The sequence below is a fragment of the Mustela nigripes genome, chromosome 1, assembly GCF_022355385.1.
Source record: "Mustela nigripes isolate SB6536 chromosome 1, MUSNIG.SB6536, whole genome shotgun sequence".
Classification (NCBI taxonomy): domain Eukaryota; kingdom Metazoa; phylum Chordata; class Mammalia; order Carnivora; family Mustelidae; genus Mustela; species Mustela nigripes.
Genome location: NC_081557.1, coordinates 198,618,830 through 198,763,008, shown reverse-complemented (window position 1 = coordinate 198,763,008; position 144,179 = coordinate 198,618,830). Strand labels below are relative to the sequence as shown.

At 37.9% G+C, this 144,179-nt stretch overlaps 3 protein-coding genes across 4 annotated transcripts in view; 1 reads left to right on the top strand and 2 right to left on the bottom strand.

Annotated features, from left to right (window-relative positions):
• RAB33B (RAB33B, member RAS oncogene family) overlaps nt 1–9,482 on the bottom strand; it is a 16,974-nt gene extending 7,492 nt beyond the window's left edge. Inside the window, exon 1 of the mRNA XM_059378521.1 lies at nt 9,234–9,482. Coding sequence (XP_059234504.1) covers nt 9,234–9,482 — 249 coding nt within the window. The remainder of the gene's footprint in view (nt 1–9,233) is intronic.
• Nucleotides 9,483–43,516: 34,034 nt separating this feature from the next.
• NAA15 (N-alpha-acetyltransferase 15, NatA auxiliary subunit) lies at nt 43,517–127,847 on the bottom strand. Of its 2 annotated transcripts, none has more exons than XM_059378501.1 (20): nt 127,520–127,847; nt 92,371–92,455; nt 90,176–90,280; nt 86,731–86,888; nt 85,787–85,921; nt 84,417–84,570; nt 80,176–80,295; nt 78,723–78,818; nt 78,468–78,574; nt 76,203–76,275; nt 73,389–73,558; nt 72,051–72,203; nt 71,408–71,536; nt 70,074–70,287; nt 61,793–61,986; nt 57,185–57,293; nt 54,950–55,048; nt 49,140–49,286; nt 48,114–48,211; nt 43,517–45,953 (listed from the first exon to the last, which is right to left on the bottom strand). In XM_059378501.1, the coding sequence occupies exons 1-20, from the start codon at nt 127,571–127,573 to the stop codon at nt 45,753–45,755; spliced, it is 2,601 nt and encodes an 866-aa protein (XP_059234484.1). In that variant the 5' UTR covers nt 127,574–127,847; the 3' UTR covers nt 43,517–45,752. The 2 variants fall into 2 exon arrangements, with proteins under 2 accessions (XP_059234484.1, XP_059234492.1); XM_059378509.1 differs by having other exon boundaries at nt 49,140–49,283.
• Nucleotides 127,848–133,297: 5,450 nt separating this feature from the next.
• NDUFC1 (NADH:ubiquinone oxidoreductase subunit C1) lies at nt 133,298–139,079 on the top strand. The gene is made up of 4 exons (XM_059395546.1): nt 133,298–133,415; nt 133,942–134,045; nt 137,208–137,287; nt 138,920–139,079. The coding sequence occupies exons 1-3, from the start codon at nt 133,349–133,351 to the stop codon at nt 137,265–137,267; spliced, it is 231 nt and encodes a 76-aa protein (XP_059251529.1). The 5' UTR covers nt 133,298–133,348; the 3' UTR covers nt 137,268–137,287; nt 138,920–139,079.
• The last annotated feature ends 5,100 nt before the right edge of the window (nt 139,080–144,179 follow it).

The following is a 144,179-nucleotide window of genomic DNA, read 5'->3' as shown; positions in this document are numbered from 1 at the left end:
GGCAGTTCCTCAAAAAGTTAATCAGTCTATGATATACCCACAAAAAGGAACAAAGTACTGATACGTGCTATAACACAGATGAACCTCTAAAATACATTAAGTGAAAGAGGCCAGACATATATTCTATGGTTCCATTTACATAAAGTATCCAAAATAGAGAAATCATAGAGATAGAACACAGAGTGGGTGGTTGCCAGGGCTGGGGGATGGGGAGAAACTGCTGACTGGGGGAGGGACTTTATTTTGTGGTGATGGAAATATTTTAAAACTGGACAGAGATGTGGTTATACAACATTATGAATCTATTGAATGCTGCTGAATTGTTTACTTTAAAATAGTTCATCTTGGGGTGCATGGGTGGCTCAGCCGTTAAGCGTATGCCTTCGGCTTAGGTCATGATCCCAGGGTCCTGGGATGGAGTCCCATATTGGGCTCCCTGCTCAGTGGGAAGCCTGCTTCTCCCTCTCCCACTCCCCCTGCTTGTGTTCCTTCTTTTGCTGTGCCTCTGTCAAATAAATAAATAAAATCTTTTTAAAAATAAAATAAAATAGTTAATCTTATGTTATCTGAAATCCACTTCCATAAATTATTTAAAAGAAACAAACAGAGTTGCTATACGACCCAGTAATTCCACTCCCAGATATGTACCTAAGAGAATCGAAAAGATATGTTCACACAAAAACTTGTACCCAAATGTTCATAGCAACAGTATTTGTAATAGCTAAAAGGTAAAAACAACCCAAATGTCCATCAACTAATAAACATATAATGGAGTATTATTCACCACAAAAAGGAATGAAGTACTGATACATGCTACAACATGGATGAATCTAGAAAGTGAAGGAAGCCAGACACCACAGTCCACATACTGTAAGATTCTGTGTATATCAAATGTCCAGGATAGGCAAATCCAAGACAGAAAGTAGACCTACTGGTGGCTGCCAGGGTTGAGAAAAGGGAAGGAACAGGGAGTGACTGTTAAAATGGGCCTGGGGTTTCTTTTCGGATTTCTGGAATCAGATAGTGAGGATAGTAAATAATACACTAAACCGTGTGATTATACTAAAAACCACTAAATTGTATATTTTAAAAGGGAAAATCTTATGACATGTAAATTAAGTTTTTTAGAGTGACCAAAAAACCCAGAACAAAACCCACTCCATGCTATATCTTTAACATTTAGAAAGATATTTGGGGAATAATTTGAATGACATATAAAAGCTGTCCAAAGAAAGTGGACCTGATCTTTTCTCTTTTAAAAAGATTTCCTGTAGCTCAGGTACTCAAAAACCATTTCATCAATGAAGAATGATTTTAAAGGGTTTAAGCAAAGAATCTTTGTAAGTTAAAAATAAATAAATGAAAAGCACACCAGGAAATAATACCAAATAACCATGCTATCTTTAAAGCAATTTCTCCCTTTATTTCTACTTTTGTTTTCCATAACAACCAACCACTTTTTTTTTAAGATTTTATTTATTTGACAGAGAGAGATCACAAGTAGGCAGAAAGGCAGGCAGAGACAGAGAGAGGGGGAAGCAGGCTCCCTCCTGAGCAGAGCGCCCGATGTGGGGCTCGATCCCAGGACCCTGGGATTATGACCTGAGGCGAAGGCAGAGGCCTTAACCCACTGAGCCACCCACGTGCCCCACCAACCACTTTTTCTATAAAAACAAACTAAACTTTAAAACAAATAATAATTACCCAGAATTTAGACCTGCCTCAAAGAACTATGAAAGTCCTCAATAAAAGTGGTGATGATGAGGCTGCTTATCCCTAAGAAAACCATTTGTTTGTTTTAGGATGGGAGAGACTCAATAATACTTGGATTTCCATCAATCCTGTTCAGAATAATGCATTCTACCCTATCAAGACTTTCAGGAAACAAGAGGTTTGAAATAGTAACTCTCACACTTTACCGGAAAGCCATAAAAGTAATTACTAAGTTAAAGAGGCATTTACACAGGAGTGTTTATTTACTTATTTAAAGATTATATTTATTTGTCAGGGGGCGAGGGGACGGGGTAGAGCACAAGCAGGGGGAGAAGCAGGCAGAGAGAGGAGCAGGCTCCCCACTGAGCAAGGAGCCTGATAGAGACTGGATCCCAGGGATCATGACTTGAGGTGAAGGCTGACGCTTAACGGACTGAGCCACCTAGGCATCCCCCAAAGGGGTATTTTAAAAGAACCTTCAAAATTTCACTGACAGAATTGTTGAAACAGTGAAGGCTCAGGCAAAGGCACACCACCTTATTGTCTGCAACCTTCAGGCCTGCATGGGACACTTGCAAGGGCAAGGGGACTGGGATGAGCAAAGAGAGACTCTGCAAAGAAAGGATAGGACAAATGATAAACACTGTCAGCCATAAAAGGCAAGAGGAAACTTTGACTAAAAGAGAGACAGGCATAGGGAGATACTCAGTGGAGAACCCCATGACAGTTTAGAAAAGTCTTGAGGTTTAGCTATGAGTAGAGTGATACACAGTGCTTTAAAAAGGAGAATAACACTTTGGAACCTAAGGAAGTGACATGCCTTTGTTTGGTTAAATTAGGAAATATTTTCAGAGTAATTTTCCCAATTTAATAATGTTTTACAAAAAATGGCTAATGCATGCTCCCACAGATATTACTCCCACTTTACACATTATAAGGACAATGTAAAATATACTTTAATAATATTTCACAAATCTCTATTTAAATTCTAGTACAAAGTTCAAACAAAAATGGCAACCTATCTCTTTGCTCAATCCCAACAGTAGAGTCTTACTGTTGATGAAATTTCTTTTAGTAGTTTTATGACCAAAATGAAAAATTATCTGGCTAAAATGACTTAATACTGTTTTTGCTTGACTGAAAACGATAAAGGTATTAACCCAAATAATCTTCCTTCTTTGATCAGCTATCAAACTTCCATTAGTTTCCATTATCACCTCAATTCTGGATTTTACCAGAGTAGCCTACCAACTGATGTCCTTGTTTTCCACACATTCAACGTGTATCCCCTAAGTACTACCTAGTTTAGAAACCTAAACTAGAAACTAAAGCTAGATACTCAGTGAAGTCTATGGCATTACTAGACATGGATCCTGCTCAGAGTAAGATCGAAGAAGACTTAATAAAAGAGACAGAGACATCTAAATAGTACAGTGAGTTAAGAGATCATTTAAAGGCTCAGGTAGGTGCTGAAGGGAGTTGACAGAAAGAAGAAATAGAATGGAGAAGGAGGGATGGGGTGTTTTTGATAGACACACTAAGTTTAATAGGGAAGAATTACCTGTGCTGAAATACGAGCAGAGGAAATATTCCAGGCAGAGCGGGGCATGCAAAGGGAAACACAGGGATCGGCAAATAAGCAGCTAGACTATAGGGTACCTGAAGGAAAGTAATGGGGGAAAAAAGTCTGAAAAGCAGTCTGGAGCAAGATAAAGGAAGTCCTACATTAATTTTTTAAAACTGGAATTTTATAATATAATGGAGAACTATCCAAGACATCTGAGGCAGGATACATTAATCTCCCTTAAATGCAACACTAATCTGGCATTTTGGCAACAATGTACAAAACAGGCTCACTGAGAACTAGGGATGAGAGATGAGTTGAGTTGCTGCAACAGTTCACAGGGAGGTAAGAAAGACCTGACCTAGGATTTTCAACAAAGGGTGGATGAGAGAATCATGCATGTCATGCATGTAGAGAACCGGCTGAAGTTAGGTACAAAAAAGAGAGGAATGAGGCCTTGAGGAAAAGGATGCCATCATGACAACCTAGGTGATGTGGGGAGAAACAGGAACAGCAGATTTGCCAAGGAAGATGAACTCACCTCAGACATTCAAGGCAAAGGAGGGATAATCCAAATAGCCATGTCTAGACGACAGTAGGAAATTCAGAGTGAGATGAGGAGAGAGGAAGGCTAAACAAAGATTTAAAAGTTATCTTCGTGGATTGACAGCTGACAACAGTCAAATGACTACCAAGGGAGAGAAAGTTGATAGAAAACCAAGTCACGGGGTAGACTGAATCTCACTCCAGATGCATCCTCTATTGCTGCCACATTTATCTTCCGAAAACACTGGGGACTTTTCACCATGCATACAAAATGAAGCCTAGACTCTTTAGCTTTGTGTTTTAGACTCCTCCCAAATGTTGCTACCAACACCTTCACATTCTTCCCACTTGCCACCTTACTATAGAACCTCTGATCCTGATGGAGCATCCTGCCGATGGTCCTCTTCAGAAAAGCCCCCTCAGCTCTGCCCTCCCTCTGTGAAACCTCATCTAGCACTCCAAACACAAATGATTCCTCCACCCACATCCAAACAGTAACTTGGCACTCATTCATCGCCTGGTTCTGCTGGTCATCTTTTTAGGTACATACCTCTTCTTCCAATCTGGGAGATCTATGCACTGTATCAGGGTCAAATCTATGCACTATATCTATGCACAAAATCTATGCACTATATCAGGGTCAGCAAACTTTTTCTGTAAAGAGTGAATATCTTGGGCTCTGTGGGCCTAACAGTGTCACAACTACTCAGCTCTTGCCACTGTAATGCAAAAGCAAACACAATATGTGAATACAGGAACACAGTTGTGTTTCAATACTTCATTTATAAACACTCAAATGTGAATTTCACATAACTTTCACCTGTCATGAAACCATACTCTTACAATTTTCCTCCCACCATTTAAAAAAGTAAAAATAACTTTTAGCTTGCTGGCCACACAAAAGCAGACAGCAGGCCATATTCGGCCCTCAAGCATGGTTTGCCAACCCCTATGATATATCATAGTTCTTTGTGACTAACAAAAATGTCATCTTTCTTGCAATTACTCATTAAATACTTGTTTTAACAACAGGGGAAGAGGTGTCCTGATTATGTTCCTTTAGTTAATATTAACATCTTGTATTTAACATGGCAAAACGTCATACTTCTATAATTGATAAACCATCCCAATGTTCAAATAGAAACTGCTGACCCCTAATGAGAAGATAGATTAAATGCAACATGAGGCTTTAATTATTCTGTTGGTGTCTGCCATTGTAAATGCTTGTATGAAAAGAACAGAGCTAGTTATGATGGGGATACACATACAAGGAAGGAGCATAAGGATTAGGTTGAGATTCTTAATTTAAAAATCAAATGTGTTTTTATTTAAAGAACTCATTTTATAATTTTATTCAACTTCCAAAATTCTGCAAACAAGATTTTCCTTTTTCAACCATACATACATAGTACTTAGGAAAAAGCGAACAAATATAGACTTTGCTACATTTCATAAAACATTTTAACTGATTCTGAAAGGGCACTGCCCTAAGGCATGCTTTTAAAAAACCTCCAGTCCACAATTAAAAAAATTTAACACGAGGTACCAGTTAAGTGTTTGACTCTTGATTTTGGCTCAGGTCATGATCTTGGGGTGGTGGGACAGAGCCCCACGTCAGGGTCCCCACTCAGTGGGGAGTCTGCTTGAGTCTCTCTCCCTCTGCCCCTTCCCCTCACTCACGTGGGTGTGCACACATGTACTCTCTCTCTCTCAAATAAATAAATCTTTAAAAAAATATATTTAACACATCTCACTTTTACCAAACAAATAAAAATGTCTAGAATGTCATATTATTAGTAAAGAAACATAATGTTTTAGCTTTCACTTTAAGATGAAAGATGAAAAGACATGTCATTTCAGATTAGGCTAAAAATTTTCCGAAGAAAAAATATGTATGACCATTTGAGCAGCACTTAAGATGTATTACAGGTTAACAACAAAAAAGCAGAATCAGGACATGGAATAAAGCTCTTCTACATTCACTTCAATTTTTTTTAAGACACTAAAAAAGTTTTGTTTTGGTTTTGGTTTTGGTTTTTAAGATTTCACTTGCTTATTAGAGAGAGAAGAAGCAAGCATGCATACTCAGGGAAGAGGCAGAGGAAGCAGCAGCAGCAAACTCCCTGCTCAGCAGGGAGCCTGACTGGGCTGGGGGGGTGGAGCTTGATCCCAAGACCCTGAGATCATGACCTGAGCCAAAGGCAGAGACTTAACCAACTGAACCACTCAGGTACCCCTAAAAATAGTAAAAAAAAAAAAAAATGTTCTGGGGTGCTTGGGTGGCTCAGTCAGTTAAGCATCCCACTCTTCTTTTTTTTTTTTAAAGATTTTATTTATTTATTTATTTGACAGACAGAGATCACAAGTAGGCAGAGGCAGGCAGAGAGAGAGGAGGAAGCAGGCTCCCCGCTGAGCAGAGAACCTGATGTGGGGCTCGATCCCAGGACCCTGAGATCATGACCTGAGCGGAAGGCAGCGGCTTAACCCACTGAGCCACCCAGGCACCACCCACTCTTGATTTCTGCTCAGGTCATGATCTCAGGGTCCTAAGACCAAGCCCCATGAGGACTCCTTGCTCAGTGGGGAGTCTACTTGAGGTTCTCTCCCTCCCCTTCTGTCCCTCTCCCCACTCACTCTCAAATAAATAAACCTTTTTTTTTTTAAGTCCAATGTATAATGTATGGGGATACACATATTTTGAAATGTCTTTTGTTTCTTAAAACTTTGTGAAAGCAAATGTCCAAAATAGTTGTATCTTTTTCTACTACAGAAATCTCAGAATATTTCTGTTACAGTCTTTTCAACCATAACAAAAATCTTTCAAGTCTTAAAAGTTGGAGGTAGAAGTCAATGGCTAAGGCCTTCAAAGAAAAAGAAACTCAGTACCCAGGTCTCCCCCAACCAAACAGGTTAGGCTAAAGCTCAGGAGGAATAATCCCCCCCAAAAATGTTTTCTCCTTACTGCTCTCAATCAGAAGAATGAGCTCTGTGCTCCCAGATTCATCACATTTATGGCTTTTGGTTTACTTATCACTGCCAGCACTTATTCCAGTAGTTAAGTATTCAGCTTAGACAATGGACACGTTTTATATTTTTTAAGTGTCTCTTAAATTTGCAACTGATTTATCTGAGATGTTCAAGTACAAATGGCAAGCCATAAGTAGGTAAAGGAGGAAAATCCTAACTCCTCTCCTGCCTCTATTCCCTCTACTTATTTCTTTAAAATCATGCTTTTGGGGGTAATTTCTCTCACCTTAACCAGTCTGCTTATGCCCTACTTTATCTGTGCTTCATGCTTTAAGTGCACAGCCACAGAAGTGGTGCCGCCATAGAGGAGTAATGATGTTAAGCTACTAAGGAAGAAGAATTTTCTTAAGATTACCAATTATGAACCAGTTGTTACACATATGTTCTCATATAATCCTCCACCTAATCTCATGTGGTATTATCACCCAATTATCCCAACTGAATCCCAATATGAATCCCAATTCATTACCATCTGAAAATACGGTATTTTCAGAAAAGAAAATGGACCCTGAAAGATTGAAGAACCTGCCTTAGGACTAGAGTAACTGACTACCCCAGTCTGCCTGAGATTGAAGGGGTTCCTGGGATGCAGGACTTCCAGTTTTAAAACTGGGCAAGTCTTGAGGTGCCTGAGTGGCTCAGTCAGTTAAGTGTCTGCCTTTGGCTCCAGTCAGGACCCCAAAGTCCAGGGATCGTGCCCCACATCTGGCTCCCTGCTCCTTTTCCATCTCCCTCTGCCTGCCACTCCCCCTGCTTGTACTCTCTCTCTGTCAAGTAAATAAATAAAATCTTTTAAAAAAAATAAAATAAGGGCGCCTGGGTGGCTCAGTGGGTTAAGCCGCTGCCTTCGGCTCAGGTCATGATCTCAGGGTCCTGGGATCGAGTCCCGCATCGGGCTCTCTGCTCAGCAGGGAGCCTGCTTCCCTCTCTCTCTCTCTCTGCCTGCTTCTCCATCTACTTGTGATTTCTCTCTGTCAAATAAATAAATAAAATCTTTTAAAAAAAAAAAAAAAACAACTAAAACGCAAAAGGGCCTATAGAGGGCTGATTCTTTTCAACCCTATTTTTCCTTTACATCATTAGCATTTAAAGCCCTCTGGGGAGCGGGGTGGTGGTGAAGGGCAGCTGTTGAAGAACTAAAAAAATAAATTGTTCTTGCCTCAAGGATGTGAAGGGAGGAATGAAAAAATGAGTCTGCTCCCCCCACCACGGGACTGAGGTAAAGATACATACTAATTTGAGCAAAAAAATAAACAGTATAAGGAAGGCATAGCTTTTTCCTGGGTTCTGCATGTTTTAAGGGGTGGTATTAGCCCGTGGCTGCAGACTCGGTGGTGGTCTGGAATGAAGAAGTGTATACCAGCAGAAGGTTTCAGCCCTGTCACTGATCCTCATTTTCCAATGCACCCATTCCAATCCCTCAGAACCCTAATCTTGGCCTTGGGCCTACTCCCTTCTCCAATATAAGTGCCTCCCTAATCTCCAGAGCCACCAATAAGAATTAAGAATTGGGGGGGGCGCCTGGGTGGCTCAGTGGATTAAGACGCTGCCTTTGGCTCAGGTCATGATCTCAGGTTCCTGGGATCGAGTCCCGCACAGGGCTCTCTGCTCAGCAGGGAGCCTGCTTCCTCCTTCTCTCTCTCTCTCTGGCTGCCTCTCTGTCTACTTGTGATTTCTCTCTGTCAAATAAATAAATAGATAAATAAAATCTTAAAAAAAAAAAAAAGAATTGGGAGAGGGTGGTACTAAGAATGTGTTTTCTGGCAAACCAAGTAGGAACTATTGTGTATAGAATGGTTCTGCAGGAAAATAGACTTTTCTCAACAACTCAATGTCAGATTGAAACTTCTGAAGCAAACTGCACGCCAGAGAACACCTAATCACTTCCTCAAAGGCAGTAAGGCTTTACTGCCACCATATCTGAGACAGTGCTCAGACAACTGTTTTAATATACAATATTTATTAAATGTTTTCCATGCCTGAGAAATTTCACTGTTTTTCCTTCAGCCTTACTTCCCTGCCTCCCAGCACATGAGACCCTGCCAACGAGTCAACGGATACCTTCTACACTCTTTGCTAGTCAAAGTGTGATTCACGGACTAGTTGCATCTGCATCACCGGCGGCTTTACTAAATCAGAATCTGCATTTAAAAAAAACAAAAACCAAGTTGGCCGGGTAAATCGCGGGACATTCAAGTTTGTGGAGCACTGCCTTCTAAGTTTTATATATATAAATCCTTCCGAGCCCCAGCTCCAATCTCTACATCAGCTTGAGAAAAGACGGCATGCAGACGTTGCACATGGCCAGCGATCAACCCCCGGTGGGGTCGGAACCTGTCACCCCAAGGCATCCTTCCTCCCTGACACTGCCCCCTCCGCTCACCTTGATGCGCTCCCCATCTATCTCCACCGCACGCTCTCGGAAATCCACCCCGATGGTAGCCTCGGTGCGGTCGGGGAAACGGCCAGCGCAGAAGCGGTAGGTCAGGCACGTCTTGCCCACGTTGGAGTCGCCGATCACGATTATCTTGAAGATACGGGAGCGAGCCGGAGGCAGGAACACTGAACCCCCAGACACGGCACCGCTGGATGACAAGCTCGCCTCCAGAGACGACTCCATCTCCGAAGCCATTCTCCGGACCCGCCCCGAACTGAGGCGGAGGAAAGCAGACGCAGAAAGACAGAATACGCCACCTCGAGCGTGGGCGCCCCGTGTGCGGGCTCGGAAGCGTAACGTCGCAGGAGCCACCGCCCTCCGGCCCCGCAGCGCGCGTGCGCACCTTCCCGCCCCCACGTCGCGCAGGTGTGGCGTCCAGCGGCCCCGTCTCGCTGCTCCTCCCACCTAGCCCGCGGCTCCGCCCCGCCGTCTTTCCCCTCAGCCCGGTCTACCTGGAAAGGCTTGACGGCCCAGAGCCCTACCGGAGGCTTGACGGCGGGTGCGGAGAGCCGACCTGAAGACGGCCCGGCGCCCTAGGCCCGGCACCCAGACTGGACCGGCCTCGCCTCGTCCAAGACTCCCGCCCTCCGGAGGAAGCCGCGCAATCACTCTGGGGGCGGGGAGAGAAAGACAGCTGAAAGGAAGGAGGCACCACCAGGCCTCTCTCGCGAGAGGGCCGAAGAGCCGCCTTGAACGGGGGCGTGTGCCTGGTGAGGAGCCGAAAGGTCTTCGGAAGGCTGGGATGTAGGGTTCGGCGCCCTTGTTGACGTTGTTGGGGGATCCTCGGACTTGCAGGTGGAAGCGGGTTCTCTCGGCTTGCGGTCGGGGGGCGCGGAATCGGCTGTGCCGCCTGCCCCCTCGGGGCTCCCTGGACCCCGGGACTTGGGAACGTAGCAACGAGGACTGTAGGGGATGAGGCGTGAGGTGCCGCCGGAAGGCCCGGGACGCGAGTGGAGGCGAGCCCCCGGCCTCGCGGAGTTGTCCGTGAGCCTGTGGGGAGGTCGAGGCCGCCGCCGCCGTGGCACGATGAATTTCCTCGCCCGCTAGGCCATGTGAGGGTATCCGCGGGACTCTGGTGCCCAGGGCTCGTTTTGCGGATGCCCCAGGCCCAAGTAGTAGAGCAGATCACTGGTGGGACACTTAGGGGCATTGAACCGGGTGTTGTGTCCAGACGGACTCTCTATGAGAATAAACCCATTATGCCCTAGTTATGTCTTAATACCTGGGTGATGATGATGTGGCCGCTCCGTGTTCCTGAGCGCACGCAGAAGCTGTCTTGGCCCACTAAGAAAAACATGAACAGACGAGACCACCCAACCGGAAAGAATCTTCTCTGGAATTCGTCAGATGAAACCTCCCGCACAGTAACTCAAAAGGTCCAAAATGTGCGAACCTTGTTTTTTTTTTTTTGTGAAAAGTTGTTTTGTTTTGCAGTGACAAGACCCCCCGCCCCCGCCCCTTTGAGCAAATGCTTATGCCGCTTGTAAAGTCAAGGCCTATGGAGAGGAGGACATGGTGGGCTTTAGAGTAAAGGGAACAGTACAGCACTAAAAATTCTAAGAAAGGAGATAAATTGCTTATTCCATTAGGTAAAATGAAAATGCAGTCATTGGAAATTAGTGGAAGAACCCGAGGCTACCCAGAATTACCAGGAATTTGCGATAGCCATAATATATAGTAACTTCTGTTGCTCTAGAAAAACTATACAGTCACTAATAGAGCAAGGTATGTTAGCCAGGAAAAAAAAGTTTACTCACCTGGTTGAATGTAGATGCCAATTACATTTATTCAGTATCCTGTTAGAGAAACTAAAACATGGGCTGGAAAATTCTAATTGTTTATCTGTGAGGTTATTTCTGTGAGGATTGATCATCCCAGACACTATTAAAAGGCCTTGAAATATATTCCTCTAATTTACTCTACCTGTAAAGTACCCATTCAAAGAAGGTGAAGATTTAGGACAAAAACCAGTTGAAGAATTCAAAGCTCTGGATAATTAGATAATTGCAAAGGATGAGTAAAAAAAAGCATTAACATTCTTGCATCCTAAGACTCTTTTTCTTTCATATACTATCTTTTTCAGATTAGCTCTTACTAAACTGTATTAGAAATATTTTTGTCTATCTAAATCCTATTCTTCAAAAGTTTCACCTCTGAAGCTTTTCCTGATGACTTCAGAATGTTCTTTGTTTTTTGGGGTATTGTTTATTTGGTCTTTGAATACTGTCTTCACTGTTTAAGTTTCATAATTATATGTTGTATCTTACCAGCCAGATTATCAGTTCTTGAGTACTGACGGAAAGCTCACTGCTTGGGGCGCCTGGGTGGCTCAGTTGGTTGGACGACTGCCTTCAGCTCAGGTCATGATCCTGGAGTCCTAGGATCGAGTCCCGCATCGGGCTCCCAGCATCATGGGGAGTCTGCTTCTCCCTCTGACCTTCTCATCACTCATGTTCTCTCTCACTGTCTCTCTCTCAAATAAATAAATAAAAATCTTTAAAAAAAAAGAAAGAAAGAAAGAAAGCTCACTGCTTTACAGCAAATGATGAATAAATTAATGAAGTGAGAATTTTTTGCATAAAGTTTGTCAGTTTGAGCCCTTTACCAATTATACACATTTCAGCCTACTTAAAGAGAAGAAATACTATAAACACTTGACACCGTTATGAAGCATTTTATATTTTCAGCTTGAAGTTTGAGAGACACTGTGTGACTGAAGTATGTCATTCTTCTTAACTGAATAATCCCAGAACCTCCAGGTTGATACTTGGAGATTCTGCTATTTGAAAAGTAGATGGATTATGCAGCCCTGTTTTCTGAAAATTCATTTTGTCCTTGGAATTATTCTCTATTTGCTGGCACTACTACTTGGCCTCAAAATATCAGCATGTAACTTTTTCTTAATACTTTGCAATATAGCTGAGAAGAGACTAAATTTGAACTTATAGCAATATAACTTAAAGCTGGAACATTATAGGGGCACCTGGGTGACTCAGTGGGCTAAGCCTCTGCCTTTGGTTCAGGTCATGATCTCAGGGTCCTGGGATGGAGCCCTGCATCAGGTTCTCTGCTCAGCAGGGAGCCTGCTCCCCACCCCCCCACCCCACCCCCGCCTCTCTGCCTACTTGTGATCTCTGTCAAATAAATAAAATATTTTTAAAAAACTAACATTATAAATGGTTTAGGGTACTTATTTAGGTTTATAAATTTATGATTTAGGGTATTTATTTAGATGTATGTTTAAAAATACTTTTCAGGACGCCTGGGTGGCTCAGTGGGTTAAAGCCTCTTGCCTTCCGCTCATGATCCTAGGGTCCTGGGATGGATTCCCAAGTAAATAAATAAATAAATCTTTTTAAAAAACAAAAATACTTTTCTAATGGAAAAAGGTGAATGAATATTAGAACCCACAAAATAAGGGTAATCTTATGTACAAAGTATAATTACTTACTTTCAGCTTTTTCTGCAGAGCTGCTGCTTCCCTGTGGCAGAGGCCATTTTTAAACCCATCTTACCATGGGATAGCTCCTAGGCAATTTCACTCTTTTTTTTTTTTTTTAATTTATTTATTTGACAGACAGAAACCACAAGTAGGCAGAGAGGCAGGCAGAGAGAGGGGGGGAGGCAGGCTCCCCGCTGAGCAGAGAGCCTGATGCAGGGCTCAATCCCAGGACCCTGAGACCATGACCCGAGCAGAAGGCAGAGGCTTTAACCCACTGAGCCACCCAGGCACCCCTAGGCAATTTCACTCTTCTGTTCAGGACTGAGCACAGAGGATAAAGGAGAGTTCTCTTGCTTGCCCAGGTAAAGGTTTCTCAGTTTCGCCCTGAGTACATTTTGAGCCAGTAATTCTTTGTTGTGGGAAGCTGATCTGAGTATTGTAGGATGTTCAGCAGTATCCCTGGCTACCACCAAATATATGCCAGTACTATTCCACTCCTAGTTGTAATAATCTAAACCCTCTGTAGACATTACCAAATGCCCCTGAGGGACAAATCTGTGGCCCCTCCCTGCTGTCACTGAAAACCACCAGCCTATATCAGGGCTCTTCTCACAATTCTGGTTAGCTGTCCATCCCAGCTGATGGTAGGAGTCATTAAAGAGAGAACTCAATTCCCCAGAGAAGTATAGAACTGGTCTTATGGGCCTTCACAAGATTAACATACCACTGTGTTTAATAGTAACCCCAAATATAAAATAGATACTGCAGGGATGCCTGGGTGGCTCAGTGGGTTAAGCCTCTGCCTTTGGCTCAGGTCATCATCTTGGGGTCCTGGATCAAGCCCAGCATTTGGCTCTCTACTCGGCGGGAAGCCTGCTTCCCCACCCTCTGCCTGCCTCTCTGCCCTTCTTATGAACTCTCTCTCTGTCAAATAAATAAAATACTTTTTAAAAAAAGATACTACAGTATAAATAGCAGAGTTTCATTTTAGTACTTAAACAGTAAATTACTACTACCATTTTATAGATTAGCTTACCGAGTTTTAGAATTAAATCCAGAAAAATAAAACAGGTCAAAAAGGAAAGAGCTGGTTCTTTGAAATGATCAATAAAATATGGCAAAATAAAAATAGCTAAGATTTTTAAATCAGAAGATGTGAAGAATGAAAAAGGAGTTAGATTCAGAGGTTTTTTTTTTTTTTTTTTAAATAAGCTCTACACCCAGTGTGGGGCTTGAACTCAAAACTGACAAATCAAGAGTCACATGCTCTACTGACTGAGCCAGCCAGACACCCCTAAAGGGAATTTTATTTTTACTTTTTTAAAAGATTTATTTATTAGAGCACATGCATGAGCACAAGCAAGGGGAGGTGGAGAGACAGAGGGAGAAGCAGACTCCCAGCTGAGCAGGGAGCTCAACATGATCCCAAGACCCTGGGGACAATGTCCGGAGCTGAGGGCAGATGCTTAACCACCTAAGCTACCCAGACACCCCAGGAATTTTAAATATAAGAGAATACTATGTATAAAATATTGAGCACCTACCACATAAAAAACAGGCGCTATATGAGTTGCTAAAGGTACTGTGGTTAACAGACCCAATTTGTGAAACCTGTTTAACAGAATACCAGAGAAAAAAGGGGTTGGCACCTCTAACCTCTGCACTGTTTAAGCTTCCACTGTATATTTTATATTATGTGTGTTGTAGTATGATATTTTTTGAAGGTAAACTGTGATAAGTTCAAGATTCATATGGTAAAACTTAGAACAGCTACAATAAAACACAAAAGCAGCCAACAGAGAAATTAAAATGAAATGCTACTAATTAATCCAAAAGAAGACAAGAAGAAAAAGATGTAGATTGAACAAGTAGAAAATGATATATCAAAAACTAAATTAATTGTAAATGGTCTAAACACTGCAATTAAAAGGAAGACATACCTCCCTAAATAGAAAAGCAAGGCCTAATTATGTACTAATGCTTACCAAAAAAAAAAGAAGTTATCATCAACATAAAGACACAGACAAGTTCAAAGTAAAATGATGGAACAAGATAAGCAAACAGAATAAAGCCAGAATATCTACTTAAGTCTGACAAAGTAGACTTCAGGAAAAGGAATTTGGCCTATCTTTAGGAAGAGATAAAGAGGGGCATTTCATAATATAAAAAGATCAATTCATCAAGAAGAGAGAGCAAGAAAGCTTAAAATACATGAAGTAAAAACTGATAGAAAAGGGAAATAGGGGCGCCTGGGTGGCTCAGTGGGTTAAGCCGCTGCCTTCGGCTCAGGTCATGATCTCGGGGTCCTGGGATCGAGTCCCGCATCGGGCTCTCTGCTCAGCGGGGAGCCTGCTTCCTCTCTCTCTCTGCCTGCCTCTCTGCCTACTTGTGATCTCTCTGTCAAATAAATAAATAAAATCTTAAAAAAAAAAAAAAAAAGAAAGAAAAGGGAAATAGACAAATCCAAAATTATAGCTAAGACTTCACATTTCCTTCTTGGTATTTGATAAACAAGTAGATTTTTAAAATCTGTAATGATAAAGAAGACTTTAACAATATTATCAACCCATCTGACCTAATATTCAGAGGAAATCACATCAAACAATAGCAGAATATGCATCTATTTCAAAATGCACATGGAAGATTCTCCAAGACAGACCACAAACTGGGAGATTTTTTTTTTTTTACTTCTCAATAAATGTAAAAATAACTGAAAATTCTATCAATCAAGGTCCAGTCAGGAAATAGAAACCACATAGGAATTTGACCATGTAATGTTTAATATAAACAATTATTAACTATGACGGGATTGAGGTAATAAGGGATTAGCTGGTAGAAAATAAAGAGAACTCTATTATCGGCATATCAAATATAAGAAGCAGTTGCTATCCCTAAGTGGAGATCCCCAAAGCACCCCTCCATACACACACCCTGCCCCCAGCTCCAGGTGGAGATCTAGACCTTGTTACAGAGGACAAGGCCCTGGCTTAATGACTGGTAAAGGATCTGCTGTGGTACTGTGCCAGTGAAACATCATGGTAATCCACTCTTTGGAACTTGCTGAAAGTCCATCCTCTAGGATACCAGAAAAGCTGTTCATAGGTAGGTATCTTGCAGACAAAACAGTCTAAAGGTGGATTTGCGGGAGCTGCCAGGTGCTGGAGAAATTACCCATACTGCTGGACACTTGTGCTGCGGGAGCCACCTGCACTATAGGAGCCAGGCACTAGGAAGGAGCCAGGCAAAGGAAAAGTAGGCAGTGCAGGATAGGGATTGCTAGAGAGACTATGTGTTTGCAAGTGCCAGCTAAGAAAGCGAGAACTAGGAAGGAAAGTTATTTCCAGCATTCTCTACTGACAGCTTCACACTGTGTCAGCTAGCAAAGGAAAAATGTTTAAAGAGCTCAGTTCCAGTTTTAGGACAAGCAGTGAATCTAGGAGATAGAATAATTTTTAATAAAAGCTTAGAGATGCTACATCTACAGATGCTAAAAAGGTATTTGTTACAAAATTTAACATTCATGTCTAATTTTAAAATCCTTGGTAAATTAGGAATAGGATACTAATAAAGGATATCGAACATTTTCTTCTAGAAGTATGGCTGTTAAGGTTCTTTGAGGAACTCTGATGCCAAACAGCTATAATCTGCATGAGACATGCACTAAAGGGCATCATTGGCCCCCAGGAGACTGAGAAAGTCCTAAGGAATCCCCACTACCATCACACACTCAAACCCTTGGCACAGGCTGATCAACAAGCAGACAGAAGGACACGTGTCTATAACAGCTACAATCCAGACACAGAAGTCTGGATTAGCTGCAAGTGACAAAGCCATACACAGAATATCCTCACCCTCCCATAAAGAACTGAATTAATACGAAGTCTGTGTTGCTCCCTGGCTACAAGCAGAAAAAGAAGCAAAATCTCTCTGGAAGAAAACATCCCCAATTTAGGTCAAGAGGACTTTCAAAATTAAGGTCAAGCAATGAGCTCACAATCAACTCCAAACACAAAGAAACCATATGGATATCTGTAGGAATAACATTCAGTAGATATATAACTCCAAAGCCCTAGAGAGTAGAATTGAAAGATACAGGGTATAGAATATCTATGTTCCAAAAGTTTCAAAAAGTACCAGATGTAATCACAAAGATGAGCAAAAGACTAGCAAGAAAGAACAGGCAGGGGGCGCCTGGGTGGCTCAGTGGGTTAAAGCCTCTGCCTGTCGTGATCCCAGGGTCCTGAGATCGAGCCCTGAGTCAGGCTCTCTGCTCCGCAGGGAGCCTGCTTCCTCCCCTCTCTCTCTCTGCCTGCCTCTCTGCCTACTTGTGATCTCTCTCTCTCTCTGTCAAATAATAAAATCTTAAAAAAAAAAAAATAAATAAATAAAAGAAAGAACAGGCAGATTGAGAGGCAGGTAGGAGAGGGAAGAATTTCTAGACAAGAAAAATAAATTACCAGAATGACAAAAGTCAGTGGAAAGATTAAAGAATAAATTAGATATAGATGAAGAGAGAATTAATAAATGAGAAGATACACCTGAAGAAATTATCCAGAATATACTATAGAAAGACAAGGAACTAAAAATATAGAAAAGATATTAAAAGATGGAGGCTAGGGGGTGCCTGAGTGGCATAGTCAGTTAAGCATCCAACTCAGTTTTGGCTCAGTTCATGATCTCAGTTTGCAAGAGAGACCCCCATGTCAGCCTCCATGGTCAGTGCAGAGTCTCCCTCTCCATCTTCCCTTGGCCCCACATTGGTCACTCAAATAAGTAAACTTTTTTTAAAAGATTTTTTTTTATTAGAGTGAGCAATCATGAGCAGCGAGGAGGGTCAGAGGGGAGAGGGATAAATAATCTTTAAAAACAAACAAAAAGGATGGAGGCTAGGATGAGAGAGTCTATCACATAACTAATTGGAATCAAAGGAGGACATAATAAAAGAGAAGCAGTATTTTTCCTCAACATTTTATAAAACTTCAAACATAGAGTAAAGTGGAAAAGATTTTACAGCAAATATTCAAATCTACCACCAAGATCCTAGAATTAACATTTTATTTCATACACTATATCATATATCTATTTTCCTACCCACCCATCAAAGCATTATATTTTTTGATGCATTTCACAGTACATTTGCAGTCCTCGCCCTTAAGATGTTTACCATTAACTAGTGTCCAATATTGTGTTATAGGGTTTTTTACACACACACACACACACACACACACACACGGTAAAATTTAAGTACAATAAAATGCACAAGTCTTAAATGCATCATTCCCTGAGCTTTTACAAGTGCATATACTGGTGTAACACAAATGCCTGTCAAAAAATAAAACATATGGGGCACCAAAGTAGCTCAGTCAAACCTTGTGTTGAGTTCCATACTGGGAGTGGAGCCTCCTAAGAAAAAAAAATAATAACATATCCATCACCCCAGAAAGTTCCCTCATGTTCCTTGTCAGTCAAACCCTGTCCCCTACCTCCCATTGGTAACCACTGCTATAATACGAGGCAATATTTAAAGAAACAGTACCATGACTTTTGCAGTAATGACGAAAAACATGAACCCAGAGGTTCAAGAATCACATAACCAAAACAGGATAAATAAAAAGAAATGTATACATAATAACACACTGTAAAGAAACTGAAGAATTCACCAAAAAAAAAAAAAAAAATCCTAAAAGCAGCCAGAGAGAAAGGACTGATCACTTGCCAAAAAACCAGCAATTAAAACCACAATGGGGGATGCCTGGGTGGCTCAGTCTGTTAAGCATCAGCCGTTGGTTCCTAGAATGGAGTCCCACACTAGGCTCCGTGCTCAGCGGGGAGCCTGCTTCTCCCTCTGCTTGCCCCTCTCGCTGCTTGCTCAGTCTCTCTCTCTTTCTCTCTGACGAATAAATAAAATCTTAAAACAAAACCACAGTGGATTTCTCATCAGCATCAGTGGAAATCAGAAGTTAATGGAATAATACATTTCAAATGCTAAAGGAAAATAATGAACTACTAAGTTGTGTACTTAACCAAACTATCTTTCAAGAATACTGGAATTGAAACTTTTTTTTTTTTTTAGATTTTTTTTTTTTAATTTATTTGACAGACAGAGATCACAAGTAGGCAGAGAGAGAGGAAGGGAAGCAGGCTCCCCGCTGAGCAGAGAGCCCGATGTGGGGCTTGATCCCAGGCGCCTGGGATCATGACCTGAGCCGAAGGCAGAGGCTTTAACCCACTGAGCCACCCAGGCGCCCCCCTGAAATTGAAACATTTTTTAAAGGTAAGTGAGAACTGAGAGTTTACCTCAGCGGCCTGCATTAGGGGAACTCCTAAATAATAGATTCGAGTGGCAGGATTTCTTAGAGGTTAAGAACATTTACTTTGGAGACCGCCTACATGCAAATCCCTATTCTGTCATTTGCTAGTTGCAGGGCATTAGAAAGGTGAGTTAACATCTTTGGGCTTCAGTTTTCTCATTTGTAAAATGTTGACAATAATAGTATATACTTCATAGAATTGTTAAATGAGGATTAGTTAATAGAAAATAAAACATTTAGTACAAAGCTGAACATAAATACTTTGTGAGAGCTTTTTAAAAAAAATTAAGAAGGAAATTATCCTAAAAGAATGTTTGAGATACAAGGGAGAATGGTGAGTGAATCAAACAGTAAAAAAGCCCGTCAATCCAAACACTGCCTTAAGAAAAAAAAAAGTCTGACTTATGAGATTTTTAAAAAACTAGTATCTTGAATAGCATGTAGGTGTTGAGAGGATGAGTGGTCAATGGACTTAAATTATTCTAAGATCATTGTTTTGTTTGGAAGGAGGATTAATACGCTGTTTACCTTTACATTTTTAAAGTTAGAGTTATAAGAAAACTTCTAAAAAAAGAATATAGTGGAGCGCCTGGGTGGCTCAGAGGGTTAAAGCCTCTGCCTTCGGCACAGGTCGTGATCCCGGGGTCCTGGGATCGAGCCCCACATCGGGCTCTCTCCCTGGCGGGGAGCCTACTTCCTCCTCTCTCTCTCTCTCTCTCTCTCTGACTGTCTCTCTGCCTACTTGTGATCTCTCTCTGTTGAATAAATAAATAAATAAATAAATCTAAAAAAATAAATAAATAAAAAATAAAAATAAAAAAAGAATATAGAATTATGAATTCCCAATAAATGGAGAAAAAATGGAATTAAAAAAAAATCTAACCAAAAACTGTTTTAAAAAGTGCAAATAAAAGGGTGAAAAAAAAATTGCTTAGAAAAAGCAAGAGGAAAAAAAAAAGTGCAAGGGCAAACATAAATTTAAAAAGTAAGATGTAAAAACAAGTCCAAATATATAAAAAATCACAATAGATATGTGTCTTAAATTTATTAATTAAAAGATAAAATTTGTCACTGAAATAAAGAGGAAAAAGTCTAGTTATTTGCCATGTACAAGACACTCAAAACATAAGGGCCTAAACAGAAGAAAAACATATCAGGCAAATCCTAACCCAAAGAAAACTCACCTACCTATATTAATATCAGAGAAAAAGATTTTAAGACAAAAAACATTATTAGAAATAGAAAGGATCATTATCTAAAGAAAAAAGGTTTCATTCTCCAGAAAGATAAAATAATTCTAAACCTGTTTGTAACTAATAAAATGGACTTGGAATGTATATAAGAGAAAAACTACAGATTTTTGTGGCAAATTTCCAGGCAACCCTCTCAATTCTTGACAGGTTAAGCAAAAATAAATAAATAAATAAATAAATAAAAATCAGTACACTGGCCTAGGCACCAGGTATACTGAAGTCAGTGAGGTAAAACATTACCTTCATAGAAAGCCTGTATGCTAGAGGAGGAAAACATTTTAACAAAAATATAATAAGGGGTGCCTGGGTGTCACAGTGGTTGGGGTGTCCGACTCTTGGTTTCAGCTCAGCTCATGATTTCAGGTTTGTGAAATCAAGCCCTGCACTGGGTTTCCATACTCAACCGGGAGCTTAGGACTCTCTCTCCCTCTGTCCCTCTCCACCACACTCTCTCTCTGTCTCAAATAAATAAATCTTTAAAAATACATATATCATAAATTTTGGCTATGATAAATGAAAGAAGTAAAACAGAGCAAGATAAGCAGTGAGAGCATGGTTGGAAGAGGTGGCATTTCATGTGAGTGGTTAAGGGAAGACTTCTTTGAGGAACTGGTCTTTATGCAGAGGCCCCAGTAGGTGAGGGAGCGGGTGATGAATATATATGATGTGATGGGTTTTCTGGCAAAGGGAGAAGCAACTACAAAGACTCTGACACAAAAATAAGGTTCAAAGAATGCAAATATATGTATTTATATTTTTAAAAACCTACTTAGAATCAACAAAATTTTTTCCATTTTAAGTGAAACGCAGAAAGCCTATCATCATAATAGGCCCATACAACCTATCCTCTTTATGTTATAGTTGTCATCAGTTGCATCTACGTATGTTGAAAACTCCATGAGGAAATGTAAATGTTGCTTCCTATGTCAAACATATTTTAAAGAACTCAAACGGAGAATGGTCTTCTATATTTATACAAACATTTACCATTTCTGGTGCTCTTCCTTGCATTCCTGATGTTTCAAGTTTCTTTCCAGGGTACTTCTCTTCTGTCTGAAGAATTTCCTTTAGCAATTTGTTTTGAACAGGTCTGCTGGCAATGAATTCTTTCAGTTTTCTTCCTCTGAGAATGCCATTATTCCGTCTTAATTTCTGGAGGATATTTTCACTGGATATACTATTACATGTTGACCATTCTTTTCTTTCGGCACTTAAAAAATCGTGTGCCACTTTCTATTGGACTACATGACTCCTGATAAGAAGAAATCTGCAAATTGTTACCCTGAAGATAATATACTGTACTCTTCTGGCTTCTTTTAAGACTTTGTCTTTATTTTTCAGTTTAATTATTATGTATTTGGGCAGAGATTTCTTCACGTTCATCATGTTTGGGCTTTGTTGAACCTGACTATTTTTGTCTTTTGCCAAATCTAAGACTTTTCATTAATTATTTATTCAAATTTATTTTCAGCAGGATACCTGGGTGGCTCATTCGGTTAAGTGTCTACCTGCTGCTCAGGTCATGATCCCAGAGTCCTGGGATCGAGCCCCACTTTGGGCTCTCCCTCCGCCTGCCTGCCTCTCCCCCTGCCTCTGTGTACTTGCGCTCATGCTCTCTTTCTCTCTCTGACAAATAAGTAAAAATTTTTTTAAAACTTATTTTCAACCCTTTTTGTTATTGACCCACAATCCCTCATATTCCATTCACTGTTAAGCCAGTATTTTCTTTTCTCTTGTTGTTCAGATTGGGTAATCTCTATGGATTTATTTGCAAGTTCGCTACCACTTTTTTCTGTCATCTCCACTCTGCTTCTGAGACTACCTCATTGAGTTTTTAAAATTTTGGCTACTCGAGTTTTCAATTCTCAAATAACCATCTGTTTTTCATTATATTTTTCCATATCTTTGTTGATACTTTATATTTTTTCATTGGTTTCAAAAGTGGTTTTGATTGCTTGTAAAAGAACATCTTTTTAAAGATTTTATTTATTTGAGAGAGAAAGAGCATGAGTTGGGGTGGGGCAGAGGAATAAGCAGACTCCCTGCTGCATGTGGAGTCCAGTGGGGTAGAGTGGGGCTTGATGCAGGGCTCAATCACAGGACCCTGAGATCATGGCCTGCGCCAAAGTCAGATGCTAGACCGACTGAGCCACCCAGGAGCCGGACTTGTAAGAGAATTTTTATAATAGTCAAGAACTTTGAAGGGCCTGAGGTTTTACCTTACCTGCAAATTAATAAGTTAGGCTGCCCACAGTTTCACAGATAGTGGCAGAAATATCCTGGGTCCAAAACAAAGAACAATCTGTTACCCACAGCAGTAGCAGGAAGCAAAGCATCAGCATTTATGCCAGTTTCCTGAGTCCCAGTTTCCACACAGTGATGCCTGGAGGACAAGATGATACCTGTACCTGAAGTGAGTTGCATTACAAGAGAGGAGCTCTATGGGAAACTCCCCTAATGAGGGGCTAGCAAACTATCCACCTGTGCCCTGGAGACAGATACGGTATTTTTTCATCCTGACAGCAAACAAATCTACTTTTATCCTCAGAGAAAGATGTTATCTCTATTTTTCAAGGATGTTGGCTATACAAGCATCCCTGAAAAGACAGCCCAGGAAAAAAGCTGTTAATGCCTTTGCCTGAGAAAGGACATGTGGAAATACAGGAGATCGATGGAGAATTATCTCCCAACAAATAACTGCTTTAAGGCTTTTCTAAGATAATTCCATCATCTCTGTTCTCTCGATTGTTAGCATCTTTTTTTTTTTTCCCCCATATAAATTGAAAATTTCCTCTTTCTTCGTATGCTTAACAATTGTGGATTGTATCCTCAACATTTTGAATATTGCTTTGAGACTCTAGGTCTTGTTTACATTCTACTGAGAATGCTGATGTTTTTGTTTTAGCAGGCAATCAACCTGGTATAGGTTTAAAGTATCCTTCTGTGGGCGGGAAAGGGCATAGTAATATAAATACCTAGCAAAAAAAACCCCAATGTTTACTACATTCCAAGATAATAAACCTACAGGTGACTTTCTCCTCTTCTCTGGAGGAAATTTGCTTGCATTTCAAGATAATGAGTAATTCTCCTGAGGGGGGAATGATCCAGTACCAACAGCCTTGATAAAAGCTTAGATCCTAAATTCAGATTATTCTCCTGTGACGCAGCCCACTGCACATACATCTGGCCCTCATCCTGTCACCTGTGGGAACTGAGACATGAGGAACTGACATAAAATATTGCTGTAAACGTTATTTGCTATGAGTAACCAATCCTCTATGTCCCTGGCCCAGGAGTTTAGTGTTGTCTCTCAGTATATGTGTATGAAACTGTGGCAGGCCACCCTGCCAGCTCACAAGGAGGATACACTCTCAGACACCTCTGTTTCTGTCTTAACAGGGGCGGGATGTAGAAGTTGAAGTAGGCAAAGGCCAGATCATGTGGAGCCATAGATCAGATACTGGATTGGTTACTGAGGTCAAGAATAATGACAGGACTAGCAGTGGAGAGAAAGGCATCATATCACATGCTGAACTCTTCTGTGATAAGAGCAAAGGGACCGCCAGACCAGTAGGTGACTGTCACAAGAAGGGAGAATGGATAACAGTATGCACCTAAGGGAAGAGGATTTTGAAAGGAAGAGGAAAGGTGTGGAATTGGCAATAGGGAGCAAGCAAGCCACCTTCTTCATCTTTAGGCCTTTTGCTTAGTGGAGTGAGGGATAAAAACAAAAACAAAAAACCACAACTCAAAAGTACTGCAGAGAGGCACTTGGGTGGCTCAATCATTAATCTTCTGCCTTCAGCTCAGGTCATGATCCCAGGGTCCGGGGATTGAGCCCCACATGGGGCTCTCTCCCTCTCCCTCTGCTTGTGTTCTCTCTCTCTCTGTGTAAAATAAATAAATAAAATCTTTAAAAAATAAATTAATAAAAGTATTGCAGAGGAAGCCATATTTTCTGGAAATGGCTAGGTTTTTGGTTAGAGTAAGAAGATAAAGGGAATGTTTAGAAAAACTGTTAAAGATACAGGGCATTTGGGGCGCCTGGGTCACTCAGTGGGTTAAGACTCTGCCTTTCGGCTCAGGTCATGATCTCAGGGTCCTGGGATAGAGCCCCGCATCAGGCTCTCTGCTTGGCAGGGAGCCTGCTTCCCTCTCTCTCTCTCTGCCTGCCTCTCTGCCTATTTGTGATCTCTGTCTGTCAAATAAATAAATAAAATCTTTAAAAAAAAAAAAGATACAGGGCATTTGATCTCAGCACAACAGAAAAATCAAGTAGATTAAAAGAAATGGGAAGTTAGGCTAGATTAAAGCAAGGCATTTTGGGGTTAAGAATCTGCATATGGGGCGCCTGGGTGGCTCAGTGGGTTAAAGCCTCTGCCTTCAGCTCAGGTCATGATCTCGGGGTCCTGGGATCGAGCTCCACATCGGGCTCTGCTCAGCAGGGAGCCTGCTTCCTCCTCTCTCTCTCTCTCTCTGCCTACCTCTTTGCGTACTTGTGATCTGTATCTGTCAAACAGATAAATAAAAATCTTAAAAAAAAAAAAAAATCTGGGGCGCCTGGGTGGCTCAGTGGATTAAGCCGCTGCCTTCGGCTCAGGTCATGGTCTCAGGGTCCTGGGATCGAGTCCCGCATCGGGCTCTCTGCTCAGCAGGGAGCCTGCTTCCCTCTCTCTCTCTCTCTGCTTGCCTCTCCGACTACTTGTGATTTCTCTCTGTCAAATAAATAAATAAAATCTTTAAAAAAAAAAAAAAAGAATCTGTATATGGACTTGACCTGTAAAAAGAGGCAAATAGGCATATGAGGTAGGGAAACTAAGTAACATTCAAATTTTACTGACAGAAGAATTGAATACATAAAGAAGCATACCATGTTGCTGAATGAAAAAGCATATTTTAAGGATGCAAATTCACTCCAAGTTAATCTATAAATTTAACACAGTATCAGTCAAAATCCCAACTAACAATTTTAGGAAAAAGGGAAAGGCAAAAGTTGACAAAAGATTTAAAATTTCATCAGAAAAGAGTAAGTGTTGTAGAATAGTAAATTAAATTCTGAGGAAAGGTATTAATCAGGGACCTTGCTCTCCCAGACGAGAAAACATGGGAAAAGACAAACTGCATTGAAAGCTTAAAAAAAAAGAAGTGTATCCTTTAACCCGGACATTCCACTTGTAGAAATCTCTCCCAAGAAATAGTTATTGAAAGGTCCCCCAATGATAGGTCCATGATCAAAGGAGTGAGACTGATACAAAGCGAAAGTCAAGCAAAGCTTTATTTTGCGCCAAGCATTGAGAATCAAACCGACCGTTCGGGGTCACCTCTCACAGAGAGGGTGACCCCTCCCAGCCTCACAGACTAACTTTTATAGAGCAAAGGCCATGTGGCTGAGCCTGGCCACACACAGGTGACCAATGAGATTGCAACACACAGAGAAAGCTGCACAGTCATGATAGGTCACACACGGGTGGCCAATTGAATTACAATTCACCCCATAGTAGCTATTTGAACTAGCCTATCACCTCGCTCAGAATTGGCACCCAAAAGGCAGGGCCCACACTCCTTGGTAGCTATGGAGACAGTATGCGTGCCCCACTGATTGGATGTCTCCACCTGGCCTGACTCATCCCTGCATTGGGACTCTGTTACCTCCACCTGACCTGCCCTGCCCTTGTATTTGGGCTCTGTTATCAGGGACTGGTCGACCATATTTTACTGGTTTCCCGCACTTGCTTTTAAGTAAGTTCCCCTGGGGGGGAGGGGGCAGGGTCAGTTTGTTTTACTGCATAAACAAAATCACTGTTTAACCGGATGGAATCTGGAATCGCTCTGGCTAAATAGGCCCTTACAGTTATATCATATGGCAAAGCTGTTTATCAGAGCAATGTCTGTAATGCCAAAACAACAGGAACAATTCGTGTTCCCCAAGTAGAGGATGGATCAGACAAATCATGGCTTAAATACCTGGAGAATATCACGGAGCCTTTCAGAATTATGTAGTGTAGAATTACATTAATTACTATGGAAGGTGTTTGCATATTCCCTTTGTTAAAGAAGAGGCTGATTATAAAACAGGATATACAATGGTATCCTCGTTTATATAAAATTTTAAAAGAATAATTTACATACATAGGTGAAGAAGGAACCTAGATGGAAGGTTATACATCAAAATGTTAATAGTGTTTCCCTTGGAATAAGAATTAGGGATGATTAAACAATTCTTTTTTTTTTTTGAATTTGTATCCTGAAAAATTAGTGAAGTTTTCTCCAAAATGCGAGAGCAGTTAAACTCTTCACTGTTGCCACCTGGTGGCTACTGCAGAGAGGTTTCTTACTTCTTTTTCTGTCACTTTAAGAAACAGTGCACACAACATCATAATTCTAAGTAGTAAAGAAACCTGCACTATCACCTAGTTCTATCCATCATTTTAGAACTAAGGATATAAAGCAAAAATTTGAAGCCACTTGTCTGAAGTCATGCTGCTGATGAAACTTATTATTAGTAACAAACATTTGTTGAACCAGTTTTCTAAGTACTTTACATGGATTATCTCATCGTTTTCTCATAGGAATTCATGAGGTAGGTCCTGTTTTTACTCTCATTTATCCCCATTTAACATGTGAGGATCCTGAGGCTCAGAGAAAGTGAGTGAGTTGCACAGGGGGGCAGAGCCAGCCACGCTGGGGTCCACCTGCAGCTGCTCTACCCCAGTGCCTCTTCCTTCCGAGCTTTTGGTGACAGCTCTCAGCATAGCCCCAATGTCACGTTCCTCATGGTTGAAAAGAAAGTATAAACATTTACTGAGAGGAATATGAGGAAACAAAGAATCTTCTGTCAGAGATTTAGGACTATGGATAGGCTTTTTGGGGGTTCCCCTGTGCCAGTTTTATCCATGTTATGCTCCCTACTTAAATTTTTGATGGCCAGAGCTTAGAGTTAACATCACTAGGTACACTTGTTCATGAACTATTCCCCTCTCTCTTTAGCTCTTGCCCAAATTCTCATGGAAAACAGTCTCCAGCTCTGCATCTATCTTTGTGCTCAAAACCAAATGGCATTAAGTGCTAATAAGTGCAAAAATTGTACTCAGTGATAAATCTTTAAGAAATGAAATTGAAAGTCTGAAATAACTAGGGCCATTACCCTCTGAAGCCCTAAGAAAACCCAAAAAATCTTTCAGAATTGCTCCCCAAATGAATACACTTTGAATTATCATCTAAAGCTGCTTTTCCTCAAGTACCATCTTACTTGAAAATAAATTAAAATTTAAAATTAGTACAAGGATTATGAAAGTGTTTTATTTTTTTTTCCTGCTTTTTATTTTAAGAGGACAGTGTGTGAAAAGACCTTAGGTGTTAGTCTCAAGTTAAAATTCACATATTAACTGTCACACATTAACTATGATTTAAGTAAATTATTAAATTTTTAAATTTAAAATTCTTATCTCTAAAATTAAGAATCCTAGCATCACCAAAGGTGGTAGAGGATTAAAAGAGATGACATAAAAAACTAGGACATACGGGGATCTAGCAGATAGACATTTTCTTCCCTTCTCCCTGCATTATGCACTCATCCAGATGTTCTTTGCACACTTGGGCTAGGATTTACTTGAAAGAATCATTTACATCTTAGCCAGTGTTCTATTTGAGGTGTTGGAGACTCTTTTTTATATGATATCCCTTTTTCAATCTATCAGTGAGTGCTGTGGGCTTCACTTTCAGAACAGATCCCAAAGTCAACTATTTCTTATCCCTCCATCACGACCCCCCTGGTCCAAGCCATCCTCATCTCTCATCTGACTGGTGCAACAACTTCCCGACTATACTTCCTGCTTCCATTCTTCTCCCTACCCACCATCTACTCTATGCATGCAGACCGTATTCTTTCAAAAATTATATCATGTCACTTCTTTGCTCAAAATCTTACAAGAGATCCTCATCACTCTTACACGAAGACTCTGAAGTCCGTACCAAAAGCTACGAGACTTCCATGGTCTGGTTCCTGCCTACCATTCTTGTACCTCTCTCCTCCCCTTTCGTACCGTTGCTGTTTTTTGCTCCTGCCAAGCACACTCCTTCCTCAGGGCCTTTTCATCTATTGTTCGCTCTGCCTGGAATGCTCCTCCTACCTAGATCCATCAAGCCTCGCTTCTCATTCCTTACCTCAGAGAGGCTGAAACCTAGGCACTCTGTTTAAACAGATACCCTTCCAAAACTCTCTTTATACTCATTTTTCCTCCTAGCATTTACCATACCTTGGCATTATAAAACACACACACACACATATATATTTTCTGTATCTTGTCACCTGAAATGTAAGTTCTAAGAAAATGAGGACTTTTTTTTTTTATATATATTGCTTACATCTAGAACAATGATTGGCATATACCAGGCATTCAAAAATATTTTTTGAATAAATCCATGAAAAAAACTTTTGACTTCCTGCCATCAAATTAGCACTTCTAGAGCCCTTCTTTCCCCTCTTCCTCCCTTTAAGTAGATGATTTTTTTTCCTCTCTGAATTTGTCTCCTGTATATTCAGCCTCCTTAATGATCTTGACTTAGCCTTTACATTCAAATCTCTAAGTGCATACATTTTTCCTAGCAGCCACAAGTCTCTCCCATTTTAAATAAAACTCAGAAGAAAAAAATCCTCTGTATTCATCTCTGGTCAGCTGCCAATCTCCCTTGCTTTTCAAAGTCAAACTTTCTGAAATATTTCTTTACTCTCTTTGCATTGCCTATCTTTTGTTCATAATAGTTTCTCCAAAAGTCCTTAGAAATAGCTCACTCCTGCTTTAATTTTCTTCCCTGAGCTTTTCTAAGACATACTTCTCTTACTGTTTTTCTCCCACTTCCCTGCTACTCTTCTTGTCCCACCCTTAAATTCTGTGTATCTCAGGTTCTGATTTGGGTTTTTCTTATTCTACACATTCTCCCTTGGCAATCTTTCCCATGTCCATAGCTCCAATTAGCACCCGAATCTGCCTACCCAGCCCACACCTCCCTCTGTTGGGCTCTCAATTTACATGGCCTAGTGCTTACTTGATCCTCACTTAGGTTTCCACAAGTGCCTTAAAATAAAGATGTCATCTTCCTTCTCCAAACTTATTTTTCTTCCATTGTTAACTTATTTTAGTGAATGGTACCATTGCTCTCAACCAGGCGTTCATGGATTCTATTCTTGATTTCTCCTTCTCCTTCAACTTCCCACACTCCCAGTCCAGCCAATCATTAGATTCCATTAGTTTTATATTGGATCAAACTGTGCCCCCCAACAAAGATGTCCAAGTTCTGACCCCCTGGTACCTGTGAATGTGACCTTCTTTGCAGATAGGATCTTTACGGATGTGATTAAGTTAAGGATCTGAAGAAGAGATCATATGACTGGTATCCTTACACAAGAAAGAAGAGGAGGAAGGAGAGGGAGAACTGAGACCCAAAAGCAGGAGAGAAGGCCTATTCAGGACCCTGAGAAGATGCAAGGATCTACGGAAGTCATGTTGCCAAAGGCCAAAGAGCACTAAGGACTAAGGACTGCTGGCCCAGTCCAATCAACACCTTGATTTCAGACTTTTGGCCTCCAAAATTGTGAAAGAACAAATTTCTATTCTTATCATCAAGTTTGTGGTCATTTGTTATACAGTCTTAGGAAAACTAATGTATCTATCTTTCTTTTTTTTTTAGATTTTATTTATTTATTTGACAGAGATCACAAGTAGGCAGAGAAGCAGGAAGCGGGGGTGGGGGCAGGCTCCCTGCTGAGCAGAGAGCCCGACGTGGGGCTCGATCCCAGGACCCTGGGATCATGCCCTAAGCCGAAGGCAGAGGCTTTAACCCACTGAGCCAACCAGGCGCCCCTAATGTATCTATCTTCTAAGACTCTTTTGAAATCCATCCATGTTTCTCCATCATCACTGCCCCTAACTCAGACCACAGTTAAAACAATCCTCTGTCTTGTCTCCCTGCTGCTAGTTTCGGCCCTTCTTCCTAAAATGCATGAAATTTACCATCCTATTCACCATTTGTGAGTGGTTTACCAATGACTCCTGGATTAAGACCACATGCCTGGTATCATGGTTTACAGGACTTCTACTTTGGTTTCTGCTTATTCACGTATCCTTATTTTTCACCTCCTTTCACACTTACCCTCAGTTTTATGCTCTAGGCACAGTAGTAATTTCTGATATATATGGGACATTTACTCTCTTCAGACACAGCTAAGCCTCACGGCAACCCTATAAGGAACAAGCTTCTTTCAATGTCTCAGCCTTTTTTCATCTTGCTCTGGGACTTTACATATGCTGTCCTCCGCCTAAAATAATCCTGCTTCCTCTTCACCTGTTCTTTGCCCCTCTCATCTGGCTACTTCACACTTGAACTTTAGGTCTCAGCTTACATGGCATTCCCTCCATGAAGCATTCCTAGATCTTCCTAAATTGGGTTATGTGACCCACCCCAATTACTCATATTCTCATTACACTCTGAGCTTCCCCTATCATAATATAAAAATATAATTATCTTACATTTATATTTTTTTAATCCATCTGGGCTACTATAACAAAACATCACACCTGGGTGGGTTGTAAACAACAGACATTTATTTCTAACAGTTCTGGTTGGAAGTCTAATGTCAGGGTGCCAGTGGTGAGTGAGGACCCTCTTTGGGGTTGCAGACTTCTCATTGTTAATCTCACGTGGTAGAAAAGGTAAGCAAGCTCTCTCGAGGGCCCATTTTGTAAGAGCATTAACCCCATTCATGAGGGCTCTACTCTCATGAGTAACAACATCCCAAAAGCCTCTCTTCCAAATTCTGTCCCCTTGGGGATTAGGATTGCAACATATGAATGTGGGTAGAACACATTCAGACCATTGCAACTGGCCTATATCTCACACTGTTTTATGCTTCCTGTGGACTGAGGCTGTACCTATTGCATAGCATTGTAACCTCACCCCAGAATCAAGCATCATGCCTGGGACATAAGAGATGCTCAATCAATGTATGTTGAATAAGCAAAAGAAACTTGAATCAAGGTTGCTAGTAGCATTATGTCTCTAACACCAGCTAGGATAGAAAGAGATGTATTCCCAGACTTGGTTGCCAACTGTTCCCAACTTCAGAATTGATGCCTCCTAGGTCTTTGGCTTGGGCCAGTCCTCAAATACCATTTCCAAGTATGGCCAGACACCTGTAAGGTCCATTAATCCTCACTTCCCTATCATACTCAGCAATTCCTCAGTACAAGGCTCTCCAAGTGGCCATCCTCTCCCATTTTGCCCTACAATCCTCCTAAGCCCTAGCTCTTCTTGCTCTTTATCCTGGTATCCTCTGGAAATCCTGCGGATTCAAAACAAACTCACCTATTTTCTCATCCGTGCAACAAAATACTCCTTCTCTTGGCTTTAATGGAAAATTGCTTTCCCTTGAGAAGACTACCTTTTCTACTTCCACCTTGGTGTCCTACTGGATTGATTATTCTTTCAGAACCCTGGGATAGAATTCATTTGGCCCTTGAGGTTTCAATTTAGTTCTGACCATTTCCAAGTATTGGCTATTATATAATAGAAGAATTAGAGTTGTCTATAAGGACTTGACAACAGCAGTAAAGATATTCATATTCTGGAGAGATCCTACAACCATGAATTGTTTCAAAATTTCACTGAACCTAACCTCTGAAATTCAGCCTCTGAATTTCTCTCACAACGCCCAAATTCAAAATGAAAAACAAAACAAGTGGCACCTGTACCTTGGAGCCATGGAAACACCAAGTGTGCTGCTGATACTGCTCCTTAGCAAACACGAGGTTTCCTCCAGGTGGTAGGATCCTGGGCCCATGACATACAGCTACTACAAGTAGGGATGGAGTCTTATCAGTTAAGTATCTGACCTAGAACAGTACTCATATACTGATTTAATTTCTAATGGCCCATGATATGCTTGACTTTGTGGCAAATTCTAAAAAGCATTAGCATTTTCTTTTATGACTTACCTAATTTCTAACCTTACATGAACAGTTAAGACTTTCCAGCTATTAAGCTCCAGGAGGGAAGTTCCTATAGTCCAAAATAGATTCAAATGACTGGTGATCTTTTTTTTTTTTTTTTTAAAGATTTTATTTATTTGTCAGAGAGAGAGAGAGAACACACAAGCAGGCAGAGGTGAAGAGAGAAGCAGGCTCCCTGCCGAGCAAGGAGCCCAATACGGGACTTGATCCCAGGACCCTGGGATCATGACCTGAGCCAAAGGCAGCAGCTTAACTGACTGAGCCACCCAGGCGTCCTGACTGGTGATCTTTTCTGAGCACTTTCTGGTTGCTTATGTTGGCTCACTGAGCCATCTTCTGAACTATGACTTGTTTAAAGTGGAGTAGTCACCCTGTATGATGACCTTTCTTATGGTAAGTTAATATAAGTTGGCAGTCTAATTTATTCAGATGTTTGTGTGAACTAGTCTCACCAAGCTTTATTACCAGTAGATAAACTTGTAAAACAGAGTTCCTGAACCTGTGCTTTAGCCACATATCAGGCCCAACCCTGTTGTCTAACATATTATTACTGGAAGCAATCCATTAGCTGGTCATATACAAAATCGTAACAATGTCAAGTAATATGGAAATACAATTCTTTTTGATATCTTACAGGCTGATTTTGATGATCGAAATTATCTACCTTCTGCTAATCAAATTAAGGGCACACATGAAGTTTATAATACATTTCCAGGTGAGATAAAAGTCATTCACTTAATAAATATTCAGTGAGCATTTCCTTTGTGCAAGGACTTACGGTCAGGATAGTAAAGTATATAAGAAAAATACAAGGTGCCAGGTACAAAACCCAGTTTGGTAGCAAAGATCTCAATAAATAAAAATGCCAAGTAAATCGAGAACTAAATACAAACTTGAGCTGTTGCAATCAGATGTTTTCATGTGAGCAGTAGTTGAATTTCCAGGAAGGGGGCATCACTGTGGCTTAAAATGTTGAGGGATGCTTCACAAAGAAAGTGAAAAATACGTTTCTGAGCTTTGGAAAGGAATGGGAACTGCCAGGCTTTCTTTTTTGCTAAAGTATTACAATTAGAAACCAAGAATATAGGATCTATCTGTACTTACCTTATACTCCAGTTAAAATATTATACTTCAGATTGAAGAGTAACTCCTCCCAGGTAAAGTTAAGGAAAACATTACCATTACTGAAAACTATTATAAACAAAAATTCTAATGTTAGATTTTGCTATTAGATGTCATCTCTTAGCAAAATTAGTTTCCACAAAATGGTGGGAATCAAAGCCAAGGAACAAGTTGAAGAAATGGGAGATGAGGACATAGACTTCAAGAGAATCACTCTTTAAAAATGTTTTGGAGGTAAGATGGAAAGGAGAGATAGAGGGCAGAAACCAGAAAGAAATAAGCATTAAAAAGAGAGGGGTCATGGGGCGCCTGGGTGGCTCAGTGGGTTAAGGCCTCTGCCTTTGGCTCAGGTCATGATCTCAGGGTCCTGGGATGGAGCCCCACGTCGGGCTCTCTGCTCAGCAGAGAGCCTGCTCCCCCCGCCCTGCCTGCTTCTCTGCCTACTTGTGATCTCTGACTGTCAAATAAATAAAATCTTTTTAAAAAAATTCCTTTAAAAAAAAAAAAGAGAGAGGAGTCATAATATTTGAGAGATCTGAGCATGATGACAATTTGAATGAAAAGGAGCTTGTAGAGAAGGGGAAAGAAAATTGGAGCCAGGTCCCAAAGGAGACCAAAAAGATGGCCCTTGAAAAAAATACCTTTTCTCAGAAATCGAGGGAATAGGGGAACGGTTACAAATAAATTTATAGCTGTGAAAGGAAAGGTTTTTTACTATATGGCCTTATTATTTTTTGTGAAGTAGGAAGTAATAGTTGATGTTATTGTGAAGTATGAAGGAGTGAAAAGGGGGTTTAAAGAGAATGGAGACACGGTGAAATAGAAGACAAAGGCATTAATGGTGGTGTTAACTACCAAAATGAGTTTGGAAATCATAAGAGTATAGTGGTTTTATGATTGTTTCTAGTATCTTAGCTGAATGGCTTATAGGGCCAGATATTACAGGACTGATCCAGAATTGTGAGTTGGATGTCAGGTCAAGGAAAAAGACAAGGAGGAAGGGTCTCGAGGGTATTGATGCCAGGCATAATATAGCACTGTTCTAGAAATGTGCTTTGGGAAAAAGATACCAGAAAAGGAAAAATATGGAAGGGGATGGAAAGCAGTGGTGATAGAGCAGGTCATGTGACCAATTAAAAGATCAAGGCCAGATATGGAAGAAGTGCGACCAAGAATAAATTGGAAGGCAGTATTACAGGAATAGAGCTCTTGATGAGATTCTGATCAGGCATACTGGGGATAATATGGATGGGAGAAGGGTACTGAAATCACTCAGAACTATTCTATAACAAAGTAGGGAATATGGCCAAGGGAATGGGTTGACGTGGCCTGGGAACTGTGATATTTGGGTATTGGACAGATCATCCACTTGAATGCTGAAATCTCCTAGAAAATGATTTTAAAAATTGAGATTTGAAGGGCTAACATGATCCAGGTACAAAGACAAGAAAGCCTGGCAATGTCTGATTAATACATCTATAACCTATAGCTCTTGACCACGTTACTGCCGGTATCCTACACACTAGTGTAGTTTCTTTTGCAGGACACTGTGTTTCAATTGAGGCATAAAGGGATGGTAGTTCTAATTTATGGAATTGGTAAATGAACTTAAACATTTATCTTCACCATCTTAAAGATGGTGATCACTGCAAAGGAAATCCAAATGCCAGCGTAACAGGGGCTTATGGGAGAAAAAAAGAGAAGTCTGAAACATAAAGCACTATCAGCATTAAGTATGTGGTATGTATCAAAAGGGATAAATAGCCTGGGTGGCTCAGTGGGTTAGGTCTCTGCCTTTGGCTCAGGTCATAATCTCAGGGTCCTGGGATCGACCCCTGCATCAGGCTCTCTGCTCAACAGGGAGTCTACTTCCCCCTCTCTCTGCCTGCCTCTCTGCCTACTGATTTCTCTCTCTCTGTCAAATAAATAAATAAAATCTTTAAAAAGCGGGGGGTAGGGGGTAGGATAAACAGATACTGTATAAAAATGCATACTTAAGAAAATATCCATATCTCATTTCAACAATTCTTTCTTCTAAGGGACTTCTCAATAGCACAAGACATTTAACTTCACTAATAGCTCTATGGGCAAAACAGCAGGATCCAGGAACACACCATACATAGTTAGTTTGCCTCGAAACAAAAAACCTGGGTTCAAGTTCCTGGTCTAACATCTACAGGTCTGCAACCTGAATACCTAATGCACCACTCGTACTACTATTAGCTGGGTTCCCGTAGCAAATCATTTAACATCTCTGAGATGTTCTGTAATGATTATACCTACATATGAGTAATTACAAAGGGTAATAAATTTAGATATTATGGGAGCCAATTTTCCTCCTGAAAAATTGTGTCACATATCCTGGTGATCTTCCCTTCATTTTCTCATTCTTGGCACATCAATAAAAATATCAAAGCAAAATTTGGGGCACCTGGGTGGCTTAGTCAGCTAACCATCTGTTGATTTCAGCTCAGGTCATGATCTCGGGGTTGTGAGATCAAGCCCCATGTCAGACTCTGTGCTGGGCATGGAGCCTGCTTAAAATTCTCTTCCCCTTTCCTTTCGCCCCTCCCCCCTAAAAAGGAAATTTTGTTTCAATTGTAGGGGCATTTTTATCTATCTATTTTTTTAGTGGGGTATAACAAATAAAATTATTTTTTAAAAAATCAATAAAATTTATTTAACTTCAAGAAAGTATCTTATATAGACCCAAAATTAACAAGGACATCAAATCTTAACGTTTTGCCACATTGAAGAATATTTTTTAAGAAACAGAAAGTATAGACTACCTATGTGTCTTTGCCTCCTATAAAGAGAACCTTGGTCCTGAATTTTGGGTTTATAATTCCCAAACCTGTTTTTAAAGCTTATGTTTTTTTGTTTTTTTTTTAAAGATTTTATCTTTAGGGGCGTCTGGGTAGCTCGGTGGGTTAAAGCCTCTGCCTTCGGCTCAGGTCATGATCTCAGGGTCCTGGGATAGAGCCCATCAACAGGCTCTCTGCTCAGCAGGGAGCCTGCTCCCCCCATCCCCCGCCGTCCTCTGCCTCCTTGTGATCTCTGTCAAATAAATAAATAAAATCTTAAAAAAAAAAAACTTTATCATTAAGTAATCTCTATAACCAATGTGAGGCTTGAACTCACAACCCCAAGATCAAGAGTGACATGTCCCACTGAATGAGGCTGCCAGGCACCCCTTTAAAACTTTACTTTAAATGAATATATCCAAAAATCACACAGTATTGTCTTACATTAATAAATATACATACAAGAAATATAATATGCCATGAACTTGCTCTCTTTTTTTTTTTCATCACCACTGTTTTGGAGGGTAACTGATTTACTTAATGCTGGCTTACTCATTTTAACTAGACAGCATTCCATTAAATGAAAATATAGCACAACTTATTCATTCTTATGTTACAGACACTTTATTTCCAAACTTCATTATTATAAACAATACTGTGATGAACATTCTTCCATGTCTCTCTGGCAAATATGTAGGAATATTTACAGGGCATATATATGCGTGTATGTATATCCTAGTGGAATTGCTGGTTCATATGCACACATTTAATTTTAGTAAATGAATATTGCCAAATTGCCCTCATAATGACTATCAATTTATACTACCGAAGACAGTACCTGAGAGTTCCATGTTGTTTTTCAACATCCCTGCCAACATCTAATATTTAGACCTCTAAAATATTACCATCTTGACTAACACAAATTTTAGTAACTTGATTCTGACCCTATTGATCCTAATTGTTGCAGAACTTTGATTTCCCAACATTATTATCTTCTACTCCTAACTTTCTATTATTTCTTGGTCTCTTTTGTTAGTTTCTTTTCCTCTACCCACTTCTCTTGGCATTGCAGGTCTTCATCTTTGTTTATTCTCTTTTTAGCAGTCTTGTCCAGCTTACACTACTCACAGCTAATTCCTCAAATCTACAAGTCACCTCTCTTCTAAACTTCAGACCCATATGCCTAGCTGCCTACTAATCTTATGGGACTTACATGTTGTATAAATAAGTAAAACTCATTCTGAAAAGACCTCTCTTTCCCCCTCAATTTCTTCTTCCCAACTCTTACTGCTTAATGATACTCTCAAAGACAAAGTGTTTCATGTCCAAACGCTGGACATCATTAACTTTTACTTCTCCATCCACTGCCCTCTCCCCTCCAACAAGTCAACTGATTTTTTTTTTTTTTTTAAAGATTTTATTTATTTGAAGAGAGAGGAGAGAGACTGGGAGAACGAATGGGAGGAGGGGCAGACTTACTGCAGAGCAGGAAGCCTGACTCTGGGATCAAGACCTGAGCCAATGGCAGATGTTTAACCAACTGAATCACCCAGGTGACCTGTAAGTCCCACCTTTTTAACATCTCTTGTATCTTGCTCTCCTCCCCATACTTAACTGTTGTTGTCCTTACCACTTTTTGCCAGAGGTTATACTGATCAGAAACAAGCACTTTGGAATTAGACACACCTGGGCTTGAATGCAGATTTTTATCACTTGCAAACTGTGTGACCATGAGCAAATTATAATCAAGCTTTCTGCTAAATAGGAACAATATCTATATCGTGTGTTCTCTTCAAGGATTAAATGAGCTAACAAATGCAAAGTGCCCCCTACATTGCTCAGCACACAGTAAGAACTCAGTGATAGCTATTCTTCATTAGCTCAACTTGAGTGTTGTGATTAGCTTTGGCATCTCCAATCTTTCTCCCCGCCCTCATGATCACAATGCGAGCAGAATTCTCTCATTTACCCTTCCCTCTTTCTTCAATAACTTTCCTCTGTTTACACAAAGCCAGATCAAGCCAAATCATCTAACACACTTTAATCTGAGCCCCAGCCTCATTTCCTAGATTCTATTCTCACTAGTTTACATAGTCCCTGAATACATGTTTCATGTATCTGTGCCTTTAGGTATATGCTACCTACTATATGTCTAGGAAACTGGTCTTTATCTTTCCAAGTTCTAGGGAATATTATGTCAAGCTTTTCCTAGCCCATTCAAAAAGAAATGAGTACTGATTCCAGTGGCTTATAAATTGCTGCTGCACTCATTTCTTGATTTGTCTGTCTCCTTTACTAGCCTGTAAAAAATGTGAGAGCAAGGCCTAGATCATCTATTTCCAATATGAAGCACAATACCTGGGGGTAGTAGGCATTCATTAACTACTGGATAGACACTGGAAGGACACTGGAACTGGCCTAATTCCACACCTTCTAAATAACTTTAAACTGCAGAAATCTGTCAAGTTCGCTAACACCAGTAAACGTTTCCAAGAATGTCAAAATGATCACTGAAGGATGTAGGTATTACAGGTGGGTTTTTCTACTGTGAGAAAAGACAAACAATGAAAAGTTCTCATGTGAAGTAAAATACTATGTGAAGTAAAATACTTCTTTTTACTATGAAGTAAAATTAAAAACTGAACCGTCAGTATCCAGATAAAGATTATAAACTATTTCCTGAATATGCTGGCCCAATGTACTACTGTCAACAAATAAGGATAACTAAGTCAAATACAGAAAAGAACATCCTTTTGCAAATAATAGTATTTATAATGAATGCTTACTATGTGTCAGGTCAGGCCTTGTGCTAATCATTTTCTATACAGGATATATGTTACTTAATCCTTCCAACAACTATGAACTAGAAATTCTTATTATCTTGCCTAAGGGAACTGAACCAGGAGTTAAACCTAGTTCTGTCTCACCTAAAAGCTTATGTTCTCAACTACATCACACTATTGTACCAAGCCACAAAGTGGGCATTTAGTCACAAGGATCAGAGAAAAGTAACTAACACATAAGGCCAGGCTTCTATGTAAAAAGACTAAAACAATTTAGATTTTCTAGTTTGCAAAGGTGAGGGAAGATCATCCACTTCTAGGAACTCAAGAATGGTGACAAACAGTATTAAAACCAGACTCGTTTATCAAATCCTTTAACCAGCCAAGAACAAGCTAGACAGAATTCAGGCTTGTCTATAAAACAATTCCTATTTTACTAAAACAAAAAAAACAAAAAAAAAACCAAAAAAACCCACACTAGATTGGATAGTTTTGGGTTACCTACCCAGAATGTTATTTCAACAGATCTCTTAGTTTGATATAGGACTGCATGTTACATAAATCTCCTTTCCAGGTTCTACACTAACAGGCCAACAGTTAGCTTTGAATTCTGTCTTTCTAAGAATCATGGTTCCTTTCACATCTGATCTGTAACAGTAATCCACTCGTTTATATAAAATGTCCTTTAGGGAGAAGAAACACATGTATTTGATTGGGGGTTAGGTATGCATGGATTTCCAGGGAGTACTATCTAGCACCCATTCTTTTTTTTTTTTTTTTTTTTTTTAAAGATTTTATTTATTTATTTGACAGAGAGAAATCACAAGTAGATGGAGAGGCAGGCAGAGAGAGAGAGGGAAGCAGGCTCCCTGCTGAGCAGAGAGCCCGATGCGGGCCTCGATCCCAGGACTCTGAGATCATGACCTGAGCCGAAGGCAGCGGCCTAACCCACTGAGCCACCCAGGCGCCCTAGCACCCATTCTTATTTAAAAGTCCATGCTCTGCTTTGGTACTCATCCACTCAAAAATTCAAGTATCTATCTATCCATGGCAATTATGTTTTAAAACTTGCTTCAATGAAGACAAGTTACCATGACATCCAATAAAACTATTAAGTGATTTTTTTTTCTTTGAATACCAGCATCTCTGGTAGTACAGTGGCAGCATGATTTAAGTAGGGAAAAGTCTGTCATAGACTTTGAAGAGTCTTGACAGAAGCTTGACAAAGGTCTTGACAGAAAATTCAAACCTAAGTTCTTCCCTTTAATGTTAAGATGGGGGAAAGTTCATCTTTTTGCACTTATATAGTTGCTTCCTTCTTCAAGCTAAGGAAAAAACTCAGTACTATAAAATATTTTAAATTTCAAAGACAGTGGTCCTCAACGTTGGCTACACCTTAAAATCACTGTGGGGTATGAGGGAAAGGAGACGACGACCCATGCCCAGGCCTGACTCCAGATCATTCAAATCAGAATCTCTGCAGGTAGGCTCAGGTATTGAGGGTTGTCTTTTTAAAATAGTGCCCCTAAGACTTTAATAAACAGGGTTAAATTTATGACATAAAAAGATTCAATTGCCTACCTTAATTAAGATCAGCTGTGGACCACAACTTCTTGTGATGAACACTGGCTGTAGGTCATGTGACTGACTACAGCTAACCATTGCAGACCCTACCCCAGTGTCTCCTTACTTGTAATGACTAAAAAGTAGAGACAGTAGGCTATAGACAACAGAGCTCTCTAGGTAGGTAGTTGGTGTGTGTGCTACCAATCCCTTTAAAATGTTGGAAAGATGAAAAGCAACCACTGAATGACAATCTCTGTAGTGACTTAATTCCACGGGATGAGATGTTACCTGGGTGGCTGGTTGCTAAAGACATGAAGGATGAGTAGATTCACTGTTAACTTATGCGACAATGAACAGGCAACTGAAAAAGTTAGAGGATGGTCCTCCAGTCATCTGCTTCCTACAAAGCCAGTCACAACCATTCCATTGACAAACTACAGGAAAGAAACAAAAATTAGATGTGAGAAATGTACTTAGAATAAGTAAAATATAATGATCTGTGGTATTTTGAGGAAATTCCCAAAGACCAAGAGAGAAGCACAAGATGAATGGGAATACCCTAAATCAGATCTAAGGAAATTATGCTTAACAGTAAAAAATGCCAGCTGAATACGTTTCTGAATACTTCTACTACTGTTATTAACACATAGTAAATTTTATTAGAAGTGAACGAAGGGAAGAATCAGCAGTTTGTATATCCATAGTTCAGAACTTCAAATATAAGATATGGGAGATGTTTATTTTTTACTTCTTTAAATGGCTCCTTTTTCATTTTTAAAGATATCAAACAGTAGTCTGACTACTAGCAGGCAAGTAAGTAGTTTGAAAGAAAGAAAAAAAGTGGTAGCTAATTTAATTACTCATTATTAATGAAGAAACACCAGAGTTCTGGAAAAACACTTTAGAAAACCCAGCACCTATCTCAGTTGTGATGAAGCATCAAGCATTAAGCCATGGACCTGGTAAACTTGGAGATTAAACAAGTGGCTAGTTCATAAAAGCCCTTTAGGAAACTATAGTAGACTGGAAAGATAACACAGAATGGTGTGGAGAAAGGCTTCTTGTTTGTTAAGACAATGCACAACTAGATATAGAAGGCAAATGTAATTATTAGCTGAAAGCAAGCAAGGGGACCCAAATCATATTCCCCAAATCTCTTTGCTCCTATGTTGTTTCTAAAGAAGAGGATAATTTGAACTTACTGAGACCAAGCTGATTTAGCAACAGCAGAATATACATCACAGGAAAATTTTCATCACATATTCAGGCTCAAGATCACTATTTTTTAGTTAAGAATTGTACCACCTGTGTGAAATAATACAGACTGTTAAAAAAGACACAAGGCCTAATATAAAAAATACAAGAACTACATTACAGTCTTTGTTAGACTGCCAAGTACCAACTTTCCTTTTGTTTTACAAGCCACCTTAAAACAGTCCATATTGTTTTTGGCATCTAGCACTCTAGGAAGAGCACTGAACATTAGTATTGCAAGCTTGACTATCACTGACAATTTAGAAAAAATTCTGATATAAAGAGTACCAATTTTTTCTTCTGGCTACAGTCCCAAGATGGTGTCATTTCAAAGGCAATTGGATAAACTGAGGCTACAAACCATGAAGACCCACTTTCTACCACATACTGCTCCCTTTCTTCCTGCCCACCTTTATGTCATCATAAAAGGAGTAGAACTTGATGGAGGTAGTAGCAGTGTTAACTCAGCTGTATAACCTACAGTATATAAGATACTCTTCTGCTTTACTGAAATGAGCATTTTCTCCCAAACCTTCTGCACACTACCAATATTTTTAACATCCACCCTGTAGGCTGCATACTAAAAAAGGTGAAAGTGCAATTCAATAAAGAACAATGGCCTTTTCAAAAAATGTTTTATTGCTATAAGTAGTGAGATTTCTTAATCATCAAAATTGGAACAAAACCTAAGGTTTTGTTATGGGGCAATACAGCCATTTCATGTGACTTTGTTTTTAATTTAGTTTCGGCAGTAGATTCAACAAAGTTTAGATGGTAGCTGGATGGCATCAAGAAAGCTTGCCTAGAACTTCAAGTGGAGCATGAGCTAGAACATGAAGACTACCTTCCATCTGACAGGTCAGTCTTTCTTAGAACTCATAGAGTTATTTCAAAATTTAAGGCTCATAGTTACTAAGTATACACATTATCTGGTAAGAAAATTTAACACTTCACTTTTTACCTTTTCCCAAAGACTCTACACATGGCAACTGGAATATTCCTAGAAATTGTGCAGGAGAGAGACTTCCCTGAATTTATCACCACCTACCTGAAACCAGACCACAATTTCTGGCCTCCTCTTACAATCAAAGCTTTAATTTCACAGCTCTAACAGCAACACACCATGGAGTACAAACATCACTGAAAAACAAGGGCCTGATAAAACCCACAGAAAAGCTATTCCCTAATATTGGGACTACTTTTAGCCATACTATTATAGATCGCACTTTGTGCGTAATAAATATAGAAAAATGTTGAAAATGTAGGACTCAACCATCTAATTAAAGCTGAGTAAACTAACCTAGTCGGAATTTAATTTTTAAATGAGAAATGACAAGCGTAGTAAATATAAAGAAAAACAAAAATAACTTTACTTTCCTATGTTAATACAGGTCAAGGGACCCTTTCTTCTGAAAAGGGTTGATAACACCAGTTCTCAGCAATAAACATAAGGCACTTGTTTAGAATACAACATCACTGCATTCCCCCCGCCCCACACTTGTTTTTCTAATCCTGTTTTCCCCCACAGTATCATTTGGAATTAATAGAGTGAATGAGGCAAATGTGAGATGATCCAGTTGATACTACTCAGAGCAAGACAGTACAGTACAATGCTTTAGGGTTGCTGTCTGGACATAAAATGAACCCTGTCAAGATCTTCTGACACCAGACAATGTATCCACTATCAAGTAAACCTGAAAGAAAATAAAATATTTATTCAATAGTTCCAGTAAAATTGGGTTGGAGTACAATATACATGTTAGGAATTTAGCTCCTCACGGGTGGCATCTGCATCAAGAAGAGTTCTGAGTATTTATGAATTTTCATTCTAAGACAATCTACATCATTTGAACATTATCAAGACAAATATATGAATTTCATTTCAATATACAGTAGAGTTTAAACATAATTCACACATATACCCCCTATTATATGGCTGGTGCCTCCTCCCAACACCTCAATAGTGGCAGAGGTAGCACTAGTGTTCTTTCCCAACAATAAGAACTTCAGTTGCCACTCATAGGAGAAGTTGAAAAAAAGTTTGTTTGTTTGTTTTTTGCCATCTGTTAAGATGTTCCTGAGACAGGGCCAGTTAAGAAAACATAACAAAGCACTGGAGTTCAGTTTGTACTTCTCTTTACATCACTAATTCGTTAGACTGGGACGCGGAATGCAGGTCACGTACTATGAAAGGTTGAGTTTAGCACAACTGTTCAGTCAGTAGGAGCAGAAGGTCTCCTGAAAATTCCCTTTAGAATATACGTCTTATAAACTTAAAGTACCACAAAAAGGTCAATTATATATACAATTGAGTCACTTAATTTGCTCGGATCTTGCAAACGCAATGAGAATATTGAGCCTGAGGCCAGTTCTCAGTATATAGGTTTAACATTTTAAGGCTCGTTTTCTCCATCAAAATTGCAGTATTCAGTTTTCCTTTCAAATGACGAGTTAGGAATTACATTCATAGTACCTGCCACCATCCTAGCCCTCGATGAAATCTTAATGCAGGAGAGGCACTACACCTGCATTGCGGAGTTCCCCTGCATGGGCACTTGCTTGGCCCATCCTAAACGCTCCCATCAGCACTAGTTGTACAGCATGTTACATTGCCTCTGGCTTGCACCTCTGTTTCCACCTGTGTATTTTCACAGAAGCCCAACACAGATTAGTTGAAATATTCACACAACTGTTTTTCAAAACAATTTATTGCATCATATTTGGTACCTTATGTTTGACAACAAAAAGGAAATTACATCTGTAACTGCAGGAAAAAGAAGCTGGTCTGTTATTGAAAAAAAAATCTTGGGCCCTTTAAAAATTACAAAGTCTTGGGCTTGCCTGAAACGACTGAGCAAGAAATATATTCTTAGAAATGTAGGGCTTCAAGTATTACAAACCTGTGACACTGTGGAAAAATTCCAGAGGTATCTAAACTGCAGCACTTTTTTTCTGCATATCGTGAACAAGGCCTGCTGAGGTTTTAAACTATTAGTCTCTTGATCAGTCATAGAATGGTAGTCAGGAGTTCTGCTCTTTAACTTCAAGCCACGGTAGATTTTCTTTTTTCACTCTTGGGTGAAAAAATTCATGCGTGCTAATTAGTTGGTGCCACATCACAGTGCATTTGGTTCTTGCATTACAGTTTTAACAAGTTTGGCCAAAACAATGCTGAAAGGTTTGCATTGCTATTTTAGTTCTTCAAGTTTTAGTTAAAATTGAGATTGTTCCAACTGGTTCCTTCAGTTAAAAACTGTGGTACAAGAACACCAAACTGATCATGTACAGTGAATTTTGGAAACACAACAAGCGTATTGAACACCCTCTAGGTTTCTTATAGTTCTGCTTGGTATCTATATGTCCCAGCTTCTACAACATCAAGCATCTGTTGTAGGTTTCTCTGTAAATAGTGATTCACATTGCATACTTCCTATGGTCAGAATCAACCCCGTAACAAAATCAGTCAGATGCTAAAGCCCCAACAACTCTTTGTGCTCAGTGAAAGAATCCAGTGCTAAAACAGCGTTTTTGCTGTCTGAGATATAGTAAAATCTCACAAGACAAATTTTAAAGTAATATTTCTGCCACACACCTGCTTTGTTAGCTGTAACAGCCTCCAGATTTTATATAAATTAGTTAAAAAACATGGGTGGGTAGGTAGGAATAGAATAAGGTATCTTCTTTTAATCCCTCAATTTTAGCAGCTTTTAATTTTTTAAGAAACTGAACCTATATCCTGTAATATGTTAGATATTTTATATATACTTTTTCAGCAGGATAAAAAAAAAACGTAAAACACTATTTGAAGGCAAGAACATTTACTCTTCTCATTCTGTGTAAGTTAGAGCAATGCAGCAGGTGCGTGACAAAAATATTATACACTAGATATGGTCCAAAGTCATTCCAATTGCTTGTTTAATGATGTTCAAATTTCATTGGCCAGTTCTTCAGTTTCTGCAGAACTATCTCCATTAACTGTGATCTTCATATCCTCTTCATATCCAGGAGGCATGAAAGCCAAAGCATAGGGGAAAAGCTTATGACAATTTGCTCTATAAACTTCAGCAGCTTCTTTACAGTCTCCTAGGCTACCATCACACAAGGCTTCTAATACCTCCATACAAGTCTAAAGAAAGAGAAAAGGTCATGTTATAACTTGTCAAAGAAGAAGTTTGTACTGTGAATTCATTAGACATTTCATTATCCACAGATTTTCTGTGGATACACACGTATTTAAGATACACAAAAGCATTTCACTTGCACATATATATCCCGTAAGAATTAGTTTCTTTGGAATTGCAGGGTTTACACAAAAGGATGAATTTTGTTGAGCAAGCAAAGTGTGTAGAGTGCTGCATTTAAAGACCCACTCATTCTGAGCAAGTACTCAAACCCAGGTGGAAACCCTGCCTCAGCCCAGGCTGGCCCTGTATATAAATGCAAAAATTTCTATGGTAACGTCAGTTACTTACACCTTTCACAGTTTTGTTTTGTTTTTTAAGAGGTTTAGAGATAGTTGACAATATCAAACATTGTTTTTCACCCTTGTATTCAAATTGTAGGTTTTCCCACTAACGAAGCAGGAAAGGAAGTCTCAAACCAAAGGGCACATACACAAGAAAAATTTGTTCATATAAACTGACAACCGTTTCAACCAAACCCCTTAGTGTATTTTCTTCTATTTTAAAATATCTTATATGATGACCTGCATTTCCTATGTTTTATCTTTTCACCTGAAAAAAAATTATGTAGTTTGCAGATATATAGTAGTATCCAACAACTTTGCCACTCTAGAAATGTTCTAATCTAAATGATGTATTAAAATATTAGCAATCAACAAGTCAAATGTTTCTTGAAGGTATTTACTTCATTTGCCATTAAAGCAATACTTCAAATGCTTATTTTGTCTGGCTAATTATCACAGGAAGTAACACTATGTCCTTTGTTTTTAGTGTGAACTAGAATCTCAATTTTGCAAGACATCCATGTATCTTTTACTCTATTTAATTTCATGTCACATTACAAGTTATGAAATGAGTGTTTTAATTTGACCCCTGGCATATGCATCTTCAGTATGCCAGAATCTTCATCCAGGGGGCGCCTGGGTGGTTCAGTCAGTTAAGCGAATGACTCTTGGTTTCAGCTCAGGTAGTGATCTTGGGTGGTACTAGCCACCCCTGCATGGGGATCATTCAGAGTCTGCTTAAGATTGTCTTCTTCCGGGACGCCTGGGGGGCTCAGTGGATTAAAGCCTCTACCTTCGGCTCAGGTCATGATCCCAGGGTTCTGGGATCGAGCCCCACATTGGGCTCTCTGCTCTGCAGGGAGCCTGCTTCCTCCTCTCTTTATGCCTGCCTCTCTGCCTACTTGTGATCTCTGTCTGTCAAACAAATAAATAAAATATCAAAAAAAAAAAAAAAAAAGATTGTCTTTTTCCTCTGTCCCTCCCAACTCCTGTGTGCATGCATGTGTACTCTCTCAGTAAATAAATCTTAAAAAAGAGCTCTTAAAAAAGAGCCTCACAGGGGCACCTGGGTGGCTCAGTGGGTTAAAGCCTCTGCCTTCGGCTCAGGTCATGATCCCAGGGTCCTGGGATCAAGCCCCACATGGTGCTCTCTGCTCGGCAGGGAGCCTGCTTCCCTTCCTCTCTGCCTACTTGTGATCTCTCTCTCTCTCTCTCTCTCTCTCTCTCTCTGTCAAATAAATAAATAAATAAATAGCCTCACAGAGACCACTGCTTGCTCAAAAATGCAGACAGGGCGGTGCCTAGGTGGCTCAGTTGGATGCGCATCCGCCTCTTGATTTGGGCTTGGTCCATGATCTTGGGGTGGTGAGACTGAGCTGCCCTGCTTGGGATTCTCCCTCCCTCTCTGCCCCTCTCCCCAACTTATATACACACTCTCTCTAAAATAAATAAATCTTTTAAAAAATGCACAGATATGAATGAAGTGAAATCTAAAATTAACTATGGAATATATATATATATATGATTTTACTAAAACACATATCTAGAAAAAAAAAGTAACAGATGTGGAACTAGCTCTTGAATGCCAGGTAGCCTGCTATGTGTGTGTACACACAGAGACAATCCTACATAAATTTAAGATAAGGTTAGTTTCTGATATGTATTCATAATGGTTTGGTAAACAGTAGGCATAAATAACAAAAAAAAAAAAACAGTTACCTGGGTAAAAATTATTCTCTTTGTGAAAAGAGAAATTCTCGTTAAAAGAGAAACAGAGAAGTAATCAGATACTCTTAATGGAGATTATGAGAAACTCTTTACCTGGAGGTTTCTGTTAGTGAGGGATTCATCAAGCGTTGTTGCCAACTCTACAGCTCGCTTCTGACTAGAAGGATCTAAATAATATACCATTTTGGCAGCTAAGGGACAAGTAAAAAGGAAATCTGTTTTATTTCAAAGTAAAATCAGCATCTTATCCTCTATCCATTCAAATATAAAATGTAACATATATGTGTACTCAGTGAGGCACTTTATTAGAAAAATAGGAACAGTCATTTGAAACACTGTTTAAAAAAACCCTGATAGACCAAAAATAGCTTAACTAGGATTAAAGTAAAAAAACTATGAAGAAATAAAATATTCTAATAATAGTTGTGTTTGTGCAGCGGAACCATGGATAGTTTTCTTCTTTAAAATGAACATAATTTGGGGCTGAGGGGAATACTCCACAAAATGTGATGGGGAGGGGGATGTGGGAGGGAGACATCCAACCTTGATGGTATGGGCCAAAAATTTGAATTCAGAATTCCACAGAGGCATACAAAGCTGCTGGCGTTCTTAGCCAGGTATTCTAAAAGCATCCTACTAATGCACTACCCACACGGTCCCATCAAGTCCAGACTGTGGACTGCCAGCATGGACCCCTGCCTGTGAAAAGGTTTCAAGTGCTCTGCATTGTTTAGTTTAATATCTTATATAAGCATGAGAAGTAAAAGATGATGGTTACATCCAAGTGAATTTTAAGAACACACTGAAGGGAGAAAAGAAAAAAAAAAGAACTCTCCTCCCACCTTCATTATATGTAATATGTAGCTAAATGCAGTATACTTGCTTTGTTGTAAAGACAATGCTGAACCAGGAAAAACTACTGACCTTGTTGCACAGTAATAATTTTGTCTCAAAGATTTAATTTATAGGAAGCATATTTAAGCTATTTTCATAAGACTAAAATGTGAGATAACTGCAATACCTCTTCCATGAGAACTATGTAACCTTGTCACTGATTCATTACGATAAAAACTAAAATTGTTTTAGAAGGTTAAGATAAAAAGAAAATAATGTGATTACCTGATAATCTGTGTGGCAATGAATCAGAATTCCTTTTCAGAAAAGTTTCATTAAAATTCTTTGGATTCGTTGCTCCAAAAAGACGATTCATTTCTTGTTTTAATACTGTTCTAACTGTATCAGGTAAATCTTTACTTTCACACACTGCTGAAAAAATTAAAAACAAACTCGATTAGTAGTTAGATACTCTGATACAGTTTGCAGAAGTTAAAAAATTATGTGGAAGAGTCTGATGAAATACAGCAATTATACGTAAAAACTAGATGAACCTACTTATAATTCAACATTTAAAGAGCTTATTAAATAGATGTAAAGAATGTGTGTCAGCAGAATAATCTAATGATTTTCTAATAGCATTCAAAGACATTTCACTGATAAATGATTCACTTTCAGAAAAAAACAGAAAGCAAAACAGGTAATGAAAGATGTAATTCTGTAGCCTTCCAAGCCCAAAGGCCTGCCCCCCTCAACTTCAAATCAAGTCTGTAAAGTAGGGGCTTTGATGACACCTACCTGATAAATACTGTCACAGTAATTATGGAGTGCTGAAGACAACAGAATTTTCCTCACCTCCATCTTCTATACCCAAGTAAGGCATTATAAAATTTAGCAATTTTAAAAGACAATATGACTGACTTCATTGACCTTTATTTGTAGGGGCTATTTAAACTGAGTTATCACTATATAATAAATTCTAAAGGATCAACAAAGTATTTTCCTGTAATGACTACGTGCTAGTAATAATCTTATTTTCAGGGCCTGGGATTTAGAGATGGAAAAGCTGACCCTCCCTGCCCCAAACGCTGACTGGATTTTGGTGTGCTTTTTTCCATCATTATTTTGGTGTATATATATAGAGAGAGACTGAAGCTTTGAGCCAGACAGAACTGGGTTTGGATCTAGGCTTGGACAAGTCACAACCTCTCTGAACTTATTTCTTGATCTATAAAATTGAGGAAATACCTAACCTAAAATGATCACAGTAAAGAAAGGTTATATATAAGAGAGCTAATTATATAATAGCTAAATATATAATTTGATAAATTATTATTACTTTTGTCATAGATTGAAAATGTATCTTCCTTATGGTTAGGAACCACAGTGGTCACTTTTCAAATATCGTACTGATGAGTATGTATCCCATGTACTTAACTCATTATGTGAAGCAAAAGTTGCACAGAACACTAACCCTAACTTTGTGCTATGCATTCTGGTATTTTCTACTCTATTTCTATTTTAGATTTTCAAATGGTAGTAATGACTTACTAAACTGCTTTCATTATCTCCCTAATGGATCACTATCCTAAGTTTAAAATTAAACATGAAATCTTGGGTAGTAAACATCTACATGAAATATTTGACATATTATTATTATGTACCTGAATAATTAATTATAAGACTTTTGTTGGTTAAATAATATTTCTTCTCTCATTCTATAGAATTGAGTGGTTCAATTAAATGAGGGCTTTTCTCCCCAATTAAATGAGTTACTAAAGAATATAGCTTAAACTCCATCATGGCTGTACTTTCAACTTTTGCAATTTATCAGTATTTGTTTTTCAGGGGAAGCAGGAGTACAGAGAGAACTCAAAGAAAAGTTGGTAAAATAGATGATAGCCAATTACAATGAACATTATGTCAAAACCAAGGATTTTCTATAAAATGTGGTACTTCCATGGGCTTTGTTGTTTTGCATTAAGTGCTTTCCGGACACTATATGAAGATGGGAAAGTAATCACATAGTTAGATTACAGTTGGTTACAGGTGGAAGCTAAGCTTTTCATGTTTTTATGATCTTCATTAAATCTGTTTTCCTCAGATTAAAACAATCTTCCCAGAAAAATCAAAACTGCTTTAAAAAAAAAAAAGCCCACACAATTAAAAAATATATATATTTGGGATATATAAATAGGAAATATTTATGTAACTCCCAACTTCCATTAATAGCTATTTCCAAAAATATTTGTCACTAAATCACAAAATGTTTAAGGCTGACTCTGTTTACTCCCTTGTGTTATGTAGACTGGAACTATAATTTCCAGGAAGATACTAATTACAACTCTGCTGCAGTACAACTTAGAATGTTGTATGGAATTCTATAGAATGCAATTTTACCTGTATCTTTAAGGAAAGGAGCAACCGCAAACGTCACAATCTATTAGATAAGCTTTTATTGCTAAAGACTAGAGGGCTGCTGGATCAATCTAAAAATCCTTTGAAAGTGATTAAAACTAACAAAAAATATTGAGGTCTCAGGAAAATAAAAAATCCCAGACTACTTATCTTCCTTGCTATCTTCTGATAGAACAATGTCTTGTGAATCACAGAAAAGCAATACTTGATTGAGGGAAGGGTAATAAAACCTTCTCTAAGAGGCTTTTTTTTTTTTTTTTAAAGATTTTATTTATTTATTCGACAGAGGGAAATCACAAGTAGGCAGAGAGGCAGGCAGAGAGAGAGGAAGGGAAGCAGGCCCCCTGCTGAGCAGAGAGCCCGATGTGGGACTCAATCCCAGGACCCTGGAATCATGACCTGAGCCGAAGGCAGCGGCTTAACCCACTGAGCCACCCAGGCGTCCCTCTAAGAGGCTTTTGATTGGAGTCTTTCAACATCTTAAAATTAAAATAATGGTTGGTTCATCCTAAAGCAGATTAAGTTAGTAATCATCAATGGTTAACAGTCGCATTGACAAGGGGGCTGATTCTCAGCAAAAAGAATTTCTCTGGGGCACCTGGGTGGCTCAGTGGGTTAAGCCTCTGCCTTCGGCTCGGGTCATGATCTCAGGGTCCTGGGATTGAGCCCCACATCGGGTTCCCTGCTCAGCAGGGAGCCTGCTTCCCCCGCCCCCACTCTGCTTGCCTCTCTTCCTACTTGTGATCTCTGTCAAATAAATAAATAAAATCTTAAAGAAAAAGAAAAAGAATTTCTCTGGATTCCCAGGCTAGCTGGCATTTTCGTTTATAATTTGGGTAGAAAATGCTCATATTTTTGGGACACCTGGGTGGCTCAGTGGGTTAAGCCGATGCCTTCGGCTCAGGTCATGATCCCAGGGTCCTGGGATCTAGTCCCATATCAGGCTCCTTGCTTAGCAGGGAGTCTGCTTCTCTCTCGGCCTCTGCCTGCTACTCTGCCTGCTGTGCGTGCTCTCTCTCTCTGGCAAATAAATAAATGAAATCTTTTAAAAAAAAAAAAAAAAAGCTCATATTTTGTGTAAGCTAAAGACTACTCACTACTAGTTAAAGGACAACCTAAAAGTGATTACCACTCAAAACAGTAAAGTAGATAAATGAGAGTATTAATGAAGTTTTTAGGAGAGAAATGTATTAGTATAGAAGAAAAATAATCTGCAAATAAAAGAAAAAAGGATTTTGTACAAATGACAGAGGAAAAGACAAAAGATTCATTGTAGAACAAGATGACCAGTGATTTTAAAAGCATGTAAATGAATAATGAAACAACTGAATACCTAAGCTCCTATCTTTTACTTAGCACGAGCAGGAATGTAGTAGTTTAAGTTGCTCTAAGTCCTATAACTTTAAAAAAAAAAACTTGAAAATCATCTTCATAATTAAAAGGGGGAAAGAAAGATGACCTGTATGGTAAATTACTATGTAGCAGATACTAATTACATTGGTAGTATAACAACATTCGGAGGATTTTAAGGGTACTCATAATCAGCCTAAAATGAGTATATTTACTTGGTTTCTATAATAAAATAGGTGTTGATGCACCTTTTTATCCCCATACTTCCCAGAAAGGTGTTACTGTGAGAATTTCTTTGTGAAGAAGTATAATATAACTTGACATGACAAACGTGTTCTTGAAAAATTACTTCTAAGTCAGTGTTGTTGTTTTTTTAAGTACCAAATATATTAGTTAAAGGAACCCTGTAGGGTATATCAAAGATGCCCCGACTCTGTGCCTTTGTAGTTTCACAGATATTTTTATACAGTATACACCTGTTTTTAACAGAGCAGTCTACCCAATTCTTGAAGGCTTTTTAAAGAGAAAGTGCATCATTATCACTCCAAATTATCATTTAATTGTCTAAATTTAGTCAAAATCAGAATTACTTTGTAACTCTCTTCCTGACAATGCTGTCAGCTAAACATCTGGAGCAATGGGTATAGCTAACAGTGACACAAAATAATTCTACTCTTACATCAGGACCATCCTGCCTTTGTTCTTCTGAAATCCAAGAGCATTTTAATTCTTGAAAGAACTGTTCCAAGGAAACAGTCGTATGTTCATCAATCCACACACATACTGTAAGTAAATATACTCAGATATGCCACTTTTAATTCCTATTTCAAAGGTTAGTCTCCAAATTCATAGAATTTTATGTATTATTTTACTACGTTTTAGGAAAGAGCTGATTATATGAATAAAGTGTTTATATTAATTCTCAAAACAGCTTAAGTGCACTCCATCCTAACCAGGAATGGATTTAAGACCATTACTCTTGGCCTTCATCTTCTAACTCAACGATTTCAAAAAGTTTAATACAAAAAAAGATACTAGAAATTTTATTTTCTCTAAATACAGCAATTCTGGGCTGCCTGGGTGGCTCGGTTAAGCCTCTGCATTCGGCTCAGGTCATGATCCCAAGGTCCAGGGATCAGGACCCACATCAGGCTCTCTGCTCAGCAGGGAGCCTGCTTCCCCTTCTCTCTCTGCCTGCCTCTCTGCCTACTTGTGATCTCTCTCTGTCAAATAAATAAATAAAATCTTAAAAACAAAATAAATAAATATAGCAATTCTTTCTTCTATTTTCTATAAGGCGGTTATGTTATTTATTAATTTCATAATTTAAGAATCTGAGAAACATTCTATGATTCAGTGTTTACAACAGGAATCAATTTTTTTAACAAGCATAAATATAATTGAAGTAAGTTTTTATTTTTTCTCAGAAGTCAAAAGAATGTTCTTAATCAGGACAATTTAGCATTTCTCAAAAGACTGATTGGGAAGACTGATTTACTCTCATTATTTAAATATGTATGGATTCATATATGGCTGAGTATTCAGCAATGAGATAGGTAATTTAACAGTACTTGCAGATTGTTCTATTATAAAGATTCAGTCACTTAAAAATTAAAACTACCACCATCACTTGACTACAGGAATACTTTACTTTAAATGTATAGCTCTTTAGTATAAAGAGTAATATGAAGACCTGAGCTCTCATTCCTGCTTCATTACTAATTATTTGTGTTACCTTGAATAAGTCATTTAATCTTTTAAGGGCCTAGATTTCTCAACTATAAAATGAAAAATAATTAGCATAAAATTCTACCTTTTACATTCTCAAATTCTTTAGTTCTACTTCATATTAAAAGTAATGGATCTTACTATGAAAATATTTGAAAAGCAGTGACTGCCTTAAAGTTCTTTTAAATCTATATTTAGTAACAAAAATTTTATGACTCCAGGAATTCTAAAGACAGATATGCAAGGAGGTAGCTAGTCAATTTCAACGAGATTTTTCAATTTTAGAATGATTTATTAAAAAACTTTACACAATGAGTATGTTTCAAAGTTTCAACTTACATGTAACTTTTTAGAAACAGGAACAAAGGTTATTCTCAAATATTTGGACTGAACAATTCTATATCAAAATCATGTAACATTTCTAGCCTTAAAATAAAGACCTTCATCACAAAGAAAAGAATCCTGCTTTTCCCCTTAGCTAATTTAAAATCCATCAGCTTTAAAATGACTGAGTTTATGACAAAGTTAAATAGATCACTTATACAGTCACTATCCACTACTGTAATCAAATACTTAAATAATGTAAAACAAAAACATACCAGTACTAAAGAGTCGAATCATACACTCATGAAGCCAGGGATGACTAGAATCAATAGCAAATGCCCTCTTTACTGATTGTAGCATCAAAAGAAACTTTTCTATAAAAAGAAAAAGTAAAATATATTTTGATCATTTGATAAAATAAGCTGCGCTCCTTTGGAGGATTAATTTAGAGAATTACAAATAGAGAAACTAATTTACAGTCAATCATATGTGAACTGCAACATGATTGAAGCAAATGATTTCCTCAGATTAGAACATTAGCTAATATTTTCCACACAATATTCATTAAGAAAAAAATGTTTTATGAAGTACAAAAAATTTAGATAACATTCAATAATATTTGAACTAATGCCATATAAACAAAACTTAAGCCGTTTCTTAACCTCCTAATTTAATAGAAGTAAATGGATTTTCTGCACTACTTATAAAACTTCATTACTGATACTTCAGACTAGCTCTTTTCTTGGGTTTTGTGACATTCATATGAAATGGTTTCCCTCCTAATTTGGTGTCTTCTCCTAATCAATCCCTGGTTTTGCTTCCTCCTCAAAAGATACAATATGCACCAAGGTAATGTTTTCAGTGATTTCTCATATCTTTCTACACTATCCCTACACACCCCCATGTTTCCCAAGCTTCAGTAGTGTTTCCATCTGTTGAATGGAAATTTCACCTGATTACTCCACTGCACTTCCAAGTCCCATCTAAAAACCACTTCTTTGTTAAGACTTCCCGATTTGGTACCATTCTCCAAATAACAAAATTCAAAACTCCAGGCTCCTCTGACATTTCTTTTTCCCTTACTCCAACACTCAGAAAGCTAAAAATACTGCCTATCACACAACTACAGTGAATTCCAAATGCTGAAGAGCCCTTCAGAGGTTAGAACACAATCAAGAAGCCAATTGTAAGGAATTCAGACTGCCCTTCCCCACTTTAAGAACAGCTTTTTTATACTTCAGGATTCTGTTTAAGAACATTTGTTGTATTGCGGCACATGGGTGGCTCAGTAGATTACAGGTCTGACTCTTGATTTTGGCTCAGGTCATGATCTCAGAATCATGAGATCAAGCCCTGCACTGGGTTCCTCCATGCATGGAGCCTGCTTAAGATTCTCTCTCCCCCTCTCCCCCCAACCCCCACATAGCTCCCATGCACTCTCTAAATAAAGAAAAGAAAGAAAGAAAAAGAAAAAGGGGAGTTGCATTAACTTTTCTTTAGAAGTTCCTAAAATTACTGGACTATTTATTAAATTTCTTTTCCAAATTACAACACAATCATTTTGGAAAACAGAAATATAATGGAAACCACTGTAATCACTCAAATCCATCAAAAGACCACCTGTTTGTTTTTTTTTTATCTATTTCTTCCTGGCCCTTTCTCTATCTTACATCCCCATGTAAATATCTTAATAAAAATTAAAACCAAACTATAGTTTTGTGTCCTATTTCCAAGCAATGCTATATAGCAACCTTTACCCAACATTACTATTAATTACTTTGGATAAACTTGATTTTTTAATGGAAACTCTATAGAGGTACCATTTTATTCAATCTCTTTTAGAACAGTTACACTGCTTGGAGCAAAAACCTTCTGTCAGATCTTACTAACCAATTGCTCTTCTCTTCAGGATGTGTCATCTTAATGATATACTTTTTCTTTTTTTTTTTTAAATGAACTACCTGGATTATAGCAATTCAATACCACAAAGTCTTAGTATCTATATATAGTCTAGGCATTCTAAGCAAGACAACCAAGAGGTTCCATTATCTTTTACCTGACTCGGACAATAGACAACCTCAACATTATTTAAGCATATTTGTGTTTTCTTAATGGATCTTCTTCCTTTCCATGCATCTTCTTTTAGAAATATCCATTTTTCAAGATACACCTCAAGCACCACATCTTCTAACAATAGTTAATAATAACCAACATTTATTCAGTGCTCCCTCTGTATCAAGCACTAATCAAAGCTCAGTATCATTAACTAATTTTATCCACACCTATACATAGTAACTACTGTATCTGACCTTAATCTTAGTTATGTATGTATATCTATTATTGATTTTAATGTCCTAGGAGACTCACAATATCGTACACATGTAACAGGCATTTCTGTGAGATGCTACATTGGGAAAACCCTATGGTGGTGAGAACACTGGATTTGGGTGACTATATCTAAGAAATACAGTGATCAATTTTGTCAGGGCCACTATACCCTAATTGCCTACCTTTCCTAAAGTAAATCTCAAAGGCAAAAAGATGCGTTTCTATCTTGTTCTTCACCAAGTTCTTCAACGGTGTTAAAAATTTAATAGCTTCTTCCAATGGAGTTTCAACCTAACAAAAATAAAAGATATTATACAAATGGAAGCAAGATGGGGGAGGGGGAAAAGGATGTGACTTTATTCTATTAAAAACACTTCACTTTCTGGGTGTTTTCTTTTTGGTAAAAATCACTTACCCATTACCCAGAAATACTGTCATATTTTAACTTCCCATAATCTAAAGGAAGGGGAATTTGAACTCTACAACTCTTCACAGGTTTTTAACCATATATATATATTATGTCTGGATAGAAACTATCCAACAAGTAAAAAGAAAGATAAAACAGAACCAGGCAAAGAAAGACAGTGAGATGAACAGGTAAGGTAGCCAAGGGGTAGGATGGGGGGAGGACAGAGGAGAAATATTAAATAGGATGCAGAGGGGTCGAGAGAGAGAGAGATAGAGAATATTACAGAATGAGTCAACATTCTTTTTAAATTCAAAGTGAGGTATGATCAAGCTATTAAAGGCAGTAAAATAACCATTCTATCTTGCTTTGTTCTCATACAAATTCTATAGAATTCATATTTATTCCAATGCCATACTAATGGTGAGATAGCATTTAAGAAGATTTATGTTTACTGAACTGTCTCTGTCATCCTTTATTAATTATGTAGATGTCATATTAATTATATACCTGTAATAATTCCTGGACAGGAAATACTTACTACATAATTGTGTTACTGTTACACTCCTAGACTGAGTATCTAAGACAAAATTCATCTCTGTAGACTGGGATGGGGCTGGAGAATACCATATTTATCAGAAAGGTACTGAATATCCATGCCTGTATTTGCCTTGTCTCATCACAGAGGTAATAAGATTTATCCTTGGTGGAATTTGTATTTGCCATAACAATCCCACATGCCTCTACCAATATGGTAATTGTGGTTTTACCAACACAGATTCTGGCTAAGGAAATTATTTCACAGCATTAAAAACAAACAAAGAAATAAAAAACACCGCAGGCAAAAAAGTGATGTCTAGGAGTTTTACTTTATACTAGCATGTAGGCAGCTGGCATTATTCTGAAGGACACATGCTCTAAACAAGAAATCACTATATGGCACTGTCAGTCTACTAGCTGTGGATACCAAGAGACAGCAGGGAGAGAGGAGACCTCCTAAGTGTGCCTTTCTCATACATTTGTAGATATTTTGCTTCTTATTTCCACAATTTTATGTTCTACTGATTTGGGATTTGTGGTATACAGAGGAGAAAGGTCTACCAGGGAAAGGTAAAGAACTGAAAACTGAAATTGTAATGGAGCTGTATCAAGTTTTTTAAGACTTCCAGAGCACAGACTGAAATGAGGATCACTATAATGACTAGGGTAATTTACTACCAGGGAGATATGACTGCTGTCACAAAATGGAAACAAAGAATATAAGGAAGCTAAGTCAATATGAGCATTATACTTACTGAAATCTAAGTATTTAAGCTTAGAAAAAGAAAAGAGAAATTTTGCCTGCAATCCTAATAAAGAACAACATATGCCACTACAAAAAAATCTGGACCTATTGTCCCCATGTTTCTGTGTGCCTTGTATAGGTAAGATTTTTATCATTTTGTCTGACAAAACCATGCACATATGGTTATGTACATAACCATAATAAAGCTACCTACATTCTATATTCATATATACATAATGAAATATGAAGTTATATATACAAAAGCCTATCAACAGGGTTGAGTTCTACAATCAGTGTTTAAGATTAAAAAAAAAAGAAAGAAAGAAAGAAAGAAAGAAAGAAAGAAAGAAAGAAAGAAAAAAGTACCATCAAGTCCCTAAAGCTGTAAAGACAAGATGCATAGAAATAAATCTCTCTCTCCCTCTCTCACAACTTTGCATTCTGTGCACGACAACCCTATTAAGTACCAAAATGAAACTCAATATAGCAAAATGTTCACACTGGGAGAGGCACACAGGAACTGACATGGACTAAACAAATGGTAGTCATAATTCCTTGGTCTCAAACTCAGCTAGGGTCCTGTGTTCACTGAGTGGAGTACTGGATGAAAATTGCCAGAATTATGCATACTCATTTTTGTCTCTCAAACTTAGATAGTCGTGAAGATCTGAATTTACCTAAGTTGGAAGAGATACAGACTGGAACTGCATTGTGTTGATGGGCAATGTAAGAGATCCACAAGGGCAGTTTTGCTCATACGTGATTTTTAAATTTATAAACTGATGTGAAGTCTAATCTGTATTACAATATGTTGTATAGGAATACATCTCCCTATACTCCCAGAGTAGCAACAGAAAGTTTAGAACTGTTAAACCCCATTCAGACAGAATAATAAGAATACACTGATGAGGAGAAATGTCATGTGTGCACAGAAGGGAAAAAATAATCCAGCTGAGATGAATACTACCTGAAGGCAAGGAGGAACATAGCATTGGTGGTACATGAGGGAACTCATAAATACCAACTACTGCCTCATGGTAAGTTGGAGAAACAAAGATTTCTGGTTTATACTCAGCTAACTGAATATTAAAACTCACTAAACCTCTTCCTATTTTCTTTTTTTCTTTAAGTGGAATTACTGCTAACTTAATAATGCTTTTATTTTATATTACATATATAAAATCCTGAACTGGTGACACTAAATATACCATTATTAACACTAAGAATGATATAACAATAATAATGATATAACATTAATAATGATAAAATATAGGATCACAAAAAATCGGAATCGAGACACTGTAAATCTAGATTTGGCAAGCAGCTTTTTAAACAGCTTACAATGCCAAACCTTACTATGATGGCTTGGTGTAATCTAGCACTGCCACCACACTAGGGATATAAGTAAGTGTGGATGCTATTAGAAGGGGGCATCCTGGAGGTAGTTATCTTAGGAAGAGAAGTGTGCCATATGCCTAACAGGCAAGAATAGTATATATTAAATGGCAGCCTATGAAACTGGTACCTTTCACTGGGCTCTTTCCAAATAAAGCAATTTCTATAGGGATTATTTTCTTCTGAGACTATAAAATCTCTAGCTATAAATAATTAGACTATAACTTGGTATCTGGCCCAAAAGCAGCTATGATACAGTGGACACAAGGTCAATAGTCTATAAGGAGGCTTGGTATAAAAATTCTGCTCTGTGGGGGTAAGTAACCTTTATTAGACAGTGACTAAGCAATCCAAATAGATCCTCTCTTTAAGAAGTATAATGGAAGATATGAAGTGTTACAAAGAAAAGTCATTAGGAAAAATTATGGGCTACAAAGAAAGCATGTAGAAAAAATGGTGGTGGCACACAGTCAGTGACAGTGGTAAAAGTGGTAGTAATAAAGAAAGCTGAAGCATAAAGATGGAAAGCTCTTAAAGCTGATATTACCCCTGAATAACTGTATAATTCTCCATGAGGCCTAAAAGGTCAATTTTCTGTGTTTCCTCACTATTCTGTATATTCTTCCAATAAACTCTCAACAATAAAAAGGTAGTATCTTTGTTCCTAGAAGTTATACATTTACTTGTGAAAAGATGTCAATATATCCTTTGAAATCCAAGCCAGATTTTTCTATGGTTCTTAGCAATACTGCTTTGAGATATTATCGTCCATCTGCTCTGATTTGATCCTAAAACTATTTTTCAACTCTACTTATTAGGTATTATAATTTTTCTTAGTTATAAGGCAGTTGATTTTGACTTTTTAATTACTAATGTGCATACTGTATTCACTGCTTTAACATAATAAACTATGCAATTATTTTGACATGGAGTAGCCCAACACCAAGGGCCAGAAGAAAACTGCATGGATATGTTACTAATCAAAATGGCTTATCTGACAATGAATACCTTGGTTTCAGCTTAACAGTTAATAACGGCAGACATGATTTTTGGCGTGGGGGAAGATATTTAGGGGCTTTTAGAGAGATTAGGTTCAAATCACAAAGTCCAATAAAGAAATACCGTAAACTGACACACTGGTGAGAGATAAGCTCAATTTGGTCCAGATATAAAAAGTTGCATGTTACCACTTTTAACAGATGCTTCATTCTTTGCACATAAAGTTCCTTTAATCCTAACATCCCTGCCTAGTAGGGATTTTTTCCTAGTCCCATTTTATACAAGAGAATATCATCAGAGAGGTTAGACAAAGTGTCCAAGACACACAGTGAAGTATAAGTGCTGATTATGTGGACCCAGATCAGAATGACTCAAAAACCCAAACCTTCCACTATACCATACTAGATTACTCTGGATCAGGATCATTATTCCAAGAAAGAAAAAAAGACAGATAGGAAGACAGAAAGACAAACAGACAGAAAGACAAAGGAAGGAAGGAAGGAAGGAAGGAAGGGAGGGAGGGAGGGGAAGAAGGGGAAGGAGAGGCAGAGGGAGAGGGAAAGAAAGAGAAAGAAAATAGACAAAAAATTAAAATGATTTTTCACTCTAAAATCTATAATCAAATTAGTTAAATAAGACAGTATAAAATGACAATAGCTGGTCACAAAATTTCACTCAATTGTGCTCAACACTATTATTAAGTACCTTGGCTAGTTTCTCAGGGATAAGCTCTTCTTTCGGACCTCCAATTTCCTCATCATCATCATCCTTTTTCTTTTTCTGATTTCTCTGCTGCTTTTCTTTTTCTGCATTTTTTTTCTCTTCTTCTATCTGGGCTTTCTTTTGAGCTCTTCTTTGTTTATTCCGTAGCTTCTTCAGCTCTTTGTCAGACATGTTTGCTATAGGCAATACGTTAATTAATGAAAAGCATATTAATCAGGTTAGTAATGATCAATCACTAATTTAACATTCTCATTAAAACTCCCAGACAAAATATGACATGTTATACAAGTTCATGTGCCTATGTGTACCTTGCCATTTAATGGTTCCAAAATGGCTAGAGAACACTGTGATGATCCCTTCAAAAAAATGTTCTGAAACCAGGTGGAGACCTGGTGTCGCAATCATAGCAAAACATAAAAGCATAAAAGTTCCCCCAGCAATCTTACTCTTGCAGTTCTAGAAATCTAACAAGCTGTTTCATATTTCTATGGCCTTAGACTACACTTTTTCTTAGTCATGCCTCTCTAACCTTGTGAGTTATTCATTCTCTATACTCAACTGCTGCTACTATGACATATATATTTGCTTGTCACAATACTTCATTTATACATGTGCTTCTCTTTTAGACTGCGAATTGGTGAAGAGACCCTATCTTACTCATAAATTTTGTATTCTCAGGGCCTACCAGAATACTAGCAGAATATACAGAAAATATTCAAATATTTGTTCATGGAATAATAAATAACTATATGATAAATCAAAAGCTCGACACTGAAAATTAACAATAGCTTGTGTGGTACAAACTATGGAATGTCTCAAAAGAAAGACTGAAAATCACAAATATTAGATAATAAAGTAAAAAAAATCTATAGTCTTCAAGCAATAAATATGAAAGTTACGTGTACAACTGGTATTTATTTGGGTAATACTTAGTGAGAAATGAATAAGGTCATTCTAGAGTATACCATCACAGTGGTGATTTTCAAATATGCCCATAAACTCTTTCCTTCAAAAGATGGAACCTATTTCCCCTTCCCTTAATTGTAGGCTATACTTAACTCACTTCCAACAAATGGAATATGCTAGAAATCAAACTGTATGACATCCAAGATCAGAACATAAAAGCACAGTGGATTCCTCCTTGCTTTCTCTTGGACCACTCAGAAGAAACCCAATTGCCATGTTGTGAAGATACACAGACAACCTTATGGAAGGACACGTGTGGCCAAAAAAGGCCTCCAGCCATTAAAGTAAGCCATCTTGAAAGCAGATTTTCCTACTAAAATCAACCCTTCAGAAGTCTTTGGCTGCCATTTTGGCTTCAATCTCCTGAGAGAACCCACATCTTTCAAAATCCTACAGCTAAGCTAAGTGACTTCTGAATTCCTGGCCCACAGTAACTCTGAGATAATAAATGTTTGCTATTTAAAGCTCTGTGTAAGCAATCTGTTAGGCAGCAATAGATAACCAAGGCAAATTTTGGTACCTGGAAATGGGGTGCTGCTGCAATAAAAACCTAAAATGTAGAACTGACTGTGGTTCCAGAGCACAGCAAAAGGTGGGAAGACATGGAAAAAAGAATTAATGAAGCTCAAAAGTCTGGATTTTGAAGAGGCTGTAAGTGAAACATGTCATACTCACACAGAGGCAGAAAATTTAATAACATGTATTTAGTAACATCATAAAATGTATCAAATGAACTGAGTGATCTAGCTAGAGGGATTTCCAAACTGAAAAAAAAAAAGGGGGAAAAAAAAGGTTGTTCAGGCAGCACCTAATTCCTCTTGAAGCTTGTAATTAAAATGCAAGAGAAAGAAACAAATGGAAGAAGGACTTGACAGTGTTCAAAATTCTCAACCTCTTTGGAAATGGCTCCTAAGCAAAGGTCAAATTCAGAGAACTGCCAAGAAAATATGTCAATGAGGAAAGCAGAGTTTGGCTTTAAAATCCTTTGAAACTCAAAAGATGATGTCTCAGCTACCGGTCACCCAAAAGGCTCTTTTCTCTTAAAAACTTTAAGGGTATGATTCACTGATCCTTTCAAACAACAGAGCTTCTAAGACACTCAAGGGTGCTGTCCTCTCAGCAAAAACTCAAGGCAGACAATGATATTTGTGCATGTGGCTTCCAATAAAATTCACAAAAAAACTATAAAATTCTTAAGAGAATTCTATGGGCAGAAACAGCAAATCTGGACTAAAAGGAATAGAGATAGTATAAAAGACTCGCAAATTTTGGAAGCAGACTGAAAAACTACTCAGTTGCAAACAAATGCTAACTTTAAAAAAAAAATTAATTTTAGTAATCACACTACACCCAACATGGGACTTGCACCCCCACACCAGGATCAAGAGTTGCAAGCTCTTCCAAGTGAGCTGGCCAGGGACCCCACAAATGCTAACTTTTAAGAACAGGAAAGAAAATGCAGAAGGTGGAACCAAAAAGCCAGAGCCTAGAACGAGAAACCATTAGAGAATTAGTACTACATCGTGAGCCCTCATCAAAGAACTGCTATCCTCAACTGGACTTGAGAACTGACAGAACCAGTAACTCCTGTATACCTTCCATTTCCCCTTCACCACCCACTTTTGACCAAGAATATTCCTTTGCAATCAATTTATACTGGACATGTACTTGGCACAGGATTTTTTTAAGATTTTATTTACTTATTTAAGAGAATGAGCAAGGAGCCCCGGCACAGGATTTCATATCAAGAACTACACTTGAAGAGCTATACCAGCTATACTAAAGAACCATATTCAAGAAATCACATCAGCACCAGTACCTCATATACATACATAACTAACTAGACTCCAAGTTAATGTTGTAATGGAATGAGACTTTTGAAGGCCTCAGAAGGGGCAAGTGTAATCTGCATGTAAGAATAATATAAATAGGGCGCCTGGGTGGCTCAGTCAGTTAAGTGTCTGCGTTTGGCTCAGATCATGAGCCCAGAATCCTGGGATCAAGTATCGCATTGGATTCCCTGCTCCTGCTCTCTCTCTCTCTCTCCAACAAATAAAATCTTAAAAAAAAAAGGATAAAAGAATAATGTAAATAATTTGTGCCCAGAATGTAGAACATGGAAGTTAAAAATATGTCTACAAATTGTCTGATTCTTCTCCCACTCAAATATAAGTTATACTTGGTGACTCACTTCCACCAAACAGAACATGTAGGAAGTGATGGGGTGTTATGTCAAGAGAACAGAATGTTAAAAGTGTTGTGGCTCCTTCCTTGCCTTCATGGCTAGCTACTATGTCTCGTGGAACTGAAGAAACCCTCTAGAGAGACTAACAATATTAAGGTCACCTGCCAAAAGCCATGCGAGAAAGCCATCTGGGAAATGGATCTTCTAGCCCCAGTTAACCTTTTTCTTTTTAAATATTTTATTTATTTATTTTATTTATTTTATTTTATTTATTTATTTATTATATTTTATTTATTGAGCCCAATGTGGGGCTCAATCCCAGGATGTGGTATTATGACCTGACCCAAAGGGGCAGAGACACTTATCCAACTAAGCCACCAAGGTGCGCCCCTACACCGCCCCATCAACAACTTAACTACAGCTTTATAAGAGACCCTGAGCTGGAACAACCCAGATACTTCTAAATTCCTGAACTATGAAAATAGTTGTTCTAAGCTGCTAAATTTAGGGAAATTTATTATGTGTCAATAGACAACAACCATCAAAAATAAATACATACCTGTTTCTCTTTTTCTTAGTAAAGAAGCCCTTACTACTAAAAAAGAAAATTTCAAACAAGGACCAAAAATTACATTCTGGAAATATAAGACATTTACAAATAAATAACCACAAGAATTCTGACCTTTTAATGACTTGTAAAATAACTGCTACCACTTGCATCCTTACTATATAGCAGACACCATGCATACATTTTACTTAATATCCTCAATAATCTCATGGATTATAGTATAATATTATTTTATGTATGAGAAAACTGAGGTATCAGAGGAAAAATATTAACTCAAGATTAATAATAAAAGGTAGAACAAGGATTTAAATCCACTTCACTCTGACTCCAAAGTCTGGGTTCTTTCTTTCCACTATGTTATACCAGGAGTCAATAATCTTTTTCTGTAATGGGCCAGATACTAAATATTTTCAGCTCTGTAAGCCACGGGTCTCTGATGCAATTAAACACAGTTGTTGTAGCACAAAATTAGCCATAAATAATACATAAACGTAAGTTAAGTCCCAATAAAACTTTATTTATCACATCAAACTGCAGTATGGATCTGGCCCACTGGCTATTCTGTGATCTTATTCTGTGTTATCTACCACTGCCTTGAAAGGACTCACCTAACTCATAATAACAGAGTTCCCACACAAAAACAGAGAAAGGAATAACCACATCAGAAACTAAGAGTTCAAATCCTGTTTCACTTAATGTAGCACTAGTTATCTGGATAAGCACAGTGTCTCAACTTTACATGAATTACCTACTACTTGTGTGTACAAAATAAAGGCTCAGAATTTTCACTTAGGAGGAGCCAGAGGAGAATTCTACTATGCTGGAATATTGCAATATTTTGAAAAAAAAATTATGTGTATGTGTATGCATACATAAGTGTATACATAGCAAATAACACCCAAATCTAAACTACTCTATACAGCCAAATCAACATTCACATAAGGCAAAATAAAAGAAATCTGGCCACATGACTAAGATTCTAAGTTTACTGAAAATAGATAAAAACACCACAACTTCTCAACCAAATAAAGGATAACTACCAGATATTTACTACAAATAGCAGGCATTATGGCAGACCATAGAAATATTAAGTCTAAAGTTAAAAAAAGCAGCAAGCATACTACTGCTTCCATTAATTAGCACTTTTAGCAACCTTCACCAATGCGATAAGGCATGAAAAAGAGAGGTATAAATACTGAAAAGAAAACTACCAGTGTTTATAGATTAATAGCTTACATAAAAAATTATTTAAAAATCAACTGAAAAAACTATTAAGCTTAATATCAGAGTTCAATAAGTATACCAAGAAAAACTACAACAATATTCATTTAGAATACTGTAATGGAAAAAAAAAGACATGTAGAGATAATGCTAACAGTAAATTCACCAAAGTTATATGACAATTACACTAAAACACAAATAGGAGATACAATGCATTCTAGTATGCAAAGATGCGATATTATTTAAGATATCCCTACCCCAAATGGTAATCTGTATCTTAAATGCAATTCAAATTAAAAACTCCAAAAGAAACTTTCTGACAAGCTAATTCTATAGTTCAAATGTAAAAGAAAGTTGATATAAAAGCAAGAAAATTCTAAAGACATAGTATTAGATTTTTTTAAGAAGAGACAAAGAGATCATAATAGAATCTTATATACTGATGTCAACACCACAGTTTAATATCTTTACAAGCAACTCTGATGCATGTTAGAACCAGACATCTATAACCCACTACGTTGTGTTTCACAGTTTAGTTCATGATAAAGGTGGCATTTGTTATTTTTAAAAATTTAAAAATATATATAATCTATCCAATGTGGGGCTCAAACTCAAAACCCAGAGATTAAGAGTTGCATGATCCACTGACTGAGCCAGGCAGTGGGGAATATTACAACGTACCAATAAATACTGATGAGGAGCCAGGCAGTGGGGAATATTACAACGTACCAATAAATACTGATGAGGAGGCAGCAGTCTATTTGGGGGTAATAAGCTACCTTCTACTTCACATCATTATGTTAACAATTAACTCCAGATGAGGGGTACCTGGGTGGTACAGTCAGATGACCATCCAACTCTTGGTTTTAGCTGGGTTTATGATCTCAGGGTCACAGGATGGAGTCCCATGTCTGCTAGGGATTCTCCCTCTCCCTCTCTACCCCTCCCCCACCCTCTCAAAATAAATAAATAAATCTTTTAAAATACTAACTACAGATGATTGTAAACATAACAGAATACTGTAAGGAAACACAGAAGATAAATACCTTCTAAAATATATTTTAAATTCTGAAGTAAAAAAGCCTTTCTATGGAAGACTTAAGAAGTCACAAAAGACTAAAGAAATTTTGTCTCATAAAAATACTTTTCCATAATAAAAGATACCCACCATAAAGTTAAGACTGAAGTAAAACAGGAAGAAAATTTCTACAATACATAAACAAGGACCAAAGTCCCGAACATGCACAGAACTTCTACAAACCAAGTTGAAAAATAAAATGGGAAAAAGGCATGAACAGGCAATTTACACAAGAAAGCCAAAGGCCACATGAAAATATATAGAGATGTTCCATTCTTAAAAATCTAGGAATTAACTGGCACAGCCAGTTGAGTGTCTGAATCTTGATTTCAGCTTGGGTCATGATTTTGGGGTTGTGAGACTGAGCCTGTGTCAGGCTCCACACTCAGCACAGAGTCTGCTTAGGACTTTCTCTCCCTCTGCCCCACCCCCAGACAAGCGTGTCCACATACGTCCTCTTTCTAAAAATAAATAAATAAATCTTTAAATAATCTAGGAATTATGAATCAGGTATTTTCCCCAAAATAGTGAAAATGTAAAGGATGGTAATTTTTTGTGTTAGCAAAAAAGTAAAAGATAAGCTCAACACAGTGTCTGTGATAATAAAAACTGATGAATCTTTTACAGAAGGCAATTTGACACTATTTCAAATTCTCATACTCTAACCCAGTAATGTTCACTTCTAACAATCCATGCTAAATAAACAAGTACAAAATGATGTACAAGGACATTTATTATAGCTCTGTAATGGTGAGGGGGAAAAAAACCCCACATAGGTTCCTACATAGCCTTTAAAATGGGGCGCCTGGGTAGCTCAGTGGGTTAGGCTGCTGCCTTTGGCTCAGGTCATTATCCCAGGATCCTGGGATCGAGTCATGCATCAGGCTCTCTGCTTCGGCAGGGAGCCTGCTTCCCCCGCCCTCTCTGCCTGCCTCTCTGCCTACCTGTGCTCTGTCAAATAAATAATCATAAAAATTTAAAAAAAAAAAAAGTTTTTTTAAAAAATAAATGACTGATGACTGTAATAGGTTATGTGCAGATACGGAGCAACACTATGAAAAAACAAGTCTAAGTTGTAAAATACTGGAGAGAACATCACTCATTTATGGGATTAAAATTTAAAAAAAAAAATGAAAACCAAAAACTCAAAGAACTGCCCTGAAATATGTGTTTGGAGTTTACATACACATAAAAACAAATATGTAAATTTGTACAAAAGCAACTGAACCTTTTATAGGGATAACTTTTGAAAGATTATCTATGGGTAAAAAGAATAGTAAAAGGGGATTTTCACACTTGCTAGTTGTATTTCTGAATTGTTTTAACTTTGTCTAACTAGAATTAATTGGGTTATCATTTGTATAATTTGAAGAAGAGGAGAAAGGCAAGAGGAGCAAACAGAGAGGTAAACAAAAGAAGCCACAGGATCACAGCTCTCAGCTTCAACTGCAAATTGTTCTGTAGATTCTTACTGGCATTTGCTTTCTAGTTAAAGAAACAACAACAGATAGAGGGTCAAGTGAAATCTATACAAGGGTTTCAATTTATGATTTTAAATTTTAATAAAAATTAACAAAAGGAATCCAAAGGTCTTTAACAGGAAGAAGGAAACAGAAAACAACCAACAGTAACTTCAGAAGAAAAATAAGCTCAGGATTGAATAATAAAATCTGACACACATTTTCCTTGTACATGCCTGTATCATTGTTATTCTGAGATCCCTTCCCAAATAATTATCTAAGGAAGACGATATATTCTGGCATCATGGCATAAAAACAGCACTTTAAAAATTGGCCTAATGATAAATCATTAGGCAATTTCACTAGTTTGATTCCAAGCTGGCTTTTAATGTTTAAGCAATATTCAACTTTCAGTAGGTTAATTATAAATACTACAAAGAAGACTAACTAGATATACTGACAGCCAACACTAATGTAGAGTGCTGACACTAATGATATTTAGCAATTTACAGTACAGGGTAAACCAGATTTTAAATGTTAAACTCATAAAATTCAACTTCTTAATCAGTTACAAATTAAATTCTTGCTTAACGTTTTAAAGTATAAACAGTATTTTTCTTTTATTGCTTAGGGAAATCCACAAAATGTTGATCATTTTCCAAGCATGTGTAACATCTTCCCACAAGGTGCCTACTAAAAATCTCAAGAAAAATTTATGCTACACAAAAATACAAAGACGCATATACATACCACAGCAAATAATAAGGTATCTTTGAGTATTATACCTGTATCAGCTTCATGTTCTTTATTCTCATCTGTAAGGGGGTTGTCATGAAGCTTCAAATAAATCTCTATAGCAATTCTTGCTGCTTTAAAGTAAAATGGATGCTGTCGAAGTACATCTTCTAGTTTTAGTAAGTCCACGTATGATCTAAGGGTAATCTTCCTCATACAGTATGTATGAAAGTCAAACTGGTCGTCAGTGATTTCTATAAAATGCTAACAAAATTATCTTTTTTATTATACTGAAATAAAACAATGTCAAAGAAAACTATAGAAACCAAACTCCAAATTACTTGTTTCCTACACATGAAAAAATTAGTAAAATAAAAATGTATTTAAAATTACAATCATCCAATATAAATACTTTGCATATCAAATAAGCAAATACAACTAGCCATGCCCTAGCACAACATATGGCATACACCAAGCACTGAATTATTTGTTGAATGAAAAGTAAATACATGATTTGAAATATATGTATTTATTCCTTCCTTAATCATACGTAAAGCTAGCATGACAAATCAATTAATTAACATAATTAATCAACTAATTTAAATAATTATACACATAATGATGTAGTACATTTGCACATTAAACATTCAGTTTTTATATTTAGAATAACCTGCAAAGACTATGTGTAGTATTTGGCAATTTTTCTAATAATACAAATTTGAATCCTACATAATGTTGTGCTGGTATGTGGGAGAGGAATCAATTAGCATTTAAGTCAAGTAACCAGAACCTAACACATTCAACTAGCTCTGGGGTTCTGGGCTTAATAAGAGAACAGCATGAAATTATATAAATTATTTTTGTCTGTGAAAAACAGAAAAAAAGAAAACTAACCATTCATGATAGAAATAAATCAGAAGAGGACTAAGAAAACAATGCATGTATCAGAAAATAAGGAATTATACAGGCTACAGAAATACTGTAGAAAGGATTCAAAGCTTATACTTTATGACTATCAAAGATATATTGCATCATCAATCAACCCCTGAAACAAAAAGCTTTCTAGAATAACTTAATGAGCTTAGTATTACTGAAGATGGAGCAGCAATGTGAAATATTAAAAAATCAGTAAAAACAGCCAAGCTACAAACTTTCTATCAAGTTTTTCACATGAATTCTTGCCAGAATAGTAGATAATGGGCAAGTCTGATGAAAATGTAGTCTAAACATTTCACATTTCTGTTAAAAAACCGTAGAAATGTGGGCACTGATATTTAGAAATCACTTGCTATGAATTATAAAGAAGAAAAACTATAGTTTTTCTTTCTCAAAACCTTCAACATATAACAAAAAAATAAGAAACTCATATATATCTAGTACTTACTCTCTCAATCTCATGACACTTCTTAAGTGCTTCACCAAATTTATTCATTGCCTTATAAGCCTGGGCACATTCTGTCTGGAACCACATGCACTGCATTTCATTCAAATTCTCTACTGCTGATGTTCCTTCCTATATAAAAATTTTAAGAACATTTCTTACCAAATACAGCACTTCATAGAATTTAAGAAGGAAAATATGGTCAACTGATAAACAAATTCTTTCAAAATCACTTTCTATCTTTCTAACCATTTTCAGAATTAGAAGGAACAGTTATGTGTAAGGAAGTGGAATTATATTTCTAATCACTGAAAAAAATATATCTTTGTAAATAATCAAAAGATCTACGTAACTGGAGTTGGAGAGTAACGTAAGAGAACACTAGCACACAGCAAGCAGTCTTAACATTAGTTTCTTTCACCCTTAAAAAATATTCATCTGAACATACATCAATATAAATCAGAGTTTAAAAACCCACAACCAACTAAAAAGAAAATTTTATTTATGTTTTATACTAATATTGATTTCAGTTTCCTTCTCCTATGGCAATTCAGTTAAAATCCTATTTTCATACTAAAGATACTAAAAACAAATTTTGAAAAATATACAAGTATAAACTATTCATGAGAACATTAGATGTACAAACCCTTGTAAACTTTGAGCACATTTCTTCAGCCTCTTTTATCAGATTGGCTTTTAGCATGTACTTTGCACACTTGGAATTGATAAATCTGTCTGCTGTGTCCAAGGCCTGGGCCTCATCCATCCACCTCGCAGCTTCTCTAATATTTCCAGCATGCTTATAGAAAAGCAAAATAAACCAGTCAGTATGCTAATTTTACCATGCAGGTAATTAGTTACCTACTGATAAATAACTAAAACACAAATGAGAAAAAAAGGTATTCTTCTGACTGATCTTAGGACCCTAATCAATGTAGATGCATACATTTTGATACTTTTCTGGCGATATAGAATACAGGCTGACAGTAAAGACTTGTTTTTGTTTACGGTTATATCTCACTGCCTGTATCAGTGTCGGGCACATAAAGAATACTCAAAAGTAATGGTTGAATTTAAGAATAAATAATAATTAAAATCTTTACGTCAGAACAGCATATAGTTCATAAAAGGGTTCATGGTTGAGTATCAGGGAAATTCTATTAACATACAACAATGCTTATTTTTTTTTAAACTATTGATCAATATTGAAAAGTTAAAAAAAAAATAAAGGCAAAGATATGGCCAAATTTCCACCCTAAAGCAATCATGGAAACATTACTGCCTATTACCGGACGTTCCACGATGTGCTTTAATTTACATTACTAGTCCACCTGTCAAAGCCACAAAACTAATAAGCATAACCTGGCTTTGAAAAGTGCTTTCAAAATAATTCTTAATTTCATTAGTTTTTGGTAAATAAATTTTAAGTTTACAATCTCTTCCCTAAGACCTATTATTACTACTTTGTATTTGTATTAAAAAAAAGAAGAGCCAACATTATGATGATGCTAAAACATATGACTGGAGATTGTCAAGTAAGACCAAGAAGTTAAGAAGATAAGTAAAATAGTAAAATCTCCAGTTTCATTTCACTGATATTAGCAGATACTGATCATGATCATACTCCAATGTTAACAGAAACAAACATGTCGCAGCAAATTACTTTCAAGTAACTATACTGTTACTACTTAAACCCAAGAAAATAACCAGATGTGTGTGTATATAAGAATATGTAATATGAATAACCACATATCTGAATAACCACATGCATGTATGTATATCTGCGTTTATACAGATAAAAATGAGTAAATTATGACCATGACAAATCTAAAAGTAATCCGACTGAGAAATGTTCTATACTTATTCCAGGTTTTACGAGCCATCAAATGTATCATTTTAATTATCGCTTTCAGAATCTACAAATTATAGAAAGAAGTTTTTGTAAGACTCATTACCTTATAAAAAGGGGGAGGGGGGTTTTTACCTTATAGATTTTAGCTTTCACAAGAAAGAGTTCTATCAATGTAGGTGTACTTTCAATAGCAGTATTTATGTATTCCAGAGCAATCGATGGCTGACCAATTTTGTCATAATGTTGTGCCAAGTAGTACTGGACCCAAAGTAATGTGGTTGGTGGTTCCTCTTTTCCATCATCTTTAAAAAGTGGGGGAGGTGGGTGGGAGAGGAAATAAACCAAGATTAGTCATTACATATATTAAGAGAGTTACCCACCTCCAAATGGCTTTATCTTTATTAAAACGGAAAAGTAGTTTGAACCATTTATTTATGTATCTAGCTATAAAACCATCCTTAAATTTATAAGATCTTTGGAAGGGACCATGTTGTCTGTTCTGTATCATTATAGCCCCTAACACAAAACCTTGAATTTAGTAAAGACTTTATATAATAAATATGGCAGATAAATGAGATCAAAGATATAAAAAAAACTACCTAAAAAAGAAACTGAAAGGAATGGGAGGGGGAGAGACAAATTGTGCTAGTACTATGAAACTATAAAGATCAGGATGTTATTTATGACGGGTGAAACAGGTATCAGAAGAAACTTTGATTTTCCATTAATGTGAGGTTAAAAAAAAAAAAAAAAAATGCCTGACTGCTTAATTGGCTATCTAGCTAATGTACTAAACTATACATAAATATACTTGTGATGTGGTTGAGTTTTGGGTGATTATACTAATATATTCTAATATTATGCTGATATGCAATGATGCATAATTTAGGTTGAATAAAAACTATACACCAAAATTGAGTTAAGTAAAAATGCTTACTCTACATTTTATTTCATAATTTTTATACACTCACAAGAAAATGTGTAAGTTAAATATACAACCCACACACTATAAAATACTTTTTTTAATACCAATATCTAAAATCTAAGCACTGTTAATTTGCTTTCAAAGAAAGCAATAGATTGCTTATTTTTATCCTAGTAAAAGCAGGATGGCTCAGTGGACAAACAATAGGAGTGGAACTCACCAACTCCCGATCTGATAGATCTGCAACTAAAGTGCTGCATATTCTTGGGCATGTCATTGAACCTCTTCCACATTTGTAAAATATGTAGGAAAATGCTGATAATCAAAGGAACATCATGATGATTAACCAATGAAACCATGGTAACGCCTTCTAAAAAGTATTATTAAAATTAATCTGAGACCTAGAAACAATGATCAACCCAATAGCAATGAGCACCCCAGGTCCCATACTGGGCTTTCCCACTGTAAGAACCAGGGCTCCTTTGGAATAACAATGGATTCCAGGTCTGCTATGGGCAGTGGACCAGATAAACTGGAATATCTTGTCATACCAAACTGCAAAAAAGCTATCAACTACTACACCATGGTATGTGAAGGCTGGAACCATTCGAAACTGCAATGATTTAAAACATTAAGTATGTTTAAACCCATGAATTCATAATACCTTTAAAATGTGTACTGGCATCTTTGAAGGATGCTACTAAATGAATTCATTATTCTGAAAACTAGTAAAGAAAACAACATAAAGTAGGAGATAAAGGGGAAAGAAGCAGCATTTACCTTGCTTTTCCTATACAAACCAAAATACTGGATAAACAGGTAACAGATGAAGGGAAATTTCTCTTGTAAGATAATAGAAGATGAATGATAGACTATCACCAGTTTGTAATTCCTGACACTTGCTAACATAAAAAACACTAAATGCCTCCTGATGGAAGAATATACTATCACCCCCGCCGCCAAGAAATAACCTTGTTCACCCCCTATATTTAAAAGGCGAAAACAAAAAAAAGTAGATCTTATTAATCCTCTACTCAGACCTGTCTATGAGAAGCTTAAACAAGTTTGGAAACGTTCTGTATTTGCCCTGGCCAATATGGTAGTAGGAATTGGCTTTACACAGTTACTGAGCAGCACCTGAAATGTGGCTACTGCAACTAAGGAAAGTTTTTATTTTATTTAATTTTTAAAAAATTTTAATAGTCACATGAGCCTGATAGCTATTATACTAAACAGCACAGCTCTACGTCCAACTACCAATTTATAACAAATTCAGAGGACAGAGGAATAACGTGTTAAGCAACACCGTAAGAATCCATTCAAGAAAATATGGACTATGGAAAAACTTTAGAAAAAATCCTAATTTTTTACACAAACAAATTGCAGGAAAAAGAGCAAACAGAAAACCTATGGATTTTTTATAAGAGAGTTGAGACATATTAAACTCAAAGCACAGATTTCATATGGATCCTCATTCAAACAAACTTTAAAGACAAGGGGTGTGGAGGGTGATGACATTTCTAAGACAACTGGAAACATTACGCATGGACTTTTTTCTTTGATCGTAACAAAGTATTAATGTTCAGTGTAATGATAATATTATGGTTATAATCTTAGACTAGTGAAATAGTCATGGATAAAATGATGTGACTGGGTTTGAGATTTACTTCAGAATACCATGGGAAAAGAGGGAAGCAGGTAAAAATATACATGAAATACGTTTTCCCATGAGTTAAAAATTATTAAAACTGGATGATGAGTAAATGATGGAGGATCATTGTATGACTAAGTCTAATTTTATAGATGTTTTAAATTTTATATTTTTTCCAGTAAAATATGACTCTTTTCTTAGCCAAATATTTTCAGTGTGCAAATTAATGCATCTCCATCTTAAAAAGAAAAATAAGTTTAAATATCTAAGCTTACTGTCTAAATAATGAATATACTAACCTTCTGATTAAGAATTTCATAATATATTAAAAATTTCAAGATGTTTTAAAACATAAAACTTGAGCACTTACCATTAGGGTTAAATAACCGGCAGCTTTTTAAAGAGGTTTCATAACCTACTACTAATTCTTCTATGATTGCCACCTAGAGTACAAACAAACAAGCACACTTTAATAAAATATATATACATGCAGCTACTATTCTTGTACAAAATGTTATTTATTATTTTAAAGAGCTACATCAACATTCCAAAAACTGGTATGTGTGTGCGCGCGCACATACACACACACACACACACTCATGTACACACCCTTTTATAAACCTATTAACCTAAGGATAAAAACTTAAAAGCAGGGGCGCCTGGGTGGCTCAGTGGGTTAAAACCTCTGCCTTCAGCTCAGGTCATGATCCCAGGGTCCTGGGATCGAGCCCCGCTTCCGGCTCTCTGCTCATCAGGGAGCCTGCCTCTCTCCCTACTTGTGATTTCTGTCAAATAAATAAATAAAAATCTTTAAAAAAATAAAATAAAAATTTTAAAAAGCAAGTAAGCCATACATTTTTAAAGGTATTAAGATGTAACTTTCAGGGTGCCTGGGTGGCTCAGTCAGTTAAGTGCCCAACTCCTGATTTTGGTTCAGGTTATGATCTCAGGGTTCTGGGACTGAGCCCCACATCAGACTCTGCGCTCACTGGCAAGTCTGCTTGTCCCTCTCCCTCCTCTCTCTCAAATAAATAAATAAAGTCTTCAAAAAAAAAAAAAAAAAAAAAGGATGTAACTTTCTAGAAACTTACTGGCAACTTCTTTCCTGCTAGGAAGGAGGGAATTTGCATCAAGCTAAAAATCAGGAAAAGGTTGGCTAAAAAGAGGTAATACTATAGGTAACACTACAGATGACTCTTATCTCGGTTCATTTTTATCTCAATTCACATAAATAACACCCGCAGTTAACATCTGCCCTCCAAGAATCAAGAATTAAAAACTATGTGAAAAGAGAAATTCCGAAAGTACAAAATACCATCAACTCTTGATTTTAAAATCCAAGGAAAAGCATTAATAAAAACAGAACAGCAGGTGGGTTTCTGAAATGCAGGATAGTGAGTGGATGTCCAGGTTCTGGTTTCTTCTGAGTCATGACTATACCACTTGCTCCTGGCTTTGTAAGAGATCTGTGAACACTTTTAATTTATTAATTCCCTTCCTCACTTAATCCATCTATAATGGATTTGTTACTATAGAAGCTCTCCTAAATGACCTCACCTTAACCGACTCAACAGATTAACACCAGCACTCTCCATTACCTCAAAAAATTGTGAGGACTGAATGGTCACAGCTAGGTTATTCTGGTGTGCCCATGTTCTTCTGCTCCCACAAGGTGAGCTACCTGCTTACTAAGAGTATTGTTTTCCCAAACCTGTTTGAATCAGTTCCATTTATTATCCTCATTACAGAATTCAATATTATGCAAACTGAATAAATGAAAATGAAAGAAAAAACTGTTTTACGTTGAATACCATGGGAAGACTCAAGGATAAATTAGATACTTCTAACAAATTAAGGTTTCAATGATACAACCACAAAGGGGAAAATCATTAATAAAGAGGCTTCTATAATCAAGATTGCTTTGTAAGCATCCATTTCCCATAATATTGGTACTGAAAACAAGAGATCACATTTTATGAATGTGATTTATGCAATTTAAAAAAGAGTGAAAGTCATCATAAAGCCCATACCTTGGGCCTCTTAACAAAAGACTGGAAAATAAGCACACCTTCTGTGTTTTAGGTTAAAGTGTTCAGCATGTTCAATTTGTCCCACCTTTCTGATTCTTCACTGTAACTGATTTCTATTTAGTCAACCAACATGTCTGATGTCACCGTACTTGCAAGCAATATAATCTAAATTAAAATTAAAATGGCCTCTGAATAAGCAATTTGAGCATTTTTATACATAGCTCAAAGAGTAAGTTAACTTACTGGGACAGCAAATGAACTGCTGACAGAATTTTCTTTCCACCAAATAAAAAAGGAGAATGATTACTAAACAAAACCTTAGTTTAAAAATCACATCCGACTTTCACCATGAACAAGGATTAGAGAAAGTACTGAAGAAATCACTACCTTACGAACTTTCCATACCTACACAGACTCAAAGTAAATAGCAGAAATAAAAGAGAAAATAGGAACATAAAGAGGTACAGAAGCATTTAAACTGCAAGATAGGAAAACAGATACCAGATTCACCAAATGTGTAGTATGTACACAGATAATCGGGGATCAACAATTCCAAATACTGAGCAAAGAAATGATAGTGGGGGGAAAAATTGTATTTTGCTTACCTTTTCTTTATCTTTGTATAATGACCTCAAAGTATTGAAGACTGGTGGACAACCTTTGCTGAAATTCATCCTTAGAAACTTATCCAAACATTCTTTAAACTTCTCACCTTGGGAAAAAAAAATTCTGTTGATTTGCATTTACCCAGACAACTCTAAAATGCATACCTTAATATTAATATGCATATTCATATATCTAAAAACAAGAAGACAAACTAAATCCTAACATCATTTTCATTCCTTTGCAATTACTCTCACCAGATAAAAAGTTCAACGGTAGTCTTCTTGGCACCAGTCCCCTGGGATATTTAGTCCAGGCTTCCTCATAAATTTTTAGTCGTTCTAACATATTAGCTGCAAACAAAGAAAAAATTATTTTTATATATAATTATAACTTGTATGTTTTTTCTAACAAATTATAAATTTCTCCAAGTATATATAAATTCTTATTAAGCAGGAAAGTTGAAGGTAAAAAGAAAATTTCAAATAACCACCCAAATACACCAATCATTTTAGAGTATTTTTCCCTAATATTTTCATATTTTAAATACCTATAATCACCTAAAATACGTAATTTTTTAAATCCATTCTGCTTTAGGTACCTTTCAGAATCTAAGGACTCAGAGTTTACTTTAATTCTAAGAAAGGTTTGATTATTATGTTTCCATAGCTTCTCTACTATTCTCTTCAGCCTATCCTTTATTACAGAACTTTTGGATCTATCCCCTCATCTTTCATTTTTCCTTATTTCTTTTATACTTTCTTTTACTCTTAGCTGAGAGCTCTCCTCGGTTCAGTCTTCCAGTTAACTAATTTCTCCTCACTTGTGGACTCTCTTCCATTCAATCTGTTAAGATTTTTATGTCAAGAAGTAGGCTTCTCATTTCTTAAATTCCTAATTAGTACTTTCTCAAAACTTCATACTTCATGGCTGCAATTCCCTTTTTTCATCTTAGATTCCTCCATTTACTCCCTTTTGCTGTGCTAATGATAACCATTCCCGTGATAAGTGCTCCAGAGTAGTAAAATATTCTTTGTTATAAGGTTTCTCTTGTATTTATCAATATATCAGTAATGGCTCACTTACAGTCTTGAAGGAGACAGCCTCAAATCAGATCATCGTGGCTAAGGACCCTATTTGTAGATGACATGTTTCTGGGTCTGTCCTCCCAAGAAGGTCCCGTTCATGGGAGAGGGTGAAGGGAAGTTGTGGGGAGACTCTCTGGACCCAAGTTCATTTGAGTGATGGAAATTCAGTCCCTCTTCCCACATAGGAAACAGTACTGCTCTTTTAGCTTGGTTACATTCATATGCCCTTGGGAGGCCATGCTGCTGTGGCCACAGAAGTTACGCTTGTTTCTTTCCTTTACAGAGATATCTCTGTAAGTAAGGCAACATTTCTATCCGTAGGAATTTCCCTTTCAATTTTTGTAGCTGCCATGCCATTTGTGAATTTCTTCAAGTTGTTTCTGAATTCTTATCTCAACTATTCCTATAAATGTGTGGAAGAGAGGTTTCAGAAACTGCTCACTCTCCCATATTAAATGGAAGTTTGCTACTGTACTTTTGTACTCAGATTCTGAAACCAATTCTTTTTTTTTCCCTGAAACCAATTCTTAACGACTATTTCTCTAAGTTATGGCTTTCCAATGAGTTAATAAAATATTTATCAACAAAAGGTGCAATTAAAACTTTAAAGTTTTAATACTACCTGGTTTGAGTGCCTTTTCCAGACCTTTGTAATAGGCCCAGTTTTCAGGATTTCTTTCTTGTAATCCTCTATAAACATCGGCTGCATCTTCCAAACGACCTAACTGCAACAGAAGTTCCCCTGATGAAAAACAAATTAAATTAACTAGATATCTTCTGATTATAACTTTAACTTTTCCTTAAACTTTCTCTTAAAGCCTCTCTAATGTTGGGAATTGGATTCAGTATCATCCTAAATTCCCAATACCCTTCAACAAGACTACCATATTATTGTCTCTTTTTGAGTTCTTATATAGAAATGTCTTCCTTTCCACATCCTCAATTGATTAAGGTATTTGTCTAACTATAGGCTATTCCCAAATTCACTAAACACAGTTACCAAGCCACCCACCTACTACTTAATTATGCCTGACATAACACAATTTCATATCTGAATTATTGACCAAATCCAACACTCTAACCTTATGATCTCCAAATAAATTATAAAAGGATTCAGCTATAGCAGTCCACAGCCATGGCCACATTCAAAACCTGCTTTTTCTAGCTCTTCCAACTACCAAATAGGACACCTATCTTGCTTTAAGCTTCACTGTCTTGTCTAGCTTATTCTTGTCTCACTAATCCTAGCCTTCAATCTTAGAGAAAAACCATTCCCTTTCCTTCAGACCCTTCAGTAAGTCACAGATTCATTGCTGGTTTTCTCTGAGGTGCACAACAAATCTCATCCCCAAATGACATTAGGAGACCCAAATATCAAAATCAGTCTCAAAACACAAGGCTCCCTTATTTACCAATTTCAAGGCCTGGATCATGCCAAATGTTTGCTTGCTACACACCTTCTCAGAAAACGTCATTAGAAGACTGGACAGAGACACCAGTTTCACTAGAAATTTATGAGTTCCAAAGTCAAATGAGCTTCAAACACTGCTCAGGTGCACATTTCCTTATCTTTAATGGGTTTCCATCCACCAAAGGCATTATTTTCAAACCACAACTTCACCCTTGCACACCATGCTCTCATCAGACAATAAAGACAAACACAGTGTATTCACTGTGTGCCAGTAACTTTCAATGGCTTCACATGCATTAAGTAATCCAATTCTGAAAACACTATTATTTTCAGGGCACCTGGGTGGCTCAGTGGGTTAAGGCCTCTGCCTTCGGCTTGGGTCATGATCCCAGGGTCCTGGGATCAAGCCCCACATCGGCTCTCTGCTTAGCTGGGAGCCTACTTCCTCCTCTTTCTTTCTCTCTCTGCCTACTTGTGATCTCTGTCAAATAAATAAATAAAACCTTTAAAACAAACAAACACATTATTTTTCATCATTTTAAAGCAGAGAGAACATAAGCAGACTTGCTGAGGGACTTTCAGATAGTTAATTGTTGGAATCAGGATTTGAATCCAAGTAAATTGGCTTAAAAAGCCCATATTCTTAACATCAGTGGCTCTCAGCCAAGGGCACTTTTGTCAGTATATGGAGATATTTTTTGGTTATCACAGTAAGGGACAGGGTCGTGCTGCTGGTATTCTGGTAAGTAGAAGCTAGGGATGTTGTTAAATGTTCTACAACATATAGGAAACTTCCACCCCCAACATCTCGGTCCCAAAACAGTGCCAAGGTTGACAAACCTGCTCTCTACTAATCAAAAGCCTAGCTCACTGAGAACAAAAAAAATCCTGCAACTTTTCTCCCCTATACTATACCCACCCAACATTTCCTTAATTTTCTCCCACCTCTTCTTTGTAGAAGGAACAGGGAGGTTTAAGAATCAACAATGCAACTTTCTGCTAATTATGCCCTCTCACCCACTCCAGAAGTCTGCAAATAATTCAGACCACTAACAATGCCTTTATTACTGGAATTTCCAAAGATTAATGTTCTACTACTCTCGGTTCCTTTCTATTCTCTTTATATACCTCCCGTCACCTGACTCACTGTAATTATCAATACATACTTTTTGAAATGAAATGATGGCTGTTTCCTATTTCAATGAGAACATGGGAGCAATGAGAAGAGAATTCCCAAATACCCACTACATCTATATATCAGCTTGCCTATATATTCTACCCTCTCTTGCTACTGTGAACTATTCATGTTGTTATCTAAAGCTAATCTTTCAAGTTATCCACTGGATCACATTATTCTGTTGTATCAAATATTCTGTCTCTACTGGATCATTCTCCAGTGAGCATAAGCAGATACTGTAAAAAAACCTTTTGATTCTGTATTCCATTTCATCTAGCACAATCCCACTTATGTGTTTCCCTAGATAACAAAACCTTTATGAGTCGTCCACGCATGCTATCTTTAATTTCTTGACTTCCAATGTCATTTAATTCTACTTGATTTAACTTTTTCCACCCTCCTTCCAAATGTTCAGAAAATGCTTTTGTTAAGGTCACCAATGACTTCCAAATTCCTAAAACCAACTGATCAATTGTGAATCCTCATCTAACTTGATCTGTCATTCTTTCTTGCTAATATAATTATCAAAGTGATCAAATGAAATGAGGTACTTAAGAGTATTTTGGAAACTAGCATGTATTTTGATAAAGAAACAAAGGTCTAAGCCTTGTGACTGGTCATACAGCTAGAGTAGCCAATAAAGAAATCCAAGCTAGTTTTTTCCAATCTTGTGATCTTTCCATGAAGACAGAAATACCTTCCTTTATAACTAATAGATTGTTACAGAATGATCAATTCAAAGGAAAAGTCGGCTCTTCTGGATCTATAGCTCACAAATGAGCTCCAGCAGAGGTACAGATTTCCAATTTTTTTTCTTGCCAATAGCAGTATCCTCTGCTGAAAGCTCATCTGGCAAATAATGTAAACAAGTACCATAATTTTTTTTTTTTAAACTGTCCAAAGTATGTGTTAGTTGTTTATCAAGACAAACAATTCCATAACCCAATATCTGTGCTTCATAGTTCAGGAACACAGGTCAGTGACAAACTTCAACTGAACTCAACCCAAAGCAATTCTGTGCATGGCAAAATCCCTTTGCATTCTGAAAGATACCAGTCTTCTTCATCTCAAAATCTTTCATGGAACCATAATTTCTGTAGAAATCTGCATATGCTTTCTTTCTTGGTTTGGCCACAGCAAACTTAGAGAAAGCTGCAACCCCCAGGGATACACAACAAAGGCTCCAACAACATAAAATCACAGATGCTTGGCCAGAAGGCCTCGCATCAGAGGTTTCATCAAAGCACTGGAAGTCATGGTAGTTATGCTCCTCAACACCAACCTCAAACCTAACCAAGTACCATACTTTTTTAGTGTTCAACTTCAACAGGAGCCAAAGGAATCTGAAACTAGCAAACATCAGTTCCCTGACTAACCCAGGCAAAGAGACATTTCAGATGGTAATTCTTAGAAAAGTACTTCTATTTTCAGTTACTGGTTATTCTTCTTTCATTTTCCATAATAAGGTCCTCAAGTTTTAAAACTAAGACTCCTTTTTTCAGCCTTCTAATAAATGGCAGCATTAGCGAGCTTTATTGAGGGATCTATCCCTCTTATCACAATCCAAACACACAAAGCCAAATCTCTGGTTTCAATTCATATTCTATGTCCAGAAAGACATCCAAATAAACTAGAAAGACCTCATTATTGCCCCATATATACTTCAGTAAAGATTGATTATCAACAAATATTACTGTCAATATAGCAATAGTTTTGCTAATAAGCTGTTCCTAAGAAATTAATTCCTGCTTTATAAAATTAAGCAATTACCTCCTATATATATATTTTGATCAAACCCTATTAATAATTTCAAGCCAAAAACATTTTGAAGAAAAATATCTTGAGTCACTTCATTTAATGATCTTATTTTTTGCAATTATTCTTTCCTATATAAACATCGATTGTTTAAATGTGTATTTTCCAACATTACAAATTATTCAGCGTGTATGAGCAAGAAACAGTTATCAGCAGCAACTAGTTTTTTAGTCTTGCTCATTGTCATAACTAAATACTAGCATAAATTATATCCTTTAAAGAAAAATACCTTTGGGGCACCTGGGCGGCTCAGTCAGTTAAGTGTTCAACTCTTGGTTTTGGCTCAGGTCATGATCCCAAGGTCCTGGTATAGAACCCCACATTAGGCTCCCTGCTCAGCAGAAATTGGCTTCTCCCTCTGCCCCCACCCCCACACTTGTGCACGCACAGGCTCTCTCTCTCAAATAAATAAAATCTTTAAAATAAATAAGTAAATAAAAATAAAAAATTTTTAAAATACCTTTGGTTTCTTCTACAGCAAGTTTATCACAGATTTGCTTTTCATAGGTACAAAGATGTTCCAGGGCTTCTCTATAGAGACCTGCTTCCCGGAGAACTTGGTTCTGATATAAAAGGAGTTCACTATATTCATAATCCACTTTATCAGGGGATGTCTATATATGGATATAAGGAATACTAACAGTAAGAATTTTGTTTTCATATTAAAAAACCGTTTAAACACTCAAAATACATTTAAGAAATCAAAGGATAATAACTGACAAAATTTATTTTCTAAAAATTCTTAAACATTTGTCTAGAGAGCAACTAAGTAAAAAAATGACAGTATTAACTTATTAACTGAATAAAATTAGAATCCCTAAGTCCTTACATAAAATAAGTAAACAAGGGAGAGAGGAAAGCTCTTACTTAAGAGTAGAATGTCAAATAATAAATCTAGAAAAAGTAAGAGAGTTAAAGAATCACCACTTTTTAACTATCATAGAACAGTTGATTCAGGCAAGAATCACAATCGATGAATGTTAAAACTAGTTGTAAGTTTGATAAAGAACAGGCTACTCATAAAATCTCAAACTGTTTACTAATTACAGAGGGGAAAAAAATAACAATTTTTTAGTATAGAAACCTGGCAGGTACCACCCTAACCAAGTAATTAAACAGAACAAAAAAACCTGCACTTCTCAATGTGATGAACAGAGAAGGGGTAAATATAACTCCTGTAGTTTCCTCCCCCAAATTCTTAACTATCTCTAATAATAAAGAAACATCAAAGAAATCCAAATTGATGGACATTCCACAAGCACCTGCTGTACTCGTCAAAAATTTCAATGTCATGAAATACAGATAAAGTCTTCGAAATTTTCAGATTAAATCAGACTGCAAAGAAATGATAACTAAATGCAAAGTATGATTCCATTAATGGGGGGAATCTTAGAAAGGATATAAATAGAGCAATTAATATATTTTTAATATGAGCTGTGGATTAGGCTATCAATGTTAAATTTCCTAATTTTTGATAATCTATATTATACTATGTATAGAGTTAATAACGGTAAGAATTATTCGCAGAAAATATCACACTAACATAACAGATTTAGGAGTATAAGATCAGGGTGTCTGCATTACTCTCAAATGTTTCAGGAAAAAAATTTAAAAAGATACGTAAGTAATAAAAATTGTAAAGTAAATGTGCCAAGTATTATCATTAATGTGACTGAACTCATATATGGAGTTCTTTGTACTAGTCTTGCAACTTCTCTTGAAGTTTGAAACTATTTCAAAATAAAAAATTTGCAAGTCTATATGCACTTCTTTTTTATGATTATACTTAGAATTAGACCCAGTTTACTAGGTCTGTCTTCTGGTTGTTACCTGTTGTGTTTTCCTAAATTCTTCTAAAATCTTTGCTGCCATTTCATAATCTTCTAATAAATGGTAAGCAATAGCATAACCAATCCATGATGCTCTCTGTGCAGGGCGAAGCTGAAGTAACTGATACCTCGTTTCCTTTAAGGGGGGAAAAAAACCACTTTTTCTTAGGTTTACAGTGAAAGCAAATGCTCTTAACAAAGATCACATTAATTTATCCAACAATGCTGAGTAATTTGCAACACAACACTGGGAATAGTAACAGAAAATAGCTACAGACACCCATACTGTATTGCTTTATAGGAGCAAAACAAAATTTGTAAGAAGTACAATGAACTTCCAAGATAATCTTGTAACTGTTTTAGAACTTAAGACTAAATAGGCTTTATTAATTCCTGAACTACTTTTAAAAAGAGAGAGACAGCATGAAAAACAGTACATAAGAAAAACGTTTTTTAAAAGGGCCCAACTACTGAGTTAAGATCTATAGAAAACAACTGGCAGGTACTACATGGACTTTATAGATTTGAATTAATAGACTGATTTAAGGGTTAAAATATAGGCACAAAGACAGAATAGTCTCAGTGGAGGTAAAAAGAAGAAACAAATATGCTTTTCAGAAAAATGTGATTACTAAAGGTTGTATTTACATGTTAATAGCAGACAAAGGCATTGCCTATTTGAGGAACATCACTGTTAATTTTCACTGAATTAACTCCATTCTACACAATAATCCAATTCTGCCTCAGTAAAATAATTTATTTAAAAAATCTGGTTAGTCTAGTCATAACATACACACAATCACTACTAGAAGGAGATGAATGAGAGTCAATCCAATTCTGTTTAAAAACAGAAAATTTTGTTTTTAGTAAGTACAAAAGTTTTAAATATTTTAATACTACTTTCCCCTTAGAATTTAAAAAAAAAAAAAGGCTATTTTTACTTACCCTGTAACCCTCAAGATCTCTCATTTGAATCTGTAGTAAAGAAAGGTCCCTTAAGATTTGAAGATTGTCTTTATCCCATTTTAACGCATTCCTATAACATTTAATGGCTTCATCATATTTCTTGTCTGACCTCTGGAGAAGGCCATAAACATGCCAACCTAAAGGATTTAGTTAAGGACACAACCTACAAGTCAAGAAATAATATTCCAGTAATATTTCTCAAGAAACTCAGAAAACTACAGCTATTTATAAAATTATAAGCTTTTTAAAAAAAAAAAAGGAGAAAATATAAGCATAGAAGTTTAACACTTTAGAAAACAACACAGCTTTTTGAGCCAGAGAAAAAAGGACTCACCTGTCTTATTAGCTGTGACCTTGGTAAGTTACTTAGTCTTGCTTTGTTTCCTCAATTATAAAATGTAAACAGAAAGTTTACATAGCATAGTTTCATAATTAAATGGAAAAGACTGGTACAAAATAAGTGCTCAATAAATGTTATGAATTATCTATCTATTTATTGAGAGCAAGAGAGAGCAAGTGCACATGCGCACATAAGTTTTGGGGGTGGGGGGGAATGGGATGTGCATGGTGCGCAGAGGGATAGGGAGAATCCCAAGCTGGCTCTACACCACTGGTCTGAATCTCAGGACCCTGAGATCATGACCTGAGCCAAAATGAAGAGTCAGATGCACCAGGTGTGGTGCATAAACAATGAATTTTGGAACACTGAAAAATAAAATAAAATAAAATTTAATTAAAAAAAAAAAAGAAAAAAAGAGTCAGATGCATAACCAACTGAGCCACCCAGGTGCCCCTGGAATCATCCTTACTTTTAAAAGAAAAAAAGAGGGAATCGGTATATACATGACATATAATTACTCTACATCATGTACATTTTCTTTAGCTAACAATATCCTTAGAATAGAATGTTTAGTGCAGTTCAAAGTTCCTGAAAGTCAATATAGAGAAGATAAAAACCACATGTAAGATAAAAATTCATTTAGCAAATAATTAAAATATCTTAATAGGGGCGCCTGGGTGGCTCAGTGGGTTAAAGCCTCTGCCTTCGGCTCAGGTCATGATCCCAGGGTCTCAGGATGGAGCCCTGCATCGGGCTCTCTGCTCAGCAGGGAGCCTGCTTCCTCCTCTCTCCGCCTGCTTCTCTGCCTGCTTGTGATATCTGTCAAATAAATAAATAAAATCTTAAAAAAAAAAAAAAATCTTAATAATCAGGGTGTAGGTGACCGAAATGGATTGTTTCCTGCATTCAAAAAATTTGAAGGCTAGTAAGGGCACAGGTAAGTAAACTATAGTTGGCTGTAAAAAATGCTATAAAGGGTGAAAAATATGTAAATTAACTCCACTCCCCTAATAGGTCCTTTTCTCTTCAGATCTTGATTACTGCAGTCACCTATCCTCCTACCTTCAGTCTCTCTACTTTTATTCTCTCCAGAGTAACCTTTCTTTAAAAAAAACAACAACAACAACAACAACAAAAAGAAAACACACATAAAATCAAAAGAAAATAATTCACTTTCTAGAAACTTGTAGTGTTTCTCTCTTAGATTTAAACCTTTCAACCTACCAACATTTTTGCCAGGGATCCTCAACAGAGTCAGTTAAATACATAGTGCCCAGGATGGCAATTTAACTGAAAAACATATTTAATACCATAAATTTTATTTGAAAAATCTTTGCTTTCACACTATAAACGATAAAGTAAAGCTTAACACAATCTTCTCATTTGGCTAGTACATGTTTTTAAAAGCCTAAGGCACTACCCTCCATAATCTGGCCACCATCACCTTTATTTCAGGACTTTATCACCTCTCAAGCACTGCAACTATCTTTTAACTGCTTCTAAACTCCTATAAATTTATACTTAAGGAGTTTAACATTGCTAAAAATTTAAAGAAACATACGTCCAACAAGAGGAACACAAATACATACAGAACACTGTGTAATCATTAAAAAGGATGAAAAAGTATCTACAAAAGTCTTACTAATTAGTCCTTTGATAACCTTAGAGTTTCCACTTACTCCCAACTCATTTCTGATTTATTGGATTAGTTATAATTTTTGAACAAGCTGTAACGTTTTATGTAATACTCAAACATGTTCCTATATATGCTTCCAGTTAAGCACCTTCTTTCACCAGACTATAAATCCCTCAACAGCAAAATCCCTAACTTTTCTTCATCTGTAGTTTACCAGAGGTCTGGTAAACACCTGAAATTCAAAGTCTCAGCACTAAAAATTGTGCCAGCTCACAAAATAAGTAAAGAAATATTGTTTAAAATGGTTTATAAAAAAAAATAACCTAATTTTAATAAAAATAATTAAAAAAAAACAAAAATATTAATTTTATGCAGGAAAAAAAAAAGCAACCCACAATTTTTTCTCTATCTTCCTTCAGACATTTGTACTTGCTCCTAACTTCACACTTCTCTTAAAATTTACCTTGTATAATACCTTGGAATTATCAAAAACTATGTTAAACATCTACCTCATCATTAAATCCTCAAAACACCACAATGAGATACATAGGGTTATCCTCATTTCATACACTAGGAAATTAAGTCTTAAGATCACAAAAAGATGATGAGGTGAAATTCAAACCTAAGGGAAGCTTACTCCAAAGCCTGTGCTCTTCATCAGTATATTATCTGCCCCTTTATTATTCTTATTGTATATTTTTTTTCTAAATTTATAATGATGATGAAATCTCCAGGGTGTTACTCTGTTTGTAATTGTGGGAAGAGCTTTTGCAAATATGGTACCTCCATCTGTGGGAGATAGACTCTCAAAAACGGCCTGAAACAATCAATAATACTGAAACCTATATACAGCTATGTTTTCTCCTTTACACACACCTACGATAAAACTTAATTTACAAATTAGGCAAGGTAAGAGATTAATAATAACTAATAGCAAAATAGAACTATAACAATACACTGTAATAAAAGTTGTGTGAATGTGGCCTCTCTTTTAAATATTTTATTATACTGTACTCACCCTTTTCCTTGTGATGTGAGGTGATAAAATACCTACGTGGTGAGATGATAAAATGCCTACATGATGAGATGAAGTGAAGTGAATGACGCAGGCATTGTGATGTCAGGTGGTAATACCACTACTGACCTGACAGTGCATCAGAAGGATCATGTGCTTCCAAACGGCAGGTGAGCTCGGGTAACTCAAACTGCAGAAAGTGAAACTGCGGATAAGGTGGGACTATGGTATTTTACAAGGTAAGTCCACTGTATCCGAATAGAAGTAATGTGAGAACAGGGGAGGTACACAAAAATGTTCCACGGTGACAGCTGTTACTCAATTTAAAACTCTGCAATTATACAGTAAGAGGAATCTAAGACTTCTGACTCCCAAATTGCTGTCTTAGCTTAAGACATCCCAAACCAACCCTTAAACATCTCCAAAAGGATACACACATGACTCTTCAAGTCATTTCTCAAACCTCTACGAACCAATTCGTATGCTTCTTCCTTTTTCCCCAAACAGTTCAATGTTAATCCTTTCATAGCCAGGGTTTCTATTTTTAAAAAAAGAAAAAGAAAGAAAATGAAGAAAAAAGAAAGTAATTAAACATCAAAAATAATTAACAGAAAAGTAATCATAATCTGAAAAACAAATATTACATTATCCTAAGAATTTAAACTTTCAAGAGGGTAACTTGGAAAAATTTCAGACTTCTAAAGAATTAAAACATTTTAAAATTTGACAAACCAAGAAACACATTTCTATAGTCTAGGCATCCCCAGAAATCTTTTCTAAATAAAAAGATACAAAAATGCATGGATATCTGGTAATTCCTATTCTAACAAGATACAATGACTCTATTATTGTTCTTCAAGGGAATTCCATGGGTCACCTCATGTAATTAATCTCTACCTTAAAATATGGTAAACTTTACCTTAAAACAGACTTTATTTCTGTGAACCTAAATTACATTAAAATTAAATTCACAGTTCAATGGTTAAATAATTAACATAATTATCTAACAGTTCTGACTTTCATAAATTTTTAAATGATTCTTTGGGATTACGACACCAAACACACAACAAAGAAAATGTCAGGTACCTGTCATTCACAATCAAAAGATTAACAGAGTTGAGGGAAATACTAAGTTCTCAAAAAAGAAAAAGAAAAAAAGATTCCTAATTTTATAACATGCATGTTATTAAGCATATAGAAATTAAAAATACTCGATATGATTTACTTAAATTTTAGGGCTAAAATTTATAATTTATAGAAGAATTAATTAAGAATAAAAAGGATTAAAAGAAAGGTATTACCCTGAGGAAAAATCAACATTTATTAGAAAAATACAGTTAAGGAAATAGAAGAGAGGGGAAAGTCAAGTAAAAATCATTATAAATCATATAAAACTTTAAAGGAAAGGAAGCAAACAAAATATATTTGGCAAGTAGCCAAACTAGCAAGGTAGCGAACAGTATAAAATAGTCTTTGTTGTCAAATATATAAAATCTATTCATACAAGTTTTACCAAACATCTTAAAAGTGCCTTAATGAAACCCTGTATTGCTAGTGAGTCTAAGACAAACCATCATTTTACGTACTATTAAAATACTTTCAATTAAATTATGGCACTTCATATAACATACCATCACTCTAACAGAAAAAAATTTTTTTGAAGATTTTATTTATTTATTTGACAGAAAAAGAGAGAACACATGAATGGGGGAGAGGCAAGCAGAGAAGAGGGAGAAGCAGGCTCCCGGTGGAGCAGGGAACCCAACATGGGGCTCAATCCCAGACCCTGGGATCATGACCTGAGCCAAAGGTCAAGGCTTAACTGACTGAGCCACCCAGGTGCCCCAAATTAGATGGTTTTATTCCCCCTGCTTTCCATCTCCAATTTTATTATTACAGTAAAAACAGACAGGAGTAAAGAGAGCCGATAAGAACTACTGCTCTCTCCCTCTTCTTCAATACTAAAAGATTATCTAATTACTGAAGATCCATGTTTCCTAACTGTACAAATCAGACTTGCGAAAGCTTAGCTTTTCTATGTGTCTTCACAAGTTCAGCCACACATTCTTACCCTACCAACATCTCACTGTTCAATCTTCCCTTCACCTAGGCAAAAGGTGTATGTAAATTTTCAGAACATTACTATACACAAGTAAGTCTTAAACATGACTGTCTTGAAAACCCAAGATACAATGCTGAATAAAAAGATGCTAGCTCATAAGCTAAGGACAAAATGGACACTTTCTGAGTAAGCTTAATGTAAGACATCATGTTTTTCCAGCTCAACCTAAGTTCTAAACCAAAATTGTCTAATATCTTAAATGAGCCTATTTATTAAATTTAAACATATCTGTCCCTGTTAATTTCCTCTGCCTTTCCTACAGCACTAATCTTCAAAACGGGAATAAACCAGAAATCAAGTAGAATGTGTCACAGTTTTCTTGACATTAAATTCAAACTACAGTATTAACACATCTTCACAAAAGAGTTGGAGAAGGTCCATTCTGTCTGAAAAATAGTTAGGGCAGCTGAGATAGTTAGGGATTCACTTACCCAAGTAAGTGAAGCCAGACATGTTAGCAAAGCTTTATTTACTTACATTTAATAGTATATGGTATTTATACTTACCTCCATGCTCTGCAAATTTGGGATTAGAAAGGATTTGTTTACAGAATTTCAACCCATTTCGATACTGTTTATGTTCATAACATCTCTGTCAAAACAAAAAAGAAAAAATTGGGTTCAGCAAGAAATGCAAACAATTTTAAATTCGATCCTAAAATTTTGATTGCTAAATACAACAGAAAGATCAAATGTTATTTCCATATTCTCCTAAATCCCACTAAAATTCCAGTAAGAAAATAAAACTACAGAAGATTCAAATATAGAAAGTAAAAGCAAGACAAAGAGACAGAATACAGAGTATGTAAAATAAGACATCATTAGCTCACTCCAAAATGTCCAGCAAATGTTATAGAAAATGAAATCTGCAAGAAAATAAATGTATGGAAATTGTATTATAAAGTATTATTTTCTTCTTACTGGAGGAGAGAAATCTCTCAAACCACAGGAATGAACAAGCACATGCAAAATAATACAGAAGAAGAAAAAGATCTATACCATGGCAGATCATAATGAAATTTCAAAGCCTTGGAAATAAAGAAAAGGTCCTTAAAAACTTCCAGAGAGGGGAAAAAAGACACATAAAAAGGATCTGTAATTAGAATGTCACTGAACTTTTATTCCAAAGTCACAATACAATTCTGCTAAAAAATAGAAAACCTTCAAAATTCAGAGTGAAATCAAGTTTTGACCTAGAATTCTAAAGCCAGCCAAATTATCAAGCATGTGAAAATGACACAGGCTTCTCAAAAAGTTAAAATTTTATCTCTATACATTCTTTCTTATGAAGCTATTAAAAGAAAACAAACAAAAAAAGACAACATGGCACTTGGTAAATAAATTTAATGCAGAAAAAAGAATAGAGAACAACCACTACAAAATAAAAAAGGAAGCCAAAGGCCACCATGACACAGATTTCCAGTAAGGTCAAAATGGAACTCATAGACTTCATAATATGGAAATCATTATTCATAAGCAAATGACAGAAATTCAGACATATTTGGGGAAAATGAGCCATAGGTCTACAGAAAACCAAGGCAACTAAATGAGACAAGTATTAACTCTAGGAGAAATAAAGGCTTGTATAAGAAAGAAAAATATGGTCTTAGTGTAAAATGGAAGAGGGGGACATACTTTTTCATCATAAATGTTTTAGTGCTATTTGACTTTCAGGTATCAGTGTGTGGTTTCACTAATAATTACTATTTTTTAATGTTTGTGTTTTTTTTAAGTAGGCTCCATGCCCAACGTGGACCCCAGTGCAGAACCTATACTCACTGCACTTAAACCAAGACTTGAGCCAAAAACAAGAGTCAGATGCTTAACTGCGTGAGCCATCCAGGTGCCCCAATAATTATTTTTTAAACCATTCTACTTGTTACAGAGAAAAGCCTGCATCTTAAAGATATAATGATCTATGCCAGAACTCACCGTCATAAATTTAAGCAAATTTTACTCACAACTTTTAAAACAGGATCTTCAAAATCTGGGAGGGAGACTTAATGCAAATGATGACAAAAATCAAAGCAGAAAAAAATGTGTAGAAAGAAAAAAAAATGTGTAGAAAGAAATCAACTGCTTAAGCTCAATGCTAGGGCCAACTACAGAATAGTTCTATAACCAAGTATGTACTCACTATCTCTACTTCGCTATTTCTCACCTCAAACTTAATATATCCAAAACACAACTGAATTTTCCTCCCAGAATCTCTTCTGCACCAAGTCTTCATCATCTCAGTAGATGCTTTGCCCTTAACTTACCCAACCAGATATGAAGGGGGGAAAAAAACAACCCAAAACCCTATTTATCTTGGGTGCTTTCTTTCACTCATACTTCCATCCTCTAGTACCATTAGTCCTCTATAAGAGCTTCCTAATTCCCTACCCCCTCTCCCTACCATCAACTATACACTTGGCAGGAGTTATCTGAGGATGAGAGAAGGGAAAGCAGAAGCAGTAACTGAGGGCTATCATCAACCATAGGGAGTCAAAGAAACATAACTAATTAAATTTCGTGTTCCTACTTACTAAGTAGAAAGCCCAATTACAGTATAAGCATATTCTTTTTTTAGTAATTATTTATAACCAACTATAATTTATAATAATAATTAATGTAAACACTAGTTAAAAGGGACACTCTTGATGTGTCAATATTTTCCAGGAACTATATAAATACAAAGACCATTTAAATGCATTGTTCTTAAAATCTTCAATTACCTTTCTGAAAATTTATTTCTTTATATATATATATGTATGTATATATTTCTTTAATTTTTTTTAAAGAATTTATTTATTTATTTGACAGACAGAGATCACAAGTAGGCAGAGAGGCAGGCAGAGGGAGAGGAGGAAGTAGGTTCCCTGCTGAGCAGAGAGCCAGACGTGGGGCTAGATCCTAGAACCCTGGGATCATGACCTGAGCCAAAGGCAGAGGCTCCAAACCACTGAGCCACCCAGGCGCCCCTATATTTTTTCTTTTTAAAGATTTTTATTTATTCATTTGACAGAGAGAGATCACAAGTAGGCAGAGAGGCAGGCAGAGAGAGAGGAGGAAGCAGGCTCCCTGCTTGAGCAGAGAGCCTGATGCGGGGCTCGATCCCAAGACTCCAGATCATGACCTGAGCTAAAGGCAGAGGCTTAACCCACTGAGCCACCCAGACGCCCCTGGGCACCCCTATATTTTTAATTTTATCTAAGCAGGCTTCATGGCCAGTGTGGAGCCCAACATGGGACTTTAGATCAAGAGCTGATCAAGAGTGGGACACTTCGGCACCTGGGTGGCTCAGATGGTTAAGCATCTGCCTTCAGCTCCAGTCATGATCCTAGGGTTCTGGGATCAAGTCCTGAGTTGGGCTTCCTGCTCAGCAGGGAGTCTGCTTCTCACTCCCCTTCTGCTCCCCCTGCTTGTGCTCTCTCTGTCAAATAAATAAATAAAGAGTGACCAGAAAGCAGTAAGTTCAAGAATTTTCAGGATTCACATGGTACTGAGAATTCCAAATAGCCAGAATGGCGAGTTCAGTGAAGACCTGCAGAATTCAGTAAATACTGCAAAAATGTCTACTCAGCAGAAGACAAAAACTAACCCTAGAATAAGTGTGCTCTAGACCCACTCTATGCAGAGTCCTAAGCTGATATACAAGTATCCTCACTGTCTGCTATTAACAAAGTTCAACACTCTTTAAAGACAGTTAAGTCCCAGAAAACAATGCAGAATTCATAAATACCCAATATTCAACAAAATATTATTGGATAAGCTAATAAGCAAGAAAACATGATCCATAACCAGGAGAAATAAGAAAAATGATGAAATAATGAGGTAAAAATATCAAGACAAGTAGATGCTCAAGTAAGAACATAAACATGAGAAAAGGGAAACAGAACATATAAAAAACAACCAAACAGTGCTTCTAGAGGTGCAAAATATAATATTATACAATGAAAATGTCATCAGATTAGAGCTACTGACATTGTAAAAGAAAAAATGAGTGAAAAAGAAGACACAGCAATAGAAACTACCCAAGCAAATATAGAAAAAAAAAAAATAGAAAAAGTAGATGAGCTGAGTCCCCATGCATCTGTTGCTAAAAACTGTTGAGTACCAAGTCTTAAATATGTAGGGTAAAACTTCATGAAGCCAAACAACCCTTCTTTACAAAAGAAAAATCCTAAAAGCACCATAAATCTAAATGAAAAAGGTGTAACAATAAAGCTTCCATAAAAAAAAAAAAACTATTTTTTTTAAGATTTTATTTATTTGAGAGAGAGATCTCAAGTAGGCAGAGAAGCAGGCAGAGAAAGAGGGGGAAACAGGCTCCCTGCTGAGCAGACGCCAAATGTGGGGCTCAATCCCAGGACCCCGAGATCACAACCTGAGCTGAGAAACAGGCTCCCTGCTGAGCAGACGCCAAATGTGGGGCTCAATCCCAGGACCCCGAGATCACAACCTGAGCTGAAGGCAGAGGCTTAACACACTGAGCCACCCAGATGCCCCAAAACCATTTTAAAATATCTTCATTATAGGTTGGGTTGACAGGCTCCTTTATCCCTTAAACAGGTAAGTTTAAATGTTTAACATAGTATTAATAAAATGCAAGCCAGGGACACCTGGGTGGCTCAGTCAGTTAAGCATCTGACTTCAGCTTGAGTCATGATCCTAGGTCCTGGAATCAAGCCCCACACTGGGCTCCCTGCTCAATGGAGGAAGTTTGCCTCTCCCTCTCCATCTGTCTCACCACCTGCTCATGCTCTCCCTCTCTCACAATAGATAAAATCTTAAAAAAAAAAAAAAAAAAAAAGGCAAACCAGAGAAGACATAAGCAATGCCCAACAAAGATCCTGTATCTAGAATATATAAAGAACTCCTTTAAGTTAGTATCAAAAAGATAGCTCATTAAAAATTGGACAAGGGGGCGACTGGGTGACTCAGTGGGTTAAGCCTCTGCCTTCAGCTCAGGTCATGATCCCAGGGTCCTGGGATCAAGCCCCGCATCTGCATCTAGCTCCCTGCTCAGTGGGGAGCCTGCTCCCCCCGCCCCCCGCCCCGTCACCGCCTGCCTCTCTGCCTGCTTGTGATCTCTGTCAAATAAATAAATAAAATCTTTAAAAAATAATAATAAAAAAATAAAAAATAAAAAATTGGTCAAGGAAGAGGGCCCGCGTGGCTCAGTCAGTTAAGTGTCTGCCTTCTGCTCAGATAATGATCTCAGGGTCCTGGGATCAAGCCATGCACTGGGCTCTCCACTCAGCAGGGAGTCTGCTTCTCCCCCTCCCTCTGTGCACTCTCTCTCTCATTCTTGCAAATAAATAAATAAAATCTTTTTTAAAAAATTTAAAAAATCGGGGAAGGGTCTTGAAAAAATGCACCCAAAAGAGGTTATACTAACAGCCCATAAGCGCATCAGAGGTGCTTAATTACATCAAAATAAACAAAAACATGCATTCACCAAAAGGGAAAATGTGAACATTTATTAACAGCTGAGTTTACAAAAAAAATACGTTACAAAAAAAATACGTGAAAGCAGGGCACCTAGGTGGCTCAGTGGTTAAATGTCTGCCTTCGGCTTGGGTCATGATCCCAGGGTCCTGGGAACAAGCCCCGCATCAGGCTCCCTGCTCAGGGAGGAAGGCTGCTTCTCCCCCTCGCACTCCCCCTCGCACTCCCCCTGCTTCTGTTCCCTCTTTTCGCTGTCTCTCTCTCTGTCAAAAAAATAAATTAAATCTTAAAAAAAAAAAAAAATACATGAAAGCAACAAAAAATACCTAAATTAATAACCTGTATAATAGTAATAACTCAGCAAAAACTTACTGTATTTTTAAATTTACTTTGGATTAAGAATTGCTTTTATGTGGGGTGCCTGGGTGGTTCAGTGTGGTTAAAGCCTCTGCCTTTGGCTCAGGTCATGATCCCAGGGTCCTGGGATGGAGCTCCACATCCGGCTCTCTGCTCAGCGGGTACCCTGCCTGTTTCCCCCTCTCTCTCTGCCTCCCTATCTGCCTACTTGTGACCTCTGTTGTCAAATAAATAAATAAAATCTTAAAATAAAAAAAGTAATGGGCACTGTTTTTTTTTTTTAATTGCTTTTATGGGGTACCTGGGTGGCTAAGTAGAGGCTGAGCCTCTGCCTTCAGTTCAGGTCAGGATCTCAGGGTCCTGGGATGGAGTCCCGAATCAGGCTCTCTGCTTGGCGGGGAGCCTGCTTTCCCCCACCCTCTGCCTGCTTCTCTGCCTACTTGTGATCTCTGTCAAATAAATAAATAAAATCTTTAAAAAAAAAAAATTGTCTTTATGCCTAAGGCTTAAATTTACCAAAGCCAATACAATAAATATGGTACTAAAGGTCTTTTCTGGTAAACAAATCATATAAAGTGTGGCCACTATGTCATAATCCTAGAATTAAATTTGTAGGTAATTTTTACAGACTAGTAACATTATGAATAGAAAAATTTACTTCAAGGAATTAGTCAAACAGTGAAGAGGTACCTATGGAATCAAATAGCTCTGGCTTTAACAGTGACTTCAGATAATAAACTAGTTACATAGTCTTAAGTACTTTGCCGAGTATCAGAAAGAATCCTTAAATCCTGGAGAAAACTTGCCAGGAAAAAACATGTAAAATAGTACTAAAAGCTAATACTTGCTACACATTTACTGAATGCCATGTACTGTGCTAAATGCCTTACAGGGAAAACTCATTTACTCTCACAATGTTATGAAGTAAGTATTCTTGTTATCCTCATTTTAGATGAGACATCTGAGGTCCAGGGAGATTATATCATTTGGCCAAGGTCACACAGCTACAAAATGATTGAAAAAAAGATTTAAACCAGACAATCTGGATTCAGAGCCATTACGCCTAGCCATTATAACTGCCTTTCTACTACAGTTGAGTACTGTAGCACAGACCAAAAACAAACAAACAAACAAACAAACAAAAAACCCAAGAAAAAAGAGAAAAGGTTCTTAAAGAAAGCCTCTAACACAAGAAATAGAATGCCATGTAGAAAGCAGACAGGCAAGAAAGCAAGCAAGCTAGTTAGCTATATCGCATTACAGAGAGAACTGCTATTAACATTCTGATTTTTTAATAAGGTATTAGTTCAAAAACTATAGAACAGCCCACTGTCCCACAGTATAAATGTGAACCTGTATAAATATAATTGATAACAAGCATATAAAAAGTATAGACATTTATATTCTTTTAGATTTTTATTCATTTGACAGAGAAATCACAAGTGGCGGGGGAGCAGGCTCCCTGCTGGGCAGAGAGCAAATGTGGGGCTCAACCCCAGGACCCTGAGTTCATGACCTGAGCCAAAGGCAGAGGCCTAAACCACTGAGCCACCCAGGCACCCCTAGATATTTATATTCTTACTTGATATGCAAAATGTGACTTTGTTTTGTATAGCTGAACTTAAAATACTCGGAATTCCAGTTGCCTTTTTCTTGGTCTTACTGAAAATACCTTACATTGTTTACAGCACCACATTTTTCAAGGGGACTGCACACTAACTTCTCATTTACTCTTCATGATACTCCTGTAAACTAGGAATGAAAGGGTTAATCCTTATTGTATAAGTAAGATTTAGAAAACAAGCAATTTACCTAGATGGTGGCAAAATTTAGACTACATCCTAGGCCCTCTGAGGCCCAGATGAAAGCACTTTCCATCATATGTAGAAATTTTATTAAATTTTATTAACATAAAATATTATTAAAGGCTATATTTTTTTTGGAGGGGGGGACACTTGGGTACCTCAGATGGTTAAACGGCTGACTCTTGATTTTGACTCAGGTCATGATCTCAAGGTCCTGAGATCTAGCCCCACATTGGGCTCTACAATGGGTGTGAAGCCTGCTTAAGATTCTCTCTCTTCCTCTCTCCCCGACCCCTGATCCCTACTTGCATTACCTCTCTTTAAAAAAAAAAAAAAAAAAAAAAAGCCTATAGTTTTGAGGTGCCTGCTGGCTCTATCAGTAGAGCATGTGACTCACTCAATCTCAGGGTCATGAGTTCAAGTGCCACGTTGGGAATGGAGCCTACTTAAGAAATAAATAAAAATTTTAAAAGCTGGGGTGTCTGGATGGCTTAATCGTTAAGTGTCTGCCTTCGGCTCAGGTCATAACCCCAGGGTCCTGGGACAGAACCCCAAGTCAGGCTCCCAGCTCAGCAGAGGTGTCTGCTTCTCCCCTGCCTCTCCTGCTCCCTCTGCTTGTGCTCTCTCTGTCAAATAAATAAAATCTTAAATTTTTTAAAAGCCTATAATCTTTTAATAGACCTTCTAATCAAATCCAAACATTACCTCTTTTTTTTTTTTTAAAGATTTATTTTAGAGAGGCGCATGGAGGAAGAGAGAGAATCTCAAGCAGAATCTCCTTTGAGTGGAGAGCCCAACTCAGGACTCGATCTCAGGACCCTGAGATCTTAGCTGAAACCAACAGTCAGAGGTTTAACTGACTAAGCCACCCAAGAGCCCCTCACCGTGCTTCTTTTCTTTTCTTATTATTATAGCCAAATAAAAGGGCAACAGAAGTGCCAAAGTAAGGTGTGAAAAATGAACACACATAAATTAACTGGATAATTCCTCCGAATAATTCAGTTTACCGAATGAAAATTAAAAAACAAACTCCACTTTCTTTAAATGTGGTAATACTATACTAGCTAGCTTTTTATTTTATCACATTTCAAACCAATAATTAAGTTTCAATTCCTAATAATTATGTTCTCAATTAATGAAATCTGGCAGTCTTCCATTTTAAAATTATACTCAATGCCATTAAACCAATGATTGCTGTCAATGTGACCTGTAAAAATAATTCAAAATGGCATACTCCTCCAAAAAACTGCTAAGAATTCATCTCTCTATACTTAAGAATCAGTGTGTATTTAAGAGATATGGATCCCAGTCTCCTTTTCTCTTAAAAGCACTACTTCTACAACAGGTCACTTTTTACAAATGAAAGTAGTATTCCTAGTTTAATAGAAAAAACAATAGCAAATATAAAATATATAAAAAGTCCTTTATTGAACCATTCAAAAAGAGGAGATGTACAAAATGAAAAAAATCTGCTTATTTTTCAAAATTCTATGTAACACTATCACTAAATTAATTCTACAAAACTGTATAAAAGGCAGGTATCATGACAAGATTTTTTTTTTTGTTTTTTAATGATTTAATTTATTTATCTGTCAGAGAGCTAGAGAGAGTACAGGCACGTAGACAGGCAGGCAGAGGCAGAGGGAGAAGCAGGCTCCCTGCAGAGTAAGCCCAATGTGGGACTCGATCCCAGGATGCTGGGATCATGACCTGAGCCGAAGGCAGCCACTTAACCAACTGCCAACTGAGCCACCCAGGTGCGCCACATGACAAGATTCTTTTTTTTTTTTTTAAGATTTTATTTATTTATCAGAGAGAGAGAAGGGGAGAGAGCGAGCACAGGCAGACAGAATGGCAGGCAGAGGCAGAGGGAGAAGCAGGCTCCCTGCGGAGCAAGGACCCCGATGTGGGACTCAATCCCAGGACTCTGGGATCATGACCTGAGCCGAAGGCAGCTGCTTAACCAACTGGGCCACCCAGGCGTCCCACATGACAAGATTCTTAATGCCTTGACCAATCCCACAGGCTGAAAGTAAGTTTCTAAGGAACTTTTACTTAGGAAAAGAAAGACGCAAAATACCACATACAGTATACTTTGAAGAAAAGTTTCATATTCAATTCATTTAAAATAGATTTTAAAAAACAACATGGTAGACAGACATAGAAGTTCTCCACAGTGGAATCATCCAATTAAATAAAAGTACAAGTCTACAAGGGTGCCTAGGTGGGTCAGTCAGTTGAGCATCTGACTCCTAATCTCAGCTCAGGTCTTGATCTGAAGTGTTGTGAGTTCAAGCCCAGTGTGGAGACTGCTTTAAGAAAAAAAAAAAAATAGTGCTCGCTTCGGCAGCACATATACTAAAGAAAAAAAAAATAGAAGTAGTCTACAACCCTATCTCTAAAACTCTTGTATTTGGGAGTTCTTGAAATTCCAGAACTATAAGGATTTCCCTTGGTATGGAATGAATACCACAGTGCTCTATTTGTTCTCTTACCTATAACACAGGTATATGGTAATTCAAAATTAGACATAATAGTTTCAAAAACAGTAGAACATTGTAGACTATTACCTTCCATTAGGAATTAAATTTTAATACTAACACTATGCTCTAGAAAGGGTAAACCATGAGGCAACGGGGTGGCACAGTTGATTAAGCCTCTGACTCTTGGTTTTGACACAGATGGTGGTCCCACGGTCGTGGGATAGAGCCCCATGCTGGGCTCCACGCTGAGTGTGGAGTCAGCTTGATATTCTCTCTCCTCCTTCTGCCCCTCCAACTCGCTCGCTCTCTAAAAATAAGTAAATAGATCTTTAAAAAAAAAAAAAAGTTAAAGCAAAATAGGATATAATTAAAATAGAGTAAACGGTCACAGTGCCTGGGTGGCTCAGTTGTTAAGTGTTTGCCTTTAGCTCAGGTCATGATCCCAGAGTCCTGGGACTGAGCCCCACATCAGGCTCCCTCCTTGGCGGGACGTCTGCTTCTGCCTCTCCCACTCCCCTTGCTTGTGTTCCTTCTCTCACTGTCTCTCTCTGTCAAATAAGTAAATAAAATCTTAAAAAAAAAAAAAAAAGAATAAATGGTCCTAATAGATTAAAAGAAAAGAAAAAAAATGTGCTAAATGATGATACCATATACTCTGAGACTCCTGCTTCCAAATGCATAGGAAAAACTGGCACAAATACTACTTCTGGAAAAAAAAGAAAAAGATGAAACTTCTGCTAAGCATAAAACAAGTAAATATGAAATAATTGTTTTCAGATGTTGGATGAGAGCCAACACAAGGTTGTCATCTCAGAAGGGAATCAAGGTAAACCCCAAGAAAATCCTTTTCTCTGCCTAGAAGCATTTTATAGACTGTAGAATGGGGGAGGGGGGTGGATACGGTTGGGGTGGGGAGCAAACAAATGGCAATCTCACTGATCTCAGCAGATAATCTAAGTTAGAAAGAGCTCTAATAGTTAGTATTTATGGGGCAGAGTACCGGAAAGAACTACACAAAGATGAAGCTTTGGAAATCTGTGCAGGAAACTTTAGTCGAATATATTTTTTTAAGATTTTATTTATTTGAGAGCCAGCAAACAAAGGGGCAGAGGTAGAGGCTCTCAAGTGACTCTGCACTCAGTGCAGAGTCTACATGGGGCTCAATCTCACAACCGTGAGATCACGACCCAAGACAAAATCAAGAGCTGGATGTCTAACTGACTGAGCCACCCAGGTACCCCTGAATCTTTTGTCAAATATTAAGCTAAGTTGGTTGACTGAAAGATTCTACAGAAGCTAGGCAAAAACAACTATGAATTAGCATGAACAGAATAACTACTGGTGCTCATTCATACATGGATGGGAAGAGACATCTGAGTTCCTAACAACCAGTTAGAGACTTAAATACTCCAAGATTCAGAAGAGACCTAGAAAGCCAACACTTTAGGAGTAAGGCTAATCTAGATCTACTTTTATTAAAGCCTTAAAACAAGCCCTGGAGAGAAGCTGACATACAAGCAAATTAACAGTCTGTCAAAACAAAATTCTACTAAGACAGACAACAGTAGCCAGACGTTCAACGTCCTAGTGTGTATTAATACCTAATATTATGAAAAAAAAATTATTAGAAAGGTGAAAAAGCAAAAATTGTGACCTACAACCTATAGGGAAAAAAATCAAGAGAAATTCAAAAATAATGATGATGGAAATAGCAGAGACTTTAAACCAGTGAACTATTAGGTAATAATAAAGGACTGAAAGGAAAACATGGACCCAATCAGAAAACAGAAAAACTCAATAGAAAAATGCAAACTTTGTGGTGGGGGGAGGCACGTGGCTGGCCTCAGTCAATGGAATATGTGACTCAATCTTAGGGTCGGGAGTTCAAGCCCAACATTGGGGATAGTTAACTTTAAAAAAAAAAAAAAGAAGAAGAAGAAGAAAAGATGGGCTCCTGGCTGGCTCAGTCTGTGGAACATGTGACTCTTGATCTTGGGGTTGTGGGTTCAAGCTCCATGTTGGGTATAGAGATTACTTAAAAATAAAATTTTTAAAATTTATTTTTAAAAAACAAGAAAAATCGAAGCTTAAAAAAAAAAAGGACATTGTAGACTAGAAAATACCAAAAAGTGAATAATCATATAGGCTCAAAATATTAGACACTGCAGTTATTTTGAAGCCAGTACAGTGAACATAAAACCACTGAGAGAACTTAAAGTGGCTGCAATGAATGTGAAAACATGCAACAGAAATGATCCAAAATGGAAGCTGAAGGAGGAAAATGAAGGGGGCAGCAGGGAAAGAAAACAGACACACTCAACGACCTGTGGAATAACAGTCTACATAGACTACATACACAGTCTACATAGACTACAACAAGTAGTCAAAAGTATAACACATACATGTAAACAGGAACAGCAAAAGAAAATAAAGACTGAAGTGGGATAAATATAAAAAACTGCAAGTTTGGGGCACCTGGGTGGTTGAGTCAGTTAAGTGTCTGCCTTCAGCTCAGGTCATGATCCAGGGTCCAGGGACTGAGCCCCTCATGAGGCTTCCTGATCAGTGGAGAGCCTGGTTCTCCCTCTCCCCCTGCTTGTGTGCTCGTTCATGTTCACTCTCCCTCTCTCTCTGTGTCAAATAAATAAATATTTAAAAAAAAAAAAACCCTGCGAATGTAATAAAAACTCTAAATCGGCAGATTCGAGAATCTCAACAAACCCCGAGCAAGATAAACTGCAAAAAGATGGGAAGAGAACAGAGGCACATCAAAATCCAATTGCTGAAAAGTAACAGAAGAAAAGCCTGTATTATAAAAGGTCTCCAATTATCTCAGCTTCTACCTTAAGAAATTAAAAAAATAAGAGCAAATTAAACTTCAAGTAAGCAGAAAGGAAACAAAAAAGATTAAGAGCAAAATCAATGAAATAAAAGAAGGGAAACTGAGGAAACCACTGAAACCAAAAGCTAGTTCTTTGGGATCAATGAATTTGTTAAGCTCTAGCCAGACACAGGCATAATCACAAAAGTGCAGAGTACAGTGAATTAACTAGAACCCCAGTTTTCTAGCTAGAGGATGAAAAGAGAAGACTCAGGGAAACAAAGTACCAACAATTCACAGAAAAGGAGGAAATAGAGAAAGCAACCCTATACTCATTTATGAACTCCACGGTTCAACCCTAAACTGCACATACATGGATGGACCTGATCCTATTCATGACACCAAAGACTGAGAAATGAACCAAAAGATACACTGTCTAAGACTCAAATTAGTTACATGGTGGCACATACAGGATTTTAAAACTGACTACAAAGATTTTAAAAAGTGAACTGATATTACAACCATAGCCAAAAGAAAGAGTTGAAACTTGCAGCCTGAACCTAACCAGATTTGCTAAAACAAAAATAACATTCTCCACAGGATCTCAATAAGACCCAGATTCTGGTAAGCTGATATTCAAAATGTCCAGGATAAAATTCAAAATTATATGGCAAGCAAATACACAGGAAAAATCTCAACTTGCAAGAAAAAAGACTTATTGATGCAAGTATGGAGATGAGAGAGATTTAAGACTTGAAATTAGCTATTATAAAAATACCGGAGGAAGCAATTACTGAACACTTTCCAACACTCTTTTTGGGAAGATAAGAAAACTCATCATATGGGCTCAATACTGGAATGGAGATAACAGGAAAGAATCGGTGTACTGGTCAATCAATAAGAAAAATTTATCCAATCTGAAGAACAGAGAAAAAGACTTTTTAAAAAAATGAACAAAGCCTTAGGCACTTGTGCGAGAGGAATCCTGGAAGAGGGGACCCTCTGGGATCCCCTAGGTGGCCCAGCACATTTCATCAGCCACCAATGCCTGAGGTGAGGCACTATATGGTACCATGAGGTCATCACAAATCAAACCCATGATGTTAAGTAACAGAACTTTTGTCATAATACTAAAAATTATTCCACTATTCTTCCCTAGGAAAATGATCTCTAATTTGACTAACATGAAGGAGGTTGGAGCACATGGGTGGCTCAGCTGGTTAAGTGTCCGACTCTCTATTTAGGCAAGTGTCTGACTCTCTATTTAGGCTCAGGTCGTGATCTCAGGGTCATGAGATCAAACCCTGCATCGGGCTCCATGCTGGGTGAGGAGCCTGCCAGGAGTTCTCTTTCTCTCTCCCTCCCTCCGCACACTCCCCACTTGCATGCTCTCTCTCAAATATATATATAATAAAATGAAATGAGTATGAAGGCTGTTATGAAATCTCCAAACAGGTGGTTGTTTATATAAATGGAATAGCTGGCCGTGCCTGGGTATCTCAAGCAGTTGGGTGACTGGTGCTTGGTTTTGGATCAGATCGTGGTCTCATGGGTTGTGGGACTGAGCCCCCACATGGTGCATGGTGCTCCGTGGGAAGTCGGCTTGAAGATGCTCTCCCTCTGCCCCTCTCCCCACTTGCACAAGTACTCTCCAAAAATAAATCTTTAAGAAGTAAATAAGTTAAAAAGAATACAATAGTTGGACAAGGAGTGCCTGGGTGGCTCGGTCAGTTCAGCATTGCCTTCTGCTCATGCCTTCCAGTCATGATCTCAGGGTCCTAGCACTGAGCCCCATGTAGGGTTCTCTGCTTGGCAGGGAGTCTCCTTGTCTCTCTCCCTCTCCCTTTGTGTGAGCTCTCACTCTCTCTCACTGCCTCAATAAATAAATAAAATCTTGGGGAAAAATTTTAAAAAAATCAAAAACAAAAACAGAATAACTAGACAAGTTATGAAAAGCCCAGAGAAACTATATAAGGTTATCTATTGCAGAAATAAAGTTCATCGACCTTTTCTGAATCCTTGTTACAGAAAAAAACAGTTCCCTAGAAGTGGGAACTATGACAGGGCAAATAAAGAAACCAGGCAAAAACTGTACATACAATTTAGATTTGGCGTTAAGATTACATGATTTTCTTTAGTATTATATATATCCTTCCATTGCTTTCCTTCAGCTAATGCCAAGAAACATTTAATTCTTTAAAACTGAAAAGAATGTAGCTTCAAATCAAGCTAAATGATAAAAGCCAAACTTGACTTTAAAAGTCAACCATGTTGAAATGATGCCTGGGATTTCTTCAAAATAGTCTAAGGGGTAGAGGTCACAGATGAAAAAGAAGGAACCACAGTTGGTACAAAATTAGGAGATAGGCTCATTATATTATTTTCTTATGTTTGAAAATTTTCACAATTAAGTTAAAAAGAAAACAAGTCTTAGGTATGCCAAAATCAAATCAAGAAGCGTTTATTCAAGGGTGCCTAGGTGGCTCCGTAAGTTAAAGCCTCTGCTTTCGGCTCAGGTCATTGGGATCAAGCCCCACAACCCATCAGGCTCTCTGCTCAGCAGGGAGCCTGCTTCTCTTCTCTTCCTCTCTCTCTCTGCCGACTTGTGATCTCTGTCAAATAAGGAAATTTTTTTTAAAAAAAGAAGCATTTATTCACTGACCAGAAGCCTGACCAGCACTTAATGCCAGTGTACTGGAGCTAGTTTAGTGATTCTACTTCTGCAGAGCAGAAAGATATGGTGAAAGACCACATAAAGCCTTAGGAGTCAGAGATTAGAGCTGTAGCCATTTAACATTTCAGTTCATCAATAATTAAATAAAAATTAAGATTCTTAAGGGGCACCTAGATGGTTCAGTCACTTAAACATCTGACCTGTAATTTCAGCTTAAGTCATGATCTTAGTGTTGTGAGATGAAGCCCACGTGGAGCTCACTTTGGGTGTGGAGACTGCTTAAGATTCTCTCTCCCTCTGCCCCTCCCTCCTTTTCCCTTTAAAAAAAAAAAAAAATTAAAATTCTTCAGTAAAGCTCTCACACTACCCAAATCTCAGGTGAACAGTGGCTAACGTCCTGGAAATTCAGATGTAGAACGCTTCCATCACCATGAAAAATTCTATTAGACAGCAATGGTCTAGAGTTCAAATCCTAGCAGCCACTGAAAATACAGCTTGTATCACTGGCCTAACTATAGCCTCAACTATCTGATCAACCACACCATGCAGGGTTTAGGTAAGAACTGAATACAGGGACGCCTGGGTGGCTCAGTTGGTTAAGCAGCTGCCTTCGGCTCAGGTCATGATCCCAGCGTCCTGGGATCGAGTCCCGCATCGGGCTCCTTGCTCCACAGGGAGCCTGCTTCTCCCTCTGACTCTGCCTTCCACTCTGTCTGCCTGTGCTTGATCTCGCTCGCTTTCTCTCTGACAAATAAATAAATAAAATCTTTAAAAAAAAAAAAAAGAACTGAATACAAACTTTATAAAGAACCTGAATAAGCACTCAATCAAAGTGTTTAAATAGGGGCACGTTGCTGGCTCAATCAGGGAAGCATGTGACTCAAGCTCTGAGTTCCAGCCCCACGATGGGGGTAGAGTTTACCTTAAAAAACAAACGAACAAACATTTTAAGTTTAAATAAAGCACTAAGAGGCAGCAACCTCTTCGACCTCAGCCGCAGCAACATCTTCCTAGGAACAACGCCAAAGGCAAGGGAAGCAAGGGCAAAAATGAACTATTGGGATTTCATCAAGATCAAAGCTTTTGCACAGCAAAGGAAACAGTTAACAAAATCAAAAGACAACTGACAGAATGGGAGAAGATATTTGCAAACGACATATCAGATAAAGCACTAGTGTCCAGAATCTATAAAGAACTTAGCAAACTCAACACCCAAAGAACAAATAATCCAATCGAGAAATGGGCAGAGGACATGAACAGACATTTCTGCAAAGAAGACATCCAGATGGCCAACAGACACATGAAAAAGTGCTCCATATCACTCGGCATCAGGGAAATACAAATCAAAACCACAATGCGATATCACCTCACACCAGTCAGAATGGCTAAAATCAACAAGTCAGGAAATGACAGATGCTGGCGAGGATGCGGAGAAAGGGGAACCCTCCTACGCTGTTGGTGGGAATGCAAGCTGGTGCAGCCTCTCTGGAAAACAGCATGGAGGTTCCTCAAAATGTTGAAAATAGAACTGCCCTATGACCCAGCAATTGCACTATTGGGTATTTACCCTAAAGATACAAACGTAGTGATCCAAAGGGGCACGTGCAACCGAATGTTTATAGCAGCAATGTCCACAATAGCCAAACTATGGAAAGAACCTAGATGTCCATCAACAGATGAATGGATCAAGAAGATGTGGTATATATACACAATGGAATACTATGCAGCCATCAAAAGAAATGAAATCTTGCCATTTGCGACAACATGGATGGAACTAGCGCGTATCATGCTTAGCGAAATAAGTCAAGAGGAGAAAGACAACTATCATATGATCTCCCTGATATGAGGAAGTGGTGATGCAACATGGGGGCTTAAGTGGGTACGAGAAGAATAAATGAAAGAAAATGGGATTGGGAGGGAGACAAACCATAAGTGACCCTTAATCTCACAAAACAAACTGAGGGTTGCTGGGGGGAGGGGGTTTGGGAGAAGAGGATGGGATTATGGACATTGGGGAGGGTATGTGCTTTGGTGAGTGCTGTGAAGTGTGTAAACCTGGTGATTCACAGACCTGTACCCCTGGGGATAAAAATATATGTTTATAAAAAATAAAAAATTATACTTAGAAAAAAAAAGCACTAAGGTATCAGTTACAGCTTACAATATTTATACCTAACCCAGATTGACTGAGCGCAGAGGAATACGAAAGCAGAAACTAAATTAAATTATACAACCAAGGGGAAAGAAGGGTCTGAGATAATGGAAATGTTCTACATCTTGAAAGGGGCATATAGGTTACACAGACATATGCAATTGTCAAAATGAATAGAACAGTACCCTTAAGACAACTAATAAAATAGTACACTAAAGACCCGTGCATGTTACTGTAAATTATACTTTGACTTTTGAAATTAAAAAAAAAAAAGAAAACAGAGGGACCCTTGGGTGGCTGAGCATGGAGCCTGCTTCTCCTTCTGCCTGCTGCTCCGCCCTTGTGTGCACATCTCTCTCTCTCTCTCTAATAAATAACTAAAATCTAAAAAGAATCTCCATTTACAACACTAAAAGTCTAGTAATTAGACTGAACTTAGGTCAAAAATCAACTCACCCTTCTATACAATTTACACCCTGAGGGATTATATATCAAGTATTTTTGTTTAAAAAAAATAATTAAAAAAAGAGAGAAAAAGAAAACACAGAGGGACACTCGAATGGTACAGTCAGTTAGGCATCCAACTCTTGGTTTTGGCTCAGGTTGTATTCTCAGGTTCATGAGATCAAGTTCCAAGTTGGGCTCCAATGCTCCGCACAGAGTCTGCTTCAGACTCGCCTTCCTTCCCCTTCTGACCTTCCCTGCTACACTCTTCTCTCTCTAAAATAAATAAATAAATCTTTAAAAAAAAAAAACAACATAGGATCTCTACCTCTATCATCTTTCCCAAAATTATTTTAGTTGCAACTTCCATTTGCAGACAATATATTGTCCTTCTCATATCATACAATTTCTGGCAAACCACAAGCACCATGAAAAGAAATCCTAAGGATGACTTCTCTCCTCCTAGTTTTATACTATTTTTTTAAATGTTTCTCTTATTTCTACAATAAAAAAACAAAACTAAGATCCACTGAGAGAAGACTTAACAAGTCCAGGCTATTTTATAGTCTCTAGTCAAAAGAAACCCTAAACATCATCTGGTGCAAGTGGTCACATAGCTCCTATGTGCTGCCAGCTCACTCTATTAAAATGTTTTCAGATATACTGAGCCAAAATCTCACTCTGCCTTCTGTTTACTGATTTTAGCTTTGTAAGAGTTCAGTTTTCTGGGGCACCTGGGTGGCATAGTCGTTAATCGTCTGCCTTCAGCTCAGGTCATGATCCCAAGGTCCTGGGTCCTCCCTGCTCAGTGGGAAGCCTGCTTCTGCTTCTTCCTCTCCCTCTGCTGCTCCCTCTTGCTTGTATTTCCTCTCTCACTGTCTGTCTGTCTGTATGTCTCTCTCTCTTGTCAAATAAATAAATAAATAAATAAAATCTTAAAAAAAAAAAAAAAAGAGTTCAGTTTTCTCTTTCAGGCTAACCATCCTTGTTCTAACTGTTCCTTTTAAGAAAGTTTTAAGTCCTTTAACAACCTGGGCCACTCTCTGAGGTTAATACAGTATTGTTTCCATACTTGTATAATTTTTCAAAACTAGTAAAATTTCTAAAAAAAGAAAAAGAATCATTTAAATGAGGTTTGTAAGCTTTGTTTTTCTAAATCTTTTTTTAAACTGTATTTACTATTTCACAAAACAAAAGGCATATCAGTATTTTAAAAGTAACAGATACACAGTCTCAAAATAAAACAAAGTTCTGTAGGAATTTTACACCAATATTCTTGTGGCATATCAGCCTGAGGGAGTCAATGGTCTATATCTTTCTTAAATTTTGGACACAGAAGTTAAAATCTGATATGGTCTTACTAGCAGCAGAATTCAATGTGACAATCACCATCTGCTTTCTGGATACTACACCACTGTTAATGCATTGTAAAATGTGTTTTATCTTACCTCTTTTTTTTTTTTCTCAGTATTCAACTACATCACCTGAGAAAAAAGTTGAAGATTTCAGATTCTGCTTAATATGAACAGAATTCTGCTGAAGAAATGCTGTTAGCTATGAGCTCTAATGCTAGTGATAGGACAAAATTCAGTAAAACTCATAGGTACATACACATTTGATAGTCAACTATATAATAGAACCTTGTAATTATTTCAATAATAAATACTTCCAAGAGAGTCTGAAGAGAAACAATGAAGTGGCCATGAAAACACAGAAACAGAAGTATAATCAATTACTCAGTTTATATGTATAAAACCTGAACTGCAATTAAAAAAAAAAAAAGACACCATTATTGATAAGCATAGCACATAAAACCAAAACTAAACTCTTTATAGCATAAAGGCTGCCCACTAATTTCTAAACACGCCACAAATCCTCACAAAAACCACAGGCCAAGAAAGAGAGCAAACAAAATCACCCAAAGTCAGCTTCTTAAGATGAGATAAGTAAAATATTCCAGCTTGCATATACGTGCATAACCACCCAACATCAGAAGCCCCCATAGGAACTGAGCAATAAAACAGGGCCAAAGTGGTGACTGAATGTATGTAATCTTACCTAGGATTCACTCAGAAGAAGGCCCCATCTTGAAAGAAAGTATTAAGAGACACAATGGATGAGAATAATGGCTACTGGACATCAAGAAGAAAGGCTTTAAAGTCTGTGAAGACCATCTCTTCAACAAATGGTGTTGGGAAAAATGGACAGCAACATACACAGGAATGAAACTGGACCACTTTCTTATACCATACACATAAAATTCAAAATGGATGAAAGACCTAAATGTGAGACATGAAACCTTAAAAATACTAGAAGAGAACACAGGCTGTAGTTTCTTTGACATTAGCATTAACAACTTCTAGATATGTCTCCAGAGGCAGGGGAAACAAAAGCAAAAATAAACTATTGAGACTGTATCAAAATAAAAGGCTTCTGCAGAGTGATGGAAATAATCAACAAAACAAAAAGGCAACCTAGTAAATGGAAAAAGATATTTGCAAATGACATATGAATAAAGGGTTAGTATCCAAAATACATAATTAATTTGCAAAACTCAACACCCAAAACACAAATAATCCAATTTAAAAACGGGCAGAAGACACAAAAAGATACTTTTCCAAAGACATACAGATGGCCATCAGACACATGAAAAGATATCACTTACCATCAGGGAAGAGCAAATTAAAACTACAATGAGGTATCACCACCTCACACCTGTCCAAATGGCTAAAATCAACAACACAAGAAACAACAGGTGTTGGCGAAGATGTGGAGAAAGGGGAACCCTTTTGCACTTAAAGGTGGGAATGCAAACTGGGAGCTACTGTAGAAAACAATATGGAGACTCCACCAAAAGTTAAAAACAGGAACACCTGAATGGCTCAGTTGGTTGATTGAGCATCTTCTTCAGCTCTGGTCATGATGCCAGGGTCCTGGGATAGAGCACATCAGGCTCCCTACTCAGTGGGGAGTCTGCTTCTCCCTCTGCATGCGCTCCCACCCAACTTGTGCTCTCTCATCCATGCTCTTTCTCTCAAATAAATAAAATCTTTAAAAAACAAGGTTGAAAACAGGGGTGCCTGGGTGGCTCAACTGGTTAAATATCTGACTCTTGATCTCAGTGTTGTGAGTTCAAGCCCCATGCTGGCTCCATGGGGAGCCCATTTTAAAAAAAAAATTAAATTAAAAATAGGGACACCTAACTGGCTCAGTTGTAGAGCTTGCAACTCCTGATCTCAGGGTTGTGGGTTCATGCCCAGTGTTGGAATTACTTTAAAAAGAGAGATTACTTTTAAAAAAAGATGACAAAAATAAATTTTTTAAAATTTTTTTAAGATTTTATATATTCACTTGAGAAAGAGAGCATGGTGGGGGACAGGAAAGAGGGAGAAAGAGAAGCAGACTCCCTGCTGAGCAGGGAGCCCAATGTCAGGGCTCAATTCCAAGACCCCTGCATCATGACCTGAGCCGAAGGCTCATACTTAACCAACTGAGCCACCCTGGTGCCCCTTAAAAATAAAATCTTAAAAAGTTATCCAGCAGTTACACACTAGACATTCACCCAAAGAATATAAAAATACTAATTCAGAGAGATATATGCACCCCAATGTTTATAGCAGTATTATCAACAATAGCCAAATTATGGAAAGAAACCAAAGGTCCACTGAATGATGAATGGATAAACAAGATGTGGTATATATACCAATGGGAACAATGGGATATTACTCAGCCATAAAAAAGAATGAAATCTTGCCACTTGCAATGACATGGGTGGAGGTACAGCATGTTAGGTTAAGTAAAATAAGTCAGAGAAAGACAAAAACCATATGATTTCAATCACATATGGAATTTAAGAAATAAAACAAATAAGCAAAGAGGGAAAACACAGGCAAACCAAGAAACAGACTCTTAACTATAGAAACTGATGGTTACCAGAGGGAAGGTAGGTGGAAGATGGGTGAAACAGGTGACGGAGATTAAGGAGTACACTTGTGATGAGTGCAGGGTGATGTATGGAAGTGTTGAATTGCTGTAGTGTATACCTGAAACTAATGTTACACTGTATGTTAGCTGGAATTTAAATAAAAACTTAAAAAACAAAAAAGATCAAGGATGACAGTTTTAGCAAGGCATAGCATTTGGGGAGAAAGAGGCACCTTAGAAGAAGGAATTGACACTTGAAAGCATAATAGAGAAAGAAACCACTGAAGATGAAGACACTACTAAAATAATGATAGAACAACTGTGATATATAATTATTTAAAATAATATATATATAATATTTATATATATATATAATTATTTTAAAAAAACGATTCACTGTAGCAACAAAAGAGGGTGCTCTCTTGAACTAAGAGACTGAGGAAGCCACACAAACCTCAATCCAAAAATAAAACTGTCCAAGGGTACCTGAGTGGCTTCAGCTGGTTAAGCATCTGCCTTCAGTCATGGTCTCAGGATCCTGGAATCAAGCCCCGAGTCGGGTTCCCTGCTCAGCGGGGAGTCCACTTCTCCTTCTCCCCCTGATCCTTCTCTCTCTCTCTCTCTCAAATAAATAAAATCTTTTTTAAAAAATTAGAAATAAATAAAAAATAAAACTGTCCAAGTGTTAGTCTAGTAAAATCCATCACCACCTGAACAGAAAAAGAAAAAAAAACCATCATCTATACCAAGCTATTTATATGGAATTTAAAAAAAGTAAAAAACCTTGTGGCAGATGGAAACACACCCAAAAAGCCTAACAATAAAAAAGAAGCATGTAATACAACTCCATCACAAATTTAAAATAACCAAATAATGCTGTATAACTTACAGCGAGGTATGTCAATGATTTCCTTTTTTTTTTTTTTAAGATTATTTATTTATTTATTTGACAGAAACACAGCAAGACCGGGAACACAAGCAGAGGAAGTGAGAGAAGGAGAAGCAGGCTTCCACTGAGCAGGCAGCCCAATGCAAGGCTCGATCCAGGACCCCTGCATCATGACCTGAGCTGAAGGCAGACCGCTAACCTACTGAGCCACCCAGATGCCCCTATGTCAGTTATTTCTTAATAATAATAGGAAAATATAAAACAGGGACAGGTACAGACTACAGACTGAAGTAAAGAAACAAGAGAAACATAACTGCATCTCAGAAATGAAGACTAAACTTCAAGATATATGATCTAAAGTGATAGAAAATAGGAATGCTTCTCAAGTAAGTGAAAAACAAATGTGAAAAGAATCCAAGGAAAAATAAAAAATAAAAGGAGATCAAACAGGCAAAGATCATCAGAGAATAAAGTAGAAGAGAACTAACAAACTGTAATTGTACCTGAAACCACATACCAGGGAAAATTTATCCAGAACAGTTAACAAAGAGACATAATCCTAGTAAAATGATATAAGGAAAACTCCTCAGATCTCCAAAAAGACCAAATCACCCACAAAGAAAATCACAGTGGCATCAGCAATATACAAGCCAGAGAACAAGAGGGCAATATTCTCAAAAAAACTTAAGACATACATCAAAGGTTTTACATTCAGCCAAACTGTCTTTCAAATATCAAGGCTACAGAAAAACAGTTTAACCATGTATGAACTTAAAAGATTTCCATAAGCACTGCTGAGGAACCTCTAGTGTACAATGAGCTTTATCCAACCAAGGGATGATTGGGAAAACTTCAGCTAACGGTCTGCTTGTGAATATAAACTATATTTACTTACAGAACTAAATCTAAAACAAAGGTATTGATGAGGGTGAAAGAACAGTACATAAAATTACATACTCTCAACCAAGTAAAAATCACTTTAAAATGTCAAAGAAAAAGAGACATGGGAAAAAATGTAAAGCAGAATAAGCTCATTCACTGCCTCATACATAAGAAAATGAGAATCAGTGGATTTAATTTACAGCTAACAAATCAAACAGCAAAAGCCTAAATTAAAAAAAGGAGGATTAAGAGAACTTTTCAAAGGTAAAAATATAAAGGTAACTAAGTAGATATAAACCTTCCTAAATACCAAAAAATACACAAAACAAAATAAAAATATCAAACAGAATATAAAACACAAAAGGATAACATAAAACAAAAATGAAATCAATAAAAAAACTAAAGTTCTTAATACACTACACCTACAACAAAACAAGTACTAATTCACATGCTTAACTATTTGCCAGGCACTTTCGTATGTATCTCACTACACGACGTGTGAGGTGTGTCAGAAAAGTACTCTTTTATCTGTTTTTACTCATAAGGCAAACTGAGTCTTAAAAATAGTAAGGAATAAAACAAAGCTGAGCTAGGATTCAATTCCAGAATGTTTTTCTTTCCACACCAGGCTCCCTCTACTCAACACTGAAATTGTTTCAAAACACAAATGTAAGAAATGTGTACTGTTTGTTTCCTGTTTTTAAAATACTATATTCCCACAAAAAATCTTTAGGATGAATTGGCCTGAAACTTTTGATATTCTGGGACAAAGTTTCTCTTTAACAAGAAAAACACTGAAATAAGTTTAAGTCTTCACAGTGGCAGTGGCAACTAAGATGGCAAAGAATGTGACACTATATCAGGTCTTAAATGCAAGAAGTTCTAATTTAGTAATCCAAATAATCACATGCCAGAGTGAAGAAGAGTTACCCAAACCTAGGCTGTGTGATCACTATAACACAAAGTTAGATAATGTATAGTCCGTTCTGCTATAATGCTTATTTGGAAAACACGTTTGTTCCAACATCACTGACACAGTAAGGAGTATTCTGAACACACTAAATTTCAAATTTCGTGATTGTTTCTGTGAGATTTTGTCCATCAGAAGTACTAGGTAAACAAAACTGCACTCAGCTGAGACAAACCACATAGGCATGTACAGGACAGACAACATACACCTCAAACATCTACTAGCTACATCAGTTCTGGCTGTGTTATGAGCCACACCCATCCCTATCTAGTGTTACAACTTTCCCTCAGATTTTACATAACTTTCCTTCCATGACTTCAAAATAATCCACAAGCTGTAGTCCTTCTGACACTCCCACAAACTTCTGGATCTCTCTATGGTAAAATGCAGTATTTATTCTATGGTATTTATGTATTTGTTAACCATTTAACATATGTAAAAACTGTGCTATCATTTTAATTTGGTTCTTACCTTTGCTTTTTTCACTACTGAAAAAAAATTTTAATATTTTATTTATTTAGGGGCGCCTGGGTGGCTCAGTGAGTTAAGCCTCTGCCTTCAGCTCAGGTCGTGATCCCAGGGTCCTGGGATAGAGCCCCACAGCGGGCTCCCTGCTCAGCAGGGAGCCTGCTTCCTCCTCTTTCTCTTCCTGCCTCTCTGCCTACTTGTGATCTCTCCGTCAAATAAATAAAATCTTAAAAAACAAACAAAAAAAAGATTTTATTTTTTTATTTGAGAGGGAGAAGAAGGGAATTCCCTACTGAACAGGCAGCCCATGCAGGGCTCGATCCCGGTCTTCAGGATCACGACCTGAGCCAAAGGCAGACGCTTAACCAAATGAGCCAGGTGCCCCTCACTAATAAAAATTTTTTTGAGTGCTGTGCCTAACCCCATTTTTCCCGTAAGCCCTGTGGTTTTTATTGCATGATTTTGCATAGTGCAGTGACTTTCAGGAACCCATTGTCCTGATACAGCACAAGTGACTCTATATAAAGCAATCAGAAATCTACTTTTAACAATAACGTTAAGTATGAGCTATACTTGTTAGTTTCCTTAAAGGAGAGATGCAAGATTTATTTACATCAGCTCATGTGTTAAGAAGAGCCTAATATAAAATCTGGCTCAAAATACTCTTCAATAAATGCCAGTTTACTTCATTTCCCCTCTTCTTAAAGATTCTGATTCAGTTTCAAAGCACTGATACTCAAAGATGATCTTGTAATCTCCAATGAGATCTCTCTGAAAAATAAAGAGTATCATATTTTTTTTTTAAAGATTTTATTTATTTATTTGACAGAGAGAGATCACAAGTAGATGGAGAGGCAGGTAGAGAGAGAGAGAGGGAAGCAAGCTCCCTGCTGAGCAGAGAGCCCGATGCGGGACTCGATCCCAGGACCCTGAGATCATGACCTGAGCTGAAGGCAGTGGCTTAACCCACTGAGCCACCCAGGCGCCCCTAAAGAGTATCATATTAAGTGGAAGCCATTACTGTAAAGAGAAAAAACTTTTTTAACTGGAACAACCATGTGTGGAAGTAAATAACCAACCTTAAGGGTATTTTTCTAGGTCTATACTTTTAAAAGCAAACTTTCATTTCTCCTTTTATATCCAACACATATAGATAGATAGAATAATTCCAACAGATAACACACAGGAATATTTAAATAATCTCCTACATAATGGAATCTTCAAGATTTAAAATATCACTGGCTAGGGGTGCCTGGGTGCCTCAGTCAGTTAAGCCGCTGCCTTCAGCTCAGGTAATGATCCCAGGGTCCTGGGGACGAGTCCCGCATCAGGCTGTCTGCTCAGCAGGGAGCCTGCTCCTCCCCCGCCCCCAACCCGCCTGCCTCTCCGCCTACTTGTGATCTCTGTCTGTCAAATAAATAAAATCTTTAAAATATCACTGGCTAGTGGAGCGCCTGGGTGGCTCAGTGGGTTGAGCCTCTACCTTCGGCTCAGGTCATGATCCCAGGGGCCTGGGATTGAGTCCCGCATAGGGCTCTCTGCTCAGCAGGGAGCCTGCTTCTCCTCATCTCTCTCTCTGTCTGTCTCTCTGCCTATTTGTGATCTCTCTCTCTGTCAAATAAATAAATAAAATCTTAAAAAAAAAAAAAAAACACTGGCTAGAGGTGCCTGGCTGGCTCAGTGGGTAGAGCATGCAAATCCTGATCCTACGGTGGTGGTACAAACCCCATGTTGGGCCTAGGGCTTACTCACAGAAGAAAAAAGAAAAAGAATCATTGGCTTGAACTAAGATTGTAATTTCCCCAGTAGGCTTTGACAGAAATTTTCAAATTATCTCAACTGAAAATGTGTTCCTATTATACTAACTGAAGAAAATTTCAGTGGAATAGAGCATATCAGGCAACAAAAACATTAATCTTTCCATCATTTATTTCTATACTGCAATTTTTAAAAAAAGGATTTTATTTATTTGACAGAGAGAGACAAGCAAGAGACAGAACACAAGCACAGGGAATGGGAGAAAGAGAAGCAGGCTTCCTGATGAGGCAGACGCTTAACAACTGAGCCACCCAGGCTCCCCTATACTGCAATTTTTATTTTATTTTTATTTATTTATTTATTTATTTATTTTTTAAAGATTTTATTTATTTATTTGACAGAGAGAGATTACAAGTAGGCAGAGAGAGAGAGGAGGAAGCAGGCTCCCCGCCGAGCAGAAAGCCCGATGCGGGACTCGATCCCAGGACCCTGAGATCATGACCTGAGCCGAAGGCAGCGGCTTAACCCACTGAGCCACCCAGGCGCCCTATTTTATTTTTAAATAGTCAAAAAAGGGGCACTTGGGTGGCTCAGGTCATGATCTCAGGGTCCTGGGATCGAGTCCTGCATTGGTCTCTCTGCTCAGCGGGGAGCCTGCTTCTCTCTCTCTCTCTCTCTCTCTGCCTGCCTCTCCGTCTACTTGTGATCTCTCTCTGTCAAATAAATAAAATCTTTAAAAAAAAAATCAAAAAACTGCTTTATTAAATTAAAATTTTAAAGAATTATTTTATTTCCAAATTAGCAGGGAACAATATAATTCCTATCTTACCTAAGGAGGAAAAACCATATGTAACAAGTTAAGCTAGTTTTTCAAAAGTTAAAATTTCAACACAAGTTTGCATTATAAAACAGCTTAGATGTTAGGTATACAGCTGATATTCCAGGGAAATTCCCCAAAGTCAAGAATACAATCACAGCATAAAATTCCCTCCTCACCAAACCCCAATATTTATATTAAGAACCAACACTCTTTTAAACCTCTTCACATGCGCTTCTCACCATCAGCACTGGCAACTGACATTCTTTTCAAAACTATTTTTCACTAAGAATCTTAAGTTTTTCTCTCTTCAGTAGGGCTACTGCCTATAAATAGACAGCAAAGTTGTATTTAGATGTGAATGTTGATGGCTGGCTAGGCTCAATGATTAGTTATGCAGCTTGCTCTGCCACACCAGCCTCCTAGCATACCTTTCCAATTCCAAAAATTCAACCTCATCTTTACATTTTCTGTAAAACACTTACAAAGCAACTTTAATCTACAAAAATATCCCTTCCTGTTTTATGATATCACATGCACTGGTCCTCAACCCCAAATGTGTGTTGGAATCAGTTACAGAGCTTTCTGAAACTATAGATGACTGAGCTTTACTATCTGATTCAACAAGCTCCTCATGACAAACATCCTCATTTAATCCAGATGCCATTTTTTCCTCCAGTGCTAAAACAACCAAAACAGAAACAATAAAATTTCCTCTTATTATGCTTCTGTGACTGGAGAAAGGCCATGTAAACAAACTAATACTATGATTCATTCGTAAATGAAACTTCTAAGGTCTTACGGGGTAATATAGGTTCTGCCTGATATCCTACCATTACCTCATGGAACAATGTACTCTTCAATGCCAAGGCCCAGTAACACCCTTTTCTCAAAAATCTTTATATAAGAACATAATCCAAAGAGCTTTCTCTCTTGTTACTGTTTATACACTCATTTTATGCAACAAGTACTTATTCAGTGTCTGTTATGGTACATCGTTCTAACCAATGGGGGTATAGTAATTAACAGAAAAAAGGTCCTATCATCATAAAACCTACATTTTAATTATAGAAGACATGTGATAAATTACTCACACATATATGTCATATGGTAATAAAATGATATAGAAAGACATAAAGTAAGGAAGAAAATAAGATTGAGCTGAGGAAGACTTCTGGTGAAGGAAGGCCTCTACACAACATTTAGAGAACATTTGAGCAGAATTCTAAAAGAAGAAATGTGCCATGCAGGTATCTGATGGGGGAGAAAATTCTGAATAGTCCTTTGCATATGATCCCTTATATAACCTGCCTTTTTATGTCCAAAACCACTTTCAGGTACAAAGACGATATATTTGATTCAATGCTCTATGAGAACTGCATGGTCAGAGGCACAAATATTAAAGGAAATAATGCACACTAAACAAAGAGATCCCTTTAGCTAAAGCAGGTTGGCCAGTAGTTCTCCAGTCCTCCAACCATACAGGGCACCATGCCTGCCTCTGCGGAAACAGTCTTTTTAACCAGTGCTTCAAAGTAATAGCTGGGATAGCAATTCTATTATCATCAAATAACTTAGTTTGTATAATCCCCAATAAATACCCAAGACTGCAAGCCTTTAAAATATCCACAGAATCAAACATTAAATTCAATTCCCTGTTAAAGTTTTGTATGCTTTTCTGAACATAAAGTGTAATTTCCTACTATTAAAAACTAAACTGCAGGGGGCACCTGGGTGGCTCAGTTAGTTTAGCATCTGCCTCAATTCAGCTCAGGTCATGATCCCAGAGTCTTGGGATCGAGCCTACAATGGGCTCCTTGCTCAGTGGGAGCCTGCTTCTCCTTCTGCCTGCAGCTCCCCCTGCTTGTGTTCTCTCTCTCTCTCTGACAAATAAATAAAATCTTAAAAAAAAAAAAAAACTAAACTGTGGTCAATTCTTTTTTTTAAGCCAAAGTAGTCTCCAAATAATCTGCATAAACCAGTACTTTAACCTACTCTCAATCCAAGAGACATTTGAGACATTTCAGGTTTCTAACACAATAAACCATTTAAAAAATATGTTTGGGAGCACCTAGGTGGTAGAGTCAGGCCACTGATTCTTATGTCAGCTCAGGTCAGGATCTCAGGGTCTTGAGATCAATCCCATGTCCCATGCTAGGCATAGAGCTACTTAAGTAAGATTCTCTCCCACCCCAACTCCCCAAAATTAAAAACAAAAACAAAAAACACACACATACAAGCACATATGCTTTGTCAATTTAAATAAAAACATCTCTTTGTTCATTCATTCTACATCCCATTCCAGAAAGGATTTAGGGCATAAGTATAAATGCAAACAAACAAAACCATGAATTCACCACATTATTGAAAGGTTTTTTTCTCCTAAGATTTTTACAGACTTTTAAAAAGAGCATTTTGTGTATTTTATAATATAGTACAGTATAGCAAATTTGCATTTCCTTTTCTAGTACACTTCCAGGAAGAAATTTATTCTGGCTTAAACATTTGATTACCTACAGTGTACAAAAGAAAAGGACTTCAGGGGCACCTCAGTCAGTTTAGCTTCTGCCTTAGCTCAGGTCCTGATCCCAGAGCCCTGGCATTGAGCCCAACATCTGGCTCCCTGCTCAGCCTGCTTCTCCCTCTCCCTCTGCCTCTCTTCCCCTACTCATGTTTTCACTTGCTTTACCTTCTCTCTCTCAAATAAATTAAAAAGTTTTTAAAAAGAAAAAGAAAAAGGACTTCACTGTAGGTAAAACTTTGTTTCCATTTCTGTATTTGTTTCTTTGTTACATTCTGAACACATGCAAGGCAGGCCAGAGCACATTAAAACCAATTTCAAGGTTACTGTCCACATTCAGTTGCCAAAACTATAACTGTTACATAGAAATTTAAATCAACAGACCTTCCATGTACACATGGAAATTTTCTTGACAATTCCTAATTTTAATTTCATCTGCAACTAAATCCAACCTAAGTATTACTGTAAAAAGAGCACTTCTTCCCAAATGCAATAAATCTTATGAAATAATTTACCTACAATATGTAGGTACCTACAATACATCTAGACACCGACAATTATTACAACACCTTCACCTAACTCCCTCTACCTACAACCAAACCCAGCACCCCACACCACCACCACCAAACAAACACTAGGCAGGTATGGTACAAATGCCTTGAAAAATACCCCAAAAACTGATTCTTGAATCTAACACTAAGTGTTAACCTTAATCTCAGTCTGCTTTCTTAATAAAAAATGTCTCCACCTTGGGAAGTTTCAAGAATAAAGAAGGATCCACAAAGGGCACTGTCCAAAACGGCAATCACACACCACCACATGTGGCTATTTGAATTTAAACTTAACTAAATTTAAAAATTGAATTCCTCAATCACATTAGCCCTATCTGAGGTGTACAACAGTCACATGTGACTAACAGCTACCATATTGGACAAGGCAGATACAGGACATTTCCATCACCACAGAAAGTTCTATTGTGCAGTGCAAATGTTAAGTTTTCAGTAAATCACAAATATCACCATGCCACACTATAACTTCTCTTGCCACTTTTCTAGGAAAGAAAAATTCTGTTCTCTAGACTTTTAACTAACAACATAAATCATTCAGGCAAAAGTCCAAAACAGATTAATGATGTAAACTATTTTAAGTGCTCTCAACATAGGATTTTTTGCCCTTATAGCTCACATTAACACTTAAGAAGAGCAGAAGCAGCAACAGTCACCAACCTGGCAACACTTGACTGAAAAGCATCAGGGTATACCCAACTTGTCCAAGTGGACTAAAATCTAAAAAGGTGTGAATTTCATTCCATTCCAGCAACTCATTTTTCCTACCCTTAACCTAGATCCTAAAAAAGTGGTATGGAGATCTGGTACTGTTCTTAAACTATTTAGATAAACAAATAGCATCATGAGTAGACAAAGTCACAATTTTCTAATGACTTAATTTTCCAAATCATTAAAATCATGTATAATTACAACAAAAATCCCACAAAAAAAAAAACCCACTCCTGATAAACACACATAACTCTTCTTTAAACTAAACTCCTATATGTTACATTAAATTCATGCCCTGCCCTTTCTCTAGACAAATTACACACAAGACCCATTTTGTAGACATTCTGACCAATTTATAACAATTCTTTAGTCAGAAAAGAGTAAAGTAACATATGAAAAAAGGGCCCAATATGCACCAAAATTGAATTTTATTATTTTTTATTTTTTTTAAGATTTTATTTATTTGACAGAGAGAGCACAAGTAGGGGGAGTAGCAGGCAGAGAGAAAGGGAGACTAAGCTCCCTGCTAAGCAAGGAGCCTGAGGTAGGGCTTGATCCCAGGACTCTGGGATCATGACCTTAGCCAAAGGCAAGCACTTAACTGACTGAGCCACCCAGGTGCCCTCAAAACTGAATTTTCGATATCAAAACTAAACTAGAACAAGCCAGGAAAATCCACTACAGAAACTTTCTGGGTCTCCTTTGAAAAATAAAGGCAAAACATATTTTATTACTTTGAAATTGAGTTTTCAAATATTTTAAAAATACAAACTTCATTTCCTAAAGGAATTTACTGTAGTAAATACAAACAAGTATGGTACAACTAACAAAGTAGCAGCTCAAAAAGTGAATACTACTGGAATGATTTAACAGTTACCAACCCAGCAACACTTGGTTTACAGGCATTAAAGTATGCCCAATTTTTCGGAATTGGCGGTCTTAAAATCAAAAGGGCTAACATACCATAAAAACTGAGGAATCAGAAGGAATTTTGAAAAAGCAAATACAACTATACTTTTGGTTAGCAAAGTTTTCTTCATTCCTAATGTAACTGAACAAAAAGAACACTATCCCCTTCTCTTTAGTAATTTTCACGTTTCTTCCGCATACACTGTATCACAATAAATCCTTTAGCGCTTCGATTTTAGCAATAAACTTAAAAGTTCTGCCCCACTATCACGAGAAAAAAAAATATGAGCAAAATGATTAATGAAAAAATGCTATTCTATGAATGGTTAAACTGTGGTACACCTATATCACAGAATTCTACTCAACAATAAAAAGGAACAAACTAGTATTAATACACCCAACAACTGGGATGTGTCCCAAGGAAATTTATATTGCATTAAAACAAGGCCAATCCGGGGCGCCTGGGTGGCTCAGTGGGTTAAGCCTCTACCTTTGGCTCAGGTCATGATCCCAGGGTCCTGGGATCGAGTCCTGCATTGGTCTCTCTGCTCAGCGGGGAGCCTGCTTCTCTCTCTCTCTCTCTCTCTCTCTCTGCCTGCCTCTCTGTCTACTTGTGATCTCTGTCTGTCAAATAAATAAATAAAATCTTAAAAAAAAAAAAAAGGCCAATCCTAAAAAGTTATATGCTGTATGATTCTTTTCAGTAAACATTCATGAAATGACAAAATCATAGAAATAGGAAACAGAACAGTTAGTGACTGCCAGAGTTTGGGGGTAAAGGGGATGGAAGGCAGGTAGGAAGGTGTGGTTCTAAAAGGGCAAGAGAAGGATCCCTGTGCTTATGGAACCATTCTGCATACCCAATGTAGTGGAGGTTATGTAATTACAATTGCGATAACACTGCATAGAACTAAATACACACACAAATTAGTACAAATAAACTCAAGAAATCTGAATAAGATTGATAGAGTATATCAATGTTGATATTGAACTACAGTTTTATAAGGCATTAGCACTGGGAAACTAGGTAAAGGGTACAAGGGATCTCTGTATTATTCCTTAAAACTGCATGTGAGTCTAGTTATCTCAAAATAAAAAGTCTGATTTTTTTTTTAAACTGCTACCCTAACAATTGGGATAATTTGAATATGAACTGGATATTCCACAGTACCAGGGAATGGCTGTTAACAATATTATGGATAGACAGGACACTACCCTTATTGCTGGAGCATATATGGATTAAATCGTATGCCTGCTATTTACTCTTATGTGTATTGGAAGAGCAAGAAGCAATCTGGCAAAATGTTACATACTAAATTAAGGTAAAGAGTTCATGAGTGCTCCTTGAACTCTTCTCTCAACTTTTCTGCTTGAATTTTTTTCAAAAAAAGTTAAGGAGTAAAATTTAAGACACATTTTTACCCTGAAAGTATGTTACAGTCGAACTGACACACCAGTTGGTCTTTTAAAAGATTTAAAAGTAGGAATGCCTGAGTGGTTCAGTGGGTTGGGCTCCTGGCTTCAGCTCAGGTCCTGGGATCTAGGACCGCTCAACAGTGACCTGCTTCTCCCTCTACCTTCCTCTCCCACTCCCCCGCTCTTAGGCATGCTCACGCTCTCTCCCTCAGTTAAGTAAAATCTTTTAAAATAAATAAATAAAGGATTGTAAAACAAATGAATTTTCCATCTACCCTGGTTATTCCTAAAACCAAAAAATGGCAATAAGAATTTCAAAGGAAAAATTACTTGGTATTGGATGTGACTTCCTGTTAAGTTTTTCAACATAAATTGACTAAATCTGTAAAGCATATGGATATTTTTGCAAAATCAAAGTCAGTTCAACATGGATTACTCCTTCCTATTTCTAGAAGACTGGATCCCCAAAATTGGTCTACTTTTCAAATAAATAATTGAAGCAAATTAAAATTGCAATGGAAAACAGCTAACACTTTCATACACACACTCCAAGTTTTTTAAAAGTTTTAAGTCTGTCAGTTAATTCTTTCATAAAGAAATCTTCGCATGAAGGGGCAACCCACAAACTAAATGTCAAACTTAAAATGTGCCATGAGGTATTAATCATAGCGCCAAGGCCACAAGATACATTTTACAATGTCAACAGTCCCTCCAAACATCACTGTATTTTATGGTATTAAGGAAAAATGCAAACCGCACACATCTGAAATGTAAGAAATAAGTGAGTGTGAGCTCGCGTCAATAAAATCCATCTCAAAAGTTCTTAAGTTGCCTTTGCTGCTAAATTTTTGGATCAGTGTTAATACACTTCAGTCTCTGAGAAAATTTGCGTCTAGAACATCTAAACCAGAAACTCCATAAACTTTTCACTTCCAACCGGACCGCCCCCTCGCAGTGGGCCCCACCTCCCGAGTAGGGTATGGGGTGGGGCTGTTTCCCGCTCGGAAACTAAGAAATAAATGTCCCTTCTCCATACAGAAACGAGGGGAAAAGGCCGATAATCTGCAGACTCAAGTATGAAACTAATTACAAGGAGGTAGTCATTTAGAAAGCTTCTTTTCCTCTACTAAATCCCTTCCTTCCCTCCGTCCAGGTCATTCAGTGACCCCGGGCGGGGACAGGTGAATATCAAGAGAGGAAGAGGGAGGGACGGACGATGGAGGGAGAGCCGCGCTTGGGCAATGAATGAGCTGTGCCGCATCCGCACCACCTGTTCCTTAGAAGGGTGCCACTGCGACCTACCGGCAGTGTTCCTGCACCACCCCGGCCGCTACTCCTGCCCGTGTTGCCCGCTTCCCGGCTAAAGGCCGGGCCTGTCCTCCCTTCATTCGGGGCGGATGAAAACCCGCAGTCTAGAAGCTAGGAAAACGGGGCCTACTCCGGAACCACGGCCTCGGAAGCGAGGAGGAAGCCCGTGGCTCCGGGCGCAGTGGGAACCACAGGGAAGGGACGAGGAGGTGCATACTGCTTGACTAGGAGTACGAAGGCGGGTTTCCTGGCGGAGGTGGCCCCGTGCCCGCCGGACCGAGGTTAGGGGTGACAGGCCCTTGTACCGGCTAAATCCTCCCCACTTCTTGCCCAGAGTCTCACACTTACCAAGATCCGCTTGAAAAGAGCGTTCTCCTTGGGCGGGAGGCTCACGGCCGGCATCGTTCCGGCTCCTCCCGCTGCTCCCGCCACCGCCCGGCTCGGTCAGTCTGTTTGTCCGACCGCCGCCGCCGCCGCCGCCGCCGCCGTCGTCCCCTGGCCGCTTCAGCCTTGATTGCCCCGATCCACCGCCACCACCAGGCCTCGAGTGTCACCGCGTCACCCAACCCCGACACCCCCCTTCCCCTCGTTGTCTTTTTTTCCTTTCTCACTTAACGCTGCCGCCGCCCCCCCCCCCCCCCCACGGGTCTCCGTCGGCGGTTCACGTGGTAACTGAACAGACCGACAGAGGCAGCCAAAATGGCGGACGCGGAGGGCTTTCCCACCCGGGTCACACCTCCTAGCACGCAGGCGCGATGACCTCCTTTCCCCACCTCCTCTGTCCTAGAGCTTGCTGGGAAACCTGGAGGCCAGCGGGTGGGCGGAGGCCAAGAGGGTCGCGGCAGGCCCCGCCCATCCCTCGGTCGCAGAGCGTCTTGCAGGCGCTTGGGGAAGAGTTGGGGGGTGGGAGGTCCCTAACTGCTGTCCAAGAGCCTCCCACTCTCAAATTGCTTTTCTGCTGTTTGATGCCAAAGCGGCCTTTCTTTCATTCATTGGGTAGATTCTCGTAGGCTGTATGATCATACTTTGAGCCTGAAGTGCTAAAGTGAAGGTGTTCAAGAAGTTCTGCGTTTGATCGTGGATCAAGTACCGAATTAAAAAGCAGAGGCGAAAGGGAAATGAAGGCTTCACCCCAGGGGGGACTTGAAAACCTGTACGAAAAAGAGAGGGTTCATGGAGTCTGAAAACCGTGAAAGAGTTTGACCAATTAAATGGGCTGGCTGGAGGATCGGTGATTTAGTTTATTACTTAAGGTGAGCGGGGAAAGAGCCATATCCTAAGTGCCATATTTGCACTGCCAAAGAAGCATCTGAAAGTTAAATGTGTTTTATTTCAGTGTTTAGTCCATACAATGAAGGGTTCACGACTGTTTAAGCCATGTTGGAGTAGAGTTCAGGGACATTGACTCCCCCGGAGTTGGCTAAAGTGCTTAATGTTGTGAGTGTTGAACTCTCCATCACCAGAAATCCTCAAATCTTGAACATCAGAGTATCAGGGAAGGATACTAGAGAACGCTGCAGTAGACAAGATCAAACTAGATACCGAAGTGGACCTTTTCCACATATGCGTATATGTATAAGTAATTTCATTAACAACTGACAGTAAAGGGGCGCCTGGCTGGCTCAGTCAGTAGAGCATATGACTTTTGATTTCAGGGTGGTGAATTTAAGCCCCAAGTTGGCATGAAGCCTACTTTTTAAAAAAAGATTTTTTTTTTGTAATTGACAGTACAACTATTTTAAAGCTGACATTCCATTGATGATCTACAATTTTTCCATCATATGAGCCATTTTGCACCTGATTATTTTTGATGATCTCTCTCCAGATGCTGGATTCCGTCTGTAGCATTCTCTGAATCAGGAATCATTGCATTATATGTGCAATAACTTTGCTCTTTTAAATGTATTTACCCAGATAGTTTACTGTTTCTTCTTGCTCTTCTTTAACTCTTCCTAGAAGGTATAAGGTGAGGGAGATGTTTCCCATTGTAAAACTCTGGGACTAATCCTTGGGTTTTCTAGCTGCTATCTCAAATGCCTGCTCTCTCTTGTTTTGCCTGGATCATAAGTAAGGTTTTATGAATCAAATCCTGCAATTTGTTCGAATTCTGTTATTTTTGTTCAAAAGTTTCACTAAAAAAAGTTGTATCTACAGGAAACCATGTTTGAGTTTTGAAATATGGCCAGTTTTTTAGCGTTAACTTTTTTTTTAAGTAAAACTAAGAGCAAACATAGAATTCATAAAAACAGTTGTCACTCAATGATAATCTTTGAACTTCACTGCCCCCAAGAGGTCTTTCTTTCAACCATCTCAGTTATTAAGAAGTAGAAAAGTCGGGGCGCCTGGGTGGCTCAGTGAATTAAAGCCTCTGCTTTGGGCTAGGATCGAGATCGAGCCCCGCATCAGGCTCTCTGCTCAGTGGGGAGCCTGCTTCTCCCTCTCTCTCTGCCTGCCTCTCTGCCCACTTGTGATCTCTGTCAAATAAATAAAATATGTTTTAAAAAAAGAAATAGAAAAGTTATCTAACTTACAGTGACAATTTTAGCTTCACTACTAACTTTGGTTTCCAGGTATCTGGCTTCATATCCAAAAGTTCCTACAGAAATATTATTTGCTACGGTTTTCTAAATTTCTCCTTTGAATAATATACTATTTTCCCCTTGAGGGAAGAAAATTTCTGATGTTTTAAGCAAACAGTGGTCCTCACCAAAAGCTGAGTACCTGAATAGATAAGCCACCAATATAGTTGGGCAAATGTTATCTTCTTTTCGGCTAATAACAAATAAATTTTTAAGATTCAGTGAATACTGGAGTGCCTGGGTGGCTCAGTGGGTTAAGGCCTCTGCTTTTGGCTCAGGTCATGATCCCAGGGTCCTGGGATCGAGCCCCGCATTGGGCTCTCTGCTCACCAGGGAGCCTACTTCCCTTCCTGTCTCTGCCTGCCTCTCCGCCTACTTGTGATCTCTATCTGTCAAATAAATAAATAAAATCTTAAAAAAAAAAAAAGACTCAGTGACTACTACTTTGCATCATCATTTATCTGAGTCATTTCCTAGTTCAAATGCATGTATAGATAACAGGTGGACCATACAGTCCATGCCTTGATAGCCTAAACTCAATAATAAAATATCTGCTCTCATAGATCACCACTGTTTGACAAACAGATCCTATTTAACCCGTATGCTGTGAATGACAGCTATGCAGGAAGTTAACATATCCAAGGCTGGATGATGACAGACCATGAGGATGATATTGATGATGAGGATGATGTTTCATTCATCTTACCCTAAATATTCGCATATCACTATTCCCAAAATGTCTCTTCACAAAAAAAGTAACCATAAATAAATATATAAATAAACCACCTCAGAACTTTAATTCTATTAAGAGGGATATGTAGAGTAAAATTCTCCATGTCCATATATGTAAGATGTTCTCTCTTGACACTTTTATGCCTTAATCATTAAGTATTTAAATTTTATAGAAATAAAACATTAAAGAAGTTTATGTATTTGTCACCCAGATTTAACAAATGTTAACATTTTGTGATTGCTTCTGATTGTTCTTTAAATAAAAATGTACAGATATTGAGGCACCTGGGTGGCTCAGTGGGTTAAAGCCTCTGCCTTCGGCTCAGGTCATGATGCCAGGGTCCTGGGATTGAGCCCTGAATCAGACTCTCTGCTCAGCAAGGAGCCTGCTTCCCCCCCCCTCTCTCTCTGCCTGCCTCTCTGCCTACCATGATCTCCATCTGTCAAATAAATAAATAAAATCTTAAAAAAAAATTACAGATACTTGGGTTGCCTGTGTGGCTCAATCAGTCAAGTGTTTCCCTTCAGCTTGGGTCATGATCTCAGAGTCCTGGAATTGAGCTCCACATGAGTGCTGTGTTGGGCTCCCAGCTTAGTGGGGAATATGCTTCTCCCTCTCCTTCTGCCGCTCCCCACTGCTCAATCTCTCTCTCTCTCTCAAATAAATAAATAAAATCTTTTAAAAAATTTTTGCAACTATATCAGGAACTGCATCCCTCTCCAGATCCTCCCGAATTTGATGTATGATATTTTCATGCATCATAAATCAATAAACATATATGTAGTGATCTTATATTTTATGTTTTCAACTTTTGCTCTTCTTAACCCTCCCTAGGAATGAGAAGTGTGAGTTGAGTAAGATGTTGCCTAGTGGAAAAATCTGGGACTAGAACTGTCGTTTTCTGGCTGCTAACTCAAATCTTCTCTCCTTTTGCCTGGGTCATAAAGAAATTTTTAGTATTCAAATTCTGGAAATGCTTAAATGAATGTCATGTAGCAACTTCTACCAAAATACCATAGCTACTAGCTCCTGGCTGGAATTGCTTCATCAGGATTCTTCTCAAGATGGAGTTTCACCTACAGCTGCCTACTCCAAGTGTAGGGTTCCATCAGCTCTAACATGCTGAGAGGAATGTGCTTATATTTCATCACTTTCCCAAAATATACACTAGTAAGAGGATACAGGGACCAAAAGAAGAAAACAGTCTTTTTCCCACAGCAGTACCGAAATTAGTAATTTGCTTACTGGTTCTGTATGCTCTGACTAAATATGGCTTCTGTTTCAACTTGTTGGATACTAGCAAAAGCTGTGTTAGGACAAGCTTCCAAGGGATGACATAGAAAGAATATTCAACTGTCAGGTTGCTGAGTGTACAAGAAGTTGAGAACCAACAACTGATTCAGCATATTAGTTGGGTGGTTTGCTTACTTGAGCATGAGTCCAGAAGGCTCAAACTAGGTTACAAACTATAATGTGATTCACAGTTTAGCAATCCAGTTAGCCATCAGTTGCATGTAAAAAAGAACCAGAAACTCTTTGGTCAATAATTTTTGGTTAAATTTTTTCCCCAGTGATATTGCTAAGGAAAATACAGGGGTGTACACTTGGCTAGCTTAGTTAGTACAGTATGCCACCCTTGGTCATGGAGTGGTGAGTTCAAGACCCACGTTGTACATAGAGCTTACTTAAAAAAGAAATTTTTTTAAAAGAAAAAATATAGAGGGGGGGAAATGATTTACTAACATTCACTGTGCTTTTAAAATGATCCTAAATGGCCTTAAGTTTAAAGGATTAAAATATTAAAATTCTTTATTTCTTTTACTTAAATACATATTTTTACATGGTCTTTAGACATCAGATTGAATTGAAAAGTGAAGGCACAAATCCAGTTCAGTTGTCAGAACAATGTCTTTGGTAGGCAAAAACAAGTTGTTTGCAACTACGAGACACTTTCTAAGCTTCCCAAGGACCACAGAGGTTAGGTTTTATGTTACAGCTGTGAAACTGAGGTGTAGAGAGATTAAGTACTTTGCCTAAAAGTCAAAAGCTAAATACGGTCTACAGGAATAGCTTTTTCAACTTGACTCTTTGAATCCTATTCTGCAGCTCATGGCCTCAGGGGATTGTCCAAGTCTGTTGGGTGGGCTAACAAGAATCACTAGATCTGGGCTCATAAGACCTCAGTCTGAATCCCACCTCTTCCAGCTGTGGGATCCTGAGCCTGAGCCGGTCAGGACACTTCCAAAACACGAAGATTCTCTTTTCCTTACAGCATTGTGAAGTTTTACTGTGATAGTGCATGTGAACAGACTTGGGGAACTGTGGGAAGTCTCTTCAAATGTATGGTATGTCACCTTGGATGAGTAAGTTGCCTTCTTTGAGCTTTAGCTATAAACTGAGGATAATAAGGTATATCAAACGGTCGTTTGGAAATGAAATGAGAGGATACATGTAAATCATAGGATGCATAATGTACAGTGTCTGAAACACAGAATTCAAAGTGCTGGCGGTTACTCAACACAACTCCTCATTTTCAGTTTTCTGGCTCATGTAGCAAGATTTTAGTAAATCTTTCGAGTATCCCTGGGGCAGGTGCCTGAAATTCTCACGGGACAGCGAAGTGAATAAACTAACTACCCCTTTCCCCCTTTGATCATTTCCTCCCAAACCCCATTTTACAGACACAAGGCTGAGACCAGGAGAGCTAGAGTACCAGGCAATAACCAGGATTCTCAAGTTAACATCTCTACTTAGCGCGGCTGCGCAGCTGGCGAATCCCGCGCCTCGTTCCGCAAGGGGGCGCTCGGCTGGACACCGACTCCAGGGGAGACGCGGTTGCGGAAAGGCGGAGCCGTGCCTAGCAAGATGGCGCTGCCCGCGTTGCTGCGCCAGTTCTCCAAGCTGCTGGCTCCAGCTAGGCTCCCAAGCGGCTGTGAGTGTCCCTCTTCCTTCAGGCCGACCCGACCTTCCCCTCGCTCACTCTCAGGGTGAATCCAGCCCGCGGGGTAGCGGGGTTCTTGGCCCGGGCGCGTCCTGCAGTGTGACCTTCGCCGGCCTACGTCCTAAATCCCAGCTCCAACTCTGGGTTCCCCGTCACGCGCCGCCGACCCTCTTGGTCTCTACGAATGGACTCTGGGTTGTTCCCACCACCCTAACTCGCTGCAGGTTGGGTCCTGCAGACCCTCTTGGTGCCGCTTCCGCCATCTCGGGAGTCATCTGGGTCTCTGCAAAAGCCCCTTTTGGGTTTTGAGGGCGTCCTGGAGGACAGGGGCGACTCGGTCTGACTGTGCCGGTGGCTCAGGGCGAGTTAACTTGACTCTCTGAACCTGTTTCGGGAGCTGTTTGGCGCGGGGGGTGGGGGGGCGAGGAGAGAATTAAATGCAATAATACACACGTAAGAGTTAGGTTTTTCAATGCAGCCGATACGTTATTGATTTACAGATACTGTCACCTTTCAGCTTCTGTGCGATCAAAGTTCTACATTCGGGATCCGCCACACGACAAACCTGACTGGCTGAAAGTTGGACTGACCTTGGGCACCTCCGTCTTCTTGTGGATCTATGTGAGTTTTTACTCCCTTGATGTCGTGCGACCCCAACACACTGGGGAGCTTAAATGTCATGTTGCTGAGCAAATCTCCCATTCAATTGGATATTTATGTAATTGCTAATTATATAAGGGAAATCCCAAAGACTAAAAAGAAATATTCAAGATTTCAGCAGCATCGAGAAAATATGATGAATCTGAAACTTACGTCATTCGTGGTTAATGAGAATGGTTTTGTGATGAATGGTAACTTTACTATTGATTGTCCTTTACTTGGTAATGAGGATGGAGACTGGTTGGGTTTTATGAAGGCACTTTTTTTTTCAGATGACATAGGGACAGATCATCACTGGACAAGCTGTACAAATTAAGTCCCACTAGACTTGGAAAACATAAGATTTTAATCAGTGTTTGGGTAAATACATTGTTGGAAATTGTACTTAGTGTGTAGCAGCCTTTTTTTTTCTTTTTTTTTGTCTTTAGAGTATGCCAAATGCTTTACATGTAGAAACTCATTTAATCTTTTCAAAAACACTGTGTAGTAGGTAGTATTATTGTTGACTTTTTTTTTAAGTAATCATTTTTTTAAAAGAAACATTGTTTTGTTTTGTTTTTGTTTTTGTTTTTTGTTTTTTTTAAAGATTTTATTTATTTATTTGACAGACAGAGATCACAAGTAGGCAGAGAGGCAGGCAGAGAGAGAGGAGGAAGCAGGCTCCCTTCTGAGCAGAGAGCCCGATGTGGGACTCGATCCCAGGACCCTGAGATCATGACCTGAGCTGAAGGCAGCGGCTTAACCCACTGAGCCACCCAGGCCCCCCTTGTTTTTGTTTTTTAAAGATTATTTATTTATTTACTTGACAGAGAGAGATCACAAGTAGGCAGAGAGGCAGGCAGAGAGAGAGAGAGAGAGAGAGGGGAGGAAGCAGGCTCCCCGCTGAGCAGAGAGCCCGATCGATCCCAGGACCCTGAGATCATGACCTGAGCCGAAGGCAGCGGCCCAACCCACTTAGCCACCCAGGCGCCCTATTGTTGACTTTTTTATAGATAAAGAAAATGCTTGGAGAAATTATTTTGCTGAACCCAGCTCTCCCTGACTTAGAATTACACTACAGACCATTGTGAAATACTGCCTCTCTGTAGATAAATTTTCTTGAAGTTGACTCAAAGTCTGTGTGCTCGATTAGTATTTAAAATTTTTTGTTTTGTACCTAATGTGTTAGGGGTTTTCTCCACTGCCTCCCACCTCCAATTCTTATATCTCTTATTTTGGATTTTCTCATTGAAATGACTTGTTGATGGGGCGCCTGGGTGGCTTAGTCTTTAAGCATCTGCCTTTGTCTCCTCTCATACCAGGGTCCTGGGATCTAGCCCCACATTGGGCTCCCTGTACAGCAGGAAGCCTGCTCCTCCCTCGGTATGCTGCTCCCCCTGCTTGTGCTCTGTTAAATAGATAAAATCTCAAAAAAAAAATGTTGATAAGGAGTAAGAGATGTTAATAAGGAGTAAGAGATGTTAAAAGTCATTTACAACATGACAACAGCAGTAATCCTTTTTGAAATAATATTTGTCATGATGAAGTTTTAATATAAAATTTTCCTAGAAAAAACTTGATTGCTGTTGAGAACTCTGAAATTAGATCTTTGATTGCAGCAAATGTCACCCCATCCCAACCATTGTTTTGGTTGCATATTCTGTCAGACAGTTTTTCTAAGAAAGTATCTATCTCCCATAACATCTAATTAATACACATATAGTTGGGGGATGGAGTTGGTCACTCACAGTATCAAACTTCCAAGGTTAGAAGTATAACACATCCAGCAACCAGTCTAGACCTCATTTAATAATTCAGTTCTGGTTGGCGGTGCTGATTTAGCTCCTCTGTGGTAAGTTATTCTATTACATTAATTAACCACTGAATGAAATAATTTATTTGGCAGAACACGAATTTAAACTCGTAAGGGCAGGGGCACCTGGGTGGCTCATTTGTTAAACATCTGCCTTAGGCACAGGTCATGATCCCAGGGTCCTGGGATCCAGCCTGCTTTGGGCTCCCTGCTTGGCGGGAAGCCTGCTTCTCCCTCTCCCATTCCCCCTTCACCCTGCTTATGTTCCCTCTGTCTCTTTCTGTATCAAATAAATAAACAAAATCTTATAAGTAAATATAACACATATACATATACATAAATAAAACAGACTTTTAAGGGTTGCCTTCTCAAATGTAGTATGTTAGACTGAAACAAACTAGTATAGGGATGCCTGGGTGCCCCAGTTGGTTAAGCGTCTACCTTCAGCTCAGGTCATGATCCCAGGGTCCTGGGATGGAGCCCTGCATCAGGCTCTCCGCTCAGCGGGGAGCCTGCTTCCTCCTCCTCTCTCTCTGCCTGCCTCTCTGCCTGCTTGTAATCTCTGTCTGTCAAATAAATAAATAAAATTAAAAAAAAAAAGAAATGAACTAGTATATACCATTCATAGTTTTTGGACTTGCATTTCTTAGTCTTTTCTTTTTAACTAGAATAGCTGTAATTCTTTTTTTTTGCTTTTCCAAAATTGTTTAGAAAAGCAAATCCAGGGCACCTGGGTGCTTCAGTCGGTTAAGCATCTGCCTTCAGCTCAAATCATGATTCCAGGGTTCTGGGATGGAGTCCATATGGGGTTCCTTGCTCAGCAGGGAGCCTGCTTCTCCCTCAGCCTCCTGCTCCCCCTACTTGTGTCCCCTTTCTCTTTCTCTCTGTCTCTGACAAACAAATAAATAAAATCTTAAAAAAAAAAAATACTCTTTATTTAAAAAAAAAAAGGGAAAGAGGGGCACCTGGGTGGCTCAGTCAGTTAAGCATCTGCCTTCGGCTCAAGTCATGATATCAGGGTCCTGGGATTGAGCCCCACATTGGGCTCCTTGCTCAGCAGGGAGTCTGTTTCCTCCCTCTGCCTCTTGTTCTGTCTGCTTATGCTTGCTAACACTGTCTCTGACAAATAAAGTCTTTAAAAAAAAAAAAAAAGCAAATCCAGATCCCAGTGGCCTAGTGCCCTCCCTCATCCCTAGAATAGTTGTAGTTCTTTTAATCTATGCTTATTCCTCTTATATACCTCTTCTATACCAAATATAGGTGTCACTGGTTAGCCTCTTTAAGTTTCCAGGAAGATTATATTTCTAATTTTAATTGTTACCTACCTCTAGCTCATCAAACAACATAATGAAGATGTTTTAGAGTATAAAAGAAGAAATGGGTTGGAATAAACTATTGAAATACTAATATGGTAAGTATGCAATTTTATAGGATTGATTAATTATGCAAATTAACTTGACCTCTTTTTAAATAATGTATTTTTGTTGTTTTTTTATTGGGTTTATACTTTTCTTTAAGTCTATTTTTTTTGTAATCTCTACACCCAATGTCAGGCTCAAACCAAAAACCAGTGATCACATTGCATGCTCTTCCAGATGAGCCAGCCAGGCGTCCCTTCTGAGTTTTTTTAGCACTGATACTCCTGTCTCTGACAAATCTATGAATTATAATACCTTAGTTGAAGCATCTCTCAGTATAATCATTTATTAAGCATCATTTTTAATCATTATGCTTTGAGTTTGTTCAAAGAAAGTTGTATTTAAGAATAAAACCAAAATCGGGACGCCTGGGTGGCTCAGTTGGTTAAGCATCTGCCTTCAGCTCAGGTCATGATCCCAAGGTCATGGGATCAATTCCAACATCAGGTTCCTTGTTGAGTGTGAAGGCTGCTTCTCCCTCTGCCTGTTCTCCCTCCTCGTGCACGTGAGCGCACACTATCCTTCTCTTCCCCCTCCTCTTTCTCTCTGAGAAATAATAAAATCTTAAAAAAAGGGGGGGGTTTGTCTGGGCGGCTCAGTTAACTAAGCAACTGCCTTTGGCTCAGGTCATGATCCCAGAGTTCCGGGATTGAGCCCTGCATTGGGCTTGCAGCTCCATGGGGAGTCTGCTTCTCCCTCGGACCTTCTCCCCTTTCATGCTCTCTCTCACTATTTCTCTCTCAAATAAAAAATAAAATCTTAAAAAAAAAAAAAAAAAGAATAAAACCAGAATCATACCATTTTTGTAAATCTAATGGTACTCTACACAGTGACTTCAAAGCACTAAAGACAAATTACCATTATTTGTGTATGTATTTCTTAATATCTGTTTGTCATAGACAACACCTGAGTATAAATTCCATGAGAACAGAAAAGCTGTCTATTTTATTAATCATACTGTACTCAGCAAATTGCCCAGTGCCTGGGCCTACTGATAATTTAATATTTGTAGAATGGATGAATGTATAAGGGCAATAGATTGGTAAATCTTTTTACTGTGTGACCACTTCATTGTGATTGTCACTACAACTAACACCCAATTGGACAATTCATACTGAAATCTAGTTGTGAACAAGATACGATACTCTGCATGCTCTGTGATTTAAAGGAATGAATTTATTTTATATGCCAATATATATGTATCTAAATACATAGTAAATTTCCAAAAATCCTTTTAAGCAAATTCTATAGTAATCCTTTTGTAAAATGAAAAATCACTCTTACAAATCTCAGTTTTCATGGATTAGGTTGACTAACTCAGCCCTTTAAGGTTTGATTATCCAAATTTTTCATTTCTTTTTTCATATTAGTATCACCTTGCTGTCACTACTTTAGTCAGCCAATCCAGAGATAAACATAAATAGATATGTTTTTGCTACTCTCTTATAGGTCACATAAAATATTTTTTATTAAAACTTAAATAAAATGAAAGGTTGTTACTCTTTGTGAATTTGTTTTCTAGACTTCCCTGGATGCTCTAGGTGAATTATTCAGAATGGTCTAATTTTAATATTATTTCTGCTAGTTAATGCTATAGTTTTAATTTTTTTTTCTCTTCATTATAGGTATGTTCCATATAGTGATTATACTAGTTCCTTTGGATTCACCTATCTTTTGAGTTGTAAACGTGAAAGAAAAAGTTGTATGTGAATGTATGTCAAATCAGCATTTGTCTTTTGCATCATTAAATGAAAAAATAAAAATACTTCTGTATTCTTCAGAGTATATATGCTTTGACTATATAGAAAATGAATTCTAAAGTGCGTTATTAGAAATATTTTGATGTAGAGGTGCCTGAGTGGCTCAGTGGGTTAAGTGTCTACCTTCAGCTCTGGTCATGATCCCAGGGTCCTGGGATCAAGCCCCACATCAGGCTCCCCGCTCAGCAGGGAGCCTGCTTCCTCCTCTCTCTCTGCCTGCCTCTCTGCCTACTTGTGATCTCTGTCTGTCAAATAAACAAATAAAAAATCTTAAAAAAAAAAGTTTAAAAAAATCACTGCAGAAGGATTGATTCTTTATATCAACTTTTTCCCCCTTATATCAACTTTTAATTTCTATTCCAAATAATCTTGAGTCTGTCAGAGTGTTAAAGCTACTTTTTTTTTTTTTTTTGATGGAGTTACTTTATTACTCAAAATACTAAAGAACCCTTTCTGGTAGGTCAGAAAGGAAAGGTGAATCCTTTATTTTTCATACTAGAGTTTGTTCTGACTCCATTTCCTTGAATTTGGATAATCCTCATGTGGTTGACTTTTGTACTCACCAGTTACGGCAGCAGTCTGTTGTTCCTTTTTGTGAAATGACTTAGCAAACTCCTAAGAAAAGGGGGAAGAGGAGAGGAGATTAATAGACACAAAATAAAATAGATTTCATTTATCCTTCATCAAAAGTCTTTCTTATGGGGGCGGCTTTCTTGTGCATCAGTTAAAATTTATTTATGTGCCACTTTATTCACTTGTGATTTAAACACTTAGTGTACCACACATTTGAAAATTCATTATTTATGTCTCCATTCTGATGTTAAGTGGAAAGACTTACTGCATTATAAATGGTTTTGTGTCTTGGGGGCTGTGGCCAGCACTTGTTCTGGGAGATTCATGACCTAATATCTTTGGAAGTCACTTCTGAACATAAAATCAGAATTAACAGTATTTCAGAGTAATTATTTAATGCAAATCCAGTGAAAAGTCAGCTATAATAGTTACTATAAACTTTTGTTAGTTTGGAGCTCTAGCTGATAGAGCTGGAAATCTGAGGGGTTATACAGACCAATCTCATTAATTAAACAAATACAAAAATCAGAGCTGAAGAGTGATTTGCCCAACAACCCTGTGGTAGAAAACAGACAGCAGCGCTAAGAGCATGAGTCTTGATATTTCCAAGGATGACTACTGCCTACTCTTTGGAATCTGTGCATATGTTAGATTAAATGGCCAAGGGGAATTAAGATTACAGATGGAATTAAGTTTACTAATCACTAAATTTGACACTTAAAGGGGGAGATTATCCTGGATTATTTGGTTGGGCCCAATAAAATCACAAGGGTCCTTAATAAGTGGAAGGAAGAGGCAGAAGAGTGTGTCAGTGATGTGATTTGAAAAAGACCCAGCTGGCCATTGCTAACTTTGAAGGTGGAAGGGAGCCAAGAGCCAGAGTGGAAAAGTTAAATTCTTCCTTGGAGTCTCCAGAAAGGAGCACAGTGCTGCTGACACCTTGATTTTAGCCCAGTGAGAACTGTGTTGGCTTTCTCACCCACCCCCAAAAAAGACCTGAAAAAGAATCAGTTTGTGTTTTGTGCTTATAATTAATTAATTAATTAATTAATTCGTGTTCTAAAACTGTTGTAGCAATGTAGGGAACTAATGTCTTCACACAGTAACAGAAAACGAGGAGTCAGGTACTCCCAAATCAAGGCACATTCCACTAAAAGAAACATTTAAAAATACACCTACCGGGGTTGCTGGGGGCATGGTGGGGAAGGATGGGGTGGCTGGGTTATGGACATTGGGGAGGGTATGGGCTATGGTGAGTGCTGTGAAATGTGTTAGCCTGATGATTCACAGACCTGTACCCCTGGGGCAAATAGTACACCTCCCAAAAGGGAATTGAAAACTCGAAGACACTTGAGATTCCAGAAACTGATAACCTCAGTAGGAAATAAATATAAACAATATCAACTGTATGTCAGGCCTTGCAAACATAGCTACCCTGTGTGGACTTTCATCTTGACTATGCCCGTGTGACTCTAGGGGGAGCCATTCCTGAGGATGGGGCTGTCTAAGAGTTTTCTGTATTGATGAAAATGTTCTATCTGCTATCCGCTAGTCTCATGTGGATAATGAGCATCTGGACTGCGATTAATGTGACTGCATTTTGGATATTTCATTTTCATTAATTTGAATATCCACATGAAACTGGTGGCTGCTTTATTGGATAACACAGATACAGATTATTCTTTGAGTAACCTAGAGTTGTGTATATAGTGGCACTGGTGGAAATGCTTTCTAAGATAAATACTGAAACCTAATTCAAAATGTGTGAAGCTAAAAAAAAAAAAGTTACAAGGATACAGAGTGACAGACACAGAGAACAGGAATGCACCTGGGCCCAGTAATAAGGGGTCTGGAACTCAAATGTTAAGACTCTTACTCTTAGCGCTGCTGTCTGTTTTCTTTACACAGTTTTCTTTTCCAGCACAATCAACATTGTAAGAAGCCATAGTCAATAGTTCCTAGATTTACATTTAAGTTGAAGAGTGCAGTTGGACCACACACTCATTCTAATTCTAAATTCCCAAGAGGAACTGTTGTCAGATTATGGTTTCTTTAGTAATGTGAGAGAGTTTACATAAAAAAGAAGATGCAGACAAATCCTTTGTCAAATACAATCAAGATTTTTATCAGATCAAAATCAGGGATACCTGGGAGGTCAGTGGTTAAGTGTCCGCCTTCAGGACTGGTCATGATCCTGGGGCCCTGCTCAGCCTGCAGTCAACTTCTCCCTCTGCCCCTCCCCTCCCCCTGCTCATGCTCTCTCACTTTCTCTCCCTTTCAAGTAAAATCTTTTAAAAAAATAAGGTAGACCTGGGGTGCCTGGGTGGCTCAGCGGGTTAAGCCTCTGCCTTCAGCTCAGGTCCTGATCTTAGGGTGCTGGGATCAAGCCCTGCATTGGGCTCTCTGCTCAGAGAGATGGCTCTCTGCTTCCTCCTCTCTCTCTGCCTGCCTCTCTGCCTACTTGTGATCTCTGTCTGTCAAATAAATAAATAAAATCTTTAAAAAAAAAATAAGGTAGACCTTTTTTTCAGATTTAGTAGCTATGAGGTAGTCATTTAGTTATTCATTCATTCATTCATTTTTAAGTAAGCTCTACACCTAGTGTGGGGCTCAAACTCGTAAACCTGAGATCAAGAGTTGCTTGCTCTTCTGACTGAGTCCACTAGGTGCCCCTAAATTATTAAGTTTCCATGGAAAAAACAGGCTATATAAATTCAGTTGCAAGTATAGGAAGTAATAGGTTTGTGTTCCCACAAAAGATATATTGTAATCCTAACCCTCAGTATCTCAGAATGTGACCTTATTTGGAAATAGGGTAGTTGCAGATGTAATTAGTTGAGATGAGCTCATATAGGCCTAGAGTGAATCCTTAATCCAATATGATTGGTATATCAATGAAAAGAGACACGGACACACAGGGAGATGACTGCCAGGTAGTGATAGAGGCAGAGACAGATAGGAGGGATGCATCCACAAGCCAAGGATTACCGACAAACTCAGAAGCTAGATAAGGCAAGGAAGGATTCTACCCTACAAGTTTCAGAGCAGGTGTGGCCCTGCTGACATCTTGATTTCAGACTTTGAGTGCCCCAAACTGTGAGAATCTATTTCTATTATCCTAAGCTGTCCAAATTTGTACATATTATACTCTGAGAATTTAGTGTTAAGAAAAACAAAGCTGCGTGGCACGTGGATGGCTCAGTCGGCTAAGCATCTCACTCTTGATTTCAGCTCAAGTCAGAATCCCAGGGTCCTGGGACCTGCTCAGCGGGTAGTGTGCTTCTCCCTCTCCCTTTGCTCCTCCCCCCACTTGTGTTTTTTTTCTCTCTCAAATAAATAAAATCTTAAGAAAGAAAAAAGTAAAGCTTTTTCTAACTTTTGGTGGAGCACAGGAAATCAGTCTTTGAAAATTGCTTTTAATTTATAGACTTAAGCCTTGAGTAAGTATGATGAATATTGCCAGTAGAGGACCCTTACAATATGTTTTCAAGACTGATATCTACTTTGTCAGCAATCACAATTAGGTGGAGTCCATCTTAGGTAAGCCAAATTATCCCTGACCCTTGATTCTTGTTTTCCCAACCAGACCAAGAAAAATGTCAAGGATGTGCTGAAGGGCAGTATTAGAAACAATATGACCGACAGCTGGGAAATCATTGTCTGAGCTTCTACGGCAAATACCTATGTTAAAATTTTCTTGTGTTTGGGAGAAACAGCTTGCCATAGAGTGAATATGACAACCCACAGGTGTGTCCTCGCATGTCCTCATGGGAAGCATTTCATCAAGATGTGAAGAGTTGGTCATCAAAATGGAAAACCATATATTCTACAGGAGCTGTAGAGTGGGTAGAAAATTCCCTTTGATCCAAGAGGCATTGAGTTTGGGGCGCCTGGCTAGCTCAGTCGTTGGAGCACGAGGCTTTTAATTTCAGGGTTGTGAGTTCAAGCCCCACGATGGGCTCAGAGCTTACTTGAAAAAAAAAAGAGAAAAGAAGTGAGGGCATGGAGCTTTTAATTAAGATGAGTAGGACCTGGAGAGTGGCGCTATTTAACTTACATTTCTTGCCTCTCCCCTCTTGCATGACCACATTCAACCTAGAGGACATGATAGGCTCCCCACTAGACCTTACTGTATGATAAGAAAGTAGAATGTGATGGATCTTTCGTGTGTGCATTGAAAGGCAACAGAATATGGTAAAAGGAGCCTTGAGCTCCAGCTTGGGCCGGAAGTCAGAATCTTGGGGATCTAGGGGAACACATTTCATACTAATGTGCTTTAGAGCTCACACCAGCCCTATAAATAAAGGAATTGTCCACCTTTTACTCAGACCAGTAAAATAGATCAGGTATCTGGCTCCCAAACTCATATCTTAACTATTGTGCTATACTACCTCAGTTTTTCTCATATGTGATGGAGGAATAATCAGCATTATCCAATATCCTTCGGGATTATTAAGAGGATATAGTACAAAAATAGATGAGACAATACTTTGGGAAAAGCTTTTGAAGGCCTGTATATGTGTTTTATTCTTGCCTCCTTTAAACCAATCAG

Bases quoted from the DNA above. Each gene is read 5' to 3' on its own strand.
- NDUFC1 (XM_059395546.1), top strand. From the start codon at position 133,349: ATGGCGCTGCCCGCGTTGCTGCGCCAGTTCTCCAAGCTGCTGGCTCCA. The intron at 133,416-133,941 runs GTGAGTGTCCCT...GTCACCTTTCAG, and splicing joins AGCTAGGCTCCCAAGCGGCT to CTTCTGTGCGATCAAAGTTC. The intron at 134,046-137,207 runs GTGAGTTTTTAC...ACCTACCTCTAG, and splicing joins CCGTCTTCTTGTGGATCTAT to CTCATCAAACAACATAATGA.
- NAA15 (XM_059378501.1), bottom strand. From the start codon at position 127,573: ATGCCGGCCGTGAGCCTCCCGCCCAAGGAGAACGCTCTTTTCAAGCGG. The intron at 61,987-70,073 runs GTATAATACTCA...TATTGCCTATAG, and splicing joins AGAACATGAAGCTGATACAG to CAAACATGTCTGACAAAGAG. The intron at 55,049-57,184 runs GTAGGCAATTAG...TTCTTTTTATAG, and splicing joins TGAGATTTACTTTAGGAAAG to AAAAGTTTCTTTTGATGCTA.